Source organism: Diceros bicornis, chromosome 34 (genome assembly GCF_020826845.1).
Source record: "Diceros bicornis minor isolate mBicDic1 chromosome 34, mDicBic1.mat.cur, whole genome shotgun sequence".
In the NCBI taxonomy this organism is placed as follows: Eukaryota; Metazoa; Chordata; class Mammalia; order Perissodactyla; family Rhinocerotidae; genus Diceros; species Diceros bicornis.
Window position 1 is genome coordinate 9,603,063 of NC_080773.1, and position 144,179 is coordinate 9,747,241.

Sequence of the window (144,179 nt, forward strand, 5' to 3'; positions counted from 1 at the left end):
TTTCTAAAACAAAATGTACCCTGCATTTAAGTAGTACTACTCCTCTGGGAATAATAAATCTGGCCCCACCTGCTCCTCTCTCTACCCACCCTCTTCTTCCTCGCTCTCACTTCCCTGATGTGAATTTTCCCCTGGAGACCAATGACTCCCCATCTACACCTTGAGCCCAGTCCTCAGAGCTCCAGACCCATCTGCCTCCTGGATGGCGTCCCCGGATTTCTTGCTCACTCTTCGCCTTCGACATCTCCTTGCCAGATTTTCTCCTGACCCCTCTAACTTCCCCATCATCCCCACACCTTCCAACGCACACACACACTTCCCTGAAATGCTCTGTCCCTGCATCTATCTTTTGTAACTTTTTATTTTGAAATAATTTTAGATTTACTGAAGGGGAACAAAAATAATACTGAGAGTTCCCGTATACTTTCGCTCAGCCTTCCTTCATGTTAACGTCTTGCATAACTATAATGCAATGATGGAAACCAAAGAATTAACGTTGGTACAATAGTTCCCGTTAGTTAACCCAATTCTAGGCTTTGCTCGGATTTCACCAGCTGATGTTCTCTGCATTCTAGAAGCCAGTCTGGTATCCACATTGCCTTTAGCTTCTCCATTGCCTTAGTCTCCTCTAGTCTGATAGTTCCTCAGTCTTTCCTTGTTTTTCATGACCTTGACACTTTTGAAGAGTCAAGTTGTGATACTGTGATTTACAGTAAGAAATCTATATTTGGTCTTCCCCATTTCTGGCTCATAATGCCCTTGGGATTTCCTATGATAGGAGCAACAGAAGTGTCTTTTGTTATATTAATGAGGTGACTATCGGACCCCTCCTAAGGATGGGGGCTGGTTGCCAGTGGAGCCAACCACAAGATTAGAGTTGGAACTTTCAGCCCCATCCCTCTGACCTCCAGGGAGGGCAGCGGGACTGGGTGTTGAAGCAATTGCCAATGGCTGATGATTTAATCAGTCACGCCCATGTGATGAAGCCTGCATAAAAACCTAAAAGGACGAGGTTTGGAGAGCTTCCTGGTTGGTGAAGACATGGAAATTTGGGGAGAGTGGCGTGCTCAGAGATGGTATGGATGCTCCGTGCCCTTTCTCCATACCTTGCCCTATGTGTCTCTTCCATCTGGCTGTTTCTGAGTTATATCCTTTTATAATAAACCAGTAATCCAGTAAGCAAAATGTTCCTGTGAGTTCTGTGAGCTGCTCTTACAAATTAATCGAACCCAAGAAGGGGGTCGAGGCAACCTCCAATCTAGAGCCGGTTGGTCAGAAGCACAGGTGACAACCTGGACTTGTGACTGGCGTCTGAAGTGGGGGACAGGGCAGTCTTGTAGACTGAGTCCTTACCCTGTGGGATCTGATGCCATCTCCAGGTGATAAGTGTCAGAATTGGGTTGAATAGTAGGACACACAGCTGGTGTCAGAGAATTGCTTAGTGGCGTGGGGAAAAATCCCCACACACACTGTAATTGGTGACCAGAAACATTACAAGTATTTTGTAGAATGTACTTCAATTTGGGTTTGTCTGATGTTTTCCCATGAGTAGATTGAGGTTATGCCTTTACAGCACGGATGCCACAGGAGTGATGTTGTACCTTCTCAGTGCTTTGTAGCAGAGGACCATGATGTCACTATGACAACACTGATGATGACCTGGATCGCTTGCTTAAGGTGGTGTCTGCTGGGTTTCTTACTGTCAAGTTCCTATTTTTCCCTTGTAAATAATAAATTTCCCTTCATATGTTTTCCTCACAGGCTCAGCACATAGTAGTTGCACAAAATAAGGCTGGAAAGGCCTGAAAATCCACCTCCTCTTAGAGGCCCCCTCCACTTTCCCCCCATCCAATGCCTACTGTTGAGGGAGGGAAACTGGGGGAGTCTTTCAGCTGATAAAGTCGATTTGTTTTCAGGCTGAAGGTCTCTGTGGTCTTGGCCCCCAGGTCTAAAGCTCTTGGGAGGGGATTTCTGGAGAAACTCCCTCCAACCACACCAAACGCCCCTTCCAACACCCACTGCCTTCCCCATAGCCAGCTGGGGCAGGACTCAGTGGCTGCCCACCAATGGTTGGTGCCATTGAAGCAGAGGAAGATGGCATTGTGTCCTGTGTCTGTCAGTTAAGGAGCCTGTGAGACTAGTGTGAGGGGTCCAGATGGCACAAGTGAGAGACTGTCTCACCATGGAGGCAGGGCCTGAAGGAATAGTTCCTGCACCACTGGCAGCAACTGCCTCTTGAATACGTCTGTCAAAGCCCCGTCTCCACAATGCGCATGTGCAGGCTTCATTCTGTCCTCTCCAGTTCTTATTCCATCCCCGCCTTAACCTACCCATCACTTGTCTGGTCAATTTATCCATTCGTGCATTCCTCCCATCTTCCCGGGATCCATTTGATTCATGCATGTTCTCAGTAAATATGCACCAAGTACCCGCTGTTTGCAGCTTCAATGTTAGAGTGCAAAGGGGAACAAGACGCGCCAGGTCCTTGCCCTGGTGGAGCTCAAGGTGGGGCAAGTAAGGGAGACACACACTGAGTTGACCTCCCAGAGACAGTGAACAGTTGCAGACCGTAATGGAGGAGAAGGGAGCAGGGAGGGTGAGTGACAGATGGTGGGCGTGGATGCTCCCCCTCCCCAGCGGGGAGGCACTGGCTCAAGAATTCTGGCAGGAGATGAGGGAGGCCTGGACCACCATAGATGGTCCAGATGATGTGGAATGTGCAGGGATTGGACACTGCCTGTGGGAGCGGAGTGGGAGAGAAGGCTTTGGAAATGAGGAGGAAATGTAAGGAATGTAAGGAATTCAAAGTCAGGGGAATGAAGGAACTCCTCCAAGGAGACAGAAAGACAAAAGGCGCTGTGATGGAGCCGCAGAGGCCCCAGTCCGTAGAGCTTGGGTAGAGGAGGAGCGGGCAGGGAAACTAATGCTCGTGGACAGTGTCCTTCCCGGACTGGCTAAAAGGGGGCCAGGTAATAACAGGTAAGAGTAAAAGAAGGAGAATGTGAGGTCTAAGAACGTAGGGGAGGACGGAGGTGCCAGAGGAAGCAGTCAAATGCTGCTGAAAGATTGAGTAAAATACATCCGTTCATCAGATCACTTATTCACTCAGCTATCTATGCCTTCCCATCGATTCGGTAGTAATCCTCCAAATTTCCATTAATCAACAGGGTCATTATTCTTTTAATCATTACTCTATTAATCTTTTAATCATGAGTCCACTTATCTTTGGTCAAGATAAGCGCTTGTTGTGGGCCAGGGCACTAGGCATAGGCAGAGATGGAAGGACCCCAACTCCCCGCCCGGGAGAGCGGGAAGCATTGGTTCAGCCGTGGACACCCATGTCTGCCACACAGGGGATCAGGGCCAAGCATGTCACTTATGGCGAAGGAGGGAGAGTTGGGTGAGGGGTGCCTCCTAGAGGAGGTGCCGGAAGCCTGGCCCGCTGAGATTTCACCCAGGGTGTCAGGACAGGAGGGTGCAACCTGAACTGGGATGTTGAGGAGAGGCTGTGGAGGACTGAGACGCGATCTCCTAGAGTGACAAGTCTCTTGAATGACAGACCCGGAGCTGGAAGAGGCAGCAAAGGGAGGAATTGGGAAGCTTGGGTTCAGGCCGTTCCCACAAGTGTTTGTGTCCCAAATGGCCTTCAACATACCCTGTTTCCCACAATAACTTGTGGTTCAGAGAAGCTAGGACATTACACCCTCACCAATCACACTCCCAGTGCCAGATTACATTTGCTTTTGGCTCCTCCGGCAATCACATTTAACCTTACGACCTCTTTATTTACTGTGTTATTCATCATTTCTTCATTCAGAAAATTTTTGCTGTGGCCACATTGTGTCTTGGCATCGAGCCACGACCTAAGGTTGCATCAACAAACAAGATATGTTCCTTATGCTGAATGAGCTAATGTAATGAAATATTTCTTATCAAACATAGCATTAATTGAGCACCTATCATGAGTAAAGCCTTTTATATTTCCGTTAATGTTTTCACAAATGCTGTAAATTATCTTCCACCCTCCTGTCACCCTACTTTATGGTTTAGGAATCTGAAGCACAGAGAAATTGGGAGACCTGGCCAATGTCACAGGTTCTGTGAGGATTCAAAGCAGACCCATGAGACTCAGAAGCCCTTATTCTTAAGCGCTTTCCAATACTGGATCAAAACTTGGCCTTAACTCAATCTCGACAATCCATGCACCCCAGAGTTGGACCCAGGCCTGGGCGGAAGCCATCCCACCCAGGGAACCAAACCAGGAAGACAGCTGTTCCCTCGTCTTTTTCTCTTACCCACTTTCCACCTGGCCTTCCTCCTCAGGAGGCGCAGCTTCCTCTAGGTCTGCTCTGGGGTGATTACATTCAAGAAGTCTGCTGCTCCTGTCAATCAATTCAAGCAATATCTTTTTATTTGGTGGATCCTTCAGCATCAACTTTTTAATTTGTGAATCAGATAGGAAATGCTAACCGTGAGTGGCATTTCTCTAGAGCATTGGAACTTACAAAGTGTTCTCACGTAAGTATCCTAATTAGTGCTCTGAACAGCCTGGTCCCGGCTACCATTCCCCACATGTGAAATGTGAGGAACCTAAAGCCTGGAGGGAAAAGTAGTGGCCCACCTGAAACGTGAATCCGGAATTAGAACCCAGATCTTCAGGCTTTTGTGTAAGGGGTCAGGGGTTCTGTAGAAAAAGGGAAACTTGTAAGTTTGTACACATTTTGTGGGAGAGGAAGTGAAAAGAAATAAGTACAGATGGAGGCGACCTCAAGCCATCTGTAAAATGAGGAGGAAGGAATGATGAGAATATAAAAGACAGAACAAGGCCGTGGTCTCGGAGACTCGTCTACACTGTACGGGAAGTGAGGCAGGAGTTACACTGCTGCCTTCGGGAGAGAGCACAGCACTCAACGAGGTGAGCTAGACCTCCTACCAACCTGCCTTGTTAACTGAGTGCCATCAGCCCATGCTCTTCTTCCATCACTTGGTTTCTCCAACTATTAGATGAACGTGACTCCTAAGATTAGAGTGGAGATTAAGTACTATAACGTCCATTAAAGTACCTTGTGAGCGATTGAACACGTGTGTCATGATTCTAATAATAATTTCCCATAATCCTCCTAATTCCTTTCCTGTTTCTTTCTTTAAATAGCTCCATATTTAAAATCTACTGTATGGCTATTGCAGTGGTTTACGTGGTGTCACCTCAGTTAGACTAGAACCGTCCTCCTCAGAAGCCCTTTCCCTGTACGGTTCTGGATTACAGTTGGCCAGAAAAGCAGTTGGCATGGGATTTGGTTGGCGGATGTGAAGCAGCAGCCATCACTCTCTGAACGTCATCCTGGTCAGACGCAGTGACAGACAGACGCAGGGGAGCCGGTGCGTTTCAGCTTGTCCTCACTGGCCTCCACTGCACGTCCAGCTCTTCTCAGCTCTGGCCCTGCTGACCAGCACTGGCCCCAGGCCCATCCCCAGGTACTTGGCTGTGGACCCACAGAGGCGACAGTCTCCTCTGGGATTTCTTGCAGTCCTGGTTTGGCAGCAGCACGTCCATGGCTTCTCAGATGACGACTCCTCTGAAACTCCAGCTCCCTTTTCAGGCCTTCCTCTCCCAGCTCCTCCCACAGTTGTATACGGTCTAATTCTTATAACAGATCCCTTATCCCAGGACACTCACAGAGGTCCTCTGCCCTGGCTGGATTCTGCTGATAGCTATTGGTACTGCGAGGGGTTCCGGGGAGACGGAAACTTAAGGATAGGCACCGGGAACTGGTTCTTTGATCTGTCCACGTCCAACCACATTGATGACCCCATTTCCAACAGTAAAGAAGACATGGGTTGTCTATGGAATGCAGTGGCAAAATAGGGACTAAAATGATGGCCTGCTGCAGCGTAAGTGCCTGACATTAAGCCTCGATTGCCGAGGCGTCCATTTCAAAAGACGTCCATCCGGAGTAAACATAGTGCCCGCTGTAGGACACGGCTACTCGCAAAATCACCAGATAAGGAACCAGGCCCCCCACACCCAGGAAGTTCCCCTTTGAGAGAAGCCTGGGCGACCTAGATAACGGACTGCCTGAGTGACCACACCTCCAGTCTCCTGTGCCCCAAGTCCCACTCTTATTCTTCAAATTAGCCAATGATGAGTGACCCCTGGGAAGCCCAGACACCCCACCCTCGGACTCCCACAAAGGCAGAGCCCCAGGCCGGCTCTCTCTCTCCCCACCACCTCACTGTGTGGTCCTTTGGCGTGCTGTGTACCCTCCAGGACTGTGAGTTATAAATCTTGTTTTTCAAAGTTCCCTGCTGGTTTTTGCTGAAGTGTGTCCTGCAATCATAATAAGAACCACAAGGGCCAGTCCAGCCACATTGGCCCTGGTGGGGAAACATCTGTGGGGCTCGCTACAGGCAGTCCTAGCCGAGAGCATCACCATCAACAGGCTGACCACACAGCACCTGTCATCAAGGTACCTGAAAAGAAGTGCCTATGAGATAAGGGTGTGGGTGACCAAGTAGTTGCCGCCATAGAACATTTTAGTGAAAATAAAAAAAGGAAGATAATGCGTTGGTTGGTTGCTTCTAAGTGCGCTGGAGAAATTACAGAAAGAAAATGAGCTCAGGGCTTTAAATTCTCAACTCAAGGTCCAGGTGAGGGATAGAAAACTTCCATGGCTGCCCTAAAGAAATCCTATCTTCCTTGGCTGCTGGGCTGAGATTTCTGAAAACTAAACCCAAAGTCTAATCCTGTGGATGGCCGAATGACAGCGCAAATCGAATCCCCAGCTTTGCATGGTCTCATGTTAAAGGAAAGGCATCTCAGAGATTAAAAAACCCAGGGTGTATAGGAAAGCAGCGAGTGGCCACAGCAACATTTGAGGGCTGTAGCTGAGGTATGAGAGAGGAAAGAGAAGATAGGAGATGCTGGCGAACAGCTTGGTGAGTCCACTTCATCCCCCGAGGCTGGAACCCAGAAGGGTGGCCCCAGCGAGCATGGGATGCGGTGGCTGAGCCTTTGGAGAGGACAGTAGAAGCCATGTGATGCTGGGCTGTAACCTGGGGGTCAGGTCACAGGGACCTGTCACACGTGTGGAGCCAGAACTGATGCCACTGTCATTTGAGGCAGTGATGGTTGAGACCCTGGTAAAAGAGAGATCTGTGTTTGGATCTTGTGTTTGGAGTTAGCGGCGACTGCTCTCCATCTCCTGAGAGCACTAAAACAAATTCATTCGAAAATGTACAGAAATACACTAATACACTAAACATATAGATGACATAAACATTAATCTGGGCACTAGATGTTATAAAGACAGACTGAAAAAGAGAGAAGAAACCTAAAGAGAGATATAAACCCCAAAGAAATTTTAAAAGTAACCAAAGCGGTACTATTTCCTATCCGGTACCACAAACAAAAGGGCATCAGCCCAACCACTTTATCAATCAAGTTCCTGAAAAATTTTAAAGAATTATTTTTTTGGCACTTGAAAAGAGATTTCTAAATTTCAATGGAAAGAATAATTGGGAAGGAAATAGTAATACTTTGAAAATAATGAATAATGAAGAGGCTGTTATTAGCACAAAAGAGACTCTTCTTAACATAAAAATATTATTAAGCTATAGCAATTTTAAAAGAGTGGAATTGAATTATGTATGGACATGTAATTCAAAGAAATAAAGCAATATGAATGATAGACTTTTATGAAAAAAGCGACATTTACATTAACAGGGAAAGAATAAAATGGTAGAAATTTAATGTGGCAAGAGATGATTTTCTATTTTCAAAGACTGGACTTCTTCAAAAATTATTTTACAATTCTGGGCTATGCTAATAACAAAAGTAAATAATATTTTTCAAATATTAGAAGAAAATCCAGGAGAATATCTATTTCTTTATTTTCTGGTGGAGAAGAGGGATGACTTTTGTAAGAACATCAGAGAATCCATCTAATTAGAGATCCAGGAAGAAAGAAAAGATGGGGGAGACTAAATTTTTTTAAAAAGACATTTTCTAGATTGAACAATGATCTAAGCTCTCAGAATGAAAGGGTCTGCTGAATTCAATAATGAGAAACATGCCCAATTTTTGACTTATGATGGTAAAACTGTAGATCCACCAAGGGCAAAAGAGAATGCTTAAGAAATTTCAGTGAAAAAAAATGGAGAAGATTGTCAGCTACAAAAGAATGCCAATAAGATTGACATCAGTCTTTTCATCATCAACAATGAGAAGTGAAAAGACAAGCAATATCTTCAAAATTTGGTGGGAAATTATCTTGAACTGAGATGGTGGTATTATAAAGACTTTTTCAAATATTCAAGGACTCAGAAAGTATACCCCCCATAAATAATATTAAAATAATTATAGGAAAATATAAATCAGCAGGAAAAGAACAATAACAACAACAATGAACCCAAGAAGGAATTAAGAAGCAACAGGTGACAACAAAATCCATGTAAATTGCAAAGTGTTGATTACCCAAAAAAGATCAGCCTTCATTGAAATCCTAGATGACCTCAGGATGAGGGGGTCGAAGTCAGAGAGTTTTGTATGGGTCCTATCTTGTTTGGAGGGAGGCTAAAAGAATGATTAAATTTATGGGATGACTGAAAACTTAAGATTTAACATTACTTAAAAATTGATACTGGAATCTATTTCTAGTAATGGCAGGCTAAGTAGTTTAGATCAAACATCCCACTGAAAATAACTAAAAATTCTGGGGAGAAGTCTTAAAGGATCAAAGAGCTAACATGATAGTGTGAAAATGTGAAGGTAAATTCTGAGGAAAAGAAGAAAATCAAACAAGTGAGCAGAGCAGTAGAGTCTTGAAGCCCCTTTGGCAAACCAGGCTTTGGTTTGGGCAATATGATGGCTGAGGAAGAGATGCCAAGGCCTGGGCCCCACCCTAGGTGGGGAGACGAGAGCACTGTCCTAAGAGCCCAGACGGCTGCAACCTCAGGGGAGTTTGAGTCAGCTCAACACAAGGGCAAGGTGTGCACTTAATTCAAAATGGCCCTCGTGAGAGTGGAGCCCTCGGCACCAGCAGAGACAGACCTAACTCCTCTGGAGGAAGACACCTCATTCTAGGTCCCAAAGAATTCTGATAAATATTTTAAAAAGAAAGTTGACAGTATCAATCAAAATAATGAGCAGATTTCCACTTCCAACAATGGCTGACTGGGTTGTTTCAGATGAAACTTTCCACTGAAAAACAATTGGTAAGCTGGATGAAATATTAAAAGTGGAAGGCATTTTGGAGAGCCCCCAAGGAAGTAAAAATCTCCAGATAATTATGCTGACTGAAAGAAGCCACAGAAGAGTACATACTGTATGATTCCATCTATTTAAAATTTTAGAAAATACAAATGACCAATCTGGACACAATACCTGCCAGCTTGGTTTGACCAAACTTTAGTCAGGCTTCTCTCCTCCCCACGGCCCTTGAACTTCAGCCCAACCTTGAGCTTAAGCGAGCATTAGGATGCAGAACAAGCTCCTCCATGGCCCCCCCCTGAGGACTGGTGACTGCAAGAACGTTTCCTGGTCAGTTGCTTGACCACAGCACTCGCTCACCTCCCTACCCACGACCAGTTCTTTCTAGCCTTGTTTGCTCCTCCCTGTAAGAGAAATGCCATTTCCCCCAGCCTTTTGAGGTCCTTATCTAGTGTTCTGTCTATTGCAATAGACTTTTTGAGTCGTCTTTCCTGACCTAAGTCTGGATTTGTTTTTTGACAGTTTCCTGGTGCCAGGACTTGGATGGAGTGCTGACTGCCCCTCAGGTCCCTCTGTCTTTCCCCAGGTATTCACGCCAGCTTCTCACATCCTTTGTGTCCTTTCCTCGCTGGGGAAATCTGGATCCACACGGTGAGTCATGGCCCCTAATCCAGTGCTCTGACATTTGCCTGTTGTAACCCCGTAAGGAGTTATTTTGATTCTCTTTAAATGAAAACTTTTTTCTTTGGCTCTTGAGTGGGTGTCTGATCTCTTACTCTTTCTGTTGATCAGGAAGCTTCCAAACTCTTTTTGGTTGAGCGAGAATCTTTCCAGCTCTTCTTTGAAAGCTTTTTTGTTTATGTGGATGCTAGTCTAATCCCACAGGAAATTTTCACTCCACTGGGTGCCCACCCTCCTCCTCTGCTGCTGATTATGTGCTCTGTCTCGATAGCACTAGTTCAGTCCAATATTTTTTTTTAAAAAGATAGAATTTCACTAAGGGTAATTTGGAACTACAGTTGTCTCTCTGGGGTTCTTGGGCTCTCCCCAGATTGGTTCATCTCCAGGGGACTTTGAAGCCTCAGAATCCAAAATCGCCTCTAAACAATGGTCTCCTTATTTCTCCTAGTACGAAACTGAAAAACGGCTTTTTCAGTCTAGCCTTAATCAGGTCATTCAACAATCCTAGTCTACCTTATCTGAGGCTACGCAGTCTCTCCAAGATCATCCGTCCTCCTCAACTGTTTCTCCCTCATTCACTCCAATCCTAAAGACTGCCCACTTTCCTCCCTCTCACCTCCTTATCCCTCCACTCCTCCGACCTTGTTCCTGTCTCCCACGCCATTATGTTCTGACCCTCCTTGTATGTACCCTCCTCCCCCAAATCTGTCCCCAGTTTCCAACAGCTGTTGGAGACGTTGGTCTTGCTCCCCCAGTACTCAGAGAACAGAAGGGAACTTGAAGGCCCTCAGCTGCCAAACAAGTCATGTTAAAGCCTTGGTCTCACTCTGACTTACATGCTATAATAAAGACTTCCCTGACCCAGGAAAAGAACAGAGAGGAATTTGCAACACAACTCAGATTAGTCTTAGGGGCATGTTCTCCAGGGTTTTCAGAACTTCACCAATTAGTCCAACTTCTTGTGGGTCCTGGAGGTGCCTCCTTATGGTTTGAAAAGGCCAAATAGGCCAGACTCACTGAAGGTTTACAATAAAATCTAGATACAGCATGGCCCATCACAGAGCTAAGGGAATTGGAGGGAAGCTCTTGGATTCCTTCCCTACAGTCTTCTCATCCAAAATAGACTGATTAAAGATTCGAGAGTGCAGAAAACAAAGAGAAGAATTGGTCTCTAACTACAGGCACTGCTTAGAAAATATCTGGCAGGAATACTTGGGTCTAACCCTGGATGACCACATGGTGTCTGATTTAAGGACTCACTTTGCTAATAGGTTCCATGTGTAACCGAGAGATCCTATTCAAAAACACCCTCTTAACTGGCAAAATGTTCTTCTCTCTGAAATCCATGCCTTCGCGCTGCACCATGAGGATGTAAAGGCTGATAAAACTAAATCTACACAGTGTAAACTCACGACTCTTCAACTTAACCAACTCGAGGGAAATTGTCCCGAAGCCTTAGGGCTAGCCTGCACTTCACCAAAATCTTTAATAGAGACATACTTGCAGACACTGCAGGGAAAAGAGACTTTGGGCTAAAGATTGTCCAATTTTAAAGCAAAGAAAGGGACCACAATTACAGGAGTCCCAGTGACTCGGTCTAAGGAATCTGTTCCTAACTTCCCCCAGATACCCTTGAATACATGGGGTGAAATTATAATTTCAGCCAACGGGTGCTCCACCACCTTTCTGGTAGACACTGGAGCCCTCCACACCTCACAATTCCCCAGCATAATTCCTCAGAGTCCACAAACCATCTCTGTGGATAATTTACCACATGATTTATCCCTTCTAAAACTCCTTTCTGACACTGCTGGTGGGTATGCAAACTGGTGCAGCCACAACGAAAACAGTATGGAGATTTCTCAAAAATTTTAAAATAGAAATACCTATGATCCAGCTATCCCACTACTGGGTACTTATGTAAAGAATGTGAAATCAACAATACTAAGATTTATGCACCCCTGTGTTCATTACAGCATTACTCACAATAGACAATATGTGGAAGCAACTCAAGTGCCCGTCAACTGATGAATGAATAAAGAAGATGTGCTATATATACACAATGGAATACTACTCAGCCATAAAAAAAGACAAAATCGTCCCATTTGCAACAACGTGGATGGACCTTGAGGGTATTATGTTAAGCAAAATAAGCCAGACAGAGAATAACAAAGACCACATGATTTCACTCATATGTGGAAGATAAACAAACACGTGGATAAAGAGAACAGATTAGTGGTTTCCAGAAGAGAAGGGGGGTTAGGGGGAGGGCAAAAGGGGTAAAGGGGCACATATATATGGTGACAGATAAAAATTAGACTGTTGGTGGTGAGCACAATGCAGTCTATACAGAAACTGCTAAATAATGTACACCTGAAATTACACAATGTTATAAACCAATATGACCTCAATAAAATAATTAAAAAAAAATTTCAGGGGCCGGCCCGGTGACATAGTGGTTAAGTTCGCATGCTCCACTTCGGCAGCCCCGAGTTTGCGGGTTCAGATCCTGGGCACAGCCCTACACACCGCACCTCAAGCCATGCTGTGGCAGCATCCCACATACAAAATAGAGAAAGATTGGCACAGATGTTAGCTCAGCAACAATATTCATCACCAAAAAAAGAAAAGAAAAAAAAACCTCAGTTACAAAAATAAATAAATAAAATAAAATAAAATAAAACCCCTTTCTGTATCTCTTGGACCCCCATGATGCTCAACATAACTTTTTTGTTAAGCTTGATACCTTTTAATATATTGGGCAGAGATTTAATTTCTAATTGTAATGTTAATATTTCATGTTCATCCAAGAGACTAACCTTTGAAGTTCCAGACTCCTCCCCTACTCCTTTTGCCCTCTGACGGCTTTGATAGATTACCCAAGTTTTCTCGATCCCTCTCAGCTCACCAAGCCCTTGATAATCTCCACATTCAGGACCTGCTCATTCACAGTCCTGACTGGCTTTAGGCTAAAGGAAAGACAGATGTAGGACACATCTGGGAAGCAGAGCTTTTAATGGTGGATAGAGACATCACTGTGCCTCTCCCTAAACTACCCTAATACTCTAAAACCAGAGGTAATTTATGGTCAGACCTATTACTCTGGGATTCCTTGACAAGGGGCTTCTTATCTCCACATCCAGTCTCTGCAACACATCATTCTACCTGTAAAGAAACCTAAACAAAAGTGTTACCAATTGGTCCAAGAATTGTGAGCCATAAAAAAATTGTAAAACCCATATTGTTTTTGTTCCCAAACCCCAACACTATCCTTGCTTCTATACCCTCGGACGCTACTTATTTCACCATTGTTGACTTATCCTCTGCTTTTTTCCGCATACTCTTTTATCATAACTTCCAATACCTATTCGCCTTTACCTGGGAAAATCAACAGTATACTTAAACAGTCATGCTGCAGAGATTTTCACAAGTCCCCACTTACTTTTCCTGGACATTAAGTGTAAATCTGAAGAATTTGGTCTTCCCTGGTAATTCAACCCTCTTTCAATATGTAGATGACAGGGGCTGGCCCGGTGGCGCAAGCGGTTAAGTGCGCCCGCTCCACTGTGGCGGCCCGGGGATCGCCAGTTCAGATCCTGGGCGCACACCCACGCACCGCTTGGCAAGTCATGCTGTAGTGGCATCCCATATAAAGTGGAGGAAGATGGGCACGGATGTTAGCCCAGGGCCAGTCTTCCTCAGCAAAAAAAAGAGGAGGATTGGCAGATGCTAGCACAGGGCTGATCTTCCTCACACACACACAAAAAATATGTAGATGACCTTTTTTCTTCTACTAGATTCAGTAACTCACAGTCAGCCACCCAATACTTATTAGAAGCTCTGGCTTGCAAGGAACATAGGTTTCAAGGGACAAAATACAACTTTGCTGTCCTCAGGTGCATTATTTAGGACATGATATCTCCCCTGAGGGGAAAAACCTTGTCCTCAGAACTATCAAGGCCATCCTTAATTACCCTCTGCCTGAAACAAAAAGACAACTCTGGGGCTTTCTAGTATTAATTGGATATTGTAGAAAGTGGATTCCCAGTTTTTCTGCTGTAGCATCCCCTTTATATGGTATAACTTAGGAAACTATGCTTGAACTTCTACAACAGTGTCCACTTTCCATGATGGCATTTGAATCCTTAAAAACCTCCCTTTTCTCTGCCCCCACCTCGGGGCTCCCAAACTACCCCTTGTCCCTTTCCCTATTCATTCACGAGAGAGAATGACACGCTTCAGGTGCTCTGTCGCAGAAACATAGAAACCAAGGCCCATTGGATATTGTAGCCCCATCATAGACCTTGTAGCTGAAGACTTCCCTTCTTGGTCTCGAGCATTTGGGGCAACAGGAAAATGGGTTCAAGCTATAGCTGATGTTCTAGGTCATACCCTGAAATGTATGCACCCCATGCTGCCCAAATCCTTCTCCTAACTGAAACACCCAATATTTTTTTACCTCAACACCTCACCTCTCTTGAAATCCTTTTGCTTTCTCCTTCTCACATAACTATCCTCTAAAATCTTGACCTTGCTGCTCTTCTGCCTTTCCCAGCTGAAGAACAACCACATGACTGCATTGCAGCCACCTAAACATTAACCCTTCCTCATCCTGACTTTCTAGAGGTTCCCCTCACAGACCCAGACCTCACCCTCTTTGTTGATGGATCTTATCTCTGCACCTCGGAAGAAACATTGCTGGCAGGATATACCAGTACAGATTTCCAGAATCCCATGGAATGAATCTCTGCCTGACACAAAATCATCCCAGAGAGAAGAACTTATATTATCACAAAGGCCTGCACTTTAGGTAAGAATAAGAGAACATCTCCATAGATAGCAGATATGCTCTTGGGGAAGTACATGACTGGTATGCTAGGGAAAGCCAGGAGGTTTATGACTGCAACTGGAACACGAGTTAAAAATGGGAAACAGGTGGCTGGTCAATTAGAGGATTTGTAATTACCAAAGGAAGTGGCCGTATTTAAAGTGGAAGCTCACGGGAGCAATAAGCTCCCGAAGCAAGGAGGACTCACTAGCTGATCAGCGTGCTAGGTTAGCAGCTCCTAAGTCTGCCCCGATTCCACTACGACCAGACTGAAGGTTCAATCTGCCCTGCCTACCACCTGACCCTCTAATAGAGGAATGAAAGTGTCTCAGTTCAAAGCCCCTAAGATCAAAAGGCCAATTGGAAACAAGCTGGATGTTTTATGCACCCAGATCAACTTCGGAGACACCCAGATGGTTGTTTGGTCTCTCCTCAACCCCTTGCCTGAAATGTACTCTATGGTTTTCACAAAACAGGAAAGAAAAACGAGGTCAGCTCCTCCATTGGCATTGGTGGGAAGGTTTTACTCCTTACCTGGAATAAAGGGTGTCCTTTTGCCCCATCTGCCCAAAACAATCCTGTAGAGCTCTAAAGGTGGGGCAAGGAAGAGGGCCACCTCCAGCAGGACCTGTTCTCCATTGGCAATTAGATTTTATTCATCTCCCTTTATCTTATCACCGTTCACACGTTCTGTTGTTACATCAAAGCTTTCCCATGTAAAAGGGCCGCTGCTACTACTGTTGCTGAATTCCTGTTAGAAATTCAGAAATTCAGGGAATTCCTCTTGCCCTGTCTGACTGAGTGGGCAAATAGACTATTAAATCTAAAATTGCAAAACTCTCAGAGGAACTTGGACTTCCACGGTCCAAGGCTTCACTTTGGGCTTTGATAAGTCTTGATCCTTACCTACAAGGTCACTCAATTCTTCCTCTATGAGATAACAACTGTGATAAGAAATTTTCACATATTGAGATACATGGGGTAGTTATTCTGGTTTAAACCTCATTCAGCCTGAACTAAAGAAGCCTGACTTATGGCCTGTCAAACATACATTGTACATCTGCTTTAACCCATAAAGATAAGGATGCATTAAACATTATCTCAAAGGCAAAGAATGCACTCTTCGAAGGTAAGAATACATACTTCCCCTCCTACCATGCCAGTATCCTTCAGTACTCCTGAAGTTAAGTTTCCTTTCCTGGACATCAGGATCATGTTGACCTGCTGATCTGTAACTAAATATCTCTTTGAATTTATATCCTGGGCATGTTTGATGTATGTTCTTTGTTCTAAAAAGGTATAAAACTGTACTGAGGACCATGCTTCTCCAGAACGCTCTCTTCCTTCGTGGGGACTGCATTCCCATGCTACTCCTCAGCTTGGCTCAAGTAAACTCACGTTATTTGTCTTATCCATAGATTGGTTATTGGTTGTTTGTGTCGACAACTGGAAGATCCATGAGATTTCCATACATGGCTGGGGCTATGGAAGATTCCACTTTGGTCAATTCAGACATTCTCAAATACTGCAATGGACTCATTAACTATACCGATACTTATCAACAGGTTAACACTGTTTTTCCTCTAGGGTTTCCATAACAAAATAACACAGACTGGGTGACCGAAACAACAGAAATTTATTTTCTTACAGTTCTGGAGGCTAGAAGTCCAAGATCAAGGTGCTGTCAGGCTTGGGTTCTGGTGGCTTGTAGATAGTTTCCTTCTTACTGTGTCCTCTCATGGTCTATTCTGTGTGCATGTGGAAAGAGAGTTATCTCTGTCTCTTCCTCTTCTAATAAGGACACTAGTCCTATTAGATTAGGGCCTCACCCTTATGACCTCATTTAACCTTAATTACCTCCGTAAAGGCCCCATCTCCAAATACAGTCACATTGGGGGTTAGGGCTTCAACATATGGACTTTGTGGAGAGGAGGACCCAATTCAGTCCATAACACTAGCAAACTGAAAAAAAAGGGAAGACACAAATTACTAATATCAGAAATAGAAGAAAGACCATTCACTACTGATCCCATGGACATTAAAAGGATAATAAAGGAATACTATAAACAACTCTATGCCCACAAAGGTGCCTATCCCCATCTAGGTTCGATAACCTACATGAAATGGACCAATTCCTTGAAAGGCATAATCTTCCAAAACTCACACAATGAACCATGTAAATTAGATAACCTGATTAGATCTACATCTACTAAAGAAATTGAATCAATAATTAATAAACTTTCAATACAGAAAAGAATAAAAAAACAAGTCCAGGTTGCTGATGAATTCTACCAAACACGTAAAGGAAGAAATTATGCTAATTCCTTAAAATTCCTTCCAGAAGATAGAGGTAGAGGGAATACCTCCTAACTCATTCAATGGGGCTAGCATTACCTTACTATTAAAACCGGACAAAGACATTACAAGAAAAGAAAACTACAGAACAACACTTGTCATGAACATAGATACATAAATCCTCAAAACATTATCAAATTTAACCCAACAATACATAAAATGAATTATACACCATGGCCAAGTGGGCCATGCAAGGCTGGCTCACCATTCAAAAATCAATTAATGTAGTCAATCACATCAACAGGTTAAAGAAGAAAAATCATATGTAATATCAATAGATGCAGAAAAAGCATTTGATAGAAATCCAACACCCATTCAGATAAAAACTCCCAGCAAACCAGGAATAGAGGGGAACTTCCTCAATTTGATAAATAACATCTTCAAAAAAACCTACAGCTAGCATTATACTTAATGGTGAGAAACTAGATTCTTTCCCACTAAGACAGGAAGAAGGCAAAGATGTCCCTTCTCATCACTTCTATTTAACATCCTACTGGATGTCCCAGCTAATGCAATAAGACAAGAAAAGGAAATAAAAGGTATATGGATTAAGAAGGAAAAAAATAAAACTATCTTTGTTCACAGATTACATGATTGTCTATGTAGAAATTCTAAAGAATTGAACCAAAAACCCCTCAACAAACAGACAAACAAAACCCTCCTGGAACTAATAAGCAATTATAGCAAGATTGCAGGGCACAAGGTTAATGTACAAAAACCAGTTGCTTTCCTATATACTAGAAATAAACAATTAAATTTGAAATTAAAATACAATACCATTTACACTGGCATCAAAAAAAGGAAATACTTAGGTAAAAACCTTACAAAATGTGTACAAGATATATATGAGGAAAACTGTGAAACTCTGATGAAAGAAATCAAAGAAGAAAACAAATGCAGAGATATTCCATGTTCATGGATAGGAAGACTCAATTTTGTCAAGATGTCAGTTCTTCCCAACTTGATATATAGATTCAATGCAATCCCAATCAAAAATCCCGGGAAGTTATTTTGTAGATATCAACAAACTGATTTTAAGATTTATATGGAGAGGCAAAAGATCCAGAATAGCCAACCCAATATTGAAGGAGAAGAACAAATTGGAGGACTGACACTATCCAATTTCAAGACTCACTAGAAAGCTACAGTAATCAAGACTGTGTGGTATTGGGAACAGAATAGACAAATAGATCAATAGAACAGATCTACTGATCTGAGAACAGAGAGCTCAGAAATGGACCCATACAAATTTAGTTAACTAATTTTTGACAAATGAGCAAAGGCAATTCAATGGAGAAAGGAAAATTTTTTCAACAAATGGCGCTGGAACAACTGGACATCAACATGCAAAAAAATGAATCTAGACACAGACCTTACACTCTCCACAAAAATTGACTCAAAGTGGATCACAGACCTAAATTTAAAACACAAAACTACAAAAATCCTAGAAGATAACATAGGAGAAAATCTAAATGACCTTGTTTTTGGCTATGACTTTTTATATACAACACCAAAGGCATGACACATGAAAAAAATTGATAAACTGGACTTCACTAAAATTAAAAACTTTTGCTCTGCAAAAGATAGTCAATAGAATAAGAAGACAAGCTTCAGCTTGGGAGAAAATTTTTGCAAAAGATATCTCTGATAAAGGACTATAATCTAAAACATACAAAGGACTCAACTCAACAACAAGAAAATAAACAACTCAATAAAAAATGGACAAAAGATTGAACAGACACCTCACTAAGGATAATATACAGATGGCAAATACGCATATGAAAAGGTGCTCAACACCAGACATCATTAGGGAAATGCAAATTAACACAACAATGAGATACCACTACACGCCTATTAGAATGGCTAAAACCCAAAACACTGAAAACACCAAATGCTGGCGAGGATTGGGAGCAACAAGAACTCTCATTCATTGCTGGTGGGACGCAAAATGGTACATTTACTTTGGAAGACAATTTGGCAGTTTCTTACAAAACTAAGTGTACTCTTACCATATAATTCAGCAATCGCACTCCTTGGTATTTACTCAACTGAGTTGAAAACTCATATCCACACAAAAACTTGCACATAGATGATTGTAACATCTTTATTCATAACTGCCAAAAAATTGGAAGTAACCAAGATGTCCTTCAGTAGGTGAATGGATAAATAAACTGTGGTACATCCAGAGGATGGAATAGTATGTAGGCTAAAAATAAATGAGCTATCAAGCCACAACAAGACTTAGAGGAAACTTAAGTGTATATTACTAAATGAAAGAAGCCAATCTGAAAAGTCTACATTTTGTATTACTCCAACTATATGACGTTCTGGAAAAGGCAAAATTATGGGGGCAGTAAAAAGTTCAGTGGCTGTCAGGGATTGGGGGGAGGGATGAATGAAGAGGTGGAACACGGAGGATTTTTAGGGCAGTGAAACTATTTTGTATGAAACTATAATGGTGGATACATGCATGACATTATCCATTTGTCAAAACCCATAGAAAGCACAACACAAAGAGTGAACTCTAGTGTAAACTATGCACCTGTTTAATAATGATGGGTCAGTGTTAGTTCACAGATTGTAACAGACGCACCACACTGATGCAGATGCTGAAGGAGGGGGGCCTGAGGGCACATGTGAGGGAAGAGGTATGTGGGAGCCCCGTACTTTCTGCTCAATTTTGCTGTGAATCTAAAACTGCTCTAAAAAATAACATCTATTAATAAAAAAATTTAAATCCTTCTTGAAGGGCATTTTGAGCCATTAAAAATTTCTGACTGCTAATTTGAACACTTAGTCCACACTAATTTAATGTAATAGTTGATGCATTTGGGTTTTGTGCTTTTTTTTGCCTCATTTTCTCTTTATCCAGTACTTTAAAATACTTTCTATTCATTTACGATCCAAAATTTTTTTTCTAGTTTGGAAAGTATATTCTCTGATTTTATTTATTATTATTTAACTAAAAATACAAATACTTATTTTAACACGTTAGTACACAGAGTTATAAATACTTTTACCTTACTCCTGGACAATATAAGGGACTTGGAATATTAATCACTGCGTCCCTTCTCAATTTCTATGATAATGACGGTACGCATGGCGATTCCATCATCCTAACTCCCCAGGAAACATTATTCATGTTTCATACACATAATAAACACTCGTGTTAACTCAGAGATGCACTCGCTCTCAGATCCTCAATTTTATCATGGCAGAGCTTTGACCTGGAATCACTTTTCATTGCTCTTAAACATAATCTCTAGAATTGCATTTTATGCAGGTTAATTTTCCATTAAATTTTCATTTTGGCTTGAAATAATTTTATCTCATTTTTTATTCTTGAAAGACACTTGCTGTGTACAGAAATCGAGGTTGGCAGTAGTTTCTTCAGCAGTTTGAGTAGGTCCTTTCACTGTGCTCCTGAATCCCGACTATAAGTTGGGAGTGAAGGCTGACAAGTAATGTATTTTGTTCATAGTCTCCTGGTCTTGGGTTGGGTTAGCAGCATAAATACTAAGATTGAGACTGAGGCAGTTACTGGATGGGGTTTTGGGTTGTCATGTAAAAGAGGGGCTAGAGTGTGAATGTGTAGGAAGAATAAAAAAATGGGTATTTGGTTACCAAATTGATGGATGGTTCTTGAAACCGGCTACATGCTCATCATCCCTTTTTCTCTTTCTGTACAGTTTCTCTTACATTTAATTTGGACCATGGAAATAAGTTTGGGGCAATGAAAAATGGACAGAAGTGATTGTAAAATTGTGTCTTTTTTATGTTTTCTCATTCTGTGCCTCCTTGGACCTCCAGCTCCCCACCTCCCTCGGATGGAGTGCTCCCCCGTGGGCTGCAGGTTCAGGCGGCGTGCTGATTAAGTCTTGATGGGGACAAGGCCTGGTATTCTCCAGCCAATGGACATCACGCTGGGACATCCGGTGATTACATCTTTGTACCTGGATCTGGCTGCTCTGAACGCCACAGGGATCAGGAGAGGGGGACGTTTTGGTTCTTGGGACAAAGATTCTCTCCTTGACCAACCTCTACCGAGGCTCTTCTGAACTCTCTTCTCAACCAGGCCCTGACTTTTGGATTTCCATGTTCCTCTCTGCATTGTCTAATATCAGACGATGTCAACACTAAGTCAGTTTCGCAACAACCCCCTACCCTCCATACCTGATCACTCCTGATGTCTAATCGGGTTCCTTACCCTCCACCAGCCCCCAGGCGATGTCTGACCCCCGGGCGTGCCTTCAGCAAGAATCCTGTTAGGTCGGTTTAGCCAGAACCCCCCTCACCCCTGGTGTTTCCTCTTAGTAATTTTCCACCCACTGGCCCCCACCCTGCTCCTTGGCTATGAATCCCCACTTTTCCTTGTTGTACTGGAGTGGATCCCACTGTCTCTCTCACTGCAAGCTTCTATTGCAGGGGTCCCCAAACCTATCACTGTGGTGCCCCTGAATTAAGTTCTTTAACAAGCATCTTGAATAATTTTTTCTTTAACGCCTGAGAATTAGAGATGAGTAATGTCGTGTCATCACGTCACAAATTTGAAATCATGTGGGCTCCGCTGCCCGCTTCTGTTGTCCCCTTACCGGGTGCTCCCCAACGAATCCTGTAAGAATCCATCCCTTGGCCAACAGGCCCACTGGTAGTGTATGAAACTCTCCTGCATGATGTGTTTTTAAGAATAAAATAAAATAAAACAAAATAAAGGAGCCAAATGGTAAAAGGTGTGCTTTCATGTAAAAATTATCATTACCCACGAGGCTACTTGCTGAATTACAGAGTCGTTGTATTTCATGTTTTGACACATAACCAAACGACCCTGCAGAGAGGCCTCTCTGACCTGCCCCCACAAGGGTGTGTGTGGGAGTCTTGTAACGTGATCATAACAATAGCTCTTAAGTATTGAGCTTGACTATATGTCAGGCCGTCACCTACCATGAGATATGTAGTATTACTTTTCCCATTTTATTGACTGGAATCTAATGAGAATCCCTTTTCTCAAATTGGAGTCCCCTGGGGGCTTGTTGACACAGAGAAGGCTGGGCTCCACCCTCAGAATTTCTGAGTCCCGAGGTTTGGATCCTTGACCAAGAACTTGCATTTTTAACAAATTTCCAGGTGATGCTGATGTTACTGGTTCGAGAAGCACCGAATTAGACCAACATTTCATGTTAGTACACAAAGACCCCGCAAATTAGGTAGTATCTTCATTTTTCCACGTGCATCTAGGTCCCTGAGTGTCTGAGAGGTGAAGGGCTCGGCTGCGCGCACAGAGGCAGAAATGGGCCTCTGACAGACCTCCGAGGGCGGGCGGGACCTGGCCCTGGGCGGTCACACGAGCCTGGGGACAGCCCCTTTAACAGGAAATGCTCGCGGTGCAGCTCGGCCCATGTCACGGAGGACCGACGGGGCTCGCTCTCCTCCCCGCCGGCCGCCGCCAGCCTGGCGGGACGCAGGACGGAAAACACAGGATCCAGGACTGTGCCTGTGCGTCACCGGCGGGCGCTGGGCCAATGACAGCCCGGGAGAGCGGCGTTTCTTAGGGCCGGGGAGGCGGGGGCCGGAACTTCCTGCCTTTCAGTCCAGCTAGTCATTTCCCGGTGCCGGTCTGTGCGCCCCGAGCCGTGGGATCTGGACCGGGACCGGGCTGGGTGGGCGGGGCGGGCCGGCACGAGCCGTGACCCCCTGTGGCGCTCTCCGCGGCCGCAGAGGCGGCGCCCCGGGCCCGCGCGCCGTGTACACCCGGAGACTGAGGCTAGGAGGGGCCCCGCAGCCCGAGGTCACACCCCGCCCAGGGCAGGGCAAGGTGGGCGGGGGGCTGAGCCCGCCTCGGTCACCGCCTCTTGCTGCCCGCTGCGTGCCCAGGCTCGGATGGCGGCGGCGGCGCCGATGGACCCGGCGCAGGTGAGTGGATGGGCTTCAGGCCCTCAGCCGCTCAGACCCCTGCCCTCCTGTGCCTGGCGCCGAGATATACAAGATTGGCGTTGTTGTGCGACTTGCTGCCTTTCCCATGTCTTGGCTTTTGAGTCTGGGGGCCCTGGAGGGGAGCCACTCCCCCACTGGGGTCCTGAATCCAGGCCAGGAATTATGTAGAGCGGTTCCGTTTCTGAACTCTAGTGGGATGAGGTGAGAGAGGGTTTCCTGGGCACAGGAACCAGCATGTGCAAATGCCGGGTGGTCAGAGTGAGAGGACGTTCAGAGAGCAAGTCAGCCCTGGAAAGGCACGGGAGGAGCTGGGCCTCTGTTCTGAGAGCGTTGGGAGCCGGATAAGGTTTAGAGCAGGGGAGGAAGATGATCTGACTCAGGTCTTAACGGGCTTCCTACGGATGCAGAGTGGAAAACTGACTGTGGGGTGGGGGTGGCGGCAGGGGGCCGAGGAGTAGGCTACGGCAGTAGTCCGGGTGGGTGGTGCAGGGGGCTAAGGTGGAAGTGATCGGATTCTGGATCTGTCTTTGAAGCTGAGCTGACCAGATTTTCTGATGTGGAAGGTGAGAAGGAGAAGGGATGGCTCCGTGGTTTTTGGCTGAGGCAGCTGGAAGGATGGATGAGCCATCAGCTGAGAAGGGAAGCTGGTGGTAGAGGAATTTTCTGCGGAAGAACCCGTTAGGTTGTGACTGTGCTGAGCTCTGATGTCCAGGACCCCTGAGTGGACCTGACGAGTGGGCATCCAGACACACACTTAGGGCTTCTGGGGCGGTTTGGTTCTGGTTATGGGAGACTGAATACACAGAGGGACAGTGGCCAGATCCTACATAAAAATAGAACTCTGGCCCACAACCTGCAGCAGCCTGCCCAGGAAACCAACCTCCTTATCTTCAGTAAACAACCCAGGAAGGCAGCCTCTCTAAGTGAGACTCCAGGAACCCAGATTGCTATCTCTAGTGACAGTCCAGGAAGTTAAACAATAAATGCTCTAACAGCTGAGCCCAAATGACCCGATCTTGATTCATAACTGACAGCCTCTCTAATTTTTGTTCCTGCTTCCAGCTTAGGACCAACCAGAGAAAGCCAAACATGCTCCCCCGAGCGATCACACAGGACATCCCGCTTCCAGTTAGTCTGCCTCCAGCTCCCCCAGGCCACAGCCTCCAGTCAGCCTCCTCACACCTGAAACCTTCCCTTTTTCCCACTATAAAGCTTTCCCACTCCTCTCCCTGCTGTTGAGTCTCGGCCAGAACAAAAGCGACAGTGGCTGACTCCCTTGCAAGAGCAAGCTCTGAATAAATAGCCTCTGTTTTTCTCATTTGGTTGGTCATTTATTTCCACAGTTAGAAACATCCAAAATGTGGCATCTGGCGTGAGTACAAGAGTGTAGCAGTGTGTCGGCTTTAGGAGTGTGAACCTCCAGGTCACGGTGGCAATGATGTTAGGGGGAAGGAGGAAGGAGGGGCCTGAGACTGAGAAGGGAGTATCTTGGTCAGGCCCCACGATTGGCTTGTTTGGCATCATAAAGACAGATGGGGAAGAGCAATTGTCATGGTGGGGGGCTGTGTGTAGGGAAAAAGGGGTCTGGCAGGGGGCCAAATTTTCCTGGGGACGTAGATATGAGAGGGATGCTGAGGCTTGGTAGTAACGGAGGTAATGTTACAGGGAGTCCTGGGCTGGTGCTCATTTGCCCGTCTGCGTTCTCACCAGGCCTTTGTGGTGACCCTTAATGGAGCTGGGGATTTTCAGCTGGGCTGGGGAATTAGCTCAGGGGCAGATGGAGTCACTTGGGAGAGCCACTCAACCCTGGGTGAGTGGAGGTAGGAGGACCAGAGGGGTTGGCTTTTGAATGAGTGTGACAGACGAAGGGACAGAATGTATAGCATAGAAGATGGCCACAGGTGTCTGGTATCTGGGTGTGGTTCTGGATGTTGGGTGGGTGTTTCCCGTGGCAGTGGGAGCCACCCAAGGTCTGGGGCAGGATGAGATCATGGTTGTATTTGCCAAGAACTCTCTGGATTCCATGTGCAGAGTAACATGTGGGGTCCATGGAGATGGTTATGATGTGGGCTGGGATGGGGAGAGGGGACAGCGACAGTGGGGATGCAGTGGTGAGGTCCAGAGTTTGACAAAGGTGCAGTCCAAAAAGAGATGCATATGGGAGTGAGTGTGAGCTATTGTCCCCAGGGCCCTGGTACTGCGCATGAAGGAAGAAGATTGAGCCCACCTTTGTTTGTATCTGGGAAGCATGACGTTGGTGACACTAGAGGAGAGGGCCCACAGAAGAGGGGGCAGGTCCTGTACTTCAGGCTCAGAGCTTAGCTGGTGTCTCTCTGCCCAGCTGCCTATTGATGCTATGGGCTGACCACAGTCATGTGAAGCAGGAGAACCGAGGAGGTGCCACTGGAACCAGGGCCGGGGGTCTCCTCTGAGTTGAGAGCCGGGGAGGAAGGTGAGCAGGGGACAGACAGGGGGTCCTGAGGAGAGAAGCTGATCATGGAATGAACTGTCCCCATCATGGCAGGGCTGTGTGACCTTTGAGGACGTGACCATTTACTTCTCCCAGGAGGAGTGGGGGCTCCTTGATGAGGCTCAGAGACTCCTGTACTGCGACGTAATGCTGGAGAACTTTGCACTGATAGCCTCGCTGGGTAAGGCCCTTACACCCACCCGGGTGTCCTGAGCTCATTTCTGCCTGTCCACTTTTACCAAGAGGCTGCTCTTTGCTTCCTACGGCCAGACCTTGGGCTCTGCTTCCTTCCCCCCTTTCCTGTACATGTGCTGTGGGCTCCAGGGCTGAGCTGTGTGCACTGTCCCATCCTCTCCCTGAGCAGCCCCAACACCTACTGCCCCGAAGCCTTGCAGGGAAGGGTCCAGAACGAGAAGTCTTGCAGTCAGCCCAATAAGTCCTGTCTTCTGGGCCCCTCCCATCCTGGGTGATTATCTGGATCTGTGACAGTTCTGTTCTGCTCCTTTCCTTTAGCTTTTCCTGAAGCCTGACTGCCAGGAATTCTAGGCACTGATGTGCTTACTCCCTGCCGTGACCCCTGGGATGTTCCTGCCAGACCTCCCTCGTGTGTTCTTTTTGTAGTGTTTCATTGTCTCTCCTATGGTCTGTCGTGGGCTAGTTCACCTGGGCAAGTGCTGGCCACTTACCTGCCCTGTCTTTCCCTTAGGACTGACATCTTTCAGGTCCCACGTAGTTGCCCAGCTGGAGCTGGGGGCAGAGCCCTGGGTGCCTGACAGAGTGGACATGACTTCAGCCATGGCAAGAGGGTTGTATGGTGGGCATGGTTCTGGTAAGTGGGAGATGAGGGGAGTATGTAACATCACTAGTGCCTTCAAATCCTACCTGCAGCTTTTCTCATGTTCATCGTTGTTTCGGTGCCAAAGCCAATGGCTGTGTCTCTTCCACTTTTTCTTCCCATTTTTCACACATTGTCCACTTGGTATTTCTACTCCAACTTGGGGCCCCCGGCTGTGCCCCACCTTTTTGGCCTCCGTGTCTCACTCTTTCCACAGCTCCCTCTGCAGCCCTTTCAATGTGGACCTACACTTAATATGTCGTGAGATGTGCCCATTTCTATAATAATCCTTGAACGCTAGCTACCCAGTGGCACTCAGATTTTCCTGGGCCTAGACACATCCTTCTGCACAGGTCTTGTGTGTTACTAGCAGAAGTGACACTGCGTTTCTGCCCAGTACTGTATGTCATCCTTGTGTCCTTGGTCTTGGTAAGGCCTCCCCTGTTTTGTGACCTTACCAGGCACAGTACTGCAGAGCAGACCGTTCCTTACCCTGAGCTCAGGCTTATCATCATGCCAACAATTCCAGAGACTCATTCCTGGGTCAGACATGCATTTGTGATGGGGCTATTTCCTTCTATCAGAGGTAACATGATCTTTACCAGCATTTCTCTGCTTTCAGATTTTTGCCGTGGAACGGAGGGTGAGGAATCACCTTCTGAACATAGTATTTCTGTAGAAAGAGTGTCACAGGACAGGAATCCCAAGGCAGCTCTGTCCACCCAGAAGGACTACCCCTGTGACCTGTGTGGCCTACACTTGAAAGACATTTTGCACCTGGCTGAGCACCAGGTGACACATCCCGGGCATAAACCTTATGTGTGTGAGGCGTATGGAAGAGAATTTGGGTCCAATCCAAACCTTCACCAGCAACAGATGCAGGAGAATGTAGAGAAGCCCATCAGAAGGGAGGAAGGTGGGGCCTTGCTTTTGAAGAGCTGTAGAGAAGACACATCAAAGAAACCTTTCACAGTCAGGGAGGGTGGGAAGGACTTTGTGGCCAGATCCAGCTTTCTCCAGCATCAGGTCACTCACAGTGTGGAGGGGCCACACCAGAGCACCAACGGTGTAGAGGATCTTCACACTGTGCAAAGCCGTAACAAGTGCAGTGAACTTGGGAACACTTTCAGTGACAAACCCACACTTGTGCAGCCCCAGAGAACACACACTGGAGAAAGGCCGTACGAGTGCAGCAGATGTGGGATATTCTTTAGCCATGCTGCTGGCCTCTTTCAACACCAGAGAGAGCACAATAGAGGAAAGCCTTATGAGTGCTGTGAATGTGGGAAATTCTTCAGCCAACACTCCAGTCTCATTAAACACCAGAGAGTTCACACGGGTGAGAGCCCTCATGTGTGCAGCGAATGTGGGAAGTTCTTCAGCCGAAGCTCCAACCTCATTCAACATAAGAGGGTTCACACTGGTGAGAAGCCTTACGAGTGCAACGAATGTGGGAAGTTCTTTAGCCAACGCTCCAACCTCATTCATCACAAGAGGGTTCATACTGGGAAGAGCGCTCACGAGTGCAGTGAATGTGGGAAATCCTTCAACTGCAACTCCAGCCTGATTAAACATTGGAGAGTGCACACTGGAGAAAGACCTTATAAGTGCAATGAATGTGGGAAATTCTTCAGCCACATCGCCAGTCTCATTCAGCATCAGATTGTTCACACTGGTGAACGGCCTTTTGGGTGCAGTGAATGTGGGAAAGCCTTCAGCCGAAGCTCTGACCTCATGAAACATCAGAGAGTCCACACTGGTGAACGGCCTTATGAGTGCACGGAATGTGGGAAATTGTTTAGCCAAAGCTCCAGCCTCAACAGCCATCGGAGACTTCACACTGGTGAACGGCCTTATCAGTGCCCTGAATGTGGGAAATTTTTTAACCAAAGCTCCAGCCTCAATAACCATCGGAGACTTCACACCGGTGAACGGCCTTATGAGTGCCTCGAATGTGGGAAAACCTTCAGACAAAGGTCTAATCTGAGGCAGCACCAGAAAGTTCACAAACCAGATAGGCCGTATACATGCAACGAATGTGGAAAAGCCTTCAGCCAAAAGCCTACCCTCATTCGGCATCAGAAAATTCACACTAGACAAAGGAGTACAGAGAATGTGTTCCCCCCTCCTTCAACACAACACACACTAGAGATAAGCTCTGAGAGTAGTCTTTATGAGGGAGCCATAAGCCAGAAGTTGAACCTGGTTTATCCAAGTGTCCACACTGGGGAGATTCCCTACCAATGCTAGATATGTTGGGAGCTTTCAGGAGTGAAGTTGCATTTTCTGACATGAACTTTTCCAGAGTTTTGTCACTACTAGTGTTTGTAGGAGAAGCCAGCTCAGCTCTACCCACTGGTAGGTCTCCAGAGTGTGTGTCAGCCACTCCCTGTGCTCAGAGAAGACAGATCTCTGTTCTCTCTTTCCAAGAGGGAATCGTGAGTAGCCTGAGGCCATAGGAAGATGTCATCCCCTCCCATGTGATTGGCTTAGCTGTGGACCTGACCCATCTTTGGCCATGAAGTCTTGAGCTGGGTTCTGCTGGCAGAGAAGGTTTCCCTTTTTCAATGATGTGGATCTCATATGGTGCTCTTCGTGGATTTATCCAGTCTGCACGTTACACATCCCAACAATTATCTACTCTACATTGCTCTGGTTTGGGTGATAAGGGTCTTATTGATAAAGCCACCTTTAATCTTCTGTGTTCTGACCACTGTGTGGAGTGGGTTGGGAACCGAATTAAGGTCTACCAAACTAACGGGGTCTCCAAATTTGCCTCAGAGGGAACAGCAGGATGGCAGAGAACAGCTCTCAGTCCAGATTTGGCCTTGTTTGTGTTGCTACTCAAGGCTTCCTAGGGAAGATTGTAGGGCTTTGTGGGCCTAATGTGGTCTGAATGGCATGAATTCTCATGGACCAGAGATTACCCTGAGGAAGGGGCAGTTGTGACAACCTTCAGAGCATCTGGGAGCAGCCTGAATCAGGCCCCTTGTTTCCAGGGGATGCCTCATATTCCCTAGCACTGTTTAGTGGACACTGTTTACCTGGTACTTGCCAAAGAGCTGTACGCCTTGAAGTCTAATGTTCGGTATACAGGTGTCTCTATAAGACTTACTGGGCCCAGATGGGACCACAATTTGTACAGAAACACTGGAGGTGATAACAGTGAGCAGATGAGATTGCAGCAAACTAGAGGGAATATTCCTGTTCTAACAGTGCATCCACAGATGTTCCCTTGAGTGTGACTGTGCAGGATTTAGACTTTGTAGAAATTCTTAGGACCTCCAGATCTCTGTCCTATGACTAAGGTCACTGGCAGAGCAGATAATCTAAAGATTTTGTGGATTACTGTAGGCTCACTGCACTATTCATCTCAAGGCCATTGCTGCAGAGAAATGGGGACTGAGACAAGGTAGATCTTGTACTCCAAGGATGTAGCATTTGTGACATAGCCAGAGATCTTTGCTGCTGAAGCATGAGGAGAGAGAGAGTAGAGTCAATATAGGGTTGCCAAATCTTCTAGTTTCTAAAATGAGTGGAGATCAGATTTTTATGCGCAACAACTTCTTTTAATGCTTTGTTGAGATATAACTGCCATGCAGTAATTGACTGTACATATTTGATGTGTACAAGTTGATAAGTTTTAAAATATGCATACACTCAGGGAACCAGCATCACAATTATGATAATGAACATCTCCATCACCCACAAAGCTACCTCGTGCCCCTTTACTATCCCTCCTTGCCTTCCCCAGGAAACCACTAGCCACATCCCAAGGAATCCATTGAATTACCTTTTTTTCTCTATGCATTTGTTTGCCTTTCCCAGAATTTTATACAATTGGAATCATAAAGTATTTATACTCTATTTTTGGTCTATTGCATACATCATAATTTTCTTGAGAATCATCCATGCTGTGTGTATGAATATTTCATTCCTTTTACTGCTGAGTAGTGCTCTGTTGAATGAATCCACCACAATTTGTTTATGCTTTATTTTTTAAATTAAAAAAAATTCTGGTGAAATACACATAAAATTTACCATCTTAACCATCTTTAAGTGTACAGTTCAGTGGTATTAAGTACATTCATATTGTACAACCATCACCACCATTCATCTGCAGAACTCTTTTCATCTTGTAAAACTGAAACTCTACACATTAAATAATAACTCCCAATTCCTCCCTCCCCAAACCCCCGGAAACCACTATTCTACTTTCTGTCTCTGAATTTGACTACTCTAGGTACCTGATATAAATGGAATCATATAGTATCTTGTCTTTTTGTGACTAGCTTATTTCACTTAGCATAATGTCATCAAGGTTCATCCACGTTGTAGCATATGTCAGAATTTCCTTCCTTTTCAAGGCTGAATAGTATGCCATTGTATGTGTATGCCATTTTTTGCTTATTCATTCATCTGTCAGTGGATACTTGGTTTTCTTCCACTCTTTGGCTATTGTGAATCATGCTGCTATGCACATGGATGCACAAATATCTCATTGAGACCCTGCTTTCTGTTCTTTTGGGTGTATACCTGGAAGTGGAATTACTGGTTCATATTGTAATTATATTTTTAATTTTTTGAGGAGCCTCCATTCTGTTTTCCACAGTGGCTGCAGCATCTTACATTCCCACCAACAGTATCTAAGGGTTCTAATTTTTCTACCTTCTCACCAACACTTGTTTTTTTCTGTTTTGTTTTTGTTTTTTGGATGGTATCTATTCTGATGGGTGTGAAGTGGTATCTTATTGTGGTTTTGATTTGTATTTCCCTACTGATTCTTGATGGTGACCATCATTTCATGTGCTTATTGGTCATTTGTATGTCTTCTTTAGAGAAATGTCTATTCAAATCTTTTCTCCATTTTTAAATTGGGTTGTTTGGTTTTTGTTATTGTTGAGTTTTAGGAGTTCTCTATATATTCTGGATATTAACTCCTTATCAGATGTGTGATTTGCAGATATTTTCTCCCATTTTGTGGGTTGCCTTTTTACTCTGTTGATAGTGTCCTTTGATGCACAAAAGTTTTTAACTTTTATGAGGTCCATTTTATCTATTTTTTCTTTTGTTGCCTGTGCCTTTGGTGTCATATCCAAGAAATCATTGACAAATTCAATGTCATGAAGGTTTTACCCTATGTTTCCTTCTAAGAGTTTTATAGTTTTAGGTCTTACATTTAGGTCTCTGATCCATTTTGAATTAATTTTTGTAAATGGTGTTAGGTAAGGGTCCAACTTCATTCTTTTGCATGTGGATATCCAGTTTTCCCATTGATTGATATTAGCACCCTTGTCAAAAATCATTTGTCCATATATGTGAGGATTTATTTCTGGGCTCTCTATTCTATTCCATTGGTCTATACATCTGTCTTTATGTCAGTGCCTGACTGTTTTCTTTAATGGAGCTGTGTAGTAAGATTTGAAATCAGGGAACTTGAGTCCTCCGACATTGAGCTTCTTTTTCAAGATTGTTTTAACTATTCAGAGTCCCCTGTGATTCCATATGAATTTTAGGATAGATTTTTCTGTTTCTGCAAAAAAGTGTCATTGGGATTTTGATAGGGATTGCATGAAATCTGTAGATGGCTTTGGATAGTGCAAACATCTTAATAATACTCAGTCATCCAATCCATGAACATGGGATGTGTTTCCATTAATTTGTCTTCTTTCTTTAATTTCTTTCATTAATGTTTTGTAGTTTTTATAGTACAAGTTTTCACCTCCTTGGTTAATTTCTAAGTACTTTATTCTTATTGATGCTGTTGTAAAAGGAATTGTTTTCATAATTTCCTACTCAGACTGTTCATTGTTAGAGTATAGAAATGCAACTGATTTTTCTGTGTTTGTTTTTTATCCTACTTTGTTGAATTGATTTATTAATTCTAACCATAATTTCGTGGAATCTTGAGGGTTTTTACATATAAGATCATATCATCTGTAAACAAAGATAATTCTACTTCCTCCTTTCCAATTTGGATGCCTTTTATTTCTTTTTCTTGCCTATTCGTTCTGGCCAGGACTTCCAGTATTATGTGGAATAGAAGTGGTGAAAGTGAGCATCCTTTCCTTATTTCTGATTGAAAAGCTTTCAGTCTTTCATCACTGAATATGATGTTAGCTGTGGGTTTTTCATATATGGCTTTTATCATGTTGAGGTATTTTCTTTCTATTCCTAGTTTGTTGAGTGTTTTTATCATGAAAGGGTGTTGAATTTTGTCAAATGATTTTTCTGCATCAATTGAGATGATCATATGTTTTTTTTCCCTTTATTCTGTTAATGTGGTGTGTTACATTGATTGATTTTCATATGTTGAACCATCCTTACCTTCCAGGAATAAATCCCACTTGAACATGGTGTTTAATCCTTTCAATATGCTGCTGAATTCTGTTTGCTAATATTTTGTTAAGGATATTTGCATCAGTGTTCATAAGGGATATTGGACTGTACTTTTCTTTTCTCATAGTATCTTTTCCTGACTTTGGTATCAGGGCAAACAAATTAGGAAAAGTTCTCTTTTCTTCAAGTTTTTGGAAAATTTTGACAAGGATTAGTGTTATTTCTTCCTAAAATGTTTGGTAGAATTCACCAATAAAGCCATCAGGTCCAGAGCTTTGTTTGTTGTTGGGAGGTTTTTGATTACTCATTCATTATCCTTACTAGTTATAGGTTTATTCAGATATTTTCTTTCTTCGTGATTCAGTCTTGATAGGTTTTGTGTTTCTAGGAATTTGTCTGTTTCATCCAGGTTATCCAATTTTTTGCATACACTTGTTCACACTACTCTTGTAATCCTTTTTATTTCTATAGAATCAGTAGTAATGTTCCTACTTTTATTTCTGATTTTAGTAATTTGAGTCTTCTCTCTTTTTTCTTAGTCATTCTAGGTAAATTTTTGTCAATTTTATTAATCTTTTTGAAAAACCATCTTGTTTTGTTGTTTTTTCTCTATTGTTTTTCTAGTTTCTTATTTATTTATCTATTTATTTATCCCTGATCTTTATTATTTCTTTCCTTCTTCTAGCTTTTGGTTTAGCTTGTTCTTTTTCTAGTTCCTTAAGTTGTAAAGTTAGGTTGTTGATTTGAGATCTTTCTTCTTTTGTAATATAAACTTTAAAGCTGTAAGCTTCTTTCTCTATACTGCTTTTGCTGTATCTCATGTTTTGGTATGTTGCTTTTTCTTTATCTCTAAGTATTTTGTAATATTTTTTGTGATTTCTTTGTTCCGTTGATTAAGAGTGTGTTGTTTAATTTTCACAAATTTGTGAATTTTCCAGTTTGCCTTTTGTTATCAATTTCTAACTTGATCCTGTTAAAGTTGTAGAAGATACTTTATGTAATATCTATTTTTTAAAAATCTATTAATTTTTGGCCTAACATGGTCTATCATGGAGATGACTCATGTGCATTTGAGAAGAATGTGTTTTCTGCTATTGTTGGGCAGAGTATTCTGTACATTTCTGTTAGATCTAATGGGTTTATTGTATTACTCAAGTCCTCTTCCTTATTGATTTTTTGTCTAGTTGTTCTAGCCATTATTGAGAGTAGTGTTTTGAAGTCTCCAACTATTGTTGTAGAACTGTCTATTTCTTCCTTCGATTCTGTAAATTTTTGCTTCATATTTTTTCTTGGTCTGTTATTAGGTGCATAAATGTTTATAATTATTATATCTTCTTGTTGTACAGAATCTTTTATTACTGTACAAAAATGTAGTTCTTTGTCTCAATGTTTTTTGATTTAAAATCTGTTATGTCTGATATTAGTATAGCCATCCTTACACTCTTTGGTTGTTATTTGCATTGAATATGTTTTCCATCCTTTCACTTTAAACCTACTTGTGTCTTTGGATATAAAGTTAATTTCTGTAGACAGCATAGTTGGATCAATTTTTTAAAATCCATGCTGTCAATCTCTGTTTTTTGATTGGAGAGTTTATTTACATTTAAAATAATTAATGATAAGGAGGGATTTACTTCTGTCATTTTGCTGTTTGTTTTCGATATCCCTTATAGCTTTTTTGTCCCCCACTTCCTGTATTACTGTCTTCTTTTGGTTTTGATTTTTTTTAACATGTAATGTTTTAATTCCCTTCTCATTTCCTTTTGTGTATGTTCTATAGCTATTTTCATGGTTACCATGAGGATTATATTAAGCATCCTAAAATTATAACACTCTAATTTGAATTTATACCTAACTTCAAAACATACAAAAACTCGATTCTTATACAGTTTTGTCCCCAACACTTTCAGTTATTGATGTCACAAAATTACATCTTTATACCGTGTATGTTCAAAAACTTACTAGACTATATAAAACTTGACTGTATAAAAACTAGACTATATAAACATAGACTAATTGTTTTGTAATGCATTAGGTTTCTTAAATCATGTAGAAATCAAAAAATGGAGTTACAAACCACAGTTACAATAATAGTAGTTTTTAAAATTGCCCACATATTTACCTTTATCAGAGATCTTTATTCCTTCATATGGCTTTAAGTTAGTCTAAAGTCCATTCATTTCAACTTGAAGGACTCCCTTTAGCATTTCTTGCTGGGCAGGCCTAGTGGTAGCAAACTCCATTAGCTTTTGTTTACCTGGGAATTTCTTAACTTATCCCTCATTTATGAAAGACAATTTTGCTGATATAGGATTCTTGGTTAGCAGTTTTTTTCTTTCAGCACTTTGAACATAACATCCTACTGCCTTCTGGCTTCCAAGGTTTCTGATGAAAAATCTGTGGATAATCTTTTGAGTATTTTATTTGTGTATGACAAGTCACTTCTCTCTTGTTCCTTTCAAGATTCTTTGTTTGTCTCTGTCTTTTGACAGTTTGTAATCTGTCCTGGTTCAGGTCTCTGAGTTCATTCTTCTTGGAGTTCATTGTGCTTCTTGGATGTTTATGTTCCTCTTTTATCAAATTTGGGAAGTTTTCGGCCATTAATTCTTCAAGTTATCTCTCTCTTCCTTCTGGGACTCCCACAACGTGTATGTTGTTTTTCTTGAAGGTGTCCCAGAGATGCCTTATATTCTGTTCCCCTTTCTTCCATCTTTTTTCTTTTAATTTTCCTACCTTGAAGTTCAATGATTCTTCTGTCTTCTCAAATCTGGTGATTTTTTTGTTTCAGTTATGGTAATTTTAGCTTCAGAATTTATTTTTTGTTTCTCTTTATGTTTTCTATCTCTTGTGAGTATTTCCATTTTGTTCATACATCATTCTTGACTTTCTCATGTCTTCCTTCAGTTCTTTGATCATATATAAGATCGTTGTTTTAAAGTCTTTATTAGATCTGCATCAGGTCTTTTTAAGGGACAATTTCTGATGATTTATTTTGTTTCCTGTAAATAGGCCATTCTTTCCTGTTTCTTTGCATGCCTTGTGATTTTTGTTGAACACTGGACATTTGAATCTAATAATGTGGTAACTCTGGAAATCAGAGTCTCCACTTTCCCCAGGGTTTGCTGTTTGTATTTATTTAAAAAAATTTTTTTTATTGTAAGCTCTCTGTGTTGGGGATCAGCCTGAGGTATAAACTTAAGGTCTTCTCAGGTCATCTCTGAGTCTGTGCCTTTCCATGTGAAGTGACTTTCTAAATTCCCCATATATGTGGTTGCTTTGGAATGTCTTAGTCCTAAATATTTGGCTTCCAAAGGAGAAAAAGAGAAAAATGAAGAGGAAAAAATGTGCTGGTGCCTTAAATCCCCTGGAAGTTGCTTCAGCTGGAGAGGGAGGGGCTTGCAATAATGGGACGAGGGTTTCACAAATGGCTGCCCACTTCTGTGTTGTCACTTTTGCAGTTAGAAGCAATAAGCAGATCAGAAAAGAGATCCTCAATATCTGAAGAGGATCTCACCCTGACTTCCACAACCTGCATGCAAGCTGCTCCAGGGACACACACACAGCTGCCTGCTACAGGGCAAGGAGGTGGGGGGATGGGTAGCTGCTACAGTGCTAAGGGCTGAAATTGACCAAAATTAATTTCAATTTATTGTCTAAGCCTTCCTCTGAAATTTGTAAGCCTTTGAATAGACTCCAGAGTTCCAAAATAGTTATATCAGACGTATTCTGCTAGTACAGTTGTCGTCTAGGTGAGGAGACGAATTCCTGGTGCTTTCTACTCTACCCTCTCCCCGAATCCTGACTCAAATGCACCACAATTTTTTATCCCTTTCTTCTGTTAAATGATGTATGGGTTTCTGACTAGTCCAAATTAAGCTACTATGACCATGAATGTGCAGGTCTTCATATGGGCCTATGCTTTTATTTCTCTTGTGTTAATATCTAGGAGTGCAACGCCTTTGTCACAGGGTAAGTGAATATTTAAAATTTTTGGAAACTGCCAAGTTGTGTTCTAAAGTGGTTATTCCATGTTACATTCCTCCCAGCAGTGAGTAAGAGTTCAGTTCTTCCATATACTCACCGATAATTGCTCTGATCAGTGTTTTTAATGTGTGCCATTCTAATAGGCATGCAGTAGTAGAATCTCTGTGATTTTACCTTGCATTTCTCTAATGAGTCATGATTTTGAGCATTTTTTTAATGTGTTCATTTGCCACCCATATATCTTCTTTGGTGATACGTCCATTCATATCTTTTGCCTATTGTTAAGATAAATGTTAGTTGATATTTCTATGTTCATTAACAAAAAATACAATGAAACAGCAAAAAAAATTGTGGGAACTTCAGTCATTCATCAGTGATGTCAATGAACCAACTTATTCACTTAATGGGGTAATGATTTTTGAATACTGAAAGAATATTTCCTCAAACTTTTGTGCTGTTTCCAGTGGAAAATATAGACACGTTTTTAAGTTTAATCTGAATTATTAACATACTCTCTGCTTTCTTAAATCTTCACAGCCAATGACACAATAAATCAAGCTCTGAGTTGTAATGTTTACCACACAGCCAATTTCAAGCTACAGCATGGTGTTTCTGAATGTGAAGTTGGGAAAAGCTGTGCAGTAGCACACCACTGTATTCTGTTTCCACCATACAGATACAAGAGTTGTAAATAACCTGTAAAGCATAGATAATACTAAAATGTAGTAAAATAATTAGGGAACAATGAGTTTTGAGTATCTATTAACTTTTTTTCAAAAAAACAACCTTATTAAAGTCTACTACACATATTTAACATGTACAATTTGATACATGTTTATACCTATGAAATTAAAGATTTCCTTGTGCCCTTTGTAATCTCTCCCTCCCTACCCACTCGTTTTCAGGAAACCACTTATCTGCTTTCTGTTACTATACATTTGTTTACATTTTTTAGAAAATCACATTAATCTGGGAGCAGCTTAGGTAGGCAGTTATGGCTCAAGATCCCCCATGAAGTTGCAGTCAAGCCGTCTCCTGGGGCTGCAGTCTCTGAAGACTTGCCCGAGGCTGGAAGATTCGATTCCAAGCTCTTTCCCATGGCTGTTGACAGGAAACCTCAGTTCCTTGCCACATGGGTCTCTCCATAGGGATGCTCGTCGCATGGATTCTCTCAAATATAGCAAGTGATCCAAGAGCAAGTGAGTGCACTGAAGAAGGAAACCAGTGTCTATCGCCTAAAATTGGAGGTGATATGCCCCTACCTTTGCCATATTATATGGTTCACATAGATCAACTCTGATAAAATGTGGGAGGGGTACACCTGGATGAGAATACTGGGAAGTAGGGGTTTGGGGGACCACCTTAGAGCCTCTCCTACTACAATTGTATGTTTTACCTTTTTTAGTCTTTTAATGGTGAGTTACATGTATTTTCAAATATCAAACCTTGCATTTCTGGGATAAACTCTACTTTTTCTTGATATGTTATCCTTTTTATATATCGTTGGGTTTGATATGCTAAAATGTTGTTGGGGTTCTGCACCTGTGTTAATGAAGGATATTGGTCTATGATTTTCTTGTACTACTTTTGTCTGGTTTTGGTATCAGTATAATGTTAACTTCACAGAGTAAGTTGGGAAGCATTTCCTAATTTTCAATTTTTTGGAATAGTTTGTATAGAATTGGTATGGTTTCTTCTCTGAATGTTTGGTAAAATTCACCACTGACGCGTTTAAGCCTGAAGTTTGCTTTTTGCAAAGCTTTCTAATTCCAATTTAATTTCTTTAATAGATATAAGATTATACAGGTTATCTATTTTTTTGTATGTGAGCTTTAGTCATTCGTGTCTTTAAAGGAATTTGTCCATTTCCTTTAAGTTATCCATTTGTTGGTATAAATAGGCTCATGATTTTCCCTTATTCTCTTTCGATATTTGTATCATCTGCAGCGTTGTCTCCTGTCTCATTCCTGATATTGGTAATTTGTGTATTTCCTCTTTTTATTTTGATAAATCTTGGCTAGAGATTCATCTGTTTTATTATTCCTAAGGCTTTTGGTTTCACTGACTTTCTCTACAGTTTATTCTGTGTACTTCATTGATTTCCATTTAGATTTTTATTATATATTTTTTTTCTACTTTCTTTGCTTTTCTCTTCCTGGTTTTTAAATGTGGAAGCCAAGATCCTTTTCTTTTGTTTAATGTGTTTACCTAGGCTTCACCTAGCCTCCAGTCCTGACAATTTTTTCCTATATGTCCTTCTACATGTTTTGTACTTTTACATTTTATATTTCAGTCTGTGATCCCTTTTGAGTTCGTTTTTAAGGTATGAGGTTAGATTGATGTTCATATCCTTTGCCTATGGATGTAGAATTGCTCCAGCATTATTTGTTGAAAAGGCTTCCCTGCCTTCCTCTACTTGATTTTGTTGGTTTGTCAAAAATCATGTGGTCCATTTGGGTCGATTTCTGGGTTCTCATTCTGTTCTATTGACCTATGTGTTTATCCCTGCACCAATACTACACTGTCCTGTTTGTTGTGGTTATATAACCCTTATCATCATGTAACCCTTAACATTGGGTAGGGTGATTCCCCTTAAATGGGGTCCCTCCAAAAAAGACTCTAAACTCTGTGAAATTAAAATCAACAGGCACATATGTTAGTGTCCTCAGAGGCTGTTTCACTATTGAGTCTGTGACAACCTCTTCTTGTGTGTCCTGGAGTCTCTGGACCACCTATGACAGCCATAAGTTGCCCAAGAGCTTCTGATGAAGAAAAGCCCCTCTTGGCCCCATGCTACCCTTATTGAAACAAAATGACTGACTACATACTGGGTTGTCCTGCAAACAGAGGCTCTCACAGACCTTGGACCTGTGACCCCCAATACCCAGCTACCAATTATGCTTTGGGTCATGGAAACATCACCCCACAAGCTTGGCATGGCTACTGAGACCTCCGTAATGCAAGATGGAGCCAGATCTGGACTCTGGTATATTCCACCTGCAGGAGGGGGTGGCATCACCTTTCCTCAGTCCCTTGCCAGATGCCATAGTGCTGGAGGAGGTCACTCCTCTTCCAGATCCCTTGGCTAGTTGGGGAGTCCCTTGGGATTAACTGAATGAACAGCAATTTTGAGTTCATAGACTATACGAATAGCACTGCCAACCATCATAAACTGGATGGATTTAATTTTCTTTTTGTTAATCAATGGAAAGTTGCTACTTTTCACCCCTTAGCCAGGATGTCCCTGATAAAGGATGGGACCCATGGGTCAACACAATTGGCAGAACTTCAGGCAGTCGTTTTAGCATTGGATGTTGTGGCCAACAAATGGCCCCATCTCTTCATTTATTACCAACTGTTGGGCCGTTGCCTAAGAGTTGTCCCCTTCAGGGTAAAAAACTGGGAATCTCTTGCTTCAAAGATGTATAAATCAAAATCACCTGTCTCTACATATATTAAGGCCACAATACAAGACCTTGCCAGGACACACCTTATTCCCTTTAGAGTTATAGACACTACTGATAATAACCAAGGCACACATTTCAGTTCCCAGAATACACAATGCTAGGTTCTTGGTAAAGCTATTCAGTAGAACTTTTATGTCCCTGATAGATCCCAGATAGCCAGTCTAATTGAGAGACATAATGATCTCCTCAAACAATTCCTTTTTATTTTATTTATTTATTTTTTTTATTTTTTGTTTTTGGAGGAGGATCAGCCCTGAGCTAACATCTGATGCCAATCCTCCTCTTTTTTGCTGAGGAAGATTGGCCCTGGGCTAACATCCGTGCCCATCTTCCTCTACTTTATGTGGGACACCGCCACAGCATTGCTTGACAAGCGGTGCGTCGGTGCGCGCCCGAGATCCAAACCGGTGAACCTCGGGCTGCCGAATTGGAGCGCACGCACTTAACCGCTTGCGCCACCGGGCCAGCCCCACAATTCCTTTTTAAATCTAGTCCAACAAATGGACCCCTAAATAGGTCTCTATCTTGCCCTAGGCCTTAATCTATCTTTATAAATTGTCTTTTCCCCATCCCTATCATAAGGGCTAGAGGCCAGATCAAGGTACATACTCTCCTGGGACCCATTAACCATAGATTGTCCCATTGGCTGGGCAATTGGTCATCACATAGGGGACCTATTTGAACCTAAACTTTCACCAAAAAAGAAAACAAAAGAAACCATCAGGCATAACTGCACACCGTCCTATTGACTGTTAGTATTATTTCTACTGGTCTGGGTGCTTTCATTGGTCTGTAATCCAGAGGCCCAAATCCTTCGAATAAGCCATTGTTTCAACCAGCCATGATAAATGGGTAGGCCTACAAGCCATCAGGCTTGGCTAATACAAGCCCTCTAACCCAAACATCTTGTCAGCTTGTCTGTCACCAACCAAACCAACAACTGAGGCAAAAGGCACATGATAATTGGCCAAATTAAAGGGCCTGCCTACGGCTATGCTGGAACTCCAGCTCCTTAGCCTCAAAATAATACTGTAGAGTCATAAACACAAGACCCACATCAACTAGAGTGGGTACCATTTAAAGAGGATACACAGTGCCTCCTCCCGGATGATGTCGCCCTGGCCCAGGAGCTCACTGCTGGAGATGCCTTTGTCCCCAGCGCCAGAGACAACTTCATCCCAGACACTAAAACTCCCACCCAGCAACGTCCATGGATTGCCTCTCCTAAAGCACAAATCGGACACAGGAGATTTATTGCTTTTCTTCTCCCTGATATTAGGGATCCTATTACCTTTCCTAAGTTTACTGTCTGCTTAGCTCACAATCATGGTATTCTCCTTGCTCTCCGCCCCTACACTCCATGCCTAAAGGGAAATCTCAGCAGTTCTGAATAATAATAAAACCTGCATTTTAAAACACACTGTATTCTTTTTCAAAATTGTTTTAGCTATTCAAGGTCCTTTACTTTCCATGTACATTTTAGAATAAGTGTGTTTCTATCTACAAAAAATCTTTCTGGGATTTTGATAGGAATTGTGCTAAAGCTATGGGTCACTTCAGGAAGAATTGACATTTTTACTATGTTTATTCTTCCAATCCATGAATGCATCGTCTGTCCATTTATTTAGATCTTCTTTGATATATTTCAATAGTATTTTGTAAATTTTTTTTCTTTTTTCTTTTTTCTTTTTTTTTTTTTTGAGGAAGACCAGCCCTGAGCTAACATCCATTGCCAATCTTCCTCTTTTTGCTGAGGAAGATTGGCCCTGGGCTAAAATCCGTGCCCATCTTCCTCTACTTTATATGGGACGCCGCCACAGCATGGCTTTGACAAGCGGTGCGGCGGTCTGCACCTGGGATCTGAACCTGTGAATCCTGGGCCGCCAAAGCAGAGCACATGAACTTAACCACTATGACACTGGGCCAGCCCCATTATTTTGTAATTTTTAGCACACAGATCTTGCACGTGTTTTATGAGATTTCTACCTAAGTATTTCATATCTTTGGAGTGATTGCAAATGGGACTGTGTTTTTGATTTCAGTGTCCACAAGTTTGTTGTTAGTATACGGAAATGCTATTAGTTTTTGTGTTGATCTTATATCCTGCAGCTTTGCCGAACTCACTTATTAGGTTTAATAGTATTATTGTCAATTCCTTGGGACTTTTGACATAGACTATTACGAACTGAATTGTGTTTCCCCAAAATTCATATGTTGTAGTGCTAACCCCCAGAATCTTAGAATGTGACTGTATTTGGAGATAAGGCCCTTAAAGAGGTAATTGAGTTAAAATGAGGCTGTTAGGGTGGACCCTAACCCAATCTGACTGGTGTCCTTGTAAGAAGAGGAGATTAGGTCATACAGAGAGAAGCACATGGAGGATGCACGTGCACAGAGAAAAGGCCTTAGGACACAGCAAGAAGGCAGCTATCTGCAAGCCAAGGGAAGAGATCTTGGGAGAAATCAAACCTGCTGGCACCTTGGTCTTAGATCTCCGATCTCTAGAACAGGGAGAAAATAGATTTCTGTTGTTTAAGCTACCCAGTTGGTGGTGTTTTGTAATGACAGCCACAGCAACCTAATGCATAGACCATCATGTCACCTGAAGATGAGGACAGTTTTATTTCCTGTATTCCAATCTGTATGCATTTCATTTCCTGTCTTGCCTTATTACAGTGGCTAGGATTCAAATTAAAATAAGAATAAGAGTGGTGTGATCAGAAATTTATACCTTGTTCTGATTTTAGGGGGAAAGCAGTCAGACTTTCATCATTAAGACTGGTGTTGCCTGTAGGGTTTTTTTTTTTTTTTTGGTAGATGTCTTTATTAGACTGAAGAACTTCCCTTCTATTTTTAGTTTGCCAAGATTTTTTTTTTTAAATCATGATTGGTTGTTGGAAAATATTTTGTAATTTCCTTTTTAATACTTCTGGGATCCATGGGTTATTAAAAAGTATATTATTTAAATTCTAAATGTTTGGAGATTTTTAAGATATCATTCTGTTATTTATTTCTAGTTTAATTACATTATGGTCAGAGGACATAATGACTTAAATCTTTTTAAAATTTATTAACTCTTGTCCTATGGACCAATATTTTGACTATCTTGGTAAATGTTCCATGTTCATGGAAATTTGTATGTTCCTCTGCTATTGGCTGGAGAGTTCTGTAAATATCAATTATATCAAGTTGGTTGATAGTATTGTCTTAGTCCGTTTGGGCAGCTATAACAAAATACCACAGACTGGGTGGCTTCTAAGCAGCAGAAATTTATTGCTCACAGTTCTGGAGGCTGAAAGTCCAAGATCAGGGAGCCAGCATGATGAGGTGAGGGCCCTCTTTGGGGTGGCCGACTTCTTGTACCCTCACACGGAAAGGTCTAGGGAGCTCTGTGGGATTTCTTTTGTAAGGCACTAATCCCATTCACAAGAGCTCCACCCTCGTGGAGCTATCCCACCTCCCAAAGGCCCCATCTACTAATACCATCACTTTTGGGGGGTTAAGATTTCAACACATGAATTCTGGGGGGACACAAACCTTCAGACCGTAGCAGTATTATCTAAGATTTTTACTGGTTTTCTGTCTACTTGTACTATCAGTTATTTGATAGGATTATTGAAATCTCTGGATATAAAAGTGGATTTGTCTGTGTAATTTTTTATGCTTTTTTTCTTATACTTACTATATATGTCACATTTATAACATTTTAATACTCAGTTATTATATCTGACTAGAATACTTTGTATTTTTTATTGTGGTAAAATATATGTAACATAATATTTGTAACTGAAACCATTTTAAAGTGTACCATTCAGTGACGTTACATTCACCCCATGTGTAACCATCACCACTACCTATACCCAAAACGTTTTCATCATCCCCAACATAAACTCTGTACCCATTAAACAATAACTACTCCTTACCCCTTACCCCTAGTCCCTGGTAACTTTTATTCTACTTTCTGTCTCTGTGAACTTGCCTTTTCTAAGTACCTCATATAAGTGAAATCGTACAGTGTTTGTCCTGTGTGTGGCTTATTTCACTAAGCACAATATTTTCAAGGTCATCCATGTTGTAGCATATATCAAATTTTCATTCCTTTTGATGGCTGAATAGTACTCCATTCTATGTATATACCACATTTTTATTTATCCATTCATCTGTTGATAGACATTTGTGTTGTTACCACCTTTTGCTAATGTGAATAACTCTTCTATGAACATTGGTGTACAAATACATATCCATTGAAGTCCCTGCTTTGAATTCTTTTGTATATATATCTAAGAGTGGAATTGCTGGATCATATCAGTCTCTCCACATCCTCATCAACACTTACCATTTTTTAATAGCTAGCATAGTAGATGTGAAGTGATACCTCATTGTGGGTTTGATTTACATTTCACTAATTGACTAATAGTGTTGAGTATCTTTTCATGTGCTTATTGCCCATTTATATATCTTCTATAGAGAAATGTCTGTTCAAGTCTTTTGCCCATTTTTGCACTGGGGTTTTTGGGGTTTTTTGTTGTCGAGTTGTAGAAGTTCTTTAAACATTCTGGGTGTTAATTCCTTGTCAGATATGTGATTTGCAAATATTCTCTCCTATTCTCTAGGTTGTCATTTTGCTTTCTTGATAGTGTCCTTTGATGCACAAAAGTTCTTAATTTTTATCAGGTCCAATTTATCTATTTTTTATTTTGTTACCTGTACTTTTGGTGTCATATCCAAGAAATCATTGCCAAATCCAATGTCATGAAACTTTCTCCCTATATGTTCTTCTAAAAGTTTTATATTTTTAGCTTTTATGTTTAGGTCTTTGGTGAATTTTGAATTAATTTTTGTAGTTGATGTAAAGGTAAGGTTCCAACTTCTTTCTTTTTCATGTGAATATCTATTTTCCCAACACTGTTGAAAAGACTGTCCTTTCCTCACTGAATGATCTTGGCACCCTCGTCAAAAATCAATTCATCATGTATGTGAGAGTTTTTTCCTGGGCTCTCTATTGTGTTCCATTTGGTCTACGACTGTCTTTATGCCAGTACCATTCTGTGTTAATAACTGGAGTTTTGTAGTAAGTTTCAAAGTCAGGAATTGTGAGTCCCCCAACTTTATTCTTATTTTTCAAGATTGTTTTGGCTATTGGGGGCCCCTTGAAATTTCACTTGAATTTAAAGATCAGCTTTTCCATTTCTGCAAGAAAGCTGTTGGAATTTTGGTAAGGATTGTGGTGAATCTGTAGATTTCATCTGGTAGTATTGACATCTTAACTTAAGATTGAAATCTTAAGTTTTCTTATCTATGAACAGGGGATGTCTTTCCATTTATTTAGATTTTCTTTAATTTTTTCAGCAATGTTTCGTGGTTTCCATCATATGTGTCTTTTACCTCTTTGGTTCGATTTTTTTTTTTTTTACCAAGTATTTAGTTCTTGTAGATACTATTGTAAATGGAATTGCTTTCTTAGTTTCCTTTTCAGATTGTTCATTTATGGTGTATAGAGTCACAACCTGATTTTTGTGGGTTGATCTTGCACCCTGCAACTTTGCTGAATTTGTTTTTTAGCTCTAGCAGCTTTCTTGTGGATTCTTTTGAATTTTCTATATATAGAATCATGCTATCTTTGAATATAGTTTTACCTCTTCCTTTCAAATTTCAATATCCTTTATTTCTTTTTCTTGTCTAATAGCTCTGGCTAGAATTTCCAGTCCAATGTTGAATAACAGTGGTTAAAACAAGCATCCCTGTCTTGTTCCTGATCTTAGGGGGTGAAAGCTTCCATTCTTTTTCTATTGAGTATGATGTTAGCTGTGGGTTTTCATAAATAACCTTTATCATGTTGAGGAATTGTCCCTCTTAGTTTCCTGAGAGCTTTTTATTTATTTATTTTTTTATCATGAAAGGGTATTGGATTTGGTCAACACCTTTCTGCATCAATTGAGATGATTGTGTGGTTTTTTTCCTTCGTTCTGTTAATCTGATATTTTACATTATTGATTTTCTTATGTTGAACCACCCTTGTTTGCCTGGGATAAATACCACTTGGTCATGTAAGTAATCCTTATAATATACTGTTGGATTCATTTGCTAATGCTTCATTAAGGATATTTGCAAATATATTCATAAGGGATATTGGTCTGTAATCTTTTCTTATAATGTCTTTATCTGGCTTTGGTCAAAGTAATGCTGGCCTCATAGAATGAGTAAGGAAGTGTTTTCTCCTCTTCAATTTTCTGGAAGAGTTGGAGAAGGACTGGTGTTAATTCTTTGTTTGGTAGAATTCACCTGTGAAGCCATCTGGTTCAGGAGTTTTCTTTGTTGGGAGGTTTTTGGTTGCTGATTCACTCTCTTTATTTGTTACAGGCACGTTGAGATTTGCTATTTCTTCTTGAGTAAGTTTAGATAATTTATGTATTTCACGGAATTTGTCCATTTCTTCAAGATTATCTAATTTGTTTGCAGACAGTTGTTCATAGTATGCTCCCAAAATTCTTTTTACTCTGTAGGGTCAGTAGTAGTGTCCCCATTTTTATTTCTAGTTTTACTTATTTGTGTCTTCTTTTTTTATTCTTTGTCAGTCTAACTAAAGGTTTGTAAATTTTGTTGATCATTTCAAAGAACCAACTTTTGGTTTCATTGATTTTCTCTATTGTTTTACTGTTCTTTATTTTGTTTATCTCTGCTCTAATCTTTATTATTTATGTTCTTCTGCTAGCTTTGGGTTTAGTTTGTTCTTCTCTTTCTAGTTCCTTTAGTTATAAAGTTAGATTATGGATTTGAGATTTTTCTTCTTTTTTAATGTAGGCATTTACAGTTATAAATTTCTTTCTGAGCACTGTTTCCACTGCATTCCTTAAGTTTTGGTATGTTGTAATTTTGTTTTCATTGTCATTCATCTCTAAGCATTTTCTCTGTGGTTTCTTCCTTGACTCTTTGGCTTTTTGCGACTGTGTTGTCTTCCACATATTTGTGGATTTTCTCATTTTCCTTCTGTTATTGATTTATAATTTCATTCCATTGGGGTAGGAGAAGATAAATATATGATATCTATCTTTAAAAATCTACTGTGATTTGTTTTGTGGCCTCATATATCATCTCTCATGGAGAATGTTCCATGTGCACTTGAGAAAAATGTGTATTCTGCTGTTGTTGGATGGAGTGTTCTCTATATTTCTGTTAGGTCTAGTTGGATTATTGTGTTAAGTCCTCCATTTCCTTACTTATCTTTTTTCTGGTTGTTGTATCCATTATTGTAAGTGGGGGTATTGAAGTCTCCAATAATATCGCAGTCTCCAATATTATTATATTATTTCTATTTCTCCCTTCAATTCTGTCGATGTTTGCTTCATATATTTATGAGTTCTGATCTTTTGTACATATATATATATATAATTGTTATGTCTTCCTGGTGAATTGACTCTTTCGTCATTACATAATGTCTTTGTCTCTTATTATGGTTTTTAATTAAAGTCTGTTTTGTCTAATATTAATATAGCCACACTTCATCTTTTTGGTTACTATTTGCAAGGTATATCTTTTTCCATCCTTTCACTTTCAACCTATTTGTGTCTTTGGATCTAAAGTGAGTCTCTTGTAGACAGCATATAGTTGGATCTTGTTTTTAAATCCATTCCACCAATCTCTGTCTTTGATTGGGAAGTGTAATCTGTTTATATTTAAAGTAATTACTGATAAGGAGGGACTTAATTCTGCCATTTTGCTATTTGTTTTCCATGTACTTTATATTATTTTTGTTTCTCATTTCCTTCATTACTGCCTTCTTTTGTTTTTAGCTAATTTTTTGTAGTGAAACATTTTTATTCTCTTCTCATTTCATTTTGTGTATATTCTACAGATATTTTCTTTGTGGTTACTATGGGGACTACATTTAGTATCCTAAAGTTATAACAATCTAATTTATATTGATAAGAACTTAACTTCAATAGCATATAAAAAGTCTGCTCTTATATAACTCTGTTCCCTCTTTTTTGTTATTGATCTCACAAATTACATCTTTAAAAATTATTTGCCCAATAACATAGATTATTAATAGTTTTTAATGCATTTTTCTTTTAAATAATGTAGAAAATAAAAATTGCCATTACAAACTAAAATTATTATAATAATATTAGCTTTTATATTTGTCGATGTTTTTACTCTTTTCAGAGATTTTTTACCTTCATGTGACTTTGAGTTACTGCCTGGGATCCTTTCATTTCAACCTGAAGGACTCCTTTTGGCATTTCTTGAAGAGTAGGTCTAGTGGTAATTTACTCCCTCAGCTTGTGTTTATCTGGGAATGTTTTAATTTCTCCCTCCCTTTTGAAGGACAGTTTTTTCTTTCAGTGTTTTGAACATCTCAGCCTACTGCCTTCTGGTCTCCAGGGTTTCTGTTGAAAAATCTGATGATGATCTTATTGAGGATCACTTGTACTTGGTGAGCCACTTCTCTCTTTCTGCTTTCAAGATTCTCTCCTTGTTTTTGGCTTTTAACAGTTTGATTATAATGTGTCTTATGTTGGGATCTTTGGTTTTTTCCTACTTGAAGTTCATGGAGCTTCTTGGATGTTTATATTCCCATATTTCATCAAATCTGAGAAGTTTTCAGCCATTATTTCTTCAAATGTTCTTTCTTCCCCATCCTCTCTCTCTTCTCCTTCTGGGACTCCCACAATGCATATATTGGTCCACTTGATGGTGTTCCACAGATCTTGTAGGCTCTGTTCACTTTTCTTCAATCTTTTTTCTTTCTGTTCCTCAAGTTATAATTTCAAATGTTCTATCTTGAATTTCACTGGTTCTTTCTTCTGCCTGCTCAAATCTGCTTTTGAACCCCTATAGTAAAATTTGTGTCAGTAATTATGCTTTTCAGCTCCAGAATTCCTCTTTGGTTCTTTGTTATGTATTCTATCTCTTTATTGATATTCTCCTTTTGTTCATACATTATTTTTCTGTCTTTATGCATGTCTTCCTTTAATTCTTTGAATGTCTTTAAGTCAGTTATTTTAAAGCCTTTGTCTCAAGTTTGCCATCTGGGTTCCCTCAGGAACAATTATTGATGATTTCTTTTGTCCTTTTGAATGAGCTATATTTTCCTGTTTCTTTGTGTGCTTTGTTATTTTTTTTGTTGTTGAAAACTGGACATTGAACTCACAATATAGTAATTCTGGAAAACGGATTCTCCATTTTCCCCAGGGTTTTCTGTTTTTGTTTTGTTTTGTTTTATTGTTGTATGATGTCCCTATGCCAGGGTGAAAGATGGCATTCTGAGGTGAAAGCTTAAGGCCTTCTCGGGTCTCTTCTGAGCCTGAGTCTTTCCCTGGGCTTGCACAGTAACTTTCTAAATTCCCTCATGTACACAGTTGCTATTGAACATCCTATTCCTCAAATGTCTGGCCTCCAGAAGAGGAAAAAGGGGACAAAGAAAAAAAAACAAAACCATGTCTATCCTTTTAAATCTCCAGGAAGCCACTTTAGGTAGGGGGGTTGAACAATGGTAGCTCTCTTCTGTTTCTGTACCTCTGTGATCAGAAGCAGCAATCTGCAGTCAGAATACAGAATCCAAATATTTGGAGGACAAGTTCCTTATTGCCCACCCTGGCTCCCACAAGCTGCTCTAGGAATGTGGGCATGGCTGTCTGCCATGGCACTAGGAGGTGGTGGATGGGCAGCTACTACTGTGCTAAGGGCTGAAATCGACCAAAATTAACTACAACTTACCAGTGAATGCTATCCCTAGAATATGCAAGCATTTGCATAGACTCCAAAATTCCAAAATACTTATTTCAGATGGTTTCTGCTAGTAAATTGTTATCTACATGGAAAGACAGATTCTTGTTTCTTCCTACTTTGCCATCTTCTCTGACATCATCCTTAATTAGGCATGTTTTTGCTTCATTTATTTTGAAGCTATGTTATTAAGTGTATAAAGTTTGTATTATGTTTTTTTTTTTTTTTTGAGGAAGATCAACCCTGAGCTAACATCCATGCTAATCCTCCTGTTTTTTTTGCTGAGGAAGACTAGCTCTGAGCTAACATCTATTGCCAATCTTCCTCCTCCCCCCGCCCCAAAGCCCCAGCAGATAGTTGTATGTCATAGTTGCACATCCTTCTAGTTGCTGTTATGTGGGACACGGCCTCAGCATGGCTGGAGAAGCGGTGCATTGGTGCGCGCCCAGGATCCGAACCCGGGCCGCCAGTAGCGGAGCGCACGCACCTAACCGCTAAGCCACGGGGCCGGCCCTGTATTATGTTTCTTAATGAATTGACCACTTTATCATTTTGAAACAACCCTTTTAAAATCTCCTATAATATAATATTCTTTGCTCTTAAATCTACCTTTTCTATTATTAATATGGATACTCTAGCTTTCTTTTGTTTCTTGTTAGCAAGCTATATCTTTTTCCTTTCTGTGACTTTTAACATAATTATGTCTTTATATTTTAATTTTTTTTTGTAGGCAGTGTACAATGCAGTTCTAATGCTAACTGCCCAGAATTAGGCCAAACCTTACGAGTTAGTGGCACAGTCCTCCACAAGACTGCCCTTGCTTCATACACCAGCGACAAGCTCAGAAGTTCCCAGGTCACTTCACTTCTAACCAACTAGCTACAAATTCAGAGGTTCCCACAACCTCCTCAGGTTCCATAATTTGCTAGAACATCTCTTAGAACTCAGGAAAGTGCTATACTTCTGATTACAGTTTTATCATAGCAAAAAGGATATAAATAAGGACCACCCCAAAGAAGAGACATTTAGAGCAAGGTCTAGGAGGGTCCCAAATGCAAATCTTCTGGTGTCTGCTCCTTGTGGAGTCAGGATGGCTCACCATCCTAGTACATCAATGTGTATTCCCAACTAGGGAAGTTCCCTTGAAATTCATCTAGAGTTTTTACTGTGATTTCATTACATGAGCATGACTGATTGAATAATGGAACACATGACTGAACTCAATCTCCACGCCCTTCGCCTCTAGTAGGTAGGGCTGATATCATGCTGCTCAAAGCCTCAACCCTCCAATCACATGGTTGGTCTTTCTGGCATGGCCAGCCTCCATTCTGAATAATCTCACTAATTTCTGTATGTAGGTTTTATATCCTGAAACTTTACTGAATTTGTTGATTAGTTCCAGCAGTTTTTTTGGTTGAGTCTTTAGGATTTTCTACATGCAAGATCATATCATCTGCAAATAATGACCATTTTACTTTTTTCTTTCTGATTTGAATGCCTTTTATTTCTTTGTCTTGCCTAATTGCACTAGCTAGGGTTTCTACTACAATGTTGAAGAAAAATGTGAGTGGGCACTGTTGTCTTGTTCCTTCTATACCCAATTTGTTGAGGACTTTTATGATGAAAGGATGTTGTATTTTATCAAATCATTTTTTTTGCATCTATTGAAATGATCATGATTTTTATCTTTCATTCTATTAACGTGGTATATCACATTTATTGATTTGTGTATGTTGAACCATTCTTGTATCTCAGAGGTAAATTGCACTTGGGAATAGTGTATGATCCTTTTAATGTGTTGTTGAATTTGGTTTGCTAATTTTTTTGAGAATTTTTATATCTATATTCATTGGAGATATTGTTCTATAGTTTTCTTTTCTTGTATTGTCCTTATCTGGCTTTGGTCAGGGTAATGATAGCTTCATAAAATGAGTTGGGAGTATTCTCTCCTCTTCAATTTTTGAAGAGTTTGAGGATTGGCATTAATTCTTCTTTAAACGTTTGGTACAATTCACCAGTGAAGTCAGGCAGTCCTCTTTTTTTCTGTGTTGGGAGATTTTTGATTACTGATTCAATATCCTCACTCATTATTGGTCTGTTAGGATTTCCTATGTCTGGGGCCAGTCCCGTGGCTTAGCGGTTGTGTGTGCTCCCTCCGCTACTGGCGGCCCAGGTTTGGATTCCAGGTGCGCACCGATGCACCACTTGTCCGGCCATGCTAAGGCAGCGTCCCACATACAGCAACTAGAAGGATATGCAACTATGACATACAACTGTCTACTAGGGCTTTGGGGATTAAAAAAAGGGGGGGGGGGAGGATTGACAATAGATGTTAGCTCAGGGCTGGTCTTCCTCAGCAAAAAGAGGAGGATTGCCACGGATGTTAGGTCAGGGCTGATCCTCCTCACAAAAAAAAAAAGATCTTCTATTTCTATGTTTCTAGGAATTTATCCATTTCTTCTAGGTTATCCATTGTGTTGGCATATAACTGTTCATAGTATTCTCTTATGATCCTATGTATTTTGGTGGTATCAGATGTAATGTCTCCTCTTTCGTTTCTGATTTTATTTGAGTCTTAGTCTAGCTAAAGATTTGTCAATTTAGTCTAGCTAAAGGTTTATCAATTTTGTTTACATTTTTGAAAAGCCAGCTCTTAGTTTTGTTGATCTTTTCTAATGTTTTTCTGGTCTTTCTTTTACTTATTTCTGCTCTGATCTTTGCTATTTCCTTCCTTCTGCTAATTTTGGACTTTGTTCTTCCTTTTCTGGTTCCTTGAGATGTAAAGTTAGATTATTTATTTGAAATCTTTCTAGTTTCTCAATATATGCATTTATCACTATAAACTTGCCTCTCAGAACCGCTTTTGCAGCATCCACAGGTTTTGGTGTGTTGTGTTTACATTTTTATTTGTTTCGAGATTTTCTTTAAATTTCCCTTTTGGTTTCTTCTTTGACCCATTGGTTTTTCAGGAGTGCATTGTTTAGTTTCTACATGCTTGTAAATTTTCTAACTTTCTTCTTTTTGTTAGTTTCCAGTTTCATGCCACTGTGGTCAGAGAAGATACTTGGTATAACTTCCATCTTCTTAAATTTGCTAAGATTTACGTTTTGGCCTATCATATGATCTATCCAGGAGAATATTCGTGTGCACTTGAGAAGAATGTGTATTCTGCTGCTATTGGATGGAATGTTCTATAAATGTCTGTTAGGTCCATTTGGTCTAATATATGGTTCAAGTCCAGTGTTTCTTTGATTTTCTGTCTGAAGGATTTATCTGTTGCTGAAAGTGGGGTGTTGAAGTCCCCTAATATTGTTGTATTATTTTCTATTTCTCCCTTCAGATCTGTTAGTATTTTCTTAATATATTTAAAGAAATATATATAGATCCAATGTTGGTTGTGTATACATTTATGACTGTTATGTCTTCTTGATGAATTGATCCCTTTATCATTATATAATGACCTTCTTTGTCTCTTGCTACTGTTTTTATCTTAAACTCTATTTTGTCTGATATAGATAGAGCTATCCCTCCTTCCTATTGGTTTCCATTTGCATGGAATATCTTTTTCCATCCCTTCACTTTAAGTCTACGTGTGTCTTTAAATCTGAAGTGAGTCTTTCGTAGGCAACATGTGGTCGAATCTTGTTTTTTTAATGCATCCAGCCATTCTGTGCCTCTTGATTGGTAATTCAGTACATTATATTTACAGTAATTATTGATATGTAAGGACTTACTAATGCCATCTTATTAATTGATTTCTGGCTGTATTGTAGTTCCATTGTTTCTTTTTTCCTCTGTTTCTGCCTACCTTTGTAAATTGGTTATTTACCCTGGTGGTATTCTCTGTTTCCCCTTTCTTTATCTTTTGTGAATCTACTCTAGGTTTTTGCTTTGTGGTTACATGAGGCTTACATAAAACATCTTACAGATGAAATAGGACGTTTTAAGCTGATAGCAACTTAACTTCAATAGCACACAAAAACTCCACCCTTTTCCTCTCTCCTTTTAATATTTTTGATGTCACAATTTACCTCTTTTTATAATATGTATTCATTAACAAATTATAGTAGCTCTAGTTATTTTTAGTGCTCTTTTCCTTTAACCTTTATGCTGTAGTTAGGTGGTTAACATATCTTCCTATTACAGAATTAGAGTTTTCTAAATCTAAATGTGTATTTACCTTTACCAGTGTGTTTTATATTTTCATGTCACTGATTAGCACTTTTCATTTCAACTTGAATAACACCTTTCAGCATTTCTTGCAAGGCAGGTCTAGAGGTGATGAAATCCCTCAGCTTTTGTTTGTCTGGGAAAGTCTATTTCTCTTTCATATCTGAAGGATAACTTTGCCAGCTAGAGTATTCTTGGCTGGCAATTTTTTTTCTTTCAACATTTTGAAAATATCATTCCACTCTCTCCTGACCTGTAGGATTTCTGCCGAGAAATCCACTCATAGCCTGCTAGAGGTTCCTTTGTAGGTTGCAATCTTTTTTTCTCTTTTTGCCTTTAGGATTCTCTCTTTGTCTTTTATTTTTGATAGTTTCATTATAATGTGTGTTAAAGAAGGTCGTTTTGTATTGAGATAATGGGGTAATCTACTAGCTTCATGAATTTGAGTGTCCAAGTCTCTGCCACATTTGGGAAGTTCTCAGCTATTATTTCCTTATATAAACTTTCTGCCCTCTTCTCCCTCTCTTCTCCTTCTGGAATCCCAATTATGTTAATATTGGTATGTTTGAGATAGTGCCATAGATCACATAGCCTTTCTTCATTTTTTTTTTTTTATTCTTTTTCTTTGGCCTTCTCTAACTGGGTTGTTTCAAAGTTCCTATACTCTAACTCATTCTATCTTCCATTCAGTCTACTCTGCTGTAGATGCTCTCTATTGCATTTTTTTTATTTCATTCATTGAATTTTTCACCTCCAGAATTTTCCTTTAGTTCTTTTTATGATTTCTCTCTTTGCTAAATTTTTCATTTTGTTCATGAATTGTTTTCTTTATATCATTGAATTCTCTTTGTGTGTTTTCTTGTAGCTCATTGAGTTTCCTCAAAACAGCTATTTTAAATTCTTTGTAAGCTAGATTGCAAAATTCCATGCCTTTGAGTTCAGTTATTGGAGGGTTATTTTTGTCTTTTGGTGATGACGTTTCCTTGATTCTTCCTGTTCCTTCGGGTTTTGCTTTGCTGCTTTTGCATTTGGAGTAGCAGACACCTCCTCAAATCTTTACTACTTGCCTTCAGGTGGGATATACTGTTCATTGCTCCTGTTATTTCTGGGGTTTTCTCTGACCTTGTATGGAGACACTGGTTCCACACTTCTTGCTCCCTCTTGTGGCATATTTCTTCAGGTTTCATGTCTTCTCCAGTTCTTACAACTCACCAGGGACTGGATGCTGGAAGTCTCTCTTTTGTTTTCTAGAAGGTGGTGCTATAGCTCAAGTTTGTAGTTTCTCCCTTTCCCACAGATGCTGGTCCATTTTTCTGAGAGCACTCTATTTACCAGAGCTCACTCTCAATGGTGCATGTGGGAGTGTGCACAAGCAGCTGGCAGCAGAGTAGGGGGAGGTGCAGGTTTAGCACAGGACATTGGGGGTGCCCACAGGCCAGGTGGGGGAAGCCTCAGGCGAATGTCTCCCAGAGGCTCTTGAGCAGACTTCCTGCTGAAGTCTTGAGCATAATCAGCAGGAACTGCATTCCTTTAATGCCCTTTGATATTCTTATCTCTTTCCTGATTTCCTTCCTCCCCTAGTCAGGGAGGTCCTGCCTCAGTACTCTGGGTGCTGCTAGAGAGCAACAGGTTTCCCCAGCAACATCTTGCACAGCTAGAGAGGCTGAGCACTCACTCACTGCTCTCCCTTTCCCCATGGAGAGGTCACCATGGGCTAGCTCAGCCCCAGGCAGCATTGCCTTGGGGAGGGGCGGTGCTGGCAAATTCATACCATCGCCAATGTGTACAAACTTGAATTTTTTGTTTTCACCATCAGCATGCTGGAATCTCTCCTCAGGAAGGCTAAACTACAAAGACTCTCTCATTGTGGGTTTCTGCACAATTGGCATTCTCCAGGTTTTCCCCAACTGTAGGTGAAAGGGGTTGGGGCAGGTTCACCAGATTCTGCTGGTTTCACAGCCCTTACCAAGGTCCGTCTGCCTGTTGCTGGATCTACAGGTGGGCAAGATTCCTCCGGGGTCCCTTGGCATGTGGTGCTGGATCCCACAACCCCACAGAGGCACTTTTATTCATGGACAGATGCCTAGGATAGTTTATCTAGGTTTGGGAATGTCATATTAGTTCATCCCCAAACACTCTCAGAGAATTGATAGAACACATTATTACAAAATCTGTGAGTTTATGTTTCTTCTGTGGACAATTCCCTTGGATCCTATTCTTCCTGGTCCAAAATGGTGTTTTCTGGGTCTGTTGTGTGTCTTTCATCCTGGGATTTCCTTTGTAATTTTTGATGGGTTGAATGCCCCATTTTCTGGGTACCATGTATTCCTTTCTCTTGGTTTACTTTCATTGTGGCCACTGCCTTTAGGACATTCAGTACATTTAACGTAAAAACACTTATGGAAGGAAATACATTGAGACCTTAAATGTTTGACAATGTCTTATAGTTTCACAATTTATTGTTAGCTTGGCTGGGTATTGAATTCTAGCTTGGTAAATATTAGGCCTCAAAACTGTAAAGATATTGCTCCATTTTCTTCTTTCAGTATTTCTACTGAGAAATATGATATTATGATTTCCCTTCCTTTATATGTGATCTTTGTTTCTTTCTGCAATGTCTATGTATCTTTTTAAAGTGCTATGATTTGTCTTGGTGTGGATCTATTTTCATTGTGTTGGGTAACTGATGAGACCTTTCAATCTTTAAATAATTCTCCTTCAGATCTTACACATTTGTTTTTCTAATTTCTTTGGTCAAATTCCCCCCTCATTTTCTCTGTTTTTTCTTTTCTTTTTTTTTTTTTTTTGGTGACATCTATAATTCAGATTTTCATTTCCTGGACATTTTCTCTAACTTTATAAGCATTCTCTTTCTTTCATTTTCCTCTATGTTCTTCCTCCCCCAATTTTAGGGATATTTCCCCAACATTACCTCTCAATATCTCTATTGAACACCTTTTTTTATATCATAGTTTTAATGTTCAAGTATTCTTTTCATTCTTCTATTATTTTGAACAGAACCTTATTTCATGGATGCAATGTATTCTCATATTCTCTGACAATATTATAAATTTTGAAGTTTTTTTAATTCCTCTGCAGTTTTTATTCCATGTTTCTTTTTTCCTACCTTTCACATACTTAGTGATCCATAACTATCCACTTACATTTAAAAGTAACACATTAAAACAGCTGATTTGAAGCTGGTTGTGCTTCAAATTATGGTTGAGTTGTGATTTGTGCCATCACGTCATTTTGATAATACCAAATGTCAGTATCTGTAGGCATATTTGGGGGCAGGGGTTGGATAGTTTCCACAGAGAGGAAACATTCAAACTCCATCAAAATAAGACCTATAAAATGGCAAAATGGAATACGATAAAGAGAGACATAAAAACTCATATGATGGTATGAGTGGCCATCACATTAGGGGAGGGCCTGGGGGAGAGGCTGCTGCTGAGTATGCTGGACTCAGTGCTATTGCCTTACAGGAGAAACACTACGGAGCCCATGGAGTCCCAAACATATAGTACCAAATAAGGAAGACAGGAATTCATAGACTGTGGTTATAAATCAATCAGAACCTGTTCAACAGTTTCCACCATTATTCATAATATTTTCTGATACACCTAATCTTCCTTGGGCCAGTAATAGGCACAATGATATTTATCAGGAGATGGGCAAAGGTGCAAAGGCAAGTCAGAGAAAGGATAATCTTCAACAAATGATGTTGGAACAACTGGACACCCACACGTAGAAAAATAAACCTCAATCTGTAACCTAACATCTTACACAAAATTATTTCAAAATGGATCATAGAGCTCAACATAAAATGTAAAACTATGGAAACTTGGAGAAGGAAACATAGGAAAAAATTTTCATGACCTTGGGTTAGGCAAAAAGTTTAGATATAACACCAAAAGTACTATCCATAAAGTAACTTGATAAATTGGACTATATAAAAATTAAATACCTTTGCTCTACAAATGATGGTTAAGAGAATGAAAAGACAAAGTGGATTGGGGAAAAAAATATTTGCAAATCATACATCCAACAAAGAGCTTATATCCATAATATATTAAAAACTCTTCAAAACTCAACAGTATAAAAACAAACATAAAAAAATGGCAAAAAAAATTGGACAAATGCTTCACCAAGATATAGGGATCAAATAAGCACTTGGAAAAATGGTGAACATCATCTGCCATTAGGGAAATGCAAATTAAGACCCAAATGAGATACCACCTATTAGACATGAGACACCTATTAGAATGGCTGAAAACAAAGACAGCTGACAATACCAAGTGCTGGTGAGGATGTTTAACAGGTGGAACTCTCATACACTGATGGTAGGAATGTAAAATGGTACAGCCACTTTGGAAAACAGTGTGTGGCATTATAAAGTTAAACATATACTTACCATATGTAGGTGTTTACCTAAAGACATGAAAATGTTTGTGTACACGATTGCCAAAACCTGGAAACAACCCAAACTTCTATCATGTAGTGAATGGATACACAGATTCCGGTTCACCCATACGGTGCACTGCTATCAACAGTAAAAATGAGTGAGCTGATACACAGTAAAATGGATGAATCCCAAGTGCATTATGCTAAATGAAAAAAGACAGGAACAAAAGTCCACTGATTGTATTTGCATGACAATCTGGAAACATCACAACTATAGATCCGTTGTTGCTACAGGGAAGGGACTTGAATATCCAGGAGCATGAGGGAAATTTTTGGGGTGATAAGAATATTCTGTATCTTAATTGTGGTTATAGTTATACCACCGTACCTATTTGTCAAAAACCATAGAACGGTATATCTAAAAGCGTGAATTTTCCTATATGTAAATTATACAACCCCAAAATAAAAACCAAAAAATTCCCTCATCAACATAGATGTGAAAATTCTTTAGTAAAAATTAGCAAAGTGAAGGCAGGAATGTATACATAGTATATATTATGATCTTAAGAATGAAAAGTTGAGCTAACATTGGAAAATCAATGTAAATCATTGTATGAAAATTAAAAAACTGTATGATAATCTCAATTGATGAAGAAGCAAGCGTTTGACAATATGCAACTCACTTTGATGATAAAAGGGGAATCCCTCACCCTGAAAAAGGACATTTATGAAAAATCAAACGCTAACATTATATTTAATGGTAAAGAACTGAATGTTTTCCCCTCAAGCTTAGACAAAAGCCAAGGATGTCCACTCACATCCCTTCTATTCAACATTGTACTGGATGCCCCAGGAAATGCAGTAAGAGAAGAAAATTCAGACTGGACAGGCAGTAGTAAAAGCATCTTTATTCACAAATGACCTGGTTTTGTATGTAGAAAATTCTAAGAAACATACAAAAAGCTACTAGAACTCATAAACAAATTTAATGAGATCATAGGAAAGTCAACACGCAAAAAATCATCCCTGTATCAATATATCATTTTCCAGTTATTCAGCAATAGCATTTATTAAACATCAAGAATTATGACACACTTAAGGATAAGCTTAACAAAATATGGGGTAGAACTGAACAATGAATGTTACAAAACATTGCTGAGAGAAACTGAAGACCTAAATACAAGGAGAGAGATGTTCATGGATTGGTGGACTCAACAGTGTTAAGATGTCAATTATCTCCATATTGATCTATAGATTCAATACAATCCACATTATAATCCCAAGTCATTTTCCCCCAATAGAATTAACAAGCTGATTTAAAAATACGTAACTGAAAAGGAAATTCAACAGTCAAAGCAATTTTGAAATGTACAGTGACCAACACTCTGGTATTGGAAGAATAAGACACAGGGTACAATGGTATAGAAGAGTATTCAGAAATATATTTATGTAGTCTACTGATTTTCAACAAAGCAACTCAATGGAGAAAGGCAACTCTTTTCAAGAAATGGCCCTAGAACAAATAAATATAATTATTCCTTCTTTTAACAGCTTTATTAATTGCATACACTGTGACAATTATTGCATATATAGGTGGTAGGGATAAAGAGATGAACAAAATGAAATTCTGGCTTTTAATCTTGGTTTCCTGTAGCCATTAATTTTCTAATTAATCTTGATATTATAAAATTAATGTTCCAATTACAGTTCTGGCCTCATACCAAAAGTTCTGATACATAAGAATCTCATCATTATTCTTTTCTGAATAGACCACAATTTCAAATTTGGTTTTCTCTTAATCCCAAACTTATACATACATGGGATCACTTCCCAAATGAAGATGTTAAAAATATCAGAATTCAGATCACTAATTGCAAAAAGAAGCTGTACAGTGGAAATTCCAGCAGTGACCACCTTACCCAAGCTTTAACACTTAGTATTACTAACTATGGGAAAATCTGGTATTATGTGTTTGCAAATACACGCGGCATTACCTTGCAAGTGCTCTTCAGAACACAAAGAAATCTTTATCACTTCCAATAGAGAAAAAACCTGGGATAGAGGAACAAGTTAGATGACAGTGTGAGGAAACAACTAAATACAGGACGTGAGGCATTCTATAACACAACTTCCTTGGACTCCCCCAAAAATCAAAATCATGTAAAAAGGCAGGACTCAAGAGTACAAGATTAATATTTAGGGGTGAAGTCTGTAACTTCCTCTTACAGGCAGAAATAACTATGTACAGATGGAGAGATAAATAAAGCAAAATGTTACCAAGACTGTGGCAATTTTACCATTCTTTCTACTTTTCTCTATGTTGAAATTTCCATTAAAAAAAGTTGTAAAGGGGCTGGCCCAGTGGCATAGTGGTTAAGCTCGCGCACTCCACTTCAGCGGCCTGGGGTTCGCAGGTTCAGATCCCAGGCATGAACCTACACACTGCTCATCGAGCCATGCCATGGCTGCATCCCACATACAAAATAGAGGAAGATGGGTAGAGACGTTAGCTCAGGGCCAATCTTCCTCACAAAAAAAAAAAAAAAGTTGGAAATGTCTAAATGGATAGTTTATTTTGGACAACGAATGTGGCTTTTAGGCTATTCTCAACATCTTCACACACATTAAAAGGCTGAGTATCTTTCAAGAATTGTTTGATTCAACTTGAGATGAATTCTAAATAAATATCCTCCCATGTTCCTTTCTTTCTACAAAGTTTTACCCTTTTACCCAGAAAGATCTATCTGATGCATGGATATAGGGACTTTTTTTTTTTGAGGAAGATCTGCCCTGGGCTAACATCCGTGCTAATCCTCCTCTTTTTGCTGAGGAAGACAGGCTCTGAGCTAACATCCATTCCTCCTCCTTTTTTTTCCCCCCAAAGCCCCAGTAGATAGTTGTATGTCATAGTTGCACATCCTTCTAGTTGCTGTATGTGGGACGTGGCCTCAGCGTGGCCAGAGAAGCAGTGCATTGGTGCGCGCCCGGGATCCGAACCTGGGCCGCCAGTAGCAGAGCGCGTGCACTTAACCGCTAAGCCAGGGGGCCGGCCCTAGGGACATTTCTAAATCAACTACATCTGTAAGGTCTTACTCTCAAAATTTTACTAGCAGTTACCAAAACATGATAATAACACTAGTAAATATGGAATAGGTTTTTTATAAGTATGTAGGCTCTATTATTGTCATTTAAAACAATGCCGCGAGGTGACATGGTGCCCAATGTCAAACAAAGTCGTGGAATGACAATGATGACAGTTAACGTGTGCCAATGCCACAAACTTTCCAATATGTATTTACTGGTTTTTAAAAATCAGGATGAATTATCTGAAGTTTAGCCATGATTTAAGAGTAACTGGAAGGTTTTTAAATTCATTTATTCATTCAGTCATTCTTTCAATCATATTAGAATACGTCATATAAAATTTCATGCCATGGATGCTGTCAGCATTAACATTTCCCATCTTTTCTGAACTAGTAACCACTATGAATATTCTCATATTATAAACACAAGAAGGACAAGTGAAGACTTTCTTATGTGTTCTGAATTATGACTTCTCTAATATAAGAAAGATGAGAATATTTTCCAAAGGCCTACCAACGTTTTACATTCAAAAGTTTCTCACCAGCACAAATTCTCTGACAATGAACAATGTTCGAGCCATAATTAAAGGACTTCCTACATTCCTTTAATTCTTACGGTTTTACAACCATATGGTTTCTCTGATGTGCTTTAAGGGCTGAACTGTATCTAAAGGCCTTCCCACACTTTTTACATTTAAAAGGTTTCTCACCAGTGTGTATCCTCTGATGTTCAGTAAGGAATGAATTAAGTCTAAAGGTCTTCCCACATTCCCTACATTCAAAAGGTTTCTCACCAGTGTGCACACTCTGATGTCCAATAAGTTGTCCATACACAGTAAAGGCTTTCCCACATTTGTTACATTCATAAGGTTTCTCACCTGTATGAATTCTTTGATGTTGAATGAGGTACGAGCCAGAACTAAAGGCCTTCCCACATTCCTTACACTCGTAGGGTTTCTCACCAGTGTGAATTCTCCCATGTTGTACAAGGTATGAGGCACGGCTGAACGTTTTTCCACATTCCTTACACTCATAGGGTTTCACATCAATATGAATTTTCTGATGTTGTGTAAGGTGTACATGTACTCTAAAGGCCCTTCCACATTCCGTACATTCATAGGGTTTCTCACCAGTATGAACCCTCTGATGGACAGTAAGTTGATGGCGACTAATAAAGGCCTTCTCACATTCCTGACATTCATAGGGCTTCTCACCAGTGTGAATTCTCTGATGCTGAACAAGGTATGAGCCAGTACTGAAGGCCTTGCCACACTCCTTACACTCATAGGGTTTCTCACCTGTATGAAGTCTTTCATGTTGAACAAGGTATGAGGCACGACTAAAGGCTTTCCCGCATTCCTTGCATTCATAGGGCTTTACCCCTGCGTGAATTCTCTGATGTGCACTAAGAAATGAACTAAGTCTAAAGGCCTTCCCACATTCCTTACATTCAAAGGGTTTCTCACCAGTGTGAATACTCTGATGTCGAGTAAGTTGTCCATACACAGTAAAGGCCTTCCCACATTCCTTACATTTGTAGGGTTTCTCACCAGTATGAATTCTCTGATGTTTGACAAGGGGTGAGCTAGTACTAAAGGCCTTCCCACATTCTTTACATTCATAGGGTTTTTCACCAGTGTGAATTCGCTGATGCTGAACAAGGTATGAGAAGGTACTAAAGGCCTTCCCACATTCTTTACATACAAAAGGTTTTTCACCAGTGTGAATGTTCTGATGCCGAATAAGTTTTCCATACACTATAAAAGCTTTCCCACATTCCTTACATTCATAGGGTTTCTCACTGTTATGGATTCTTTGATGCTGAACAAGGTATGAGCTACTATAAAAAGCCTTTCCATGTTCCCCACATTCATATGGTTTCTTACTAATATGAATTCTCTGATGCACAGTAAATTGATGGCTACTGCTAAAAGTCTTTCCACCTTCCTCACATTCATATTGTTTCTCACCAGTATGAATTCTCCCATGTTTAACAAAGGCTGAGCCTCTAATAAAAGCCTTTCCACATTCCTTACATTTATACGGTTTCTCACCAATGTGCAATCTCTGATGTGTAGTAAGTTGATGCCCATTACTAAAGTTCTTCCCACAATCTTCACATTTGTAGGGTTTTTCACTAGAGTGTATTCTCTCATGTTGAACAGGCTTTGAGCCTTGACAAAAAGTCTTCCCACATTCCTGACATTCATATGGTTTCTCTCTATTAAGAATTCTCTGATGTAGAGAAAAACATGTACATTTCTCATAAGTGGGCATTTCTTTACAGCTGATTATCTCATCCTTCAACTGAAAATCTGAAAGAAAACAAAACAAAAATATTTTATTTTCCTATATGAGAAAAATTAGATTTCTGTGGGAAAAAAGAGATAAATTGAAAATAATATCCATTAGGAATAAATATCTTAGATAAAACTAAAATATTATGAAATTCAAAAAAAGGTCAAGGAAGAATGCAGAAATTAATGAGAGTTTATGTAAAATAGTGAGGTTGGTGATTAGTAAAATGTTTCAATTTCTGATATTTAGATGTGGATCAGAATCTCTGAAGAGCTTGTTAAAAAACTGATGTTCAAGCACCATCCCAGAACCCCTGAATCAGAACACACAGGGGAAGTTCCTGGGCACTGATATTTTTAACATTTCTAACAAACGCTTCTGATACAGATGAACTCTCATTTCCGCCGTGGTCCCCTTTTACACTTAGAACAGAATCCACGCATCTCTCCACGCATACTATGGTCCCTGCTTACCTATCAGGCCTCACAGCAAGTCATAATTCCCTTGGTTCCCTATTTACCTCACTTCCCCCTTTCAGCACATGGAATGTGTCACAAATTTTCTCATCTTTTGGTTCCATCTGCAGGTGGCGTCATCTCCCAAAAATCCTTTGGCATGTGTTGTTTGCAGACTGGATCTTTCTCATCCTATACATGTTTAAGGTAAAATGTCACTTTATCAGGAATACCGTAAACCGCTGACTTTGTCTAAGGACGTCCAGGCCTTTATTTTCTATCCTAACACTCGATTCCTGTAATTCCTATCTGTTTTCAATTACATAATTATTTCTCTGTTATGATTTCTAATTTATTTCTCCCAAACCTACCTGTGGCAGACAGTATTTCGGCCCTCATGACCTTTGCCCTCCTCATGTCTGTGAATATGCTGCCCCACATGGCAAAAGTATATAATCAAGGTTACTAATTAGTTGATTTAAGATAAGGAGATTATCCTGGATTATCTGGATAGGCCCTTAAAAGCAGAGCTTTCTCCTTGCTCAGGGCAGAAGGAAAATCAGACATTCAAAGAGTGAGAAGGATAAGACTTGCTGGTTGCTGGCTTGAAGATGGAGGGGGCCGCATGGAAAGTGTGAGGAAGAAATGAATTCTGTCAATAACCAGTGAGCTTGGAAGAGGATCCCATGCCCTGATAAATCACAGTCACAGTTGATACCTTGATTTAGCCACCCTGTGCTGAACTTGTGACCTACAGAACCATGATAACAACAGTGATAACAAATGAGTGTCATTCTTAGCTACTAAGTTGGTGGTAATTTGCTTTGCAGCAATAGACAACTAATACACTTCCCAAGAGCAGGCACCATTTAGCATTAAACTGGAACCCTCTAGCACACAGTAGGGGTTGATTACAAAAAACAAACCCCCAGACAAAAGAAACAAATCAGAATATTATTAAAAGATGATTTTACAAAAATAGTTCACTGATAATCCAACAATATAAAATAGGGAATACTTGAAGAAATGAATAATTCCTGGGTGAGGCAGGGAAAGTACAAGGTGAACCTCAGACATCTTGTGCCAAAAAATAAGGAAAATTTCAAAGATTCACGGGTTTGTCCAAGAAACAGGAGACTTGATATGGCGCTCCCTATGGCAAACACAATGACAAAAGAGGCACATATGTATTTATTTTGAATTATACATTCTGAATCAATGACAATAAAGGATGAATCCATAATAATTCTTGCAAGGGAAAAGAAAAATCATTTTTAACCTTCTTCATTGTTGAATAATCTCCTACTTATAAAGTATTTAACCATTAGTAAAGAATCAAATAATTTCTCTTCTCCTTTTCACTGGAACTATGTTTCAAGATAACCAAAAAGTACTAGTTTAGAAGGCCAAGAAATACTTACCGAAGAAATAATAGCAACGAATTACAATCTTACAAACAATATTTTTTATTCTGATGAGGATTAACAATTGTTGTTAAAACCATTACATGACAGGTTGTTAAAGAAATGAATACTTCTTGATAATAAAGTAATACCACACAGATTATTGTTCAGTCACAAGGAGAAAAATTAAGTGAATAATGTGGCCTTGGACTGTTATCATTCTAAAAGATGTGCATAGATATTACCGTGTCTTCTGATAAAAGACATATCACCTCCTGTGATGTATTCCAGACAAGAGTGTTTACCATTTAAAATATTACCATGCCATGTGATAAGCCCAGAAGTGCATTTTGACCAAAACCAGACCACTGGCATGGCCCTTGAAGATAAGCTGGATTTGCACACAAAAGTCAATTGTAAAATGAGATCAGATATGTCACCTCATTAAACTGAATACCTGCCTTTAGGATGGTCTCTGTTATCTTGTAGGATCATTTTGCCCCATCAATTTCCCTTCTCAGAAAGAGATCTTTAGATAATTTAATTCAAGGAGGAGAAAAATTGGACCTTGATTTGTGTCAAAAAACTTCAACCACCATTAAAGGAGAATTTTGGACTGCTTTTTTCTGCCCCCAAGCCTTTTCATGTCATGCATACTAAAGGACCTCAAAATGGAGAAAACTATATGGTCCAGATAGCAGACCTAGACAATGTCACAAAGGCATAGAACTCTCGTCCACGAAATTGGACAAAACAGATTCTGTTCAGAAAAACTACTGGCTTTCCAAGGGAGAAACGCTGTTCTCTTGTGAGAAGAATGTTGTACTCACATCTTTAAAGACTTTGAAATCTTTAAGATCACTAAAATGATCCAGGAAACAAATAGGAAATCAGGAAATTAGGTAATCAGGATAATTCCTCCATATCTATTTCTGCAGGTTCTTTGGATTAGGGATTGGATCTGTTCTTTTGGTTTAATTTGGATGCTAGTGTGTGATCCTGGCCTAGAAGCAGACTAGAAATTCTGATCATAAGCCTTCTCTTAGTATTTGTCTATACTGCAGTATTCAAATTATAATCTGTACTCTTAAATGCTGTTGTGGAACCATTTTGTCAGCAAATGACCCAAATAATCTTCCAAATAAAATAATAAGAAAATACAACACTTTTAGAAGTTGAAATGACTTCCATATATACACAATGGTGACAGAACCAACAGCTCTGTACATTTGGATAATTATGTCCCAAGAGGATAATGGTCTATCCTCCAGATAAGGCTGAAAATGACCAAATTTTCAGGGGGTAGGAGAAACCAAGAAGTGAAACCAACATAATTTGTTGTCTCTGTGTTAAACAAAACTGAGACAGACATACTTCCCTGTGCCTGTCTTAAAAGCAGGGTCCATGGAATTAAGTTTTAGTTTTTGAGTATTTTTAAAGCAGTTCTATTTGTAAGAATTAACATTTTATGACTTTTATTCTTTCTTACAGACCTTCCAAAGAACAAAGAGGAAAATTTACTTATTTTCAAAACAGAATAAATCTCATTCTTACAATTAGACAGGGTTCTACTGGATCCTTTTATAAAACTGAGATATACTACAGGATAGCAATCATATTATTTTTCCTTTAAGATAAGAATAATGTTCCCTTGGAACTTTTTTCTGTTTCATCATCCTAAAAATTATTTCATCATTACTTATCAATTATATCCAAATATGCAAAAAAGAAAGACTAGCCATGTGACTAGACTGAATTGAGATGTGCTGTAGGTGTAACATACACACCAGATTTCAAAGACTTAGTACAAAGAGAAATGTAAATTATCTCAATAGTTTTATAGTGATTGTATATAAAAATGATAATATTTGGGATATACTAAAATAAAATACATTAAAATTAATTTTACCATTTTCTTTTTATTTATTTATTTATTTTATTTTTTATTTATTTTTTTGTGAGGAAGATCAGCCCTGAGCTAACATCCACGCTAATCCTCCTCTTTTTGCTAAGGAAGAACAGCTCTGAGCTAATATCTATTGCCAATCCTCCTCCCTTTTTTTTCTCCAAAGCCCCAGTAGATTGTTCTGTGACATAGTTGCACATCGTTCTAGTTGCTGTATGTGGGATGCGGCTTCAGCGTGGCCGGACAAGCGGTGCGTTGGTGCGCGCCTGGGATCTGAAACCGGGCCGTCAGTAGCAGAGCGCGCGCACTTAACCGCTAAGCCACGGGGCCGGCTCTTCTTTTTCTTTTTAAATTGGCCACTAGAAAATTTAAAATTACATACGTGGCTTGCATTACATTTCTATTGGACAGTGCTGTTCTAGATGACAAAGTGGTATATGGTGTACTGTCTTACTAATCAATATTGTTTACGGTAAAAAAAGATGACAGATAGATAAGCTGCATATGAACTGAGGGAAACAGAAATACCTGATGGTAACCCCATACTCTGAGCTTCCCTAAATGTCATATCTCTTTTAAATGGCATGTCTTTTGGGGACCCTGGAAGCTTTCCTATGGAATTGTTACAGGTTTTGAATTCTGTGAAACATGAGTCTTTTTTAAGCCAGTGCAACTCCCAAATCTGCCTGATGTGTATCTCGCCTCTGCACCTTACCTTTCGGATGGCTGTGTGAGTGTCTCCTGCATGAACCACTGTTAAGGACTCAGGCTGGTAGGCAGTTGATGCTGCCCTGCTGGCAGCCTGGGGCTCCTCCTGAGGGATATTCTGAACAGATGGGGCCAAGATCATCAAAGGCAGTCTTAGTCTGAGTGTTCATCTGAGCCTAAGATGACCCTCTGGTGGGTACTACAGGTAAAATAATGGTTTTCTCTTTGTGGTTATGGAGAATAATGTCCTTATTCTTAGTACATTCTTCAATATTTAGGTAGGAAGTGTTACAATTTGTGCAATTTACTTTAATGGTACAGGAAAAATTTTTTATATAGATAAAGAACAAAGTAGTAAAATATTAAAAATTGGTGAGTCTAGGTGAAAGTTTAAGGATTGTTGTCATATTACTCTTTCAACTTTTATGTAGTTTTTAATTCAGTTGGCAAAATGCAAAAACAAAACAAAACAGACTTTTAAGAATGGAATAATACTTCCATATGTTAAGAGACATTAAAAATAATACAATTTGTAAAATAAACAAAACAAAAAACTCTTAAAGTAATATAAGTAGACTGATAAGACACAAAGTGTATTGAGTTGAATAGTGTTCCCCCAAATCTTGTCCACCCAGAACCTCAGACTGTGATCTTATTTGGAAATAGGGAATCTGTAGATGTAATCATGTAAGATGAGGTCACAGTGGATTAGGGTGGGCCCTAAATCTAACATGACTGGTGTCCTTCTACGAGAAGGAGAGGACACACAGACAGGAAGGAGAACACCACGTGACATGGAGGCAGAGATGGTACTAATGTAGCCACAAGCCAAGGAAAGCCTAGGCTGCCAGCAACCACCAGAAGCTACAAAGAGGCAAAGAAGGATCCTCCCCTAGGACCTTCAGAGAGGGCACGCCCTTGACCTCTTGATTTCAAACTTCTGGCCTCCAGAACTGCGAGGCGGTAAATTTCTGTTGTCTTAAGCCACCAAGTTTGTGGTAATTTGTTACGGTAGAACTAATTGACAAGTTTGTGGTTATTTATTACGGCAAAAACTAACACCCAAGATAAGATGGATGAATAAATAACATAGAAAAGAGCTATGAAATAGGTGTTAGAAGACTTTTCCTCAGGTAGCTGCCATATACATGAAACTGAATTGCAATTTCGAACACCCACACCTTCTATCAGAACTTACATCAACTTTTTTTTTTTTGGTGAGGGAGATCAGCCCTGAGCTAACATCCATGCCAATCCTCCTCTTTTTTCCTGAGGAAGACTGGCCCTGAGCTAACATCTGTGCTCATCTTCCTCTACTTTGTATATGGGACGCCGCCACAGGACCGCTTGACAAGCAGTGTATCGGTGCACCCCCAGGATCCAAAGGTGCGAACCCTGGGCCGCCAAAGTGGAGTGCGCCCACTTAACCACTACGCCACCGGTCTGGCCCCTCAACTTTTTAAAAAGAAGCTAAATTTCTTCTGTTTATTTTTTTAAATGAAAAAGAATTAGTGTGCGCTCCTAACAATAACTTCCAACCATAGAACTATATTGAAATGTGTCCCAAAAGACCTTCCACTTACCAAAAAGGACACTCTCTCTTTCTTACTGCCTTATCTTCACTGCTACGCCCTGCACTTTCCTTCTTCCACCTTCTTCCTTCCTAATCTTACTCCTTAGCTGTCTCTCCTCTCAAGAGACCCAGTGTCTACATCTCTTGCCCTCATTTTCATCTCAGTATCTTATTAGAACTGCTCTTCACTAAGTTGTGAACGCCATTTAATTACACATTCTAGCTCACATATTAAGACTATAGGGGCTGGCCCCGTGGTGCAGCGGTTAAATGGACGTGCTCTGCTGCTGGCAGCCCAGGTTCGGGTCCCGGGCACACACCGACGCACTGCTTGTCAAGCCATGCTGTGGCAGCGTTCCATATCAAGTGGAGGAAGATGGGCACAGATGTTAGCTCAGGGCCAGTCTTCCTCAGCAAAAAGAGGAGGCTTGGCAGACGTTAGCTCAGGGCTGATCTTCCTCACAAAAAAAAAATACTGTAAATTTCATTATAAGTTTGGGTTTTTTTAAGTAAACTCATACAAGAGGTCACAGAGGCTGCCATAAAGAGACTCCCATTTGCCAAATATGAGACAGTTTGAACATCAAAATGATAGCAAAAGACTATAACTCATTGAATACAAAAAGAATGCATGGATCCATACTGATATAAATAAAATAAACGAAAAAATAAATGGGAGGGAAGGAAATGTTCTTCTTATATTAAAATGCTAACTAATAAATGTTGAAGAAGTGACAGAGTTACAAAATTACCACTTGGTGACCATCTAGCTCAGGTGTCCGCAAACTATGGCCAACTCTCGCCTGCCATCCATTTCTGAAATCAAGTTTTACTGAAACACCCACACCAAGTCGTTCCCATATTATCAGTGGCTGCTTTCACGCTATAACAGCAGAACTGAGTAGTTGCAATAGAAACCGCATGGCCTGTAAAACCTAAAATATTTGCTATCTGGCCCTTTACATAAAAAGTTGGCTAACCCTGGATCTAGTTGCTTTACTTAAGAATCAGCAACGGATGCTAAAATGAGTGGTAAAAGTTTGATAAGGAACATGATATTTACAGCTCCAAAGTATCTACCAACAAAACACTGATTAATTACATAGGGAAAAAAGTTTCCAGTGGAGAGACCTGCCAGACATCACTGTAACCGCGTGGTCAAAGTTAACATCACCACTAACGGGATAAACCGCCATCGTGAGCCTCTTGATAGAGCACGCACTAAGCACATTTCAGTGACATTCCTGCCAAAAATATGTAACTGAGTCTAATTATGAGGAAGCATTAGACAAATTCAAATTGAGGGACAATCTACAAAAGAGACATACTCATCAAAAATGCCAAAGTCATAAAAGGCAAAGGAAGACCTAGGAGAGGTTTCAAATTAAAGGAGACCGAAGTAAGATGACAATTAAATCAAATCCATGATTTTTGTCTTGGATTCTGGGTTGCAAATTTTTTTTTCTGTATAGGATACCATTGAGACAATTGCTGAAATTTGATTAACGTCTGTAGGTTAGATAAAAGTATTTTACCACAGTTTGATTTTGATAATTATGCTATGGTTTTAAAGACAATGAACTTGTTCTTAAGAAATACACTGAAACATTTAGGGTAAGAGCATCTCATGATGGGGGGCAGGATGAGAATGATAAAAAGCAAATATATAAAATAGTAACAACCTCTGGGTAACGGTTATAAGTATGTTCTCTACTATTCTTACAAATTTTCTGGTTAGAAATTATTACAAAATAAAGAGTTATATAAAATCCATCAATTAAGTAAAGAACCTTGTACATAATTGGTTAAATCAACAAATTTCAGCTAAAAGAATGAATATACAAATGCAGAAGAGCAAGGTGATTATTAACAGATCATCAGCCAGATTGTGTCTAAATTCTAGCTCCAACAACTAGCTCTGTAATTAGGAAAAGTTCTTAATCATCCCAAGCCTTAGTTTCCTCAGATATAAAATACAGACAGCAGTTTCACACACGTCATAACGTTGGTGTGAGAATCCATGGGTCAATACACGTAAAAAGCATAGAACGGCGCCGGGCATAGACTGTAGAATCAAAGTAACTGCTATGACTACAGTGCCACTGCCACCGCCACCACCACAGTGGCCGAACAAGAGACAACGGTCAAAAAGGGAATAGCTCAGTATGGTGTGCGTGAACTGAACAACAATGTTCAGATTTCATTTCTCCCCTCACTAATTTTCAGTTAATGATTTTTCATCTTATGTTTCTGAGAAAACAGAACAAGATACAAGATACATAGTCTTTCCCCTACCATATCAATTAAGTTATCTACATCCAAAGCCACTGTCACAGCTTTTTCTTCGGCACAAAATTCTACTACCTCAAACTCAAAGTCGTTGCTTCTGTATCAATTTCCTCTAATTCCTCCATTTTTACCACTCTTTGGAACTGTTCCCATTGTCAATCACCCAGGTGTAACCCATCTCTTCATAACCAAGTGCTTCGACAGAACTGCAGACTCCCTCTCCTCACTGCCTCACCTCCCACTCTGCTCGAACCAGACGGGTCAGGCTTTCACTCCTTGACGTCACTGAGTACGTTCCCTTCCAGAAGGCGAAATATTGTGGTCATTTCTCATTTTTTATTTTAATTTACTTTTCAGTGATTATTCCTCCATCTTGAAACATTTTCTTCATTTGTCTTTGGTAGTACCACTTTCTGGTTATAATTCTACCTTAAAATGTGCTCCTTCTCAGCAGTCTCTTTTTTTTCAGTTTTATTGAGAAATAATTGATATACATCACCGTAGAAGTTTAAGGTGTAGAGCATGATGGTTTGATTTACATATATTGTGAAATAATCATCGCAACAGGTTCAGCTAACATCCATCATCTCATATAGATACAATATAAAGAAATGAAAGAAGAAAAGAATGTTCTCCTTGTGATGAGAACACTTGGGACTTACTCTCTTAACAACTTTCCTATAGATCACACAGCAGTGCTAACTACAGTGACCAGGTGGTACATTACACCCTACGACTTATTTATCTTATAGCTGGAAATCTGTACCTTTTGATCACCTTCCGCCCATTCCCCCTGCCCCCTCAGCAGTCTCTTTTGCAGCGTCCACTAACAGACCCCTGAATGTTAGAGAATCCTCTATCTGCACTGGCTCTGGGTGACCTCATCCAATACCAGCCATATGTCAATAAGACCCAAATTGTTATGTGTGAGCCTAAACTCTCCCTGCTCTCCAGACCTGCATATTCAATGGCCCACTCAGCATCTCTAACTGGATGACTGACAGTCATCTCCAACTTAACATACTCAAAGCAGACATTTTCAGATTTGCCCTCCAACCTGTCTTTTCCCTCCTTCCCATCTCAGACAATTCTATCACCATTCACCTGCTCAAGTCAAAACCTGATGATCCTTCTTAATGTCCCTCTTTGCTTCCACATTTATTTACAGCTCACAAGCATGCTGTTAGTTCTACATTCAAACTATATTATGAAGACCATACCTTCTCACCACTTTCCACCACTAACATTCTTTTTTTTTTTTCCTAAGATATAATTTTTATTGTTTTTACAGAGGAAGGGGCTATGTTCTGATTCCAACTGGGTTTGCTACAATTCAATTCAGTTCTCACACTAACTGGAGTTAGTACAGATCTCATAAGTTAAGAGCTCAGTCCCACAAGACTGCCTCCACTTTGGACACCAGCCACAAATCTCAGGTATCCCCAGGCTACCCACACTTCTGCCTGTCTGACTACAAATTCAGGGATTCCCACAACCCTCCTGCTTGATATGTTGATATGTTCACCAGCCAGGGGGAGGGAGGAGGGCGAGAGGGATAATTCAGCACATGTGTGTGGCGATGGGTTGTAATTAGTATTTGGGTGATGAACACGATGTAATCTATGCAGAAATAGAAGTATAATGATGTACACCTGAAATTTATACAATTTTATAAACCAATGTTACTGCAATAAACAAAAAATTTAAAAAAATAAAATAAAAGATCTCCTAACTTCCAAAAAATAAATAAATAAATAAAACTCTTAGCCCCACCTCACCCCTGACCTACAGGGAAGGAAGGGGCGGGGGAGATCGACTTCAACCATGCAACCAATGGTTTAATCAATCAGACCTACATAATGCAGCCTTGCCAAAAACTCTGAACAACGAGACTCCACCACTAACATTCTAACCCAAACCACTATCGCCCCTAGTGTGCTCTACACGATTAGCCTCCCAGCAGGTTCTCCTATTCTCAGTCTTGCTCCATCCAGTCTACTCTCCGTGCATCTGTGCAGGGAGAAGCAGAGGGGGGCTGTGGGGAGCATCCGACAGACCTGAGAACCTCAAAATAACCAATGGATATTCACCAGAAAGGGTAGCAGGCGACTCTGAGAAAGCTGGTGAACCCGGTCGTGAGTACACGGGGTACCTGGTAAGGTGTGAAGGGAAGTAAACAATCCGGGAGGAAGAAGGAGGGCTGTGATTAGGCAGAGGCAGGCGGAGGGCTTAAGGGGTGGCTGGAAAAGTTGTATCTCCTCATTTGGAGAATCTGGTGAAGAGTATATAAAAATTCTTTGTATAATTTTGTAACTTTTCTGTAAGCCTAAAATTATCTAAAAAAAATGTTTTCTGCGCAGGGTGATGGTTATAGACATCTGTCTCATAACAACTCATTAAGCTGAATATTTTAACGTGATTTTTCTGGTTTCTATCTCATATTTATTAGAAATTTTTAAAAATTAAAAATTGGAAAAACATAAATTAGATCATGGCTTTCAGTCACTTTCAGAAAATAATCCAAATTCCTGATAATTGACAACAAAATATATATGAGCTGGCCCCTTCTAACATTCTAGCTTTTTTCTTGTTACTTTCCCTGCATTAACTCTGCTTACTGCTCCTGAATCACACAAAACTCATTCCCATCTCAGGGAATTTCCATTCACTCTGCCTGGAATGTTCTACATGATCATATGGCCTACGCCCTTACTTCTTGTTCTTGTCTCAGTTCAATCATCACCACTTCAGAACATATAAATAAATCTAAATGGAAAAGAGGTGCTGAAAGCAAAGCAAATTCAAAATACAGCTGAAATGCTGCACTGGGAAAGACAATAGCCTCACAGAATGACAAGGAAATATGAGAAGGTGAGGGAATGTGGAAACTGGTAAGGAAGAAGTTCCTCTGGAAAATCTGGTGAGATATTCATCTTTCCCCCACATCTCAGGCCCTTCCACACAGGGCTTGGGCCTTTGAAGGGACACTTCAAACAACATCTGGGAGATGTGCCTGCTCCCTGACCACAGGCTGTTCCCAGAGTGACGGCTTCTCCACCTGATGTGCTGACTCACCTGTGTACTGTTGTCTTTGATCTTTCCTCAGTACCATCCAGGGCTCTTTCCACTCCTCCAATAAGGTAATCACATGTGGTTTAGAAAGGGAACGTCCTGCTTACAAGATAAGAATGTCATACAATGTAGAAAAGAAACAAAATATGAATTCAAAAATACTTTGATCTTAGGTTAAATTGGCAATAAACTAAAGGTCAAAATGATATTGATAAGTACTTCAGAGAAGAGAAGGCCAAGGGGATTCAAGAACCCAGATAGGTGGAGAAAAGGTCTTATTTTAAATAAAATTGAAATTTAAATAAAATTTAAATATCTATCTATCTTCTGTGTCTTGACAGAAAGTAGGACACTGTAATTGACAACACAGACTGTGGAACCAGAGTGCCTAGGTTCAAATTCCTGTTTCTGCCACCTACCAGCTGTGTGACCTTGGGTAACTTGCTTAAACTCACCATGCCTCAGTATTCTCATCTAAAATGGTTATAAAATTAGTACCTATCTCATAGGGTGGCTGTTGAAGATAAAAGTCAGTTAATACAAATCAAATACAAATACATGTAAAGAGCTTAGAATAGTGACTGGTACACAGTCAGCACAATGTGAGCTATAAACATTATTATTTTTCTAAGAGAAAAAAACAAAAAGTTTCTGGAGACCTCTATATCTATAGGATATTAATTTAATGTTAAATGCACAGTTCGTGGATTATAAATTTTAACTACAAAAGCAGGTTTTCTTACAAAATTTTCTAAGAAATAAAATGAGGTAAATTCAGTTTTAAACGATTTCTCTTTATCCAACCCACCACTGTATAAACTGCCCAGGCTCTTCAGACAGACAAACCAGGACCCTCTGTCCAGCTGCTCTGCCTGCAGGTGGGTCAGGCAGTAACAGAGCATGTATAGCAATTTTGAGCATAAACACAATAGGAAATCTGGGCTTGGCCAAAGTTTATGAAATAAACACCCCAGAATTCTAATCCTGCCATTTCATCATTTCCACCCTAACAGAACTCAAACCATTTCTTTGGGAACAGGGAGAATTACGTTCACTTCTTAAGACAGCCCTAAAAGGTATCATGAAGAAAGCCTTTCAGGGGGCAAATTCTAAATTATCTGAGAGACATAAACTTACCCAGTGAAACCAAGTTACTATAGTTCTCCAACATCACATCTCTGTACAAGGCCCTCTGAGCAGGACCTAGACTCTCCCACTCCCACCGAGAGAAAGCTATGGCCACGTCCCCGAACGTCACTGAGCCCTGAAACTGCAAACCCACACATTTCTGGTGAGATTAAAGAAAATGTTTTCAAGATAAAAGGAGAAGAAATAAAAAGTTTCAGCGCAGCAAGGGAGCAATAACATAGCAATCAAATAGGCTGCAGGCTTATGATACGGAAAGTAAACAAAGCAGAATATTTGCATCTTTCTGAAGAATCCTGTTGCTATGGACAAAACTTTCAGTATGTTGTCAGATACCACAATACTCCAGACCTGTCGGGAAATGGATAAAATGACCCAAGTTTCTCTGTTAAATAAATAGCACACACCAAAGACACTGCCTGTTAGCTACCCAACTAATAAATTCTCAAGAACTATTAGTCTCTACACTATTTTCCCTTTAAGAGAAAAAGCTCTGGTTTTCCTTTCAAGCATACAATCTCTAGTTTAGAAAATAGATATTAAAAAAATTTGTTAATTTCTGAAGCTCCAGGATCATTACATCAGATCATCTCATAAGCATTTTTCCGTGTATTCATAAATATACTTTTCACGAAGGCATAAAAGTACACCTCACGGATATATAGCAGAGTTAGTAATTATTTTATATTTATATGAGATTGGACCAAATGTCTCAGGTTTCCCCAATTCTGGTAATCTACGTGAATCTACTACTTGTGATAATATACTTCTATTGCCACGCAGCATTCCTTGCTCAACACTTTTGTGGTTCTTCAGTTAGTGGATTACGATGATTCAGAATGAAATGTCCATCACTCAAGTCCGGCAGGTCGCATTCCACAACAAAACTGAGCTGGTACCACTCTCTCAGGCATCGCCTGGCAAGAACCATGATACCAATGTTTCCGTGTCATAATCATGTCCCTAATGTGTCCCTAAAAGCCTCACAGAGCACGTGATCTCACCATATTAAGACTGAGACCAATCAATACAAAAATCCCATCTTATCAGGTCTGTGGAAAATTTTAAATCTTCTGATGTGTGGTCAAACGAGGCCAGTATCTCGAGCTCACCAAACCACAGACTGACACAGGAGGCTCCAACAGTCCTCTCGTGGGACTTCCCGTCTGCACTGCTCCATCACAGCCCTTCACACACACTTATCATACAGCACCGGCTCAGCAATGTGCTCAGTGAATTTGTGCACACCAATTAGAACAGGGGATCTCATAAGGAGGAACCAGTTATTTGACACTGTTTCAAGGAGGAATCAAGAAGCAGGTAATTATATGGCACTCGCTTAGAAAGAACACTTCAAGTTAATTAAGGAAAATATCTACAATCTAAAAATCCCAATATTTCAAGGAGAAACAACAACTTACATGGGCCATGCTTTTAGAAATGTAAGAACTGGTCAGTCTTCCTTGCGGTTCCTCTAACGGAGAAGTTCAAATTCTAGAAAATCCAGAGCTGAGAGAAGAAAAGGAGGCTTTAGTATTCCTAATAACTTCACTCAGTAAACCTTCCTGTCCCCCATTTCAGCTTCCAAACTCTACTACAACCACCCCAACGTGAAACGTCGGGGAAGAACAGAGGGATTCTGGATAAATCCAAACCCAAGTGAACCAAGCTGCAAACAGCTGGATGCAGAACAACAGCACTTCTTCCATGAAGCCAGAAGCAGACACTTCAGCAGGGGGTTTTCTGGCCAGGCCTTCATCTGCGGATGCTGATGTGGATCTAAGACTGGGCTGCACGGTTCTGCTGATTTTCCTCCTTCCATTCCCACATTCTAACTGAAAAAGAGCCCATATCACCCACACCAGAACTTCTTTTGTGGCCTCAGGATAAGGTCAAGACACGGGAGAAGGAAAATATAGAAGATACTGATCAGGCACTTACTAACATCTCAGTAGCTCAGTTTTCCCATCACTAAAATAGGGGTTTAAGAATATCAGCTACTAAATATGGTTATCTTGAAGAGTAAATAAGAAAATCCATTTAAAATACTTAACAGAATGGGCCGGCCTCATGGCCTAGTGGTTAAGTTCTGTGCACTCTGCTTTGGCAGCCTGCGTTTGGTTCCCAGGCGTGGACCTACACCACTAGTGGGTGGCCATGCTGTGGTGACTCACATACAAAATAGAGGAAGATTGGCACACATGTTAGCTCAGGGCCAATCTTCCTAGGGAAAAAAACCCCAAAGAACAAAAAACACTTAACAGAATAAAGTAATTGCTTAACATGAGTTAGCTATTAATAGTGAAGAACATTACATGCCCCTTATTTCATTTTTATACAAGAAACAATTTGTTTCCATTTTTTACTTATCTCTGGCATGCTTTCTTATAATTCTAACTAAAACACTGAGAGCCTGGCCTTAAGAATTCAACTCTTCTTTTAAAAAATAGCAGAAAAAATTCTCCGACATTTAAATTTCCCCTTTAATTTTCCTGTAGAAATTACAGAGAGAAGCACCATTCTGCAATAAAATGCAAAATTGATATAATTAACAAAGGCTGAATCCTGTTCCTTCTGCGCAATACGGAGATTGATGTAAATGTTTATAACTACTATCATATTATTCTCTTTTCTTATATAAATTTGTCACTGGAAAAGTAATTTGTACAACAGATCCTTGGAAGTCATTTATCCTGCACTGATAATTTTTATATAATATTGCTATAATCCCAACAAGGTGTAAATACTTATAAGGTTTTTCAAACAAGAGGATCACTGGCGCTTCCCTTTTCTTCCTGCTGCGCACAAAGGAAATGAATCCTACAGTTTCCTTTTTTAATCTAACAGTTGAAGAGTCTTTGCTACCTTTCATAATCAATTAGTGTGATTCTATCTGCAGATACAAAACAAAACCCTATATATATGCTAACAGAAAGCGGGGGAAGTGCACACCAAAATATTAATAACTATTATGTCCGAGTCTAGGAAAAACACACAGTTTTCCTCTACTCTCACAAAATACTTCTGACAGCAAATGTGTGGGTTTTTTTCCCCCACATCAACCATTCTCTGACACCAGCTGGGCGTCCTACAATTCAATTCAGCTCTGGCACTATTTACCTGGAGTTGGCATCAGATCCCACAGGTTAAGGGCTCAGTCCCACAAGACTGCCCCCACTTCAGATGCAATTGCAAGTCCCAGGTTGTCACCTGTACTTCTGACCAAGTGGCTATAAATTGAGGTTCCCACGACCCCCTCCACAGGTTGGATGATTTGCTAGAATAGCTCACAGAATTCCGGGAAACGCTTACTTAAGTTCACTGGTTTATAACATAATACAGAATATGATAAACGATACAGATGAACAGCCAGATGAAGAGAGAAACGGTGAGGTCTGGAGGGTTCCAAGTGCAGGAGCTTCTGTCCCTGAGGAGGCGGGGTGAGCCACCCTCCTGGTACATGAACGTGTTCACTGACCTGGAAGCGCTCTGAACCCTGTACGTTAGTGATTTTTATGGAGGCTTCATCATATAGGCATGAACAATTATTAACTCATTTCCCAGCCCCTCCCCACTGTCTGGAGGATGGGGGCCAGGGCTAAAAGTTCAAGATCCTAATCATGGCCCCATCCAGGAGCCCACCAAGAGTCACCTCTTTAGAACAAAAGACACTCCTATCACCCAGGAAATTCCAAGGGATTGAGAAGCTCCATGTCAGATGCTCCTATTATTCAGGAAATCATAAGGATTTTAGGGGCTCTGTGTCACAAACTGAGGTCAAAGACCAACTATTAGCAGGAATTGGGGACAGAGACCAATATAAATATTTCTTATTATTTCAGTCTAGAAGGTAGAGCTATGGGTAATTTTCTCTTTTTTCATAAATTCTTTGGATTACTGATTTTTTTTTTGGCACCAAGTCTGCATTAATTCTACCTTCAGAAATTTAATATGAAGACTTTCATAACATTAAAACCTATTTATGGTGGGTATATTCCTATTATTAATAAAACCAAGATCAAATAGGATGATCAGGGAAAACCAGTTCTTGTACATCCTTTAGTTATGTCTATCTCATCAACATAATTAGACTTATTCACTACCAAGATTCTTCACTGAAAGAAGGTTAAGTGGCCACTGCAGACGGAATGAGAGTATGAATGCAGAGAGAATAACCTTGGGTACACAAGGAATGCTCAATAAATGTGGCCAAATCCCTCTTCTCTTTCACTAAATAACTAAAATATTTCCTCTACAGTCTTTGCAAAACATAAACCCTATGATAGCAAATGGGATTCATATATAATTTAAAATTTTCTTGAATACCACTGTCCATAACTATGCACATAGTTTAAAACTACTTCATGCATTTTCCTTCTTATAATTGATTCTTTATAAACACACTTTTATTAGTTCCATAACATTCCATCACAGGAATGTAGGCTCATTTACTTAACCATTTACGTAATCTTGAACTCTTAATTTTATACGCGCTCATTTCCAGCTATTAAAGTCTTTGCTTGCATACCAACGGCTTTAAATACTTTTATTATGTATACCACATTTGTTAATTGAATAAAATCACAATGTTTCTCCCCAGAAAAATACACGTATATAAACTACAATTCTGTATGCACCTGTAAGTAGTTTAGCGTCACCTGGAAGCCCCTAAATAGAGTCAAAGTCTTCAGTATAGGAATTTCTATATTTAACAAGTTGAGCTTATTTCTGCTGCTACTGCATTCTGAGGAGGAATGACCCAGAATCACCAAATAATAAACAGCTAATATTTCCCAAGCACTTATTATGTTCCAGGCACTATTTTAAGGGACTTTATAGATATTAATACATTTTACCCTTATTATACCCCTATGAAGTAGGGACTATTATTACCCCCATTTTAGAGATTTCGAAAAGAGAGTGTGCAGGCTGTCAAACATCTAGTAAGTGGCAAAGCCAAGCTTCAAAGCCAGATATTTAAGATTCAGAACTCATACTCTTCAACAGCACACCACATCGCCTCTCACGGTCCAATGACACGTGTGAGACAGACTCTGCTGTCAAATCTCAAACAAGGCCTGATGAACAAATAAAACAAAAAAATCAAACAAACAAAACTAAAAACTAAAAAAATAATACAACAAATGAAGACACAGACCAACCAATATGCTCAAACCTACAATCACATTCCCACTTCTAAAGGCTTCACATGAAAGACGACTTTGTTGTTTACTGAAATTATTAAATGGACGCCTGTCTTGCTAAGCTTTGACAACGAAGCCTCCAGAGAAGGTTAAGTTATCTAGCGTGGGATGCCAACCAAATACTAATGCTAATCTCCCACCAACTCAGTCTAAAATATAGCCCTACGAGCAAACATCAGGAGTTACATTTCGACAACATACCGTCACAATGCTCAGAAAGGGAGCATAAAGGAGGATTTGAACGATGTGTCATCAGCAGTGAGAAATAGTAACTAAAAAGGTAATGGGACTATTAACTAAAAAGAGAAAGAATGAGGGGCCACGGGAGGGGGGGATCCATCTGTAAGGACCCTATTATTCACTAGAAAGAAGACCTAGAGTAGGTCACTATTCTGTAGAATATTTCGGGCAGAGGAAAACAAATGTACTCATGTTCTTAAAGCAATAACAATCTTATGAACAAGAACCCCCCTAAATCTTAATTTTTAGATGTGCAGCAACAATGATTTCTTCCTCTTTTGGGTCTTTCTTTTGCAGAAGAGCAGAACTGGAGAAGAGACCCGTGAGACAACTGCGCTTTTCTGGAGTTTGGAAGGACTCAGAAAACACTCTCTGAGCCACCTCCCACCCGCCCTCACCCCCTTTATAACCGGACGGGGTCATAGAGCGACAGCGAGGCGGGGGTGGGTCAGCGCTCCGGGACCGCTGTGGCTCTCACCCACGGACGGAGCCCTCCCGGACTCCGGGCAGACCCAGGCGGCGGGAGGGGGACGGGCGAGGCGGCAGAAGCCCAGAACTCGGGTGCAGCGGCACGCCTCCCAGCTGGAGAGCCAGGGTCACGGGAGGTCACGCCCCGGTCTTCGCGGGCGCACCCCCGCACTCCTCGTCTGCCCCACGCCATTCCCCCCGCTCCCGCCGCTGCTCCCGCACCCAGCCCCGCCATCCGGGCGGGACCGGCCGGTCCGCGCCCTGAGCGCCTCGCCCACCCCACGCTCCCCGCCCGTCAGGGTCGGGTCCGCGCCGGCCCCGCGTCTGGAGAGCGCCCTCCCCACCCCCTGCACTGTTTCCTCACACAAGTCCAGGTTACCCCGCGGGGCGGGCCCGCCTCTGCAGAGCTCGCTCCCCGGGGCCAGGCGTCGACTTTCCCCTCACAGAAGCCCAAACCCGCTGCCGCGCCAACAATCACAAAACACTGCCGCGGGGAGGGGTGGGGGAAAACTGAGGGCCACTTTGCCCCGGTGGTCTTTGGGAAATGTAGTCCCAGGCTGACCTGGCCTCATTGCAGTCGCCTGTGGGAAATGTAGTCCGGAGCCGTAAATCTGTGGAACATACGCGGCCTGCCTCCCACAAAGACCGCCCACCCCGCGCCCCGGAGACTTCTGGGAGTTCCCTGGGTACTGGGAGTGCGCAGGCGCAAGCTCTCAGGGAGCTGACAGCCCGTCGGGACTCTGCCTCTCTCAGAGCTGGGCGAGTCGGATGGATTTGTCACCGCGGGCCAAAGGAGGCACTAGTGCTCCTGGACCAGGGAAGACCAAGATGAGGACTCAGGCGTTCACGATCGTCCGCTACCTGAGGCCCGAGGTAGAGAGCCAACCCAGGACGCTGCCATACCAGACCCCCCAAAAACATCATAATATGTACTAAAAATGGGTTATTACTTTAACATAAAAATATGAAAAACAGGTGTTTGCAATTTTTTGTCTTTCTGCATTGTTTCCTTTTCTGTTACAGAAATGCTATTATTAAATAGAACTTCAATAGAACTAGTAGTGGAGAGTAGTAATAATAGCAGGGCAAATTAACATGTGTGAGAAAAATATTTTTGTCCTCTGATATGGCAATTCAACTTTTCATTAGATATTTAAATTTCGTATGCTATATTATTGTCTATTCTTAAGATACATAAATGTAAGAACTTTAAAAGGAGAATATAAATACAATAGGACTAATTAAATATATATTATCTATATTTAAAAGAAATGTTTCCTTCTGTCCCATTATACATTGGGATATTTTTCCTCTTTCTGTTTCCTTTTCCAATAATACTTCTCTGAACTGCCTGTAGTTTTTCTTTTATGTAGTGGTAAAACTGAATACAATCAAACATAAAATTCACTTTGACTTGCAGATTAAGCCCACATTACACTGATTCCTGGTCTTAGCCTAGTGTTCAATTTTAAGATATTAAGCTAAATATCCTCTCAACAAAGTGTTTGTGAAGCCAGCTACCTGAGGTTTACTGTAGATATTCCATAAGCAATTTGCTGTTTTCCTGTTTAACTTGAGGGGTGACTCAGGGGTCCTGAAGATTTGTGAGCTTGTTTTGCAGAATAAAGAGAATGCCTTCCGAGAGGTTGTGATCACCGGATGGCTGGCCCCCAGCTGCCTTGAAACCTAGAAGTCAGATTGCCCAGGGGCTTATCAGGAGTGACCCCTTTGTCTCCCTGAAGCTCCTCCTGCCAAGCCCCTTAGCTCTATAAACCCCCCCTGCTTTCTCTTCTGGGGAAGGCGGATTTGAGAGAACCTACGCCCCCACCTTCATGTTTTGGCCGATTTGAATAAACCTTTCTCTGTCTCCAAGCACCAGTGTCTCAGTGCTTTGCTTGCTGTGCATCGGGCACACGAACTTGAGATTGAGAGTTTCAGTATCATTTGTGTATGGAATACTTAGGATTTTACTTACTAGCAACAGCAGCTTTTTAGCCTTGTAGGAATTAGTTTCCAGCTCTCCAAAAGTGTCCCCCCACTTTGTATCTACAGGCTTTTTTGGTCAAGCAGATGCTTGTTGACCAGATCCTTTGCATCTGTCAGTTCACCATATAGGCTACTCATGTCTGAGATGCCCATCATTTTTAGACATTCTGAAGCACACTGGATGAGTTAAACCTCTTTTTCTCAGGGAAAATGGCATTAAATCACAGAGGAAATATGAACTTGTGAAATCAAAGTTGGATACCCCCAAAAATATCATCATATTCCTCAATCACATATTGAACACCTGCTATAGGCCCAGCCTGTTCTAGTCTTGGGTATAGAGTGGTAAAGAGCTGCTCATGTTCCAGGGCTAAAGACAGAGCCACAAAAAGGAGCTAAATAAATGAACAAGATAATGTCAGATGACCATAAAGGTTCTGAGGACAACCAAATAGAGTGAAGATATTAAAGAGATCAGGGGTGACTTTACATGGGGCAACTGGGTAAGGCCTCTTTGAGGATGAGATGCTAGAGTGAGGCAGGGATGAAGCGAGGGAGCCAAATGGAAGACAACTGAATGAAACAGAAAGGGCCTGACGATGATCATGGCCATGATGAGTGTCAACAGGGCTGTGTGCTAGAGAGTAGCCCAGGTCCTGTTGTATGTTTACACCCTAAGGGACACAATACTGCACACTCCCATTTTTGAGGATTTTAAAAGGCTTACTTGTCAAATGTAAATAAATGTCTTATAATAAAATAAATGTGGATTCTCTCTTAGTAGAAAGCCATCTCCACTTACCATAAACAGATGGCAACTAAAAGCATAAATCCAGTGAACTTCTTGACTTCCAGTCTGCCCAGGGGCCCTCCTGCCAGAGGAGGAACTATTAGCCTCCAGGCAGAGAAGCAACAATTCTAACGATGCTGCTCCTCCCACTGTGTCTTTGCCCCTGAGAGTTTTCCAATCCTCCAAGCCCAAGAAGGCCCCAGAGCAGGAGTCTCTCACGGATGAGCCCTGAAGATTATCAAAGGCCTCAGAGAAGCTGTTTCCTTGAAAAAGCATGTGTAGCGATGCTCCCTGGGATGTGCTGGGCACTGGGGACACACATCGCACATGTGCTTTCATCAGGTCCCCTCAACTCAGGAGAAGGAATTGTCACTATGTCCTTCTTAGACCAAAGAAAATGGAATCTAAGGGCAGCAAGGGGACGTGCTTAAGGTTGGAACCAGAAATGGGGACCCTCTAGATACCCCCTGGACTCAGGACTCCAAGTGGGAGTGGTGCCCTTCCAGGGAGGGTCTCCAGACTCAGCAAGTGTTTGTGGTCACCCCTTACCCTCTGCTTTGTCTGCACCAAACTTGAGCAGGCTTCTCTCCTCCCACTTACCTTCGAACTTTGGTTTGACCCCAGTCCTTGAGCAAGTACTTAAATGCAAAACATGTCTGCCCTCTTCCCAACAACTTTTCCCGAGAATTGGCTGAGGAGAGCAAGACACCTTTCCTATCAAACTGCCGCTGATCACGTTCCCCCTTTCTTGCCCAACTTCCCTTTAAAAGTTTCTGCTAAGCTGCACTTACCCCTGTCTATAAAACAAAAGCCTTTTTCTGTTTGATACTGAGATGCTTGTGGTTTTCTGAGATCAGAGAGTTCTCTTTACTGCAATAGTATTTTGAATAGTCTCTCCTTACTTAAGTCTGGGTTTGTTTTTATTTGACAGGAGCAGGGAGAAGGCAAGAGTCTCCGACACCAGTAACCCCTATAACCTGTGCAGGGACCAGGAAGCCAGAGTGGTAAAACCTTCCTATCCACAAGGTTGACATCGGAAACAAAGTAACCAAAGTTTCTGAGCTTGTTTTGGAGAACAACAGTAAGGCGGCTGATAAGACAGCAGCTTGCTGACAGCACTGCCTCCCCCCCACACACACACACTAAACATCAGTAGATGCATTGAGAAGCTAAAATAACCGATGGTAAACTTTAGACTCACAGACTGAAAATCCACTGCATGCAAAACAGAGAACCTCCCCAATTCTCACATGCGACCCATGGAGAAACATGAAAGTCATGCCTGCGCAGAGGACTTTTAAAACTTCAGCTCCCAACGCCTTCCTATTTCCTCACTCCTGCTCCCTACTTCCGAATGATAAATATCTCACACAAAAGTCACTTGGGGAGACAGATCAGAGCTTTGTCTCCTGTCTTCTTGCACAGCTGCCCTGCAATAAAGCCCTTTCTTTCTGCAAAAGACCTTTGCCTCGGTATCTGGTTCTTCTGTAGTGCATCGGGCAAATGGACCTGCTTGTGGCCGGTAACAGTTGGAGAGGGTGAGGGACCCTGTGGACAGAGTGAGTGTTATGAGAGGTTCGGGGATTCGATCGGAGATGTAAAAGACATTTTCCACTCCAAACAAATGGACTGAAGGTATATTTTATTATATAGAGGATAGTAAAGGCGATAGTCTGCAAACAGATCCGAATAGGTCAAATATTAAGAGGGAAAAAACATCAGCCCGACTGGAAAGGGAAAACATCCACATCGGCTGAAGAGAAATGACACAAATCAACCAGAAAGAGAAACACCAGGTTGACCGAAAAGAGAACACATCAAATCAATTACTTCATATCAAATCAATTACTTCACATCAAATCAATTACTCACAACATTTACGCCCCACTGCAGGGAGAGTCCTGTCAATCGACGCAGCTGGGCAAGGATCACACGTCCTGGGCAAGGTGTCCCTTCCACAGGTGGAACTCTCACCAGGTCTCAGTTTCCAGCAGTTTATATAAGCAGTTACAGAGTTTACAGAGCAAGCATCTAGTGTTCCCATGCACAAAATGGTTATCAGTGGCGTACGTGCACTGAGCCCCTTGGCTAACGTCCCAGCCCAGTAGTTGTGTACATGCATTGTTCTCTTTGGTTATCGTCTTAGCCCGGCACAGATGGCCAGTCCATCCTGCGCTACGACGCTCCAAGAGCCTTGAAATGTTACAACTTGCAACTCTCTCCGTGCGGGAAAGGCCAGTTCCCGGGAAAAGGCCAGTTCCCACCACACAGAAAGAAGCTTTGTATTTCTTTGTGTGCTGGTGGCTGTAGGTCAATGGAGCGGCCAAATGTCAAGCGGCCTCATGTCAAGACAGTGAGGCAGTTAGAGGCCAGTGAATGGGGCAGCCCTGCGGACTCACCAAACTCCTTCACCCCCTGCTCTGGATGGGGTGTGACCTCGCCTGACACTGAGTCTCACTGTCACCCGAGGAAATGCACAAAAGTAAATGCACACTCAGTGTCCCCCAAGAAAATGCACACAAGGCCCAGGGCACCCCCCCGGGGCTGTGGGGAAAGAGGCTGGTGTGAAGGACCCAAAGGGTGCTCACCCCATCCAACAATCAGAGACAAAGAGTCTCAGGAAGGTGAAGATGTCACTGAGGTGCCACTGCTTGTACAAAGGCATGGTGGTGGGTCTCATCCTCATCACTGTCCTTCCCTGCTCAGTCTCAAGAGCCACCTGGAAGGTGGCCCGGCCCAGCGCTCCTGTCCCCACTGCTGGCGTGCACAGACCAGCCGCATGTAAGGGACCGAAATGCAGGAAGTCTGGTACCTGCACAAGCAGCAGCAGCAGCACCTAGGAACTTGTAAGAAATGCAGGTTCTTGGGCCCCACCCTAGAACTACTGAGTCAGAATTCTGGTGGGCCCCAGCACCCTGCTTTACACCCTTAAGGGCTTTCTGATGTTAACTCAAGTTTTAGATTCCATGAATTGAGTCTAGTGGCTAAAACGGGAAACTACTATTACTTATTTCATGGGAAGTGACATGAAAAGCCCAGGGCCTGGCACATACTTAGTGCTGTGATATAACTGTTATGATTAGACTATCACCACCAGGGTCTCACATATCCTCCGTGCTGGGGTACGGCAGAGAGGATGCTTTGCAGTGTCACCAGTGATATTTGTCAAAACATAAAATATGACTCCTGCCTGAGCAAGCAGCTTCATAGGTAATGTTTAACACTTTTACATAAATGCATACTTTTGTACCATTTGACATATTAATTAATTTCTTTTTTTAAACAGCACATGCAGGAAGTTTCATAATCTAAAGATAGACCAATTACCCAAGGGATGTATTTTTTCAGCCCGCATGAGTCAACCCTTGGGAACATTTGGACTCAGTGCCCTCTGGCAAAAGTGGAGAGTGTAGTCGACATGTTTTCAAGTTTGTGACACCAGCTGACATTCTATTATCCACATCTTATTCTCAGGAACCAGGGCTACACCTCCCCTGCCTCCCTTCTGGCCCTCGTGGCAGCCAGACCCAGGCACAAATGTGTGAACATGAGACCACCAACCTGATATCCAGGGGTTCAGGGTCAATAAGCCCCATCCTAATCAAGACACTATCTTCCCTTCACCTGAACCTGCAACCCCCAAAGAGGACTAAATCCAGGGAAGGTGGGAAAACTGGAACCAGAGAGGAACAAGACGGCTCCTTCCCTTGGGAGGAGCACAAATGAGAAAGCCTAATGAAGACAGAACTCCACAATTACTTCTCCCCATTTTCCATTGGCAACAAGTCAATTGCATGGTCCAAATTAAGTGTAAGGGAAGCTGGGATGTGCTGTCCTTCCAGGTTGCTGAGCATCTAGCCTGTTTCTAGCACAATCCATCAATTTGGTCGCCAGATACACATTTTATTATTCCTCCTATATATTCAACTCTCTCAGCTGTGTTCTCTGCTCTCTGACCTCACGTCTATGGTGAATTACAAACTTTAAGAGTCTTTTCTCTACCTCCTGATACCAAAGGATTTGAGTAGGGAAAGCACTTACTAACCCATGTAGCTCACATAAATGAAATACAAATTGGAATGTTAATCCTTTTCCAAATAGCAGTTATGCAATAACTACATCTTTTTAAAATGGAGAATAGTACACAAAAAAGGAACAAATACTTTTTCTAAGAAAAAATTCCAGCTACTATTGAACCAAATGGTTGACGTCTCCATTTTGCTATTTCCCGTCCCGCCTTTTGTTCACAAACACGTAAAATCACATCACAGTTTCCCACTGAAATGATCGTGTAGACTGTAGCACTCTGCTTTTGTCACAGACTTTAAGTTTGAACCACAAGAAATTGCCAGCCCTCTAAGTCGAAACAGGTCGAATATTTGCAACGTCATTTTGTCCAGTCTAGTCAACTAAGCACTCCTCAATTTAATTCAGTCACCATAATTATGATATTTTGATGGTGATAAATTATTTTATTTTGTTAATAAAATAATATTTTACTTATTTTCCTCTTTAGAGTTAGATATCTCAGGAGCTTCCAAGTATTTCATGCTCAAGTGATGCTAATATAATAAGTTATCAGCACACACATAGCGTTTTTCTTCTTTGGATTCTTTTTTTGATATATGTTAGCAGATTGTCAGGAGTAAATGGGTGGGATATTGATGTGTAGAAGTTGTGAAATTAACAAGCTTCTAGTTCGTTCCATTTATCTTCCCACCAGGAGCTGAATCACAGGTCTTGACTGAGTGTCAGCCCTTCCCTCAACTATGCCTGTTGACTTTTTCAGAAGGTCTGTCTGATCTCAAGAATTCATGTGTCTTATGGTTGCACAGCAGGGCGATATCAACTCCCACCCCCATACACACACACAGGCACCAAGAAAGCATGAAGAGATTTTTTATTCGCATAACGAGGCTTTCTGGGGAGAGCGGGGCAGACTCTCAAGCAGGTCCAAAAATAGCTTGAGAGAGCAAGGAGGGGCAGCTGGTTTTGGGTTTTATTGTGGTTGGGGGTGGAGCTGGGCCGAAGATTCCCACACGCAGAGTTTGTGTGGTTTGAACTCACTGGCACCAGAGGAGGGAGCGCCAGATGTGGCTTGTCCGGATGTGGGACGAGGGGAAGAGGTAGGGCTGGGACTTGAAAGTTGTCAGCAGTCAAACATCAAATATAGAGTCAGACTCTTTATTACAACATCTCACACGAAATATAAATTTTACCTCAGGTTTTCCTTCAAGGTAATCGGAAAGTAACTGTAGATTGCGCGTGTGTGATGTGTGTGTGTGTCTGTGCTAAATGAATTAATCTCTACAAAGCTTTCAGCTCAGTGTCTGGCGCATACCAAGGGCTATATATTTGTTGGCTATTATGGGTATTTTTCTTTTGTGTATTATTATATTGCCATGTTAGTGGACATAGGTGAGGAGTAGTTTAATTTCTAGCCGTGTCGCCAGACAAGCTCTTTACAAGTTCATGACAATTCACAGGACAGAGAATGAAACCTCCCGCTTGGATAAAAGTAGGAAGAAAATCTTATTTTCTGAAGCAGAAAAATCCCCTCCTAAAAAGAAACTTACCTGAATAAGGGAAATTATTTTATGAACTGAATCAGGTGGATGGCAAACCCCCAAACAGGTGGCAGGTTCAAGTCATCCGACATGTCAATTCTGTTTCTAAGTGGGACAGGTCTGTTGCCTGCTGGGGACTGATTTTACTCAACTGAGTTTGCTGACTGGATGGAAGTGCAGTTTCCCTGGCTACACGTTGGAGAATGAAGAGAGATGGTGACAGAATTTGGGAATTTGACATGGGGAATACAATATTTCTCATTAGGAACAGCGAGGCCGTTAACAAATGAAAAAGACCTGAGAAACGAAGAACAGCATTTACCTGCTGAATCCAAATACACTGTGTTCCCAAGGGGAGCAGGAGGTACCACCTGGGCAACCATCCTGACCTCCTTGATTAGGAAGGGACTTCCTTGACAAGCATTTATTCTACCTGGACACACACACACACACACATGCACACATGCACTGAGATGCTCTCATTCAAAACACTGCAGCCGTTATTAATGATTATCCTGGAAGAAAGAACAGAACTGACAGGGGAGGCTGCAGTGCCAGGGCAGGGGAGGCCCAGCACACAGAGGCAGACGGAGCTTCAGGAAACCAACTGAGCCCAGGGGTAGCCCCTCTGCGAATGAGCCTGGACTCGGCAGGGCCTTGGGCCTGGGACAAAGGCAGTCATTCCAGGGCCTTTATATCTAAATGACCTGAAGACCAGTTCCTGAGTTCTAGAAAGCATCGATGTGGGAAACCTTCCTATGTGGCCGGAGGAAGAAAGAAAACAAGTCTGATTAATCTTTTAGCCAGTGTTCTCCCTGTGCCTTGAATCCATTCTCTGTCTGACCTGGAACCTGCAGGGTCGGTCACCATCCCATGATGCCTCCCTATGAATCCCCAGGATAGAGGAGGTCTCATTGTGTGAGGGGCTCTCAAAGAGTGGCCTTCCCATCAGCCATACATCCCAGAGCATCCCAGTGCACTGCAGAGCCACCTTTCCATTGCGTGTTCTCCCTCAGTCATTTCTGGGGCAGGGAGTTCAGAGCTCAAAATGTTATTTTCCTAGAGGACGGTAAAGAAGGGTGCACTGTGCAGAGGTCTCAGTGTATACTTGGACTCAGGCTGCATTAGAGGCCTTGGCCAGAGGGCCTGGTCTGACTTTATCCTTGGTGGTAATCCTCAAAGGGAAAGGGGGCATGGACTTGATGCTTCAGGAACGGGAAAGAGAAAGAGGCCTGATACACCAGAGGGCCTGGTTCTGTTCCAAAACGGGAATGCAGCCACATGACCTCGTGCTGCCCCAAACCAGGTGGGACCTCGCAGACACCATCACCTGTAGGCATCGCTTCAGTAACCGTGGAATATCCTGTAGTTCAGCCATATTGAGTATCCAATTAAATATATATGTGTACACACACACACACACACACACACACAATTAAATGGAAGCAAAAATCCACAATTGACTCAACTGGAAATCTGAAATATACAGAAATAATTTATACAACACAAAGATAAAAGGGTGCTGATTTAACTGTTCTGAATTAACTGTAACATATGCTGAAATGTACTACTTGGCAAACCTTCATGGACTTATTCAATACTGGGGTTCAAATTATAGCTATGGAGGGGCTACTAAATTTAAACATGGTATCTCCTACAATCTTAGCGGAATTACTAAATATAAAATAGAGGACAAATAGACGTGATGCCGGCCCTGATATCAGTTCTCCTACGTTAAACCCAGCACATATGGGGTTAAAACTAAAAGCACTCATCTCCTTTCCCTGCTTCTCTAAGTTACAGTCACATGTAAATGTCCTTTTTTTTTAACCTTTGTATCTCGGAATTTCTCAAAGCAAATGGAAGTTACAAATTGTTAAAGCCCAGGTGGTCTCATGCTGGGGCTCACACTGAAGTTTGCCTAATTATGGGTCCTTTGAGGTTTTGTTACAGGGAAACTGATATCCAGAGAATATCAAGAAGATAAAGCTTCCCAGACCCCAACTCCTTGGCTTCCTGGTGCTGAAATCCACCATTCATCACGGAGACAGACAACCAAGGCCACCCACCTGTGGTTTTCCCTATCTCACCATCCTCCTCCCTGCAAACAGCCTCACAAGGCCAAACACAGGCTGACGGGAAGGCGCAGACCTACAAAGCCACAGCTCCCCCCAGTCTAAACCTTGTACAACACATTCTTTCCCATGAATTTCCCTTTAAAAACCCTAGCTATTAACATTACAGGAGGACAGTAGGTTTTGAGGTGCTGGCTTCCCACATCCTCATTTTGCTAGCAAAATTAAAATTACTTTCTTTTCCTCAATCCCTTGTCATTGTGTTCATTGATGCAGCTATGGTGACAGACATGCCTCGCCTTAATGACTCGAACCATTGCCTTGCCTAATTTCCTATCGTGATGGCACCTATTGCCCTAACATACTCTCCATTGTGGGCCTGGATGTTCTGAACTAATGAGTAATAAATTAAAATTAAATTAATTCTTTGACCTACAAATTGGATTGACAAAATGGGACCCCATGGATCCCCTAGTTAAAATAGTTAATATGGCACAATGTAAGTTAAAACAGGTCCTTCAAGGACTGAAACTCATTTTATAAGACCTACTTACTAATGGGTGATTATCCCCACTGCTTTGCCACTCGACAGCCCAATTTTGCCTTTTCCTAAACCTGGAAAGAATGAATGGAGCCTCGCTGTGTATTACTGCGACTTTAATGCTGTGGTCCCATCCACAACACCCAATGCTCATTGTTACTGAAATTACTGACTATATCCAGTCAGTAGCCTGGTAAGTATACTGCTATTATAGAGTTGGCTTTTATGTTCTGTTCAGTGCCTGTTTCCACAGCCTCTCTGTCTTAGTCTGCCTGCACTTCTGAAGGGATGCAATATACCTTTACTAGGCTACCCATGGAATCGTTCAGCAGCCTTGCCATTGCACACAATCTTTGCAGGCAAGATCTTAACCACATCTCCTTTCCCTGGAGCACAGGTATGACATTACATTGATGAAAACCTCCCAGGAGGACATTTGTTCGAAACACTCACTAAGGAGACATAAGTCCAACATCTTTTAGTCCTTTGGGGTTCTGAAGGAAATGTATTCCTCATTTACAAATTTTATTTAATCTCACTGATACTGCTATTTACAAATTGGCCCACCTTGAATGGGACTCCCTTCAACAAAAGGCTCTAGAATCTGTCCATATTGCAACATAACAGGCCCTTTCATTAGTGCCCTCAGAGACTCCTTCACTGGAGAGGCTTAGCAACCTCCTCTCGTGTCTCCTGGGGTCTTTGAACTTGCCTTGATGGCCATAAGACCCCACCCTGGGCTTCTGATTCAAGAAACTGCCTTCCTTGGACTTGTACTATACACCATCAGAGTGGCAATTGTTGGTCACGTACTGGGCTCTCTTGGAAACAGAGGCTCTCACAGACCCCGAGTCTGTGATCTTCTGTATCCAACTGCCCGTTAAGCCTTGGGTCATGGAGGTCACCCCACAAACTTGGTCTCCTTGCTGCAGAATTGAGCCAAACCTGGGCTCTCTGGCATGTTCCACCTAGGTAGGGTTTATCTCTCCCATCCTTAGTCCCCTGCCGGATACCATGGTGCTGGAAGAAAACACCCCTCTTCCAGTCCCCTTGGCTACCTAGGGAGCCCCTTGGGATTAACTAAGTGAACTGCAAGGGGGTCTGTCTACTTCACGGATGGCACTGCACCCTTATAAGTGATGGAGCTCAATGAAATGTTGCTGCTTTCCACCCCTTAACCAGAATGTCCCTGATAAAGGATGGAACCCTGTCTTGACATGAGTACAGCCATGTTTGGCCGCTCCATTGACCTACAGCCACCAGCACAAAAAAGAAATACAAAGCCGCTTTCTGTGTGGTGGGAACTGGCCTTTTCCCGGGAACTGGCCTTTCCCCCACGGAGAGAGTTGCAAGTTGTAACATTTCAAGGCTCTTGGAGCGTCGTAGCAAGGGATGGACTGGCCATCTGTGCCGGGCTAGGACGATAACCAAAGAGAACAATGCACGTACACAACTACTGGGCTGGGACATTAGCCAGGGGGCTCAGTGCACGTACGCCACTGATAACCATTTGTGCATGGAAACACTAAATGCTTGCTCTGCAAACTCTGTAATTGCTTACTCTGAAAATTACTGATGGTATAAAAACTGCTGGAAACTGAGACCCGGTGAGAGTTCCACCTGTGGAAGGGACACCTTGCCCAGGACGTGTGATCCTTGCCCAGCCGCGTCGATTGACAGGGCTCTCCCGGCAGTGGGGCGTGGATGTTGTGAGTAACTGATTTGATGTGAAGCAATTGATTTGATATGAAGTAATTGATTTGATGTGTTCTCTTTTCGGTTAACCTGGTGTTTCTCCTTCTGGTTGATTTGTGTCATTTCTCTTCAGCCGATGTGGGTGTTTTCCCTTTCCAGTCGGGCTGATGTTTTTTTCCCTCTTAATATTTGACCTATTTGGATCTGTTTGCAGACTGTCACCTTTACTATCCTCTATATAATAAAATATACCTTCAGTCCATTTGTTTGGAGTGGAAAGTGTCTTTTACGTCTCCGATCGAATCCCCGAACCTCTCATAACAAACCCAAAAGTCAGCACAATTAGCCAAATTTTAGGAAGCCATTTAAGCGCTGAATGCCTTGGCCAACAAATGGCCCCACCTGCACATTTTTACCACCTTCTGAGTCACTGCCAATGGTCTGACTGTCTAGTCCCGCCAATGGCAGCAACAATTTCTTGTCCAAGGTTGCCTTCTTTGGTGCAAAGAACTCTGAGTATCTCTCGGCTCACAGATACCCAAAATATAAATCAAAGCAACAGATGTTTCTACATATACTAAAGCCACAATACAAGGCTTCACCAGGATGCTCCTTATCCCCTTTGGAGTTCCTGACATTACAGATAGTGACCAAGGCATCCATTTCACTTCTTAGAATATGCAGTGCTGGGCTCCTGGAGAAGGCATTCAATGGAACTTCCACTCCCTTCCTTTATAGGCCCCAGGAAGATGGATTAATTGAAAGGCCTATGGGCTCCTCAAAGAACTACTATTTAAGTTACAAAGTGGCAAATAGGTCCCCCACTGGGCGTCACTATTGCCACTGGCACTGATTAATCTAAATTCACATCCCCTGGGGACCTGCACTTCCTACACCAATGCCACACAGGTCCTCCTATTGTCTTTACTGTCTATAAGAGGGGACACATCAAAAGTTCATGTTTTTGACAACCACCTCACCCGGTGTTCCTCTCCTTCCTGGTCCAGCCTACTTCACTTCCTAAGGAGACACTTCTACTCCCTAAAAGACTCAGTCATCGCCAACGTCTAATCTGATGTTCAATTATCAAGGTCAGTTGTATTAAGGGCTGAATTTTTTTTCTTTTCTTTTTTTTTTTTACTTGTCTAAATTTTTTAATTGAGATATAATTGATATATAACATTGTGTAAGTATAAGTGTACAACATGTTCATTTGATATACTTATATATTACAATATGATTACCACCGTAGCATTAGCTAACACCTCCATCATGTCTCATAATTATCATTTCCTTTTTGTGATGAGAACATTTAAGATCTAGTCTCTTAGTCACTGGCAAGTACTTAGTACAGTACTGTTATCTGTAATCACAATGATGTGCAATAGATCTCCAGAACGTGTCATCTTCTAGTTGTAAACTTCAAACCTTTAACAACATCTCCACAATTACCCCATGCCCCAGCCTCTGGTAACCACCATTCTCCTCTCTGTTTCTACAAGTTCAGCTTTTTTAGATTCCACATAAGTGATATCATACAATTTTTGTCTTTCTCTGACTTATCCCACTTAGCATAATGCCTTCAAGCTCCATCCATGTTGTCACAAATGGCAAGATTTCATATTCCTCATGGCTGAATAATATTTCATTTATATATATATGTGTGTATATATATATATATATATATATACACACACACCGCATCTTCTCTATCCATTCATCTGTTTTGGATATATACCCAGAAGTGAAATTGATTGCTGGATCATATAGTAGTTCTATTTCTAATTATTTGAAGCACCTCCACACCGTTTTCCATAGCAGCTGCACCAATTTACATTCCCACCAAGAGTGTATAAGGGTTCCCTTATCTCTATATCCTCACCAACACTTGTTATTTCTTGTCTTTTTGATAATAACCATTCTAACAGGTGTTAGGTGATATGTCATTGTGGTTTTGGTTTGCATTTCCTGATAACTGGTGATGTTGAGCCTCTTTCCATGTACCTGTTGGGTAAGGCCTGAAATTTCAAGTGCTGCCTTGACATCTTTGAGCCTCACAGGGCCCCAAGGGCCAAACTGTGAGTTCTGCTGCCACCATATATGCTCCCTACCCGTGGAAAGGCTCCTTACCTGGCTAGTTCCCCTATTAGCCAGAATAGTGGCACTGCACCTGGTCCTTAATCTAACGGGTCTCACTTCCCTGCCAGCTGACAAAATTATTCAAATAAGCCAACCAAATTCTTATGTGGGAACCAGGGGCCACCTCATTCTCTTGTTACTATAAAACCTGCCTCCCACAGCCCTGTCTGGTTCACTCTGCTCATGAGCACAACCCCTGTGTGGCCCTGCATGGTTTGTGGTGTCCTTGCCCAGGCTGTGTGTATATGTGACTTATGAACTGCTGCTAGTTTCATTTGTCCAGTGTCCGGTGTTGTGTGTTTGATCATCTTGTACCATTTGGGTGAGGGATTCTCTTTCACCGGGGGTGTCAATGGGTGGTGACAAGGACACGAGGCTAGCATGAATTCTTAAAATTTTCTATCAACTTCATTACAGAATGCAAAAGAGGATATGATAATGTAGGATTCTTTTTTTGTGTGGAATCTCTCTCTTTAAATTGTGATAAAATATGCATAACATAAAATTTACATTATAACAATTTTTAAGGGTACAATTCAATGGCATTAAGTACATTCACGTTGCTGTGCAACCATCAGTGCTATCTATCTCCAGAACTTTTTCATCATCCCAAACTGAAACTCTGCCCATTAAGCAACAACTGCCCATTACCTCCTACCTCTAACCCCTTGTAACCACTGTTTTTCTTTCTGTCTCAATGAATGTGAGTATTCTAGGTATCTCATATAAGTGAAATCATACAATATTTTTCCTTTTGTGACTGGCTTATTTCATTTAGCATAATGATTTCAAGGTTCATGCATGTTGTAGCGTGTATCAGAATCTCATTCCTTTTTAAGACTGAATAATAGTCCATTGGACGTACACACCACATTTTGTTTACCAGACATCTGTTGATGGGCATTTGGGCTGTTTCTACTTTTTGGCTGTTGTAAATAATGCTACTATGAACGTTGGTGTACATCGGTTCGTATCCCTGCTTTCATTCTTTTGGGTGTATACCTAGAAATGGAATTGCTGGATCATATGATATTCCTATTTTTAATCTTTTGAGGAACCACTGTACTTTTCCACCAGCAGTGCACAAAGGTTCCAATTTCTCCACATCCTTATCAACACTTATGTTCCATTTTTAGAATAATAGCCATCCTAATGGGCATGCAGTGGTATCTCATTGTGGTTTTGATTTACATTTCCCTAATGATTAGCGATGCTGAGCACCATTTCATGGTGTTTCTTTGGAGAAACATCTATTTAAGTCCTTTACCTATTTTTAAATCATTTCTTTACTTGTAGGAGTTCTTTATATTCTGGATATCATTCCCTTATCAGATATATGGTTTGCAAATATTTTCTCCCATTCTCTGGGTTACTTTTTCATTCTCTTGATAGTGTCCTCTGGTGTACAAAATTTTCTAATTTTGATAAAGTCCATTTTACCTATTTTTTTCTTTTGTTGCCTTGCCTTTTGTCTCATAGCCAAGAAATCATTACCAAATCCAATGTCATGAAGCCTTTCTCCAATGTTTTTTTCCTAAGAGTTTTATAGTTTTAGCTCCTACAGTTGGGTCTTAGATCTATTTTGAGTTAATTTTTGTATATAGCATAAAGTAAAGGTCCAATTTCATTTTTTTGCATGTGGAGATCCAGTTTTTCCAACATCATTTACTGAAAAGATTGTCCTTTCTATTGAATTATCTTGGCATCCCTGTTGAAAATCATTTGACCATATATGTGAGGATTTATTTCTGGGCTCTCTGTTCCTTTTTGGTAGAAAACCAGTGAAGTCATCTGGTCTGGGCTTTTCTTTGCTGGGAGGTTTTTGATTACTGATTCAATCTCAGTAATTGAATTCAGTCTTGGTAGATTGTATATTTCTAGAAATTTGCCCATTTCACCTAGGTTGTCCAATTTTTTGGTGTACAATTTTACAGTTCTCTCTAATAATTCTTTTTATTTCTGCAAAATGGGTAGCAACATCCCCTCTTCTACTTCTGATTTTGGCTATTTGAGTGTTATCTCCTTTTTCTTCCATCAATCTAGATAAAAGTTTGTCAATTTTGTTGATCGTTTTGAAGAACCAACTTGCAGTTTTGTTGATTTTCTCTAGTGTTTTTCTATTCTCTGTCTTGTTTATCTCTGCTCTAATCTTTATTATTTTCTTCCTTCTGCTAGCTTTGGATTTTGTTTGTTCTTCTTTTTCCAGTTACTTAAGGTGTAAAGTTAGGTTGTTAACTTGAGATCTTTCTTCCTTTTCAATATAAGCATTGTCAGCTATAAATTTCCCTCTTAGCACTGTGCTTGCTGCATCCCATAAGTTTTGGTCTTGTGTTTTCATTTTAATTTGTTTCAAGGTATTTTCTAATTTCTCTTGTGATTTCTTCTTTGACCTATTGGTTATTTAAGTGTGTGTTGTTTAATTTCCACATTTTTATGGATTTTTCAGATTTCCTTCTGCTCTGGATTCCTAGTTTTATTCCACTGTGATCAGAAAAAATACTTTGTATGATTTGAATATTTTAAAATTTATTAAGACTTGTTTTGTGGCCTAAGCCATGTGTATAGTTATGAAAGAATTTATTAATATGGTATTATTTGTTATTTATGTTTGCTGGAATTCATCAGTGAAATCATCTAGGCCATATGATTTCTTTGTGTGAACATTTTTTAAAATGAATTTAATTTCTTACATAAATATAAGATTCAAATTTTTTTTGTTCTTATGTTAGGTGAAAGAGTAGACACATAGGTCAACGGAACAGAATAGAAAGCCCAGAAATAGATCCACACATATATTGTCAACTGATCTTTGACAAAGGATCAAAGGTAATTTAATGGAGAAAGGATAGTCTTTTCAACAAATGGTGCTGAAATAATTAGATGGTCCTAGCCAAAAATATGAATCTAAACATAGACCTTACACATTTCACAAAAATTAACTCACAATAGATCATAGGCCTAAATGTAAAAGTACAACTCTAAAACTTCTACAAGATAATATGGGAGAAAATCTAGATGACTTTGGTTTTGGCAATACTTTTTAAAATACAGCATCAAAAGCACAATCCATGAAAGAAAAAAATCGATAAGTTGGACTTTATTAAAATTAAAACCTCTGCTCTGCAAAAGACACTGCAAATACAATGAAAAGACAAGCCACACTGGGAGAAAACATTTGCTAAACACATATCTGACAAAAGACTGTATCTAAAATATACAAAAAACTTTTTAAACTCAACAGCAAGAAAGCAAATAACCCAATTAAAAGATGGGCAAATGATCTGACATAAGCCTCGTCAAAAAAGATATACAGATAGCAAATAAGCATATGAAAACTGGACAGCCAGTGCAAAGGAATGAAACTGGACCCCTATCTTACACCATACAAAAATTTAACTCAAAATACGTTAAAAACTTGAACTTAAAACCTGAAACAAATAAAACTCCCAGAAGGAAACATATGCAGTAAGCTTCTTGACATTGGTCTTGGCAATGGTTTTTTGGATTTGACACCAAAAGCAAAAGCAACAAAAGCAAAAATAAACAAGTGGTACTACATCAAACTAAAAAGCTTCTGCACAGCAAAGGAAACCATCAACAAAACAAAAAGGCAACCTATGGAATGGGAGAAATATTTTCAAATCACATATCTGATAAGGGGTTAATATCCAAAATATGTAGGGAACACATACAACTCAATAGGAAAAAATTCTGTTAAAAAATGGGCAAAGGAACTGAATGGATATTTTTCCAAAAAAGACTTACAAATGGCCAACAGGTACATGAAAAAGTGCTCAATATCACTAATCATCAGGGAAATGCACGTCAAAACCACAATGAGATACCATCCTACACCTGTTAGAATGGCTATTGTCAAAAAGAGAAGAGATAAAAAGTGTTGACGAGGCTGTGGAGAAAAGGGAACCCTTGTGCACTGTTGGTGGGAATGTAAATTGGTTCAGCCACTGTGGCAAACAGCATGGAGATTCCTCAAAAAATTAAAAATAGAACTACCATATCATCCAGCAATTCCACTTCTGAGTATATATTCAAAAGAAATGAAATCACTATCTCAAAGGGATATGAACACCCCCTTGTTCACTGCAGCATTATTTACAATAGCCAAGATATGGAAACAACCTAAGTGTCCATCAACAGATGAACGGATAAAGAAAATGTGATGTATATATACAATGGAATATTATTCAGCCACAACAAAGAAGGAAATCCTTCCATTTGTGACAACATGGATGGACCTTGAAGGCATTATGCTAAGTGATATAAGTCAGACAGAGAAAGACAATACTGTGTGATCTCACTATATGTGGAGTCTAAAGAACCCAGACTGATAGAAACAGAGAACAGATTGGTGGCTGCCAGAGGTGGAGGGTAGGGGGTGGAGGAAATGAGTGAAGGGGGTTAAAAGGCACAAACTTCCAGTTATAAGATGAATAACTTCTGGGGACGTAATGTACATCATGGCGACTATAGTTAACAATACTGCTTTGTATATTTGAAAATTGCTGAGAGAGTAGATCTTAAAAGTTCTCATCACAAGAAAAAATATTGTAACTATGTAAGGTGATGGATGTTAACTAAACTTATTGTGGTAATCATTTTGCAATATATATATATCAAATCATTATGTTGTACATTTTAAATTAATACAGTTATATATCAATTATATCTCAAGAAAAATGAGAAAAAAACAACCAAAAAAAAAAAAATCCCAAAGAAAGTCTGAGAACTGTCACAGCCAAGAAGAGTAAGGAAACATGACAACTAAATACAATTTGGTATTTGGATAGGATTCTGAAACAGAAAAGAGACATTAGGTAAAAACTAAGGAAATCAGAATAAACTATGGACTTTAGTTAATTGGTTCATTAATGAATCAATTTAGTTAATACGGTTCATTAGTTGTAACAAACGTGACACATTAATGTAAGATGCCAATAACAAGGTAAACTGTGTGTGGGGGTGGGGTATGTGGGCAATCTCTGTACTATGCACTCGATTTTTCCGTAAATCCAAAACTGCTCTAAAAATAAAGTCAACTGATATAAAGACCCATACTTAGTATTCATATAATTTCCCATTTATACGCAATGTTACATTATGAACACCCTTCAACACATAATATTAAAAATATTATGAATGGGTATCATTCTATTTATTTTTTAATGGTAGGACATGTAAGTTCTTTCCATGTGTGTTTTGACTATAAATGTGAACTCGTATTAAGGAAGAAAGATGATGAAGTTAACCTAGTGTGAAATAACGGAGATGATTTCTTGTGTCATTCCTCAGGTTCCTTTCGGTTCCAAAGTCCTTTTATGATTATGGGAAGGCTTCTTTCACTACCTGGAGGCCGATTAACCACATGCTTCTCAATAGTTAATCCTAAGTGTCCTTTCTAGGATGTATCTCATTTAAACAGGCTGCAGAGGCATCAACAAGTTTTAGTTTATACATATTTAATTTAATTATATCTATCTTTCATAATTCATGTAAACCACCTCTCTCCAGGGCTTTTTCTGCAAACACATCACCTTTTTTCATTTAAATATGATTTCAAAACATGTAAATACACTCAAGACACTCCTTAATTTTGACAATGTTAGATTCTTCTCCTGACTGAGCTTTTCATATCCATTCTCTTCCCTCCAGTCCATTCACTTCATGGCAGTCAGTCATTTTCCTAAAACACGAAATTTATTCTGTCTAAAACTCTCCTTGCTTACCTATGCCTTAAAATAAAGGGCAGCATCCTTAGTGAGGTCCCCCAGCCCCTTGATGTGCTATGTTTAGCTTCTTTCTGTGGAGTCACCTCCTGGCGACCCTCTCCATGCACACAAACCTTTGGCCTCGCACATCTGCTCACCTTTCCTTGCATATTCTGTACATTTGTATCTTTGTGTCTTTTCATGTCTGATTATCTTTGCTCATTAACACTAGATGAACAAATGACATCTGTCTTAGTAGTTCGGGCTGCTGTAACAAAATACCACAGACTGAGTGGCTTATAAACAAGCGAAATTCATTTCTGACAATTCTGGAGGCTGGCAGTCCAGGATCAGGGTGCCAGAATGGTCAGGTACTGGTGAGGGCCCTCTTCCAGGTTGCAGACTGCCAACTTCTTATATCCTCACATGATGGATAGAGAGAGCTCTTTGGGGTCCTTTTCTAAGGCCACTAATCCCATTCATGAGGGCTCCACCCTCGTGACCTAATCACCTCCTAAAGGCCCCACCTCCTAATACCATCACACTGAGGGTTAGGATTTCAACATATGAACTTTGGAGGGACACAAACATTCAGTGCATTGTAACACCTGTGTGCAGGTCTGTGCCTACTGTGGACAGGCAGGGAGCCCTTGCTCTCAAAATCTTTATGCACTAGAGGAAGAGCCAACTATTAGGCAACTGATACTTGATAAATTACTTACTTCTTCACTGAGGACAGCTCACTCCTCCTTCAGGTCACCTCTAAGATGCTTTCTCCATTGCCCAAGGCTTCATTAACTTCCTCACTCTTGTTCTGTCCTCAAGGGTCTCATAATGTTCCATCCTTTGTCATTTAGTCTAGAGTTGGTGATTTTTTTGATCTTCCTCCCCAACTTATCTTTTGGGCTTTGCAATTGTAGTGTCTCATTGCCCAATGGTGCTTGTGGTTTACTGAAGATGGCAGTAAATTCTTCACTACTTCTCCCATTGAGAAGTGAGTCTAATTCATATTCCGCTAAATCTGGATGGACTTTAATAAATAGCTTGATCAAAAATTTGATGGATGTAATGTTCTGAGAATAGGTCAAAGCAAAGGGAGTTACAACTTTTGTGTGGTCTGTGGGTCTCTTGGAACAATCGTGGGAGGGCTGTGTTGCCATGTAGAAGACTGGCCATGTGGAAGTACTCTGGCTGAGAGTCTTATCTGGGCCCAGACTTTCAGTCATTCACAACAAGGCACAGGCATGTGAGTGAAGCCATCTTGGACCCCCTAAACTACTCCATCCATCAGTGAGTACCACCACGTGACTCCCACTGACGCCACATGAAAGAGAAGATTTGCTCAGTTGGGCCCTGTTCAAATTCCTGCCCCAGAAAATTGTGCGAGTTAATGCAGTGTTTCTTGTTTTAAGTCACCTAACTTCGGCTTGGTTGTTCACGCAGCAATAGACAATTGGAAATGTCTCAAACATTTTTCACCTATCTAATTCTTAACTTCCTCTAATGAGAAGTGTCTTTCCTACCCTTTTCTTTGTAAATTCTCTCACCCAATCTCTTTTCTCTCTGGGACCTGGCGTGGTCCACTGAACTCACAGAAAATGAAGACCTCATCAGACAGGTGAGGTTTTCTTCCTTGAGAATTCAAGAGAAAAGAAAAAAGGAAAGAAAAATTCCACCCTGGGGAAATGCTTACATCTACATTCTCTTGGCTCTTTTGTGTGCCCCTTGACACTCAGCATCCTCAAGTATGTTCTAGAGCCAGTCTCTCTGGGCTGTTGCAGGCAGGCCAGCCCTAGGGCCAGAGAGAGGGGGGATGGTACTTATCTCATTCCTGTCCTGGAAGGCTGACCTTGTCCTGAAGATGCAAGATTACTGGATAGCAGGAGCTTGACCCCTATGGGCCCTTCCATTCAAAAGTGCAGGCAGTGTGGAAGCCTGGAAGTAACGCTGAACCATACCCTGGGGCCCTTGACCCAAGGCCTATCTTTTAAGGGATGTGCCCATGTTCGCTCAGGGAAGTCAGACACAGCCTTGATCTGGGAAGCAGGCATGTGAAGGAAAACTTGCCTGGGTATCAGGAACCTGAGATTCAGGCCTTAGGTCTGATACTAGCAGTTGGAGTGAACTTGGGTAATTCCCTTCCCTTCTCTGTGACTGTGTCCTATTTTTTGTATAGTGAGAAGGTTAGGCTGTTGGTCGCAGTGATTCTAAATCCTGGCTGCCCATTGACATCACCCAGGAGTTTTAAAAATCACTTTATTGAAGCATAATTTACAAACAATGAAGTGCACCCAATGTAAAGGTACAATTCATCGAGTTTTGACAAATGTCTACACTTGTGTAATCACACCCCAATCAAGATATAAAACATTCCCGAAGTCCCCAACCATCCTTTATGTCCCACTGAAATCAATTACTCCCCACAACCTCTCAGGTTAACCCCCCAGAGTTAGCCTCAGCTGACTAGTGATTTGACTTCTTTCATTAGAGATTTGTGTAGAACTTTCAAAAATTTTAGATAAGTGGAATCGTATACCATATATCTGTCTTCTTTTACTTCGCATGGTCTTGAGACTCTTCCATCCTGTTGTGTGCCAAGTAGTAGCCTTCTTATTGCTAAGTAGTATCTCATTGTATGGATATACCACACTTTGTTTATGCATTTACTACTTCTGAACATTTTGTGTGTTTCCAGATTTGACTAGTATGAATAAAGCTGCTAGGCAGTGGTAAAATTTATTCATATTTATTCAGTGAATGAATGAATGATTAAATACAATGTGTTGACCAGTTCCTGGTCACATATATTGAGGCCCTAGATTATATCAGTAAGCTCTGTCTCAATAAAGATGCTTTGCCAATAACTGCTGACATTAGATAAGCTTCCCCATCTCTCTGTTTTCCAATGATTGTGATGTTGCTTTTTTGGAGATGGTGCCTTGAGTTGACTGGCCAGTTCAAGTGGCACAATCTGGGGCAGTGTGACTTGCTAGACAATCCGCTTTCAAGACGGCACACTCACTTGACTGGCATTTTGGTGCTGGCTGCCGTATGGTAGGCAGTTCCTATCATAGCTCCCAACTGAGACCCTGGTGGAGGCAAGCCCAATGTCTCGAGTCCCGGGGACTGGCATCGGCACACAGGGCGTTGTTCCCATTTCATTCACAACCTAATTTCATGGTCCAGTAACAAGAGAAATGGGAATATCGGTGGGCAGACTGAGGCCCAGGAAGAAGAGGAGAAGCCATGTTAGTTGAAAATGCTATCTCCACCACACACACGTTTTGTTCCTGACTATCATTACTCCTTTTCCTATGAAGCAAAAAATCGTTTTAAAATTACTTTTTCCTCCACCTAATTCTCATTTGTAGAAGTATAACTTGTTTTTAGATACTGATCATAGATATGGCAAACTTGATAAATTGTCATAAGTATTTCAGGTATTCATTATATATCGTTTTTTCTATATAGATGATCATATAATCAGAGAAATCATGGTTATGGAAATCCTATTCCAACCCTTTCAGTTCTTTTTTCTCTGCCTCATAACACCAGCTAGATCATCTGATATAATATTGAACTGAAGAAGTAATAATGACAGCCTTGGGGCCGGCCCTGTGGCTTAGCGGTTAAGTGTGCGCGCTCCACTACTGGCGACCTGGGTTAAGATCCCAGGCGCGCCCCGACGCACGGCTTCTCCGGCCATGCTGAGGCCGCGTCCCACATACAGCAACTAGAAGGATGTGCAACTATGATGTACAACTATCTACTGGGGCTTTGGGGAAAAAAAGGAGGAAGATTGGCAGTCGATGTTAGCTCAGAGCTGGTCTTCCTCAGCAAAAAGAGGAGGATTAGCACGGATGTTAGCTCAGGGCTGATCTTCCTCACAAAAAAAAAAAAAAATGACAGCCTTGTCTGGTTGCTAATTTGAAAGTAAAATTTTCTGATGTTTTATCACTAAAATCAGGTTTATTGTAGTGTTTTTGTTGATAATATTCTACTAGATGACACACAATTCTACATATAGTGTGATAGGTTTTTTTTAAATGTGAATGGACTTGAATTTTATTTACATAATTTTCTGTATTTATTGAGATGATCATATGATTATGTCTTATCATCTACTAACATGGTGAATGACATTTATATGTTTCATAATAATAAACCATTCTGGAGACAAATTCAAGATACTATAGTTATATGCATTGCTGAATTTAATTAGCTATTTTTTATGACAGGATTATTCTAACCCCATAAAGTGAGTTGGTAATTGCTGATCTCTGGAAGATTTTGAGTATATTTGGGTTTATCATTTCATGGAATATTTCATAGAACTCTCCTCCTGTAAATCTATCAAGATTTAGGATTTTCTTTTGGCTATTACCAAATAAACTCATTCTGAGGTAAAGTAACATGCAAATTTGCTTTTTAAATTGATTGAAGTTAGGGGCTGGCCCAGTGGTGTAGCGTTAAGTTTGCGTGCTTCGCTTCGGTGGCCCGGGGTTCGCTGGTTCAGATCCTGAGCACGGACCTACTCACCGCTCCTAAAGCCATGCTGAGGCGGCATCTCACATACAGCAACTAGGATGTACAACTATGACATACAACTAGCCACTGGGGCTTTGGGGATAAAAAAGGAAAAAAGGAGGAAAATTGGCAACAGATGTTAGCTCAGGGCCAATCTTCCTCAAAAAACACCCAAAATAAACAAACAAATAAATAGACGGAAGTTAGACAGAGCAATGTCTTACAAACCGAGCACATGATTAATAATAGAAGAACCAAAATACCTTTTAGATTTTTACACAGTAGAGAAAACTATCAAAAAAACAAGGACATGCTGACTTTAAAAATCAGGATGTAGGGTCCCTCTTGGGAAGGGGCATTCTGTGACAGCGACAGAGCATTCAGGACTCTGTGGGCTCTGCTAATCTTACTTGTATTGCCTCAGTGTGGTAGTTACTTACATAGGCATTGACTTTAGAAAGATTTATTAAACTCTTTACATAAATATACAGCAATTTCCCATACTAATGGTATATTTCTCATCATCTTGGTATGAAAATGAATCTAAAGGTACACCTTCTTAAGAAATAGAATCAATCTCAGGGATTATTGAGTTACACTACAAAGCGGTTGTATAAAATGCTTGGCTCCCTCATGGAAATTAAAAGATTAAGTTTAAACCCTTAAAGATGATATGAGAAGCCTCAACTGAATAGCAAAAAATAGATCATTGAAAAGAAATGAATTAGAAATAATCTATGGGGTACAAGTGGAAAATGGAGTGAGAAATAGTTAAACTCTTTTGAAATTCTGCTTTTGTTTAAAATTTAGTGAAAGCTGACCATTGAAACTGAAAATACATTCTGTTTGAGACCCCTAAACTGAAATATTTTAACTGTAGTTAGGTTTTCAGTGGAAGTATATTAACATGAAACACACTTAATTAACTACATACTAAATGCTTTGTAATCAGTAGAGCTGATGATTCACATGTGTGACTGAGCCCCTTCATTGGCCTCCCTTTATATTAGGACAAAGTCTGAATTATTGTCTAGTCTATAGCATTTTTGCAGAAACACTGGATTTGGGGGTGGGTGTCACCGAGGCTACATGTGCCTTTCTAAAATGGGTCTTTCCATGTGATTTTCCCATTGAATGATACAATTTGACACATATATGCTTAGACAATATATTAAATCTGTTAATATATCTCCATGTGATGGTTAATTTTATGCGTCAACCTGGCTGGGCCACAGTTATTTGGTTGAATATTATTCTGGATGTTTCTGTGAGTGTGGTTTTTGGATGAGAATAACATTTAAATTGGTGAAATTTGAGTAAAGCAGATTATCCTCCATAATGTGGGTGGGCCTCATCCAATCAGTTGAAGGCCTTAATAGAACAGAGACTGAGCTCCTCCAAACAAGAAGGAATTCCACCAGCAGATGGCCTTCGGATTTGAACTGCAACATCAGTTCTCCTGTGGGTCTCCAGCCAGCCAGCCTACTCTGCAGATTTTGGACTTGCCAGTCTCCATAATCGCATGAGCCAGTTCCTCAAGATAAATCTCTCTCACTGTATACACATATCCTGTTGGTTCTGTTTCTCTGAAGAACCCTGACTAATCCACTCCATATACTAGATATAGTAGGGTATAGTATAAATTATAGTATAATAAATGGTGTAGTATAGGTGATAGTTATATCCACAAATATGGAAGTTTCTCTACCTTAGGCTCTCAAAAAGGACCTTGAACTTATCCATTGAAGAATATAACATAATTTTATTAAGTAACATTTGTATAATTGTGTAAATAATCTAATATTTTGGGTTCGTTATTTGCTTTATGAGAGTGGAGATCTTTCTCTTAATCACTGAGTATCATAAATTCCTACAAGTATAAGTAGTATGTAATAAACATCCACACGTAAATAAGATAACATTAATAATAGATTTACCTGCATAGATCAGAAGATTGATAGCTGTTAAACTAGATTAAGAAAATTTAGTTTTCTGACCCAACAGCAAAAGCAGAATTTAGAGACACGCTTGTCATTGCTGATGAGCACAAAAGGGCTGGATGTTGGGAAACATGAAGCCACAAGCACAGAGTGTCCACCAGCCACTGGTTTGGAATCATAATTAGTGAAACACAGAGTCAAAATGGAAGACAGTACGGAAAAGAAGGCGTAGCTGCTTACCATGACTAGGATGGTGTGTATGGCTCTGGCCTCGTGGGAAGGTCTGGGGGAAAGTCTATTGCTGTGAATGTGTTGGACTCTCTGCTTATGCCTGTGTAGCACAAGGGCCATGGAGCCACTAGCCCACACCATGAGACCTAAACATATAAAGTCAATGAAAAAATAAAGAAGAGCATATCATGAGGTTGTAAATTTCTCAGCCATAATACCAGAACAATAGTCATAATCTTTTATTGTTTTCAAACTAGCATTTTTGCTGTTCAACGGGCCAATCACTTTCATGGGGATAAAGGTATTTACGAAGAGATTTAGCTTCCAGGAAAGGAAATAGCGGAGGCCAATGCACTTTGGGGATCTAATTCTGAGCTCCATCCACCTGGAGAAATTGGGCCAAAGCTTAATGGCCTGGAAGCCACTGAGGAGGCAGCTAGTGCTGAAGGAAACTCCTTTTCCCACTCTATGTAAGTAGAAGACAAGTTTACATCCAACACCATCCAGGAAGTATTTCCATCCCAAAGCTGCCATTATTTGAGGGATTCCTTCGGAGACAATCACCAAGGAGTTGGCCAAGACCAGTTGGTTGAGAATCTGGTCTATGAGTCTCCAATCATGTCCTGAAAGCAAACTGATGTTACAAAGGAGAATGGAATTTCCCGGGATCCCAATTTCCCTCTGAATGAGGAAGATTATCTTCATTTCCAAGTTGGGAAAACCCATCACATCAATATCTAGGGGATATGGATTTTAACTGCACTCTTTGGAATCTGGAGGAACATAAAATTCTATATATTACCATCTTCATGCTTCCTTAGTGCTCAATAGAGCCCACATTTAACACTTAAAATGAACGTTAAGAAAATGTCTTTAAGCGTGCAAAATTTTATTCGTTACATTTTTCTAAAGAGAAAATTTCAGCATTTCTAAAGGAAAAAAGTCTGGAAACCATGCAAATGTCCAATAACAAGAAAGTTGTTGAATAAACAAAGGTTCATCCACACAAAGTACTACCCAGTAATTACGAAAGGAGAAGAAGTAAATTGGTACATCCATTGTGGACAACAGTATGGAGCTTCCTCAAAAAAACTAAAAATAGAACTACCGTATGATCCAGCAACCCCTCTTCTGGGTATATACCCAAAGGAACTGAAATCAATACCTCACGGAGATATCTGTGCTCCCATGTTCCTTGCAGCATTATTCACAATAGCCAAGATATGGAAACAATCCAAGTGCCCATTGACAGATGGATGGATAAAGAAAATGTGGTGTGTGTGTGTATATATATATATATAGATATATATACACACACAACACAATGGAGTATTATTCAGCCTTAAAAAATAAGATGATTGTGCCATTTGCAACAATATGGATGACCCTGGAAGACATTATGCTAAGTGAAATAAGCCAGACACAGAAAGAAAAAAAACTGCATGATCTCACCTTTGTGTGAAATCTAAGAAAGTCAAAGACACAGAAGCAGATGGTAGAATGGTGGCTACACCAGGGGCAGGGAGGTGGGGGAAAGGAGGGGATGTTGGTTAAAGGGTACAACATTGCAGTTATGTAGGATGAATACGTCTAGAGATCTAACGTATGGTATGATGACTATAGTTAATATAGTCCTGGAATCCTGGAAATTTGCTAAGAGTAGATTTTTGGTGCTCTTATCACATACACAAATACAATGGTAACTATGTCAGGAGCAGATATGTTAGTAGCTTGACTGTAGTAATCATTTCACTGTGTATGTATACTGAACCATGTTGTACACCTTAAATATATATAATTAAAAAATAAATAATGATTATAAAATCTAAAAAAAAAAAAACCAAAGGAAAAGAAGAAGGTTATTTACACACTCCAGCATATTCTCTACATTTTGCTTTTTCTTTTCTAAGGGAGGGGCAAACTATGTGTTTGTGTGTGTGTGTATGTGTATTTGTATGTGCTGACATAAAAAGAAAACTGTACAAAGATAAATAAAAATAAATTAAAATATTACCTATGTGGAAGAGAGAGCACTGTTTGAAGAGACACATTTGCAAGAAGACATTTGGAATCAACATAGTTTTATAATTTTTATTTGGGGACAATGTAATAAAACAACAATTAACGTACAATTAAAAATAAAAATTGATCCATAATAATATGAAGAATTTAAATATGATGACATATTGCATTATTTTTCCTGCATATCAAAAGAGATTGCCATTTCATTGTATAAATAAATAAATACAAAAACATGACTGTACATTTGTACAGTCTAGATATATATTCCAGCCCCCCCCTCAAAAAAGACTGTAGATTCTGGCTTCTGCTTTAAGATGTGCATCAATCCTACCCTTACCATGAAAAAAAACTGAATTAACTGTTTTTCTAACTCATCAGAGAGCTCAAGATGCAGAGCAAACAATTGGGCCAAAATTTAACAGGAGACAGTGCCTTAAGGTGTAGAGGAGACTGGGACATGCGCCTGCTGGGGTAGATGCAACCAGATATTAAGACTGTCCTGGTTTGCCAAGACTCTGCTTGTTTTAGCACTGAAAGTCCCACATCCCAGGAAACCTCTTCCCAGGTCAAAAGTCCTGGTGTTCTGTGAAGGGTAGGGATGTTGTGTGTGTGTGTGTTGGGGAGGAGTACAGAACTCACATAGTGGCCCCCAAAAAATGAACTGAAGGCAACATTGTTTTCTAATGTCAAATAGATATGGTACAGATTATCTGTGATCTGTAGTCACTGTTGCCATTTGTTCCCCTGATCACTGATGTTGGCAATCATAATTTGAATCTCACAATAATAGGTCATCATTGTTGCATCACTCTGAGTGATGCATTAAGCATATCGTAATAATGAGTCTTGTTCTTTATACCTGTGGATTAACTGTCCTGCTTTGTATTGAGATAGTGCCAGTTTGATTTTTAATATTGTGAACATTGGTGACTATATTTTCTGAATTCAGATATTGAAAATGAGAACAATTCAGTGCCAGTGCCAGTACGACCCAGAAATGACCAAAAAAGAAGTCTAGACAACTATGTTATTTTAATGACAGATGGAGGGATACATACCATTGGCTTAGGGAGATAAGTAAACACACAGACCATACTGCCCAATACGAAGCACAGATTTTGGTACCGGGCGTGAAGGAGAAGGGATGTGAAAGCTCATTTGGAGACTGACTCTCACAAGTTTAGGATGAGACAGGGAAATAATTCTAAATCTAAATTTAAAAAGACACCAATGCTCAGTCAAAAATACCGAATAGCAAAGTTAGCTAGAAACATTCCACAGAAACAAACAGGTGTTACAATATTCCTTCGATTGCTCTCCAACACTGAGCATAGTTACATCTCCTGATTCAGAGGCTGCAACTAAAATGTCCTGTGGGTGAACAAAAGGAGACATTTTGATGCTGTGTGAGTTTACCCCTTACAGTGCAGAGCTGATTCTCTCAGTTCTTATCAATGACTGTGCTTTTTACAGTATATAAAATAATGACAGCAACAAAACACGTTTCCTGTAGCTCTCAGGTATTTTGATTTGAAAAATGGAGTTTTAAATGGTCTTTTTGATTTCTATGAAGAGTGTGATGAACCATAAAAAAAATAAGACAAAAGATTGTTGATATCTTGTTCAAATGCAAACTAGACTTTGCTCATTTATCTGCATATTCAGCAGGCAATGAAGATGTAAATTTTGGCAAATTCCAGTCTATAAATTTCTTACAAAAGAAAATGAGAAGAGGTATTTGCTAATTGTCCTGCATACCTTGTAAACAACACTGCTAACAGGGATGCAATTTGCTTACCTGTGATACTGAGACTGTAATAATGAGAGTTTGGGGTCACTTTTCAGTTTCCTCAAAATGTGGAGAAGCGCTTAATGAGTTATCGACTTCCTAAACGGAAGGAGACACGTGCTTACAACATGACTGTCATCATCGCCAGCCATACAAAAGATGTTAAATGTTGACCTGCATAAAATCATATTTTCAAAGTGTGGGACAAGAAAACATGCCAAGCAAGATAAATGCTACTACTACTACTACACACACACACACACACACACACACACACACTTACACATATTATAGTCAAGCTGCTGAAATCCAAACACAGACAGAGTGGTCTACACACAACCTTGTGCATTTTCGAATCCCACAGAGCTGTACACCACACAGAGTAGACGCCACTGTATGCAGACTGAAGAGAAAATCCGACAGGAAATATGGGATCCCAGAATGCGATGCAGACTGTCACAGATGAACCCAACTATACCACAAATGTGCAACATGACCACACGAACTAGGTTGCAGGAAAAAGAAGTTGACTTTAGAAAAGAGACTTTTGATTAGATAGTCGTACTAAAGACAGAAAGAAATATCCACAGACAATGTACTCTAGTTGGTAAATTTGTTTCTCATAGGAATCCAAGTTAGCAGTTCTGAAACTACTGAGCATGTATACTGGAGTTGAACACATAGCTAAATAAATTGTAGATTATGAGAGGTAGGTTTTTCACTGCCAGAGAAAGAAATTACAAACAAAGGGAGGAGGCTAGAATGAACCTTGTGTTGTGTTAGAGTCAGAGATATCACTATAACTTATGCTTCTATAAATAAATAAATAATAGTTTGTGTGTACATACACACACAGAGAGATAGAAAAAATAAAAATTGATGTATGTATATATGGGCCAATTATATAAATACAATTTCTTAGCTCTGTCTTTTGAGAGAGCCTAGAAACTCCAGTAACAATAATAACACTTAGCCCCTAGATCTTGGCTTCTAAATACTATTCTCCGATAAATGGAACCAGGCTCCTTGGAGAAATGGCTGATTCTAGAGCTAAGGCAGGGAAAATACAAAACAAGCCCGGAGCATCTCATAGTGCCAGAAAGTAAGAAACTGCTGAAAAAACGGATGTGGTCATGTCGAAATGACACAGGATCCAACCTGACAGGGGTCCCAATGGTCAAAGCTGGAACATTTTGAGTAACAGAATAGATAATGATAGTCTGGGATTATAACTCAAAGAAGAAAGTAAATATCCATGAGTCTATATGGCTATAGTAATAACTGAATAAGTAAAGAACAGAAGAGAAAGGAAAAATCTTCCTTGCAAAAGGTTCCAATAACACATGAAGAAGGATTGAGAGAAAGAGAAAACCACCAGTAGCAAACTAAAGTAACCCTTGCTGCAGGTAAGATCCATTGAAGCATGCTAAAATTAGTGGAAACGTTAAAGAGACACAGGGTATTTCCATAGCCTCAAAATAACTCTCCCCAAATATTTACTAATTATACTACAGTTGCTTAAATATGTGACTAAAAAGTTCTTTGATACTCCTCTCTTCAGGGGACAGAGCTTAATTTCTCTCCCCTGGAGTGTGGGCTGGACTTAGTGACTGGCTTGTAACAACTAGAGTATGGAAAGGGAAATACAAGGACTTTACGGTAGAGAAACCTGGCAGCTACCACCTTAACTAAGTGATCAAGGTTAAGATCACCAGTGATAAATCATGTTTATTGTATGCGTCCCTTGATATAACGAGATGAGAAAGGCACATCCCCTCCATGGTGTTCTTCCCCAAAATACATGACATCAGACAATAATGAGAAAACATTGGACAAACCCAAATTAAGTGTTATTCTAGAATATCAGTATACGTTAGCACATATATATATTCTCTCTATATAGTCTCTATATAGTCTCCCTTCTCTCTCTCTCTATAACACATATACATATAATACATATAATATATATAATACAACATATGTACTATACATATATATAATATATAATACAACATATATATGTGTTTATACATATATTATATATATTTTATATATGCATTATACATATATCTATATAATATATATAGATAATACATATATTATATGCAATTATATAATATATAAATATATATAATTTATTTAATTTATATATATAATTTACATATATATGTGTGTATACATATACGGAGAGAGAGAGAGAGAACTACTCTTTGAAAGTGTTCATATCGGGAAAGACAAGGAAAGACAACTCTGGAACAGAAAAAGGATATTAGGGAAAAAACTGGGGGAAACCAAATAAGGTCTCAAGTGCAGTAAATAGTATATATTATACCAATATTAATTTCCTCATTTGGATAAATGTACATGGTTACATAAGATATTAACTTTGGGAGATACTGGGTGACAGGTATATGGGAACATTCTGTACTATCATTGAAACTATTCTGAAAATTAAAAATTATATCAAAATAAAAAGTTTTAAAAAATGCAAAGAAGTCTTAAACTGTTATATATAATCATACTAATAAAATTATTGGAATTTTTATTCTGAACGAAAGCTAAATGTTATTAGCCTAAGTAATATTAGATGCAAATATAAAACCACAGATATTGAGTAGAAACTCTGCATTTCTAAATTGGTTCAAAAGTATCACCATACACTCAGAATATATTTAATCTTAAAGAATAGGTACATATTGCCTCTTTCCACTGATAAATACAATCCAGTAGTGATAAGTCCCCCTCAGATGGTGGGGGAAAATATTTACTGATTTATATGATATTATTTCTTAAAATTTACAATTATTACCAACATTTTACACAACAGCCATTTTACAGTAGTCTAAAATTTGGAGTTTATTCCAGAGTATTCAAAATTAGATTTAAAGGACTCTCTTTTGAAAGCCATATTGAAGTTGCATGTTAAATGCTTTATGTAATTTAAATAAAAGGTAAGGATGGTAATGTTTTTAATAGAAAACAATAGACCTTTTATAAACAAAAAACATTCAAGTAGATGGAACAGAAAAGCTGGGGTGTGGAGGAGCACAGCTGAGCAGCAATGACCTTTCAGCCTCTGTGGACACTAACCAGTGCCTCTCACAGAGGGAGCAGAGGACGGATTACCACAAAAGGGTCAAGTGGAGGTTTGTTAAGGGAGATTTCACTGAGAAATAATAAATGAATAAATACGTTTTTTTTTTAAAAACAATGTCTTTCTTTTTAATTGAAATATGCTCCTTAAAGAATATATACCAATTGATAACACTACTGACTCTTTGGGTTCTTGAAACAGGAGAGGAATATCAGAGTATTTAGACAGAGAACATTCACATTAACTTTATAAACCTACAGATTTGTTCAAAATATTTGTAAGTATAATTTTAAAGCAGCAATTAAAATTAGAATGAAAATTTCAGGAAAAACATATATCATATATATATATAATACATATAAGTATATATATATATATTAGAAGTTTATCAAAGAAGCAAAGTGAGCCAAGGGACAAAGAGAAAAACCAGAAATCATTCTGCAGACAAATACGTAAATAACAAACAGGAAGGTCCCTTGACTTGAGTGAGAACTCACACAGCTCCTGTAAGTCAGAGGCAACTTGGCAGGAGCCTGTGATTCCTGAACCAGCTGAGGTCACTGATCCCTCTTGTCCTGAAGGGACTGGAGATATTCAAGGACAAATAAAGACCCATTTCATGCCCCTAATCACAGGACTTTTCATGGAGACTCTATTAGAGGCCAAATTATGTACATTGTACCTTCATCAATATGTTATCTGGGCAAATATATATCAAAATGTTATCTGGGCAGAATTTTATTCATGAGAACAAATTGTTGTATTTCTGTGTACATTAGCTATTTGTATTTTGCAAAAGGGATTGTGACTTCCCCTCTGCAGAAATGCAAAAGTGGAAATGCAGTAGATTAGAAGGATAAATAGATTCTCAAATGAATTTTCAAATCACAAAGATTTTTGAGAAAAATTATTAGTATCCTCTAACCACAACAGACTCCCTCCCCACACACACACCCCAACTTCTGTACATATCAGAAAATGCCCCTCAGACACCAAGAGAGCATCCCATGGATCAGAGCTAATGGTCTGTCTTGACATGAGTACAGCCATGTTCGGCCGTTCCATTAACCTACAGCCACGAGCACACAAAGAAATATAAAAGCTGCTTTCTGCGTGATGGAAACTGGCCCTTCTCCCATGGAGATAGTTGCAATGTGTAAAAATTTCAAGGCTCTTTGGGCGCCACAGCCTGGGACAGATTGGCCATCTGTGCCAGGCTGGGATGATAACCAGAGAAAACAATGCACGTACACAACTACTGGGCTGGGACGATAGCCAGGGGGCTCAGTGCACGTACGCCACTGATAACCATTTGTGCATGGAAACACTAAATGCTTGCTCTGTAAACTCTGTAACTGCTTATATAAACTGCTGAAAACCGAGGCCTGGTGAGAGTTCCACCTGTGGAACGGACACCCTGCCCAGGATGTGTGATTCCCGCCCAGCCGTGTCGATTGACAGGACTCTCCCAGCAGTGGGGCGTGGATAGTGTGAGTAATTGATTTATTGTGAAGTAATTGATCTGATGTGTTCTCTTTTTGGTCAACCTGGTCTTTCTCTTTCCGGTTGATTTGTGTCATTTCCCTTCAGTCAATCTGGTGTTTCCCTTTCCGATCGAGCTCGTGTTTTTCCCTCTTATTATACGACCTATTCGAATCTGCTGCTATCTCACCCAATGTGGATGTTTTCCCTTTCCAGTCGAGCTGGTGTTTTTTCCCTCTTATTATTTGACCTATTCGGATCTGTTTGCAGAGTATCGCCTTTACTATCCTCTATATAATAAAATATACCTTCAGTCCATTTGTTTGGAGTGGAAAGTTTCTTTTACGTTTCCGATCGAATCCCCAAATCTCTCATAACATGGTCATTATGTTATTGCTCTTCGCTTGTGCTGAGGGTGAAGAGTTTAGCACAGATATAGTGACGTTACAGGTGTTTGATCAGTCAGGGCAAGATGGAGGCGATTTCAGAAAGGGCTGCATGGGGGAGGAAGGATGCCGAGAAGCCCTAACCAGGTAGAAAGACTGACGGTGTCTCTGGATCCCTCAGAAAACTGTCTGGTCTCTGTCAGTGATGCTGTTCTAACCCAGGAAAGTGGAACCTTTTGTCCACATAATATTTCTCACTGCATTTCCTGAGATGTGTTCTATTTCTTCGAAATTCCATATATTTACCTGAAAAGAATAGCCACTTACCAAATTGTGTTTCCTGCCAGGACAGTGGCTGCGGTTGTGACATCTTGTGCATTTGTAAAGAGGGGGCATCTGAACCCTGAGATAAAGGCTTGGGGTTCTACACCTCATCTCCTGAGAAGTGATTATCATTTCACTTGTAGGTTCAGTGACAGAGTCTGCATGGAGAATTAAGATGATCTTGGAAAAACATTTGTGATGTCAACAATTCCCAGAAAGCCCTTAATGTTGCTTAATGAAATTAATGACAAGACTAGGCAGAGAAGAAAATTGTCTGTGAAGCCTGAGAAAAGATAGATCTCAATGAGAAGTAAACACCGAATGCTGAGTTCTGAGAAGAGAGGCAATTAATTGAGGCAATGGCTATACTAGAATTGTGACTCCCACTAAATTTTTGTTTCCTCAAAGTATGACTTATTTCTATCCTGATAACAATGAGTAATAACAAATTTGGAGAGGAAGGAATAGTAAGGGTAGAGTTGGAGAGAGCAAACAAAGGTGGAAGGTGGAAGGTAAGCCACGGTCTCTGAGTGTTCATTGTCTCAACAAATATTTCCTGGGCACCTACTCTGGTGCAGGGGCACTTGTAGATGCATCCTCTAGACGCATCTGTGGTACACATCAGTGAAAAAATCTACAGAGAAATGTGTCCACTTGTAGCCTTCATTTGCATTGAGAGAAGCAGACAAGAAGTAATGAAGAAAATGTTATAAATTACACTGTAACTTATAAGGTGGAAAGTGCAATGGAAAAGAAAGAGTGAAGAGCTGCACTGAGTGATGACAAGCGTGTGGAACAGGATGGATTGCAACAGAGAACAGAGGGGTGAGGGTCGGTCTCACAGGGGAAATGATATTTGAGCAAATATTTAAAGGAGGTGAGAGACAAAGTGATTTGGATACACATGATGTTCCACGAAGAAGAAATGGCCAGAACAATGCCCCTCTGGTAGAGGATGCCCACATCCATGGACTAGTCAATGTGGGATTATAAAACCCAGGGCCTCCTCCCCAACTCAGACCACACTGAAGATCTTCCCAGATCCAGAGCTTCCTGTGGGATTGGCTGAGGCCTTCCTTGCTTTTGCATAACAGCTCAACTTATCCCTCTGCCCAATCCTGATTACTTCCTCTACCTTCCACAGGTACTGATGCCAAGAACCATTCCAAATCAACATCATGTGTGGTAATTGCCATCTCAATGTCTGCTTCCCTGAGAACCAACTTATGACAGAGGGTTAGGTTAATTTGATATTGTTGAGTATTTGGTTGAATTGTTAAGCCAAGCAATCTATGTAAGAGAAGAAAGTAACAGAATATAGAAACAGGCTATCAGAAGTAGAGACAGCACAAAATTTTATGTACTGGAGTTTCAGAAGAATACCAATAAGTTGTGTTTTGGAGTATTGATACAACAGAACTATAATATAGTAGCTTTTCATTTGAGAGTAGAGTTCCTGGATTAATATTTAAGAAATGGGTCAATTTAGACTATGGAGATGTCTGAGATCTCTTGGACTATTTCAGATAGGGGAACGAAGGCTGCAATTGGTGGAGGGTAGCAAAACTAACTGTACATTTGCATATGCAAGTTTTTTTGGTGGAAATCAGAGAATTTTAAAAAGCTAATAGTAGAATACAAGGGCATAGATATGTTATCTATGAAAGCATTTCCATCTGGAGGTCCACTTTCTAAAACTGCCAGTTTGCCATTGATGCTGTTCACAGTTTCCAAGTGGAAGTGGACAGGAAATTTACAAGTATTGGGAAAGGATTTTTCTCCAACTGCTATGCTGGCAGTAAATTATGTGTAAGCACTGTAACTAGAAATAATATTTTGTCCAAAAGCATCATATAACATGCTGCGTCAGTGCAAGTGTTCCCCAAGGAGAAGACACCACAACAGGATTAGACTTGCAAAGGATTTGTTGGGGGGCAAAACACCTTTAAAGGATAAAGGGGAATAAGAGGTGTGGAGAGCTTTCAGAACTAAATGCATGTGAGACACCTGAGAAAGGAGAGTGAGAAGGAAGGGTTGGATAGGAAATGTCTCACCCTTCACCACAGTTGAGAGAAATTCTTCACCAGGCCAATGGGGAGTCCTGGAGCCATATTTACCCTTTAGAGGATAATCTCTTTGGGCAGGAAGGGCAAGGTTCATGTCCCTCTGCCATAAATAGTCATTAGATGGGCGAGGCCTAGAGGAAGTGAGGCCTGTAACAAACACTGTGGTGGATCTGAGCATACCTGGTGATTGACACCCGGAGGCTGTCAATCAGCTATGCTCCAGCAGGATCTCGTGAAAGGAGATCTGGGCAGGGCACTTCCATGGCTACCACAGTCCACCCCTCGTGCTGCACAGACCCACTTGTCCACGCACATTCATGGAGCAGTTCCTTCATCCCTGAGGACTTCCATTCCCAAGCTAGTGGGAGGAATCACAGCCACCATCATTGTTTTGTCTAGGGGTCACAAGCGGTACTCACTCCTCTAATATCCATTCCAAATTTCCTTCACCCTCAGCTCTCACCTCAGCAGGTCTGGGTGGCTGACCTAGTGGCTGACTCAAATCTTCATCCTAGAGCGGTATGAGCCCTTAGTAATCATACTCTTCACAGGCTGAGGTTGCTCCATGTGTCCATTCACAGTATCAATTGGGCAAGTTGTACCAAGAGCTACTCAGGTGATCACTAGAATTACACACATTCCTCCCCCTTCCCCCCATTGTATCAAAGAAGTTCTACATTCTTCTGCTCTTTAGGATCAATTACCCCCACTGAGGTGATGACTCCTCTTCCTGCCTGCTAGTCCTTGGACACAAGGAATCCAAAGTTCCCTGGGTGACCCCTGCTGTATCCCAGTCAACAGTGACCCCTTTTGGAATTATGACCACTAACCATGCTGATCCTAAAAGTATGGGTACTGCAAGCAAAATGCTCCCCAGGGGGTCACTGGGATTCATGGTAAGTGGGGTCACTTCTGATTCCACTCTTTGGTTCCCAGACCTATGTATTATTCCTAATAGGGGCATGGAACCACACAAAGATATCAATGATTTAATGCATATGTTCTACCCCAAAGGATGGCACCCTATCCTTGCAGAATGTGCCCTCTGAGCTGCTGCTTCAGCTCTGATTTCAGTACGCTACTCCAGTAATTTAGGGACAGCTGTTTCTTAATGGTATGGTATGAGATATGGCCAGCAAATCCTATGGTACTGGGTCCACTCCCACAAGCCTTTCACTGTGAGTGGCCCCTGTCAGATGTTCTGCTGTGTGCGATTCCATGCCTGTCAATCGGGCATTCCACATGCCCCAGATAGCGGTGCTGGCAGATGGTCTGTGGGCAGGAAAACAAGCCCATACCTGGGATAGGTATATATTCCTTTGAGAATGAACAGCTCACTCTTCCAGGATGGAAGAGGCTAAATATACACAACTTTCCACAAGGTGACTGTTTTGCCTCCTCAAGGATTTGAGTTGTATCAAGTTGGACATTTAAAGGCGGCAGTAGCTAATTTGACAAATAAAAGTTGATGCTGTTGGTCTGATGGGCTAGCCTCCTTCTCCACTGAGTTGGGCACTTCATTCATGTGCCCATCGTGCTAGTTATAGAGTTGGGGATGATGGAGATAACTGTCACTGGCTGAGTCATTTTATATGTTTGTTTGTTCAGTGTCTGTTCCATAGTGGATGCTTTTCAATGGGGTGTTAACCTGTATACAACAATCTTCAAACTTCACATTCACTTCCATATCTCAGCTACCTGCCTCTGCCCCAAACCTCCTTGTCTCCAATCGCCCAGTCCTTTTCCTTCAAAGTCTCTGACGAGCCATCCAGGCCATCAGCCACTGCCCAGGAATCTATACATATCCTCACCTTGGGCCACTTCTTCCACATAAAGTGGATGACCAGGTGCTCTGCTCACAGCTCCTTTCAATGGGAATTTTTTTCTCTCCACTGTCTTTCAGGGCTGTTCCAGAATATGGCTCTAACACACCCACACACAGAAATGACCCATCCACCTTCTTCAGCTGGTCCTAGAGGCCCCTCTCCAAGGCTATAGGTGTGAACTGAGTTAGGGATACAGCAGAAATGGTGGTTATGTGGACTACCTGCTTATGAAACTTATTTTTGAACTCTGATCTTTCTCCGGCTCAATCCTGGATGTGCCATTTCCTTTTTATGGTGGACACTTGCTGGGCCTCTTCAGCTTCATGACTTGATTGGTCTAACAGAACCCCAACTCATAAATGGCAGTTCCAGATGCATGGTCACTTAGTGCCCCATGGTCAAGCAATACATCTTTGCTAGGGCTTAGTAACATACCAGGAGCTGTTTCTAAAAGGGCTTCTAATTCTCTGCTGTAGAGGGCATGGCCCTGCTCCAAAGGCAAGGACCTGCATTGTGATTCTTCCACTGGGTCTTGGCACAAAAACCAGACTGCTGTATTTGCTAACACTGACACCTCCAACACAATAGGATCTGCTGAGTCTGCTGTTGAGCCCTTTCTTGCTATAGGCCCCATTCAAATCTGGCAAGCTTCTGTGCCACCCAGCATATAGGCCAATGTAGTATTCCCTGGTGTGCATTGTGTTTTCTCCAGAAACCAAAGCGGCGTCCCAGGCTCTGTGCTTCCTTTTTTTACTGTGGAAAGGGATTTAAGATGCAGCAATTTGTCTTTTGTTTTCGAGAGGATGTCTTGGCATGCCCCTCACTACTGTACCCTGAAATTTTACTCACGTGGCAAGTCCCTGACTCTTCACAGGTTTATCTCCTGCTCTCTGGAGCACATGTGTCACACTAAGGCCTCCAGCATGCTGGTTTCCTGCTCTTCCTTCTCAATCAGCATGATGTGAATGTAGGGAGATGTTCTGTGGGCCATCCAGGTGGTTCAGGTCACTTCCAACTATATTATGACAGGAGTATGAAAATTAACACAGCCTTGAGGCACAACTATAAATTAATTTTGTTTTTCAATTCCATGTGAATTCAAACAGTTTCTGCCTCTTTTCTGATAAGAACAGAAAAAGACACATTTGCCAAATCAATGGCCAGATACCATATACTTTTATCCTGTTTAATCTGCTCTAGGAGATCTGGACCTGGTTTTGGAGTATGTTAATGGGACAGAATAATATGGGCTGGTATTAGTAAGAAATGAGGTAATGGGATATCCAAAAGAAAATTCACAAAGAAAATTGAAACAACAGGGCCGGCTCCGTGGCTTAGCGGTTAAGGGCGAGTGCTCCGCTACTGGCGGCCCGGGTTCAGATCCTGGGCGCGCACCGATGCACCGCTTCTCCTGCCATGCTGAGGCCACGTCCCACATACAGCAACTAGAAGGATGTGCAACTATGACATACAACTATCTACTGGGGCTTTGAGGAAAAAAAGGGAGGAGGATTTGCAATAGATGTTAGCTCAGAGCCAGTCTTCCTCAGCAAAAAGAGGAGGATTAGCATGGATGTTAGCTCAGGGCTGATCTTCCTCACAAAAAAAAAAAAGAAAATTAAAACAACAAAAACAAAGTTATAAAGAAATCAGTTCAAGACGATGTCAACAGTAAAGATTAATGACATCTCCCTGGTTATGAGACAAGGAACCGCACAAATACTCTGAAGTTCCTAATTTAAAAAAAAAAAAGGATGGGGAGTGAGAGAGATTTTCATTTAGGAGGAATGAAAAAGATTCTTATTTTCTGAATATTGAGAATGAAATGAGTGGAGGCTCCCAACGGAGCTGTTCTGTAGGTAGACACAAGGAGGACTGGAGTGTGTATAATTCATTGGGTTGGAGAGGCCCAGCAGGGAACCACCAGCATGATGGAAAGACCTAATGATTTCAGAACTGTTGAGTGCTTTGATGGTGTTAGCATATAGAGAGAAGAGAAGATGAAATATCTCAAGGGGCATCTTAGGAAGGAGAGGTGGTTGAAAAAGAATAGGAAATGAAACCAAAATGGAAAATGAGTTTTAAAAGCATCATCCAAGCTGAGGCAGGAGGTAAATTCAGGAAGGAAATCGACAATGTCCAAGACAGCAGAAAGATGGGGTTGAAAGCAGACAGGAGAGACGTTCAAGAAGGTAATTCTGACAGCAGCACAGAGGAAGTATAAATATGATTAGAGAGGTGAAGAGGAAAACGGGAAGCGACGTTGTGGAGGAAGACTGCAGAGCTGAGGCTCTTCCTAGTGACCAGTTACCAGCTCTGCACCGAGCACTCTCCAGGAGACAGGCACTGTTCTGAGTTCCTTCTCCACTTGAGGACTTGGAGGATCCAAGAGCTGTTTTATGTATCAAACAATCACAGTCTTTTAAAAATCCAGGCTCACATGACATTTGGTGATATAACTCTCACATAAACTTTGTTAGTTTTTACAATTCACTTGACTTCATTAAGCTCCCAGGCACGCTGACACACTCAACAACCTATGTGAGCCTTGCCTCCCTCTTTAGACTTAATTAACGACACATAGAACTTCTCAGGCTGCTGTAGGACCGTGCTCTTGGCCTCTTCTTCCTAAGCTACTTTTTCAAACTAAAAATATTTAAGGAGAGAACACTGTGCTGCTATCAAAGTGTGTGATGGCTGTACTTGGACTTTCTCACGCTAAATCATAATGTCCACGTCCCTGATTTTGTCTGATCCTTTAGGCTGTCTTCATTTGTTAAATAAGCAAAATATATAACATATTATATTGTGATAAGTGCCATAAAATATAAAATATGAGAATGGAATAGAAATGGTCATGGAGTTGCAATTTTAGACTTGGTCCCAGAGAAAGCTCGGACAGTTTGGCACTTGAGTAAGTAACTGAGGAGGCAGGGAAGCAGCCACATGAGTACCCAAGGTTATGTTTCCAGGCAGAGGAGGCAGCAGGGCACAGCCCCAAATAATACTGTTAGCGTATGAGAGAAACACCAAGAATGCCAATGTACCTGGAAGAGAGTGAGCCGGTGGAGGGCAATTTTAATGATTTAATGAGTCCTAAGCTGTGTTAGAGAAGACCAAATATTAAATCCTATTATTGATTAACAAAGCAACAGTTATCAAATGTAAGTTTCAACAACTGCAAGAGATTGTCTCCAAGTTTTTATTTTGTTTCATAAATCTGTGGGTCTACTCCCATGTCAGGAGTCTAAAGTCACGTCTCTTGCTTCGTTATTCTTATAGCTTTGTTTTTATTGGTTTGTTTGTTTTTAAACATACGGAAGAGCCAATCACTTCTCCTTGAATTTCTTAATTAAAGTTAACTTAGTTCTTTATGGACTTTTTTCTTCTATGTAAATTTTACAATATATTTTTTAAGTTCCTCATAATTCCTTCAGGAAAACTAAGATTGCACTGAATTTAGATGTTCTGGGAAATTTGACACTGTATAATATTAAGTCATCTACCCAAAAGCATATGATCAGTTTCCATTTCTTTAATTTTTGGTTTTTGTCAGTTTGATGTCTTCACTCAGAGATCCTGGTATTCTTTGTTAGATATTACACTATATTTCCTGTTTGATTATTGCTGGTATGGATAATTAACCTGCCAGCTGCATTTGGACATGAACATCTCCATCCTTTCCTCTTCCAAACCTCCAAGTCCAGAGAATTAGGACCGGAAGGTGTTTCCCTCTGAGTTCTGCTTATCACTGTCATTAGGCCACTAATACCCAACTCAGTTGGGAAGAAGTGGGTGAGGTCGACATCAAGTTGTGGTGTTTAGGTCTCATCACATCTCTTTATAGTCAACAGAAAAGATACCAACTGGAAATTTTCATTTATTCCTTCCTTGATATATGCTGGCAACACGAGCTTACAGATCAAATACCAATCACATGAAGACAGAACTTCAAAAGAGAGAATATCATGTGAGCTACATACAGCACTAGAACATAAGCTGTATTGTAATAATCCAAAATTATAATTAATAAAGGGATTTTATTCAAGGAGAGGAGAATTGTAGTAATACAAAGGAGGTACAAAGAGTCCTAAAAAAGAAGTGATTTTTTTGGTATAAAATGCAATTACATGAATAAGAAAAGTAATACTGTGGGCAACTTGAGCATGGGATCCCACACGCTAAGGATCCTTTGAGAAATCAGGTGGAGCATCCTCAGAATTGTCCCACCAGAGGGTGGAGGGGCTGGACTATTTGTCCACTGGTTCCCACCCCCACTGGTTGGGAGATGTCGCCACAGAGATTATTCCCCACAATCTGGTCAGCGCCTGTGGGTGGCTGAGCAAGCTCCTGTGTTCTGGAAAAAGATCTCAGGTGCACACACATGCATGCACTCACATACCTTCTTTTTATTAAAGTGTATCTAGCTGTTATATTTCCCTGTCTAAATATTTTGTCTACTCTCTCTATAATATTGCCTCTCCTTTATAGATTTGTATTGTACAGATATTATACTCCATTTCAATTCTTCAAAGAAGCTTTCATAGAAGCTTAGAAGGTTGGCGCATCTCACCAGGACCCCAAAACAATAGCAGTGGCAGTGGCAGCAGCAGGGGCATTGGAATTTTGTTTACAGAGCCTAAACCGGCAGACGTGGGTGGAGAATTCCTGTTTGACAGCACATCTGAGACCTTTCTTCCCTGCCTCTTCTCTGTCTTCAGTGAGGCTGGAGAACTGGGCCAAAGGCCTTCATCAAGCTCTTCCTTTGTTGAACTTTCTGGCAACGGGCGGCCCATTGAGGATGGGCCAAAAAATACCCGGATCACTCCTCCAGAGGCAGGAGTCCTCCAGCAGGGCTGCCTGAGCTGGGAATGGGCTGGCCTTTAATGAACAGCTCACAGAAGATGCTTTCACTTTCTAACACCAGGTGTCCTCTGGCTGGTTGGAATGGAGGGTTCCTTTCAGAGGCCCAGGACTGCAGGGAAAGGAAGTTAAGACTCCACTGTCTTCAGAGGTAGATGTTGATTGTACAGTTCCGCTGCTATTGTGGGGCCCCTTCTCTGATCATCCTGCCCTTCAGTCACTGTTTGATCTTCCTCCACCTTCATCATCCCTTCCCAGTCTCTCCTAGGGTCATAAGCTCCGTCTCCTTTGGGCCAGATCTAGGGAGTATCTGGATGGCATCCTCCTCATAGAGGAGACTGCCTGCCCAGGTGGCAATCAGAGAGTCAGTTTGCACCCAGGACCACAGATCTTCCCCTTCCCGAGTGGGTGAACATTTTGGACTTGCCAGGAGCAGCACTAGCTTCATTTGAGGGTCTTGCCTGGGTCCAGAGGGCAGGACTCCAGAGAGGAGCACTGAGTCTGCTGGGTCAGATGCCGCCTCTTAGCAGCCATGTAAAGCCGAGGTGCTAAAGACGCGCGATTGCGGTAGAGCAGCCTGCGACCAGGGGCCTGGAGGGGCGCAGGGTCAGCGGGGTGATCCCAGCCGGACTGGAAACACGGGTGGGCGGTGGGCGAGTCGGGGTGGGTCAGGAGAAGGGGCGCGAAGCTTGCTGAGGAAGCTGCCGGTGAGGAGCCGTTTGCGCGCTGTGGGATCCTTGGAGTAGACGCGGAAACTCGGACACGTCTCCTGGCCGCCAGCTCTCCGCGCGAAGCGCGCGCTGTCAGGTGGATGTGGTGAGCCGCCGTTGGAACAGGCGACAGAGAAAGGGCGCGCGAGCGAAGGGCGCGAAGAGATGGCGACAAAGGGCAAAGGGCGAGGTCCAACGGCCCAGCCCCAGCTGGCCTCTCTAGGGCTTCGGGCCTTCCCTAGCCTGGTTACAGCCGTTTGGCACCATATGGGCCCCGCCAGGGCTGGAGACTGCTCGGCACCGCGGGGGCTCGCTCGGCCTCTGCCCGCAGGGGAGCTTCGCAGCCAAGCCTGGGAGCCCGCCAGCCCTCCCCCCTGGGTCCCGGAGGCAGAACCTGCTCAAAGCCGGGGGCTGGGGCAACCCTACCCTCCCACGGTGGGGATGCGGCTTGCAGGGAGGGCCAGGACCGTGCTATTTCCCGGGTGACCAACTCCGCCCGGGCAGCCCAGGAGGCTGCAGGGGGCCGTGTGCTAAGGTGGGGAGGAGGGACCAGAGCAGCAGGGGCGCAAGAAGCCCTTCTTCCTTTCAGGCAGCCGCCACAGAGGACCCCAATTTTCCTCCCTTCATCCCCCATACAGGTAGCTCATAGCTCCCGACCCTGCCTCCTCCCAGAACTTCTCTTAGCGCTTCTCCGCCTCCTGGAGCCAGCAAAAGGTACGAGCCAACAGCATCACCATCTGGGCAGCGAAAGTTTCTGTGGTGGGGACCAGGCGCTCTGACCTGCCTGGATGCTGCTTTCCACAACATGTCTTCCTGCCAGGCGGGTTCTCTTCACTTCTCTTTTGTAAAATTGGTAAAACAGCATTTAAGCCTTAGAACTTTTTTCAGGTCATACAGGTGGTAGTGGTCGAGCCAGGATTTGAACCCAGTCCATCTGAGTCCAGAGCTCCTGAATTTAACCCCCTTGGACTGTGGTGCCTCCTCACCACAATAAATGTATTACCATTTTTATGGTCCTTAGAGTACTTAGCATCATGGCACACCTATAGTGAGCACGTGCGCTGTCTACTAGGACGTCTGAATTGGTTCAACTTATAAGTGGACCATTGGCCACTCTGGGCTCCAATCTCCTCAGAGAATGTTGGGCGGGGACCACCAGTTGTCCGCATATCCCCACAGGGCATTTCTCTTCTAATTGATCCTTGCAGCCAACCACTCAGCTGTCTGTGCAAGGACAGGAGATGCACATCAGGTGGGTACAGGATCCACCCGGCTTAAAAGCCTTGTGCCCCAAGGACACCAATATCTCCTGGAATAATTCCACAGACCAGTTACCAGGATCCTGGCCCAGACTGACAACTGACCAGTGTTAACTTCTCTAGTCCACTGCATGGGATATATCTTTTTATTAGGTCTTTTAAAATTTTCTCTCAGCAGTGTTTTGTAGCAAGAGTCAGGAAATTATAGCCCATGGGCCAAATTCAGCTCATAGCCTGTTTTTGTAAAGCAAGTGAGCTAAGAATTGTGTTAACGTTTTTAAAGGGCTGTAAAGAATTTTAAAAGAAAAAGAAGAAGAATATGAGACAGAGACTATATGTGAGCCACAAAACTTATATTATTTGCTATCTGGCCTTTTAGAAGGAATTTTGCAACCACTGTTTGGTAGTTTTCTGTGTACAGGTCTTGCTCAGCTTTTGCTAATTTATTCCTAAGTGTTTTATGGGATTTGTAAATATTATTTTAAATGGTGACTTTTAAATAGTTCATTGCTAGTACACAGAAAATACATTTATCTATCTATATCTAGCTTTCTACTTACACAACACTCACACACATACATGTAATATACACACAAGTATATATGTATATATATATAGAGAGAGAGACTTTGTATACTGTGGCCTTGCTAAATTCACTTTTACTTCTGGTAATTTCTTTGCAGATTCCTTTGGGTTTTCTACATACACATAATATTTTCTATGAATCATGTATCTCTGAGTAAAGTCAGTTTTACTTCTGTTTTAATCTGCGTGCCTTTTATTTCTCTTTCTCATCTTCTCCATTTGCAGAGACCAACAGTCGTCAGCACAGCAACACTGGGGACTGCTCGTCTAGTTGAGCCTTGCAGCTGACTACACAGCTGTCTGTGAGTACTAATGTCCGGGGGCAAGGACAACAGATGCGCTCCAGCATCCGCCCTGGCTGGAAAGCCAAGGACACCAACACCTCCTATACTAATTCTATACACTAGCTTGCAGGGCCCTGGCTAAACATGACAATTTATCAATATTAACTTTCCAGTCTACTCTCATGATACATGTAGTAGGATGCAGAAAACAATTGTTTTTTGTTTTTTCCATTAACCTTGTGTACTGGCAACTTGGTAAATTCACTTTTTACTTCTTGTAGTTTCTTTGGTTATTGGGTAGTATTTCCTACATACACAATCATGTTTTCTATGCATAAAGGCACTTTATTTCTTCATTTTTATTCTGTATGACTTTTATTTCTTTTTCTTACCTTTTACACTTATTACAATTTTACACGTATTACGACTTCTAATAAAATGGTGAATACAAGTGGAGACAATAGATAACCTTTTCTAGTTCCTGATCTGAGGGGAAGAGTTCAGCATGATGTTAACTGAAGGTATTTTATAGATGTGCTTCATCATATAACGGCTGTTTCCTCCAATTCCTTCTTTGCTGAAATCTTTTTTTGAAAGGGGTGTTAAATTTTTCATTTACTTTGTGCAAACTGTTGACATAATCACATGACTTTTCTGTTTATTCTCTTAACATAATGAATCACATTGATCTATTTTTGAGTGTTAAACCAACCTTGCATTTCTGGGACAAACCCCACTTGTTCATACTACAACATCCTTTTATATTTGGTTGAATTTAATTTCCCAAAACATGAAAGAATTTTTTATGTCTATATTCATGAGAGTTATTAATCCATCGTATTATTCTCTTGTTAAGTTTTGTTATTAGGGTAATGCTGGCCACATAGAACAACTTAGGAAAAATTTCCTTCCTCTCTATTTTCTGAAAGAGTGTGCACAACACTGGTAAAATTTCTTCCTTATATGTTTGATAGAATTCACCAGTAAAATCATTTGGACCTGCAATCCTTTTCCTGGAAAGGTTTTTTAGTCCCTTTTTATCCTTTCAACATCTTTCAGATCTGTATTCATGCCCCAGTTTTATTCATGGTATTTGTAATTATTTTTTATTTTTTATAGCTTTATTGAGATACAATTAACTTACTCATACAATTTACTGATTTAAAGTGTACAGTTCAATGCTTTGTAGTATATTCACAGATATGTGCAACTCTAATGGAAAAACACACGCCTGTGTGTCTCCTTTATTCTCACACTACTCTACTACACTACTTCACTTCTGACACCAATGTGTGGGCTTTCCACATATCAAGCAGTTCTGCAATTCTCAGCGGACACTGACCAGGTCCTAAAAATTTAGCTCAACTCTGATACTATCTCCAGGTAGATAGTGTCCCAGGTTAAGGGCTCAGTCCCACAAGACTGCCCCCACTTCAGATGCCAATTGCAAGTTCAGGTTGTTACCTGTACTTCTGACCAACTGGCTGTAAATGGGAGGTTCCCACGACTTCCTCCTTGGGTTTGATTAATTTGCTAAAGCAGCTCACAGAACTCAGGAAACCAGTTTACTTACTAGGTTACTGGTTTATTACAAAGGATATTAAAGAATGTTAATGAACAGCCAGATGACGAGATTCATAGGGTGAGGTCTAGAAGCTTCCTGAACATAGGTGCTTCTCTGTTCCCGTGGAGTTCGGGGTGGACCACCCTCCGGGCACATGGAAGCGTTCTGGTTCACCAACATGGAAGCTCTGTGAACTCTGTTCTTTTGGGTTTTTATGGAGGCTTAATTACATAGGCATGGTTGATTAAATCATTGGCCATTGGTGATTGAACTCAATTTTCTCCGGTGACCTCTCCCCTCCCCGGAAGTGGGTGGAGGGACTGAAAGTTCCAATCCTTTAATCACATAGTTGGTCCCCCTGGCAACCAACCCCTATCCTTAGGTCCATCATTAACTGAAACATTGTTATGTGGTGCACACATATACAGTCATGCACTGCATAACAAGAGACCACATAAACGACAGTGGTCTAAGATTAGTCACCTACGTGTGTAGTAGGCTAGGTTTGTGTAAGTATACTCTATGATGTTTGCACAACAAAAAACTTGCCTAACAATGCATTTCTCAGAACGTATACTTGTCATTAAGAGACGCATGACTGTATTTCTTATTATAAATCACAATATCACAGCAACCATCACCAGAGTCAGTTTTAGAATTCTTTATCACTCAAACAGAAAGCCCCTACTGTTCAGCTACGTCTTTCTATCCGTCAACTCTCGCAAGCCCTAGGCAACCACTAAGCTACTTTCTGTCTCTATAGATTCCATGTTCTGGACATTTCATATGAATGAAATCATATAATATGTGCTCTTTTGTGACTGACTTTTTTCACTTAGCATAATGTTTTCAAAGTCCATTCATGTTATAGCATGTATCAGTACTTCATTCGTTTTTATGATGACGTAATGTTCCCTTGTATGGCTATACCACATATGTTTATCCATTTGTCAGTGGATAGACATTTGGATTGTTTCTACCTTTTAGCCATTATGAATAATGCATTAAACATTCAAGTACAAGTTTCTTTGTGGACATATGTTTTCAATTCTCGTGTGTACATGCCTTAGTGTAGAATCATTGGGTCATAGATAACCCTATGTTTAATAGTTTAGGGAAGTGATAGAGTGTTTTCCAAAATGGCCCCACCATTTTACATTCCCACTAACAGTGTTTGAGGGTTCTAATTTCTCCATATTCTCACCAATACTTGTTGTTATCTTAGTTTTTGATTCTAGCCATCCCAGTTGGTGTGAAATGGTATATCATTCTGGGGTTTTAAAAAATATTTTAATTAATTTTTTTATTGAGTTAACATTGGTTTATAACATTATATAAATTTCAAGTGTATATCATTATATTTCGATTTCTGTGTAGACTACATCACGTTCACCACCAAAAGTCTAGTTGCCATCTGTCACCTTACAAATGTGCCCTTTTAACCCTTTTGTCCTCCCTCCCCCTTCCCCTCTGGTAACCACCAATTTATTCTCTGTGTCTATGTGTTTGTTTGTTGTTGTTGTTTATCTTCCACATATGAGTGAAATCATACAATATTTGGCTTTCTCTGTCTGTCCATCCACGTTGCAGCAAATGGCAAGCTTTCATCTTTTTTATGGCTGAGTAGTATTCCATTGTATATATATGCCGTGTCTTCTTTATCCATTCATCTATTGATGGGCACTTTGGTTGTTTCAAAGTCTTGGCTATTGTGAATAATGCTGCAATAAACATAGGGGTGTATGTATCATTTGAATTACTGTTTTTGTGTTCTTCGGATAAATATCCAGAAGTGGAATAGCTGCATCATATGGTAATTCTGTTTTTAATTTTTAAGGAATCTCCATACTGTATCCATAGTGGCTGCACCAATTTACGTTTCCACCAGCAGTGTACGAGGGATCCCTTTTCTCCACATTGTCTCCAACACTTGTTATTTCTTGTCTTGTCAGTAATAGCCATTCTGACAGGTGTGAGGTGATATCTCATTGTGGTTTTGATTTGTATTTTGCTAATAATTAGTGATGTTGAACATCTTTTCATCTGCCTGTTGGCCATCTGTATATCTTCTTTGGAAAAATGTCTGTTCAGATCCTCTGCCCATTTTTTTTTCTTTTGCTGAGGAAGATTTAGTCTGAGCTAACATCTGTTGCCAATCTTCCTCTTTTTTTCTTTTTTATGTGGGCTGCCACCACAGCATGGCCGCTAACAGACAAGTGGTGTGGGTCGGCGCCTGGGATCTGAACCCAGGCTGCCGAAGTGGAGCACACAAACTTAACCACTAGGCCACTGGAGCTGGCCCTCTGCCTGTTTTTTTTTTCTTTTGAGGAAGATTAGCCCTGAACTAACATCTCTTGCCAATCCTCTTCTTTTATGCTGAGGAAGATTGGCCCTGGGGTAACATCTGTGCTCATCTCCCTCTACTTCATATGGGACACCGCCAGAGCATGGCTTGATAAGCGGTGCGTCAGTCTGTGCCTGGGATCTGAACCTGCGAACCCCAGGCCCCTGAAGCGGAGAACGTGAACTTAACTGCTACACTGACAGGTTGGCCCCCCCTGCCCATTTTTTAGTTGAGTTGTTTGTTTGTTTTTCTGTTGAGTTGCATGAGTTCTTTTTATATTTTGGAAATTAACCCCTTGTCATATATATGACTGGCAAATATTTTCTCCCAGTGGTGGGTTGTCTTTTCGTTTTGTTCATGGTTTCCTTTGCCTTGAAGGAGCTTTTTAGTCTGATGTAGTCCCATTTGTTTATTTTTTCTTTTGTTTATCTTGCCTGAGTAGATGTGATATTCAAAACGATACTGCTAAGACCGATGTCAAAGAGTATACTGGCTACGTTTTCTTCCAGGAGTTTTATAGTTTCAGGTCTTACATTCAAGTCTTTAATCCATTTTGAGTTAATTTTTGTGTATGGTGTAAGATAATGGTCTACTTTCATTCTTTTGCATGTGGCTATCCAGTTTTCCCAATACCATTTACTGAAAAGACTTTCCTTTCTCCATTGTATGTTCTCAGCTCCTTTGTTGAAGATTAGCTGTCCATAGATGTGTGGTTTTATTTCTAGGCTCTCAATTCTGTTCCATTGATCTGGGTGTCTGTTTTTGTGCCACTACCATGCTGTTTTGATTACTATAGCTTTGTAGTATATTTTGAAGTCAGGGATTGTGATGCCTCCAGCTTTGTTCTTTTTTCTCAGGATTGCTTTGACTCTTCAGGGTCTTTTGTTGTTCCATATAAATTTTAGGATTCTTTGTTCTATTTCCGAGGAGAATGTCATTGGGAGTCTGATTGGGATTGCATTGAATCTGTAGATTGCTTTAGGTAATATGGACATTTTAACTTTGTTTACTCTTCCAATCCATGAGCATGGAATATCTTACCATTTCTCTGTGTCCTCTCTGATTTCTTTCAATGTCTTATAGTTTTCAGTGTATATGTCTTTCACCTCCCTGGTTAAATTTATTCTTAGGTATTTTATTCTTTTTGCTGCAATTGTAAATGGGATTGTATTGTTGACTTCTTTTTCTGCTACTTTGTTATTAGTGTATAGAAATGCAACTGATTTTTGTAAGTTGATTTTGTACCTTGCAACTCTGTGGTAGTTGTTGATTATTTCTAATAGTTTTCTGGTGGATTCTTTAGGGTTTTCTATATATAAAATCATGTCATCTGCAAACAGTAAGAGTTTTACTTATCTTTTCTAATCTGAATTCCTTTTATTTCTTTTTCTTGCCTAATTGCTCTGGCCAAAACTTCCAACGCTATGTTGAATAACAGTGGTGAGAACGGGCACCCTTGTCTTGTTCCTGTTTTCAGAGGGTTGGCTGTCAGTTTTTCCCCATTGAGTATGATGTTTGCTGTAGGTTTGTCGTATATGGCCTTTATCATGTTGAGGTACTTTCCTTCCATACCCACTTCATTGAGGGTTTTTGTCATAAATGGATGTTGGATCTTGTCAAATGCTTTCTCTGCCTATATTGAGATGATTATGTGATTTTTATTCCTTATTTTGTTAATGTGGTGTATCACATTGATTGGTTTGCAGATGTTGAACCATCCCTGCATCCCTGGTATAAATTCCACTTGATCATGGTGTATGATCATGTTAATATATTGCTGCAATCGATTTTCTAATATTTTGTTGAGGATTTTTGCATCTATGTTCATCAGCAATATTGGCCTGTAATTTTACTTTTTTCTGTTGTCCTTGTCTGGTTTTGGTATCAGGGTAATATTGGCCTTGTAGAATTAGTTAGGAAGTGCCCCATTGTCTTCAGTTTTTCAGAATAGTTTGAGAAGGATAGGTATTAAATCTTCTTTGAATGTTTGGTAGAATTCACCGGAGAAGCTGTCTGGTCCTGGACTTTTGTTTTTTGGGAGGTTTTTGATTACTGATTCAATCTCTTTATTTGTGATTTGTCCATTCAGATTCTCTATTTCTTCTTGATTTAGTTTTGGAAAGTTGTATGATTCTGAGAATTTATCCATTTCTTCTGGGTTATCCAATTTGTTGGCCTATAGTTTTTCATAGTGTTCTCTTATAATCCTTTGTATTTCTGTGTTACCCATTGTATTTTTCTTCTTTCATTTTTAATTTTAATTTGCACCTTCTCTCTTTTTTTCTTGGTGATTCTGGCTAAGGGTTTGTCAATTTTGTTATCTTCTCAAAGAACCAGCTCTTAGTTTCCTCAATCCTTTCTATTGTTTTCTTAGTCTCTATTTCATTTATTTCTGGTCTGACTTTTATTATCTCACTCCTTCTACCGACTTTGGGCTTTGTGTGTTCTACTTTCTCTAGTTCTGTTAGGTGTAGTTTAGGATTACTTGAGATTTATTTTGTTTGTTGAGGTAGGCCCATATTGCTATAAATTTCCCTCTTAGTACTGCTTTTGTTGTATCTCAGAAGAGTTGATATGTTGTGTTTTCATTTTCACTTGTCTCCAGGTATTTTTTTATTTCTCCTTTTATTTTTTCATTGATCCAATGGTTGGTCAGTAGAATGTTGTTTAGTCTCCACATATTTGTGGCTTTCTCTGCTTTTTTCTTGTAGTTGATTTCTAATTTCATAGCATTGTGGTTGGAAAGGATGCTTGATATGATTTCAATCTTCTTAAATTTGTTGAGGCTTGCCTTGTTTCCCAACATATGGTCTATCTTTGAGAATGTTCCATGTGCACTTGAGAAGAATGTGTATTCTGTGGTTTTGGGATGGAATATTGTATATATATCTGTTAAGTCCATCTGGTCCAGTGTTTCATTTAAGGCCAATGTTTCCTTGTTGATTTTCTGTCTGGATGATCTATCCATTGATGTAAGTGGGGTGTTGAGGTCCCCTACTATTATTGTGTTGCTGTCAGTTTCTCCCTTTAGCTCTGTTAATAGTTGCTTTATATACTTTGGTGCTCCTATGTTAAGTGCATATATTCATAAGTGTTATGTCTTCTTGGTAGAATGTCCCTTTTATCATTATATTCTCCCCCTCTTAGTCTCTCATTATCTTTCTTATCATGAAGTCTACTTTGTCTGTTATAAGTATAGCTAGACCTGCTTTCTTTTGCTTGCCATTTGCTTGGAGTATCATCTTCCATACCTTCACTCTGAGCCTGTGTTTGCCTTTAGAGCTGAGATGTATTTCCTGGAGGCAGCATATTGTTGGTCTTGTTTTTTAATCCATCCAGCCACTCTGTATCTTTTGATTGGTGAATTCAGTCCATTTATATTTAAGAGTGATTATTGATACATGAGGGCTTAATACTACCATTTGATCTCTTGTTTTCCACTTGTTCTATATTTCTATTGTTTCTTTTCCCTTGTATATCTCACTGCCATTTCAGTTTGTTGGTGTTCTGTGATGGTTTTCTCAATTTTCTCTTAAGTTATGATTTGTGACTCTGCTCTGGTTTTTTTGTATTGTGATTACCATTAGGTTTGTATAAAATATCTCATAGATGAGATAGTTCATTTTTTCTGATAGCCTCTTATCTCCATTAGCCTAAGCAGGTTCCATCTCTTTCCTCTTCCCATTCTATGTTTTTGTTGTCACAAATTATTTTTATTTGTGTTGTGAGTTTTTGACTAAATTGAAGTGTTTATAGTTATTTTTGATGCTTTCTTTCCCTTTATCTTTTATTTATAACTGTTTGCTAACCTATTCTGATAGAGAGCTGCAAATTCTGATTTTGTTTGTGTATTTATCACCTTGCTCAAAGCTTTGTAAACTTTGCCTTTTTTTTTTCAGGTAGGAGGGCTCCCTTCAACATTTCATGTAGGGAAGGTCTAGTGGTGATGAACTCCCTCAGCTTTTGTTTGTCTGGGAAAGCTTTTATTTCTCCATTGCATCTGAAGGATAGTTTCACTGGATAGAGTATTCTTGGCTGATAGTTTTTGTCTTTCAGTATTTTGAATATATCATTCCACTCTCTCCTAGCCTGTAAGGTTTCTGCTGAGAAATCCACTGAAAGCCTGATGGGGGTTACTTTGTAGGTTGTTTTCTTCTGTTTTGTTGCCCTTAATATTTTTTCTTTGTCATTGACTTTTGACAGTTTTAATATTATATGCCTTGGAGAAGGTCTTTTTGGACTGTTGTAATTAGTTCTGTTAACTTCATGTATTTGTATGTCCAGTTCCTTTCCCAGGTTTTGGAAGTTCTCACCTATTGTCTCTTTGAACAAGCTCTCTGCTCCTTTCTCCCTCTGGGATACCTATAATCCTTATGTTACTTTTCCTAATTGAGTTGGATATTGCTCAAAGAAGTTCTTCACTTTTTAAAATTCCTAGTGCTCTCTCCTCTTCCACCTGAATCATTTCTGTGTTTCTATCTTTGAGGTCATGAATTCTGTCCTCCATAAGATCTGCTTTATTTTTATGTTTGCTATGTTTTTTTTTGTTTTTTTTTTTTTTTTTTATCTTATTAGTTTTGTTCTTCATTTCCAGAATTTCTGTTTGGTTTATTTTTAGAGCTTCAATCTCTTTGGTAAAGTCTTCCTTCTGCTCATTAATTTTATTCCTGAGTGCATCAAACTGTCCTTCTGAGTTTTCTTCTAACTCACTGAGTTTCTTTACGACTGCTATTTTGAATTCTCTGTCAGTTAGATTGTAAACTTCTGTGAATTCAGACTTGGTTTCTGGAGAATTGTCATTTTTCTTCTGTTCTTCAGTGTTACTTTAGTTATTCATGGTGTTTGATGAATTAATCCCCTGCTGGTGCATTTGTTGTAGTAATCACCTTATTTGAGTGCAGGTTTGGTTACCTTGGTTCTCTTCACCTGGGTCTTGTGTTCCTCCACTGGCTCTCCATGGGCTCGGATGCTGTTGTCCTGTGTACCACTTGTTTTGCTGTTTCCCAGTTGTCTGGGGGTGCTGTTTGCACTGCTGCCAGGGGTGCTGGGTTCATGGGTGTCACTGTTGCTGGTGGGGGGCCAGGGACTGTGGGACATGTATGTAGCCCCCACCAGCAACAGTGACACCCATGAACCCAGCCCAGGGACCCTGGGACATGTACGCTGGTGGAATTGGTGTCAGGGGTGCCACCACTGGGGGCTGGCTGTTCCTGCCCTGTCTGCTCACAGTTGTGCAGGTCAGGCCACTGCCTCTGCCACTGGTCCACTGGCCATTGTGGGGTGGGGCCGCCAGTATGCTGCTGCCACTGCCCATTGGGTGTTCCATATGCATGCAGGGCTGCCACTGGCCAGTGCTGCTGCCCGGGCAGTGTTTGTGTGCATGCAGGGCAGCCACTGGCCACTGCTGCCACCTCCTGGGTGTTGGTGTGTGGGGGGCTGCTGCCAACCCTGTCAGCATTCTTGCAGGTGCATGGGACTGGGCTGCCCTTGCCTCCACTCACAGTGGCATGGGCCACTGCATGAGGATCTCCGCCCTGGATCGCTCCTGCTGGGAGAGGGGGAGTGAGCTGCTCCCCTAGTTCCACCACTTCCCGGAGTCCAGTCCACCCACCATTAGATGTATAGCTGCCTGGATCTTAGGAATCCTGTTGTGCTGTGTAGGGAATCCTCTGTTGGTCAATGGATATCTGTTTGGCTGTAACTTGGAGGGGAGAGACAAAGGGAACCTCTCACTCTGCCATCATGCTGACGTCACTCAGTCTTTCAGTATTTTGAATATATCGTTCCACTCTCTACTGGCCTGTAGAGTTTCTGCTGAAAAGTCTGCTGATACACTGATGGGGGTTCCTTTGTAAGTTATTTTCTTCTCTCTGGCTGCCCATAATATTCTTTCTTTGTCACCAGCTTTTGACAGTTTTAACATAATGGGCCTTGGAGAAGGTCTTCTTGCATTGAGATAATTAGGAGTTCTATTAGCTTTATGTACTTGTAAATCCACTTCCCCAGGTTTGGGAATTTCTCACCTATTCTTTTTTTATTATTATTATTTATTGTTTTTATTGACTGCTATCGACTTTATTTATTTGTTTATTTAATTGCGGTAACATTGGTTTAGAACAGTTCATAAATTTCAGGTGTACATGATTATATTTCAATTTCTGTATAGATTACATCATGTTCACCACCCAAAGACTAATTACAATCCATCACCACACACATGTGCCTAATCATCCCTTTCACCCTCTTCCCTCCCCCCTTTCCTTCTGGTCACAACCAATCCAATCTCTGTCTCTATGTGATTGTTGTTGTTTTTATCTTTTATTTATGAGTGAGATCATATGGTATTTGACTTTCTTTGTCTGACTTATTTTGCTTAGCATAATACCCTCAAGGTCCATCCATGTTGTCACAAATGGCTGGATTTCATCATTTTTTATGGCTGAGTAGTATTCCATTGTGTATATATACCCCATCTTTTTTATCCATTAGTCCCTTGATGGGCACCTAGGTTGCTTCCAAGTCTTGGCTATTATGAATAATGCTGCAATGAACATAGGGGTGCATGTGTCTTTACGCATTCATGTTTTCATGTTCTTTGGATAAATATACAGCAGTGGAATAGCTGGATCGTATGGCAGTTCTATGCTTAATTTTTTGAGGAATATCCATACTGTTTTCCATAGTGGCTGCACCAGTTTGCACTCCCACCAGCAGTGTATGAGAGTTCCCTTCTCTCCACATCCTCTCCAACACTTTTTGTTTCCTGTATTGTTCATTATAGCCATTCTGATGGGGATGAGGTGATATCTCATTGTAGTTTTTACATTTCCTGATAGTTAATGATGTTGAACATCTTTTCGTGTGCCTGTCGGCCATCTGTATATCTTCTTTGGACAAATGTCTGTTCAGATCTTTTGCCCATTTTTAATTAGGTTGTTAGTTTTTTTGTTGTTGAGATGTATGAGTTCTTTATATATTTTGGATATTAACCCCTTATCAGATATATGGTTTGCAAATATCTTCTCACAATTGTTAGGTTGTCTTTTCGTTTTGTTGATGGTTTCCTTTGCTGTGCAGAAGCTTTTTATTTTGATGTAGTCCCATTTGTTTATTTTTTCTATTGGTTCTCTTGCCCAGTCAAACATGGTGCTTGAAAATATGCTGCTAAGACTGATGTCGAAGACCATACTGCCTATGTTTTCTTCTAGAATTTTCATGGTTTCAGGTTTTATATTCAAGTCTTTAATCCATTTTGAGTTAGTTTTGTGTATGGTGTAAGGTAAGGGTCTACTTTCATTCTTTTGCATGTGGCTATCCAGTTTTCCCAACACCATTTATTGAAGAGACTTTCCTTTCTCCATTGTATGTTCTTGACTCCTTTGTCGAAGATTAGCTGTCCATAGATGTGTGGTTTTATTTCTTGGGTCTCAATTCTGTTCCATTGATCTGGGTGTCTGTTTTTGTGCCAGTATCATGCTGTTTTGATTACTATAGCTTTGTAATATATTTTGAAATCAGGGAGTGTGATACCTCCAGCTATGTTCTTTTTTCTCAGGATACCTTTGGCTATTCGGGGTCCTTTGTTGTTCCATATAAATTTTAGGATTCTTTGTTCTATTTGTGTGTTGAAAATTTTATTGGAACTTTGATAGGGATTGCATTGAATCTATATATTGCTTTAGGAAGTTTGGACATTTTAACTATGTTAATTCTTCCAATCCAAGAGCATGGAATATCTTTCCATTTCTTTGTGTCTTCTTCAATTTCTTTCAACAATGTCTTATACTTTTCAGTGTACAGATAAACTCTTTGGTTAATTTTATTCCTAGGTATTTTATTCTTTTTGTTGCAATTGTAAATGGGACTGTATTCTTAATTTCTCTTTCTGTTACTTCATTATTAGTGTGTAGAAACACGACTGATTTTTTTTATTGATGTCATAATAGTTTATAACATTGTGAGTTTCCAGTTGTATATTATTATTTCTAGGTCACCATATAAATGCGCCCCTTCACCCCTTTTGCCCACCCCCTAACTTCCTTCTCCCTGGTAACCACCAAACTGATCTCTCTGTCCATGTGTTAGTTTATATTCCACATATGAGAGAGGTCATACAGTGTTTGTCTTTCTCTGTCTGGCTTATTTCACTTAACATAATACCCTCCAGGTCCATCCATGTTGTTGCAAATGGGACAATTTTGTCTTTTTTATGGCTGAGTAGTATTCTATTGTGTATATATACCACGTCTTTTTTATCCAATCATCTGTTGATGTATGCTTGGGTTGCTTCCACTTCTTGGCTATAGTGGATAATGCTGCAATAAACATAGGGATGCGTAAGCTTCTTTGAATTGTTGATTTCAAGTTCTCTGGCTAAATACCCAGAAGTGGGATAGCTGGATCATAAGGTATTTCTACTTTTAATTTTTTGAGGTATCTCCATACCGTTTTCCATAGAGGCTGCACCAGTTTGCAGTCCCACCAGCAGTGAATGAGGGTTCCCTTTTCTCCACATCCTCTCCAACACTTGTTATTTTTTGTCTTGGTGATTATAGCCATTCTCACGAGTGTAAGGTGATATCTTAGTGTGGTTTTGATTTGCATTTCCCTGATGATTAGTGATGTTGAACATCTTTTCATATGCCTATTGGCCATCTGTATATCTTTCTTGGAAAAATGTCTGTTCATATCCTCTTCCCATTTTTTGATAGGGTTATTTGTTTTTTTGTTGTTCAGAGGTGTGAGTTCTCTATATATTATGGAGATTAACCCCTTGTCCGCTATATGGTTTGCAAATATTTTCTCCTAGCTGGTGGGTTTTCTTTTCATTTGGATCCTGGTTTCATTTGCCTTGCAGAAGCTCTTAGTCTGATGAAGTCCCACTTGTTTATTTTTTCTTTTGTTTCCCTTGTCCGAGTGGACATGGAATTCGAGAAGATCCCTTTATGACCAATGACGAATAGTGTACTGCCTATATTTTCTTCCAAGAGTTTTATAGTTTCAGGTCTTACCTTCAGGACTTTGATCCATTTTGAGTTAATTTTTGTGTATGGCGAAAGCAGATGGTCTACTTTCATTCTTTTGCAAGTGGCTGTACAGGTTTCCCAGCACCATTTATTGAAGAGACTTTCCTTTCTCCATTGTATGTTCTTTGCTCTTTTGTTGATGATTAGCTGCCTGTAGATGTGAGGTTTTATTTCTGGGCTCTCAATTCTGTTCCATTGATCTATGTATCTGTTTTTGTACCAGTACCATGCTGTTTTGATTACTATCACTCTGTAGTATGTTTTGAAGTCAGGGATTGTGATGTCTCCAGCTTTGTTCTTTTTTCTCGGGATTGCTTTAGCTATTTGGGGTCTTTTGTTGCCCCACATGAATTTTACTATTCTTTGTTCTATTTCCGTGAAGAATGTCATTGGGGTTCTGATTGGGATTGCATTGAAACTGTAGATTGCTTTAGGTAGTATGGACATTTAAACACATTTTAATAAACTGTGTTTATTCTTCTAATCCATGTACATGGGATAGCTTTCCATTTCTTTAGGTCATCATCGATTTCTTTCAATAATGTCTTATAGTTTTCATTGTATAGGTCTTTCACCTCCTTGGTTAAATTTATTCCTATGTATTTTATTCTTTTTGTTGCGATTGTAAATGGTATTGTATTCTTGAGTTCTCTGTTAGTTCGTCGTTAGAGTATAGAAATGAAACTGATTTTTGTAGGTTGATTTTGTACCCTGCACCTTTGCTGTAGTTGTTGATTATTTCTAATAGTTTTCTGATGGATTCTTTAGGGTTTTGTATATATAAAATCATGTTGTCTGCAAACAGCGAGAGTTTCACTTCTTTGTTGCCTATTTGGATTCCTTTTATTCCTTTTTCTTGCCTAATTGTTCTGGACAGAACCTCCAGTACTATGTTGAATAAGAGTGGCGAGAATGGGCACCCTTGTCTTGTTCCTGTTTTCAGAGGGATGGCTTTCAGTTTTTCCCCATTGAGTATGATGTTGGCCATAGGTTTCTCATATATGGCCTTTATCATGTTGAGGTACTTTATTTCTATACCCATTTTGTTGGGAGTTTTTATCATAAATGGATGTTGGATCTTGTCAAATGCTT

At 40.5% G+C, this 144,179-nt stretch overlaps 2 protein-coding genes across 2 annotated transcripts; one reads left to right on the forward strand and one right to left on the reverse strand.

The window, feature by feature from the left end:
• The first annotated feature begins 22,770 nt into the window (after positions 1–22,770).
• ZNF792 (zinc finger protein 792) lies at positions 22,771–33,168 on the forward strand. The gene is made up of 4 exons (XM_058530849.1): positions 22,771–22,982; positions 25,528–25,654; positions 26,180–26,302; positions 26,931–33,168. The coding sequence occupies exons 1-4, from the start codon at positions 22,950–22,952 to the stop codon at positions 28,556–28,558; spliced, it is 1,911 nt and encodes a 636-aa protein (XP_058386832.1). The 5' UTR covers positions 22,771–22,949; the 3' UTR covers positions 28,559–33,168.
• Positions 33,169–61,406: 28,238 nt separating this feature from the next.
• Positions 61,407–82,709, reverse strand: ZNF30 (zinc finger protein 30). The gene is made up of 5 exons (XM_058529108.1): positions 82,611–82,709; positions 77,756–77,843; positions 76,326–76,458; positions 75,192–75,290; positions 61,407–63,799 (listed from the first exon to the last, which is right to left on the reverse strand). Exons 2-5 carry the CDS (start codon positions 77,762–77,764, stop codon positions 62,097–62,099), a joined length of 1,944 nt encoding a protein of 647 aa, XP_058385091.1. The 5' UTR covers positions 77,765–77,843; positions 82,611–82,709; the 3' UTR covers positions 61,407–62,096.
• Between the last annotated feature and the right edge of the window lie 61,470 nt (positions 82,710–144,179).

What these genes read in the sequence shown, in the direction of transcription:
- ZNF792 (XM_058530849.1), top strand. Translation starts at nt 22,950, where the DNA reads ATGGCGGCGGCGGCGCCGATGGACCCGGCGCAG. An exon ending in CGCCGATGGACCCGGCGCAG is followed by an intron (nt 22,983 to 25,527) that starts GTGAGTGGATGG and finishes CCATCATGGCAG; the next exon opens with GGCTGTGTGACCTTTGAGGA. An exon ending in TGCACTGATAGCCTCGCTGG is followed by an intron (nt 25,655 to 26,179) that starts GTAAGGCCCTTA and finishes TCTTTCCCTTAG; the next exon opens with GACTGACATCTTTCAGGTCC.
- ZNF30 (XM_058529108.1), bottom strand. An exon ending in TAGTAACTTGGTTTCACTGG is followed by an intron (nt 75,291 to 76,325) that starts GTAAGTTTATGT and finishes TTATCTTGTAAG; the next exon opens with CAGGACGTTCCCTTTCTAAA. An exon ending in TCAAAGACAACAGTACACAG is followed by an intron (nt 63,800 to 75,191) that starts GTGAGTCAGCAC and finishes GTTTTCTTTCAG; the next exon opens with ATTTTCAGTTGAAGGATGAG.